This window comes from Anser anser (genome assembly GCF_964211835.1).
Source record: "Anser anser genome assembly, chromosome: 2".
NCBI classification, from domain to species: domain Eukaryota; kingdom Metazoa; phylum Chordata; class Aves; order Anseriformes; family Anatidae; genus Anser; species Anser anser.
Window position 1 is genome coordinate 89,575 of NC_139721.1, and position 134,624 is coordinate 224,198.

The 134,624-nt window shown below is 43.4% G+C and overlaps 3 protein-coding genes and 2 long non-coding RNA genes across 13 annotated transcripts; 4 read left to right on the plus strand and 1 right to left on the minus strand.

Moving 5' to 3' along the window:
- Window positions 1-36,258: 36,258 nt before the first annotated feature.
- LOC310895267 lies at window positions 36,259-103,628 on the plus strand. Of its 3 annotated transcripts, XR_014580593.1 has the most exons (3): window positions 36,259-36,420; window positions 39,157-39,230; window positions 39,345-39,591. It is a non-coding gene; the product is annotated as an uncharacterized lncRNA (long non-coding RNA). The 3 variants fall into 3 exon arrangements; XR_014580594.1 differs by lacking the exons at window positions 39,157-39,230; window positions 39,345-39,591 and adding an exon at window positions 103,271-103,628 and having other exon boundaries at window positions 36,282-36,420; XR_014580595.1 differs by lacking the exons at window positions 39,157-39,230; window positions 39,345-39,591 and adding an exon at window positions 37,250-37,709 and having other exon boundaries at window positions 36,283-36,420.
- On the plus strand, window positions 46,325-51,557 carry CCDC166 (coiled-coil domain containing 166). Its single transcript, XM_083826328.1, has 2 exons — window positions 46,325-47,513; window positions 50,066-51,557. Exon 2 carries the CDS (start codon window positions 50,097-50,099, stop codon window positions 51,021-51,023), a length of 927 nt encoding a protein of 308 aa, XP_083682454.1. The 5' UTR covers window positions 46,325-47,513; window positions 50,066-50,096; the 3' UTR covers window positions 51,024-51,557.
- Window positions 54,104-79,975, plus strand: MAPK15 (mitogen-activated protein kinase 15). 2 transcript variants are annotated; one of them, XM_083826326.1, is made up of 13 exons: window positions 54,104-54,267; window positions 57,644-57,742; window positions 58,164-58,193; window positions 60,539-60,629; window positions 62,127-62,257; window positions 62,416-62,579; window positions 65,573-65,712; window positions 67,768-67,825; window positions 69,724-69,861; window positions 70,724-70,829; window positions 74,016-74,316; window positions 74,782-74,933; window positions 79,085-79,975. In XM_083826326.1, the coding sequence occupies exons 1-13, from the start codon at window positions 54,199-54,201 to the stop codon at window positions 79,286-79,288; spliced, it is 1,683 nt and encodes a 560-aa protein (XP_083682452.1). In that variant the 5' UTR covers window positions 54,104-54,198; the 3' UTR covers window positions 79,289-79,975. The 2 variants fall into 2 exon arrangements, with proteins under 2 accessions (XP_083682452.1, XP_083682453.1); XM_083826327.1 differs by lacking the exon at window positions 62,127-62,257 and having other exon boundaries at window positions 54,130-54,267.
- Window positions 83,529-113,858, minus strand: FAM83H (family with sequence similarity 83 member H). 4 transcript variants are annotated; one of them, XM_083826323.1, is made up of 6 exons: window positions 113,726-113,845; window positions 98,808-98,949; window positions 90,504-90,964; window positions 88,843-89,007; window positions 88,370-88,494; window positions 83,529-86,446 (listed from the first exon to the last, which is right to left on the minus strand). In XM_083826323.1, exons 3-6 carry the CDS (start codon window positions 90,948-90,950, stop codon window positions 83,788-83,790), a joined length of 3,396 nt encoding a protein of 1,131 aa, XP_083682449.1. In that variant the 5' UTR covers window positions 90,951-90,964; window positions 98,808-98,949; window positions 113,726-113,845; the 3' UTR covers window positions 83,529-83,787. The 4 variants fall into 4 exon arrangements, with proteins under 4 accessions (XP_083682449.1, XP_083682450.1, XP_083682448.1 ...); XM_083826324.1 differs by lacking the exon at window positions 113,726-113,845 and adding an exon at window positions 100,353-100,709; XM_083826322.1 differs by lacking the exon at window positions 98,808-98,949 and having other exon boundaries at window positions 113,726-113,858.
- A 935-nt stretch (window positions 113,859-114,793) lies between these two features.
- On the plus strand, window positions 114,794-118,140 carry LOC310895266. 3 transcript variants are annotated; one of them, XR_014580592.1, is made up of 3 exons: window positions 114,811-115,642; window positions 116,413-116,478; window positions 116,668-118,140. It is a non-coding gene; the product is annotated as an uncharacterized lncRNA (long non-coding RNA). The 3 variants fall into 3 exon arrangements; XR_014580590.1 differs by lacking the exon at window positions 116,413-116,478 and having other exon boundaries at window positions 114,794-115,642; XR_014580591.1 differs by having other exon boundaries at window positions 116,413-118,140.
- The last annotated feature ends 16,484 nt before the right edge of the window (window positions 118,141-134,624 follow it).

Here is a 134,624-nt window from a genome sequence, read left to right on the forward strand (position 1 = left end):
AAAAGATTCTCTAATGTAGAGAGCCACGCCACCACCCCTTCTGTGCTGCCTGTCCCTCCTGAAGAGCCGATAGCCAGGCATTGCAGCACTCCAGTCGTGGGAGCGGTCCCACCACGTCTCCGTGATGGCAACCAAGTCGTAGCCTGCCTGCTGCACAATGGCTTCCAGCTCCTCCTGTTTGTTACCCATGCTGCGTGCATTAGTGTAGATGCACTTCAGCTGGGCCATCGCCTTCTTCCCCGGCCTAGCCATTGTTTCCCCCGGCACAGCTCCGACAAGCCTTGTTTGAGCCCCGTCCCCCTTCTTACCTAGTTTAAAGCTCTCTCTATGAGCCCCGCCAGCTCCTGGCCTAGGATCCGTTTTCCCCTTGGAGATAGAGACCCATCTGGGGCCATCAGGCCGGGTGCCGAGTAAAGCTCCCCATGGTGAAAAAACCCAAAATTTCTATGCTGGCACCAGCCTCTGAGCCACCTATTAACCACATGAGCTTTCCATGTCCTCTCCGTGCCTCTCCCTTCCCCCGTAGGGATGGACGAAAACACCACCTGCACTCCCGCTCCCTCCACCAATCGTCCCAGCCCCCTATAGTCCTGTTTGATGGCCCTGAGGCTTCTCTTTTCAACATCATCGCTGCCAGCCTGGACTATCAAAAGCGGGTAATAGTCAGAGGGGCGAACCAGGTTTGGAAGCTTCCTGGTAACATCTCTGACCCTGGCCCCAGGGAGGCAGCAGACTTCCCTATGTGTGGGGTCAGGCCGACAAATAGGGCCCTCCGTTCCCCTGAGGAGGGAGTCGCCTACAACAATCACCCTTCTTTCTTTCTTGGTGGAGGCGGTCCTGAGGCGTGGAGTCAACTTCCTCACCTCAGGCATCCTCCCGGGTAGGCTTCCTACCTCATCCTCACCCACGGGTCTCTCCAGCTCCAGGGCCTCAAACCTATTGTTCAAGGGCACCTGGGAAGGCGGCGCCGGAAGGGGAGGGCATCTCCTGCGAGGTCGAGCAGGGACCTGTCTCCATTCCTCCTCAACTCGCAGGTCCCCTCCCTCTGCCCGATGGCAACAGGGCAGGGGGTCCACCCCCCTTTGGGGCGTCTCACCCTGGTCCCTCTCGCTCCGGTCCTGCAGGGAGTCACTCCACCAGTCTATCTCCCGCTCGCACTCCCTGATATCCCTCAGCCTCTGCACCTCCTCCTTGAGCTCTGCCACCATGCGGACCAGGTCGTCCACCTGCTCGCACCTCACGCAAGCAGTCTCCCTGCCTCCCGCCGATGGCAGCAAGAGGCTCAGACACTCCCCGCATCCGGAGACCTGAACTGCCGCATGTTTGGACGGGCAGTCGGTCTGGGTGTGCACTGACTTCCTAGAGAAAGCACCGTGCCTGGTGGAGACCATTACAGCACAGCTGACAGGAGAGTGCCGTTAGAGGAGTTGTCCCTATGGGCGGGTGTGAGCGCTCCGCCCTGCCTGCCCGCCCTGCGCCAACTGCCTCACTAACTGCCGCGTCACTCCCACCGCGTCACTCCCTGTTTGCCGGCCCTGTTCGCCGCGCTCCTGGTCGCTCGCGCTCCCTAAGGGATGCCTTTGAACGGCCGGGGGGAGGAGCTGTCGCTGACGCTGACGCTGCTGGCCCCGCCTACGCCTCGTCAGCCTCCCTCACGAGGGCTGCCGGTGCCTGGCGGCTCCCTCACGTAGGCTCGATGCCCGAAAAATAGCCCTGCCTGTCCCGATCCCGCGCTCCGCTGCAGCACGCGTCTGCCCCGGAGCCGGTCGCCTCGGCAATAATTTCAAACATCTCTGCCCGATACTGCACGCCGAACAACATCTTTTCATTTTTCCTGCCCCTTCCTTCTTCATATCCTTTTCTATTGCCAGGATCAAAGGATCCTGTGGGGCTAAGTTAATTCCACACTCCTTCTGCCATTCCGGGTGGTTTCTCAAAGTGAAAAACATATCTGCGTATGACACCTCATCCCACTTTCCTTCTCTCCTTAGAAACAACATTAACTGTAGTAAAGTATTATAATTTAAGGTTCCATTCAGTGGCCATTTTTCCTCACAATCCAACTTATAAAGTGGCCACCATTGATTACAATATTTTATCAACGTTTATCAACGTTTTCTTATTTTCAATTCCACCGGGGGATCCCCCTATATCTTTCCAATGACTCAAGATACATCCCAACGGGCTTTTCTTTGGAATCCCACTACTCTGCTGCCCCCCCATGTTACAGTTCAGAATGTTTCTTGTTACACAATACAAGCCGGCAGCTTTCCACAATAACACCAAGATCCTAGTAACGTTATAAAGAGTACAATCAAAATCCCAAAGACAATAGCCAAGGTCAAGTTCCACATTTAAACACAACGTAATACCAACCTCGCATGCAAAGGTTATTTGTTTCCCAACAGCAACTGAGTGCTTTCCAAAAAACCAAATGCCGTCTTGCAGAAAACTTTTACTTTCCGACTTACAGACGACCCCAATTGACCGGTCAACCAAATAAACCAAAATAAAGAATATAATCACTTACAATGATGGGGTCCGTGTCTGCCTCCGCAGTGATCCGTTGAGTCGAGGAGTCCCTCCGGGAAATCCCGGGGGTACCCTAGGGAGTCCTGTTCCCAGCGGGTCCTGCGGTCCGACAGAGAAGAAGTCCCATCTGGGTCGCCAGATTGATTCAAAGATCATAAATCCAATTTCTTTAAGTGATTTATTCTTTATTGACGGCGCCGGATGCACGGGGGATCTTTCCGCCTATCGTGCATCCCGAAGTGAAAAGCCGTCCCAAATTTATACATCACAGTGATTAATATTTTATTAACGCCTATACATATTCATTATCTAACCCCGCCTACTCTCGCTTCTCATGCTAATCAGTTTTTTGTGTCCTGCGCCTGCGCAGATCCTCTCAGTGGTCTTGGGCAGGGGTCGTCGAGCTGTGGTCGGTGGTCTCAGAGAGGAAGGCCATAAGTCTTCCTCACAGTGTACTTTTCACCCTTGGTCAGGATTCTGCTGATTTAGCTTTCTTCCTAACCGCAAGGACTGTTTTTTCTTCGAATCTTCTGCTCATTATTTTCTTATCTTGGATTCCAATGTCTTGTTCGAGATATATTGCCCGTATGTCCTATTTTGAGATACATTGTCCGTACATCTGCTTCCTGCCCTACACCTAATGTTCTGTTCTCCTTTAATAGTTTCATTCTTAACCCTTTCTTATCTGGAATCGCCTCAGCTTCCCTAATCAAGTTCACAGCATGCTCTGGAAACCAATGTGGCCAATCAAAAACCCGGAGCCCAAAGACCACAACTCCCAGCATGCTGTGGGGCAAGACGCTCCCAGCCACCTGACCCAGCTGACACCCCGCCCCAGAGTCAAATCCGTGCTTTGTGATCCGCCGCCTACTACCCCAGCCACGGGTCCCGCAGGACCCAGCCGCCCCAACACCCTTCCCTCCCCTCTGCCACGGACACCCAGGCCCTCCCTCACCTGCTGCTCCGCAGCAGCCACAGCCCAGGTCACGCTCGCCAATCACTCCCTCCGCACAGACCAGCTCCAGCACACCTGCCCCAGGGAGCAAGACAGCACAGGCCTACCCCCACCATTGCTGCCCTTGCCCCCCCCCCCCGCCTGCAGCCTCCCCAGCAGGGTGGTCCCCACACCCAGGTCACTTGTCTGTGTCCATTGGCTCCCCCATGGACAATAAACACGGGGCCAACACCCCAGCCCCTGCCCCCTCCACACCCAGGAACCTGCACCCAGCAGCACGGCCACAGCCACTTACAGTGTCCACAAACACAGAGGGCAGCACAAGCCAGAAAGCAAACTTTATTAAACTCTTACGCAGGACTCCTGGGAGGGAGACTGCGGCAGAACTCCCTGCCCAGACATTCTCCCCTTCCCCTGGGGGGCTGCGGGGCTCAGGCATCCAGCAGGTCCATCCGTCCGTCTCAGCATCCATGCCCTGGGGAACAGCTGCCTCCTGCAGAAATGGGCTGTGAGGCACAGGAGGAGGAAGAAAAAGGAAAAGGGCACAAGTGGGATACAAGCAGCAAGAGAGGAACTAGGTGGACAGACAGACAGCAGGGCAGAGGGACAGAAGAACCACCCGGGGGGCAGGGAGCGGGACAGGGGTGATCGACAGGGTTGGACAGACAGTCCAACAGAGGCACAATTGCGACGGCCAGGATGACAGAGTAATAGCAATTTTACTGACATCAGACAGCATTAGTTTGGGATGAAATCAGAGTTTTGGTTTTTGGATCAGAGATGACTCTGTTGAACAGTCTCTGCCTTTCCAGTATTTGAAAGGAAAAGGCATGAGGATAAGCACACAAGTATGAAGTGATTATTACCAACAGAGATGCTGGAAGTAGGCTTCTCAATATCGCTTTTGGTACTCATGGAGTAATTGCCTTAAGTAACTAGGCAAATTAAACTAATATTCACATTTTAAAGAAAATGTACAGCATTGAAAAAGCTTTCAGGGTGGAGGGTAGCTGCACTACCTAAGCGTTCCCTAGGCCTCCAACTTTACATGCTATTGCACTAGGGGAACTTGGTGTGCTGACTCTAAGGAACAGTACAGAGCGTAGAGCAGAGTGGAGACACCACGGATAGGCTCAGTGATGAGACGGTGACCTGATGCTCTTATGCGCACCAAGACTGATAAGCTGCATGTTTACCATCCTTGTGAGAAAAATCTCAAATAATTTTCTTCAGACAGGATCTTCTGTGAAGCTATTTTATTCATGATTGCAATGGCGGGCGTCCTGTCAGTCAGGAACGCATTTTAGTAAACAAATCATAACCTTTTATTCCCTATTACCCGACGCCTGATCACCTCCCCTGTTTCCTCATTGGCTAAGTACTACAGGTTCACAAGCTACTCGATGCTCCTCTATACCATGTATGTACAATTTCTGTTTTTTCGCCCTTTGATTTCTCCTTTCTTATGTTTTGAGAACTTGTGATCTTTGTTTTACTGTTCTCACACTGCTCATCTTGTTTTTCTCAAGCTTCTACCTTATTTTGGAACAGTGAGGCCTTCTACTGTCCACTTATCTACAGGTGACCCATTCGGTGATAAACTGGAGCTGAATGATACAGCGGTGCACTAAGGGTTAAGAAGAAGGTTACTCACAGGCATAGAGTGGTAACCAGGCTAGAATAAGAGGAAGTGGGATCCAATAGGAAGTTGCTAGGCTCGGATGGGCCTATAGAGGGCTATGCATGATCAAAAGGAATGCACTAATCAGAAGTCTGTAACTACGCACACTAGCTGTGTGCAGTGCATGTAGCTGGCTCAGAAAGCTATATAATATCTGGCATCGGAACAATAAAGGGTCTCCATTTCTTGACTATCTTGGAGTCTGTGTCCTCATTCCATTCACTTATCTACTTAGCATTTCTCCTTATTATGACTACACAATTACCTTGGAATACAGAAAAGTAATTCTCTACTGCAAAAACACAACTTTGTTTCTCACACCCTGAGCCAACCACCTGTCATGGTTTTGACAGAACGTTGTACTCTAGTGAACTTTTGCTCATTATATCATCACTATAATACCAAAACACACCTCCATCCCAAAAGCTCCATGCCTCCAAGCTGCGACCACCCCTCACTGAGCACACGCTCTGAATTTCTCAGACCCCTATACCTTTAAACGAAAGCAAGAAAATTTTACAAATCATAACCAAGATATGCCTGACTAGAGTCACTCAAGCTCCACCTAAAAGGGACAGAAAATAATCACAGAATCATAGAATATCCCGAATTGGAAGGGATACACAAGGATCATCGAGCCCAACTCCCGGCATGGCACAGGTCAACCCAAAAATTCAGACCATATGACTAAGTGCACAGTCCAAACGCTTCTTAAACTCCAGCATACTTGGTGAAGCGACTACCGCCCTGGGGAGACTGTTCCAGTGCTCAACAACCCTCTCAGTGAAGAACCTCTTTCTGATGTCTAGCCTGAACCTCTCCTGCCGCAGGTTGACACCATTCCCACAGGTCCTATCACTGGTCACTAAAGAGAACAGATTGGTGGATAATGTAAATTGGCTTAAGTGAAAGGGGATGTTAGGGAAGATACCATCACAAAAAGATACCTTTCTGACTTCCAGGATCAGTCGACAGGCTGAGCCTCTCTTCCCCCCACACTGGGATGTCGTAGGGTAAGATATGAATGCTTGGTTGTACCAGGCGTCTCCGTAGAAGCTTAGAAATCTCTAGAGCCTTTGTGCCTTTTAGTGCATTAACAGCCAGGACGAGTACCTGTGTATTTCATGCGTGCTCGCTTGCTTTTGCGGACAGTGAATTTATCGCCGGCAATTCCAAAGAACCTGTGTTCCTGTTGCTGTAATAAACTGCCCTTCGTTGCATTGTTCCCAGCCGTGACAGTTCTCATTGAACACAACTAGAGTGAGGATGTGCTACGTTATTGGTGAATCCGTGACCGTGGTAGTTCAGTACCCCGAATCCGACCAGACCCGTAACAGTTAGTCAGCTACGCCCCTTAACGCGACAGTATTTCATAGGGAAAAACATTAAGCCTAAGATTTCTCATCCCTAAGGCCTTAGGGGGGCAGGCAGAGAAGAAACCAGAGATGCTTAGTATGTCTCCTGAGAATCACAGCTTACAGTTACTCCACGTCTTCTGGTCTCACGGGATGAGGCAGAGGTATAATTAATTCCTTCTCCATCTCTCTGGAAAGAGTTTTCCTCCTATCTGTGACAAAGGAGAAAAATGTTATGGTCGTGGAAGTCGTTATACAAAGCCACACTCAGTGAATTCACTATTACAGTTAAGATCGTTTTTAATCGAAAACGCCTCAGCAGCAGTGTTACCACTGCAAACATAGTGCTGCACAAAAATTCAACTCAAGATAAAGGAAAGGGCGAGCTAAAAGGACAAATGACGTGACCGAAGGCATCTGCAACAGCTATCTGGTAGATGGTTGTCCACAGCCCTCGGATTCCATGGTCGTCTTTCCTGCCAAATGAATCCTGGAAGAACAAGAAAAGATACACAATATGTCCACAAAAACTTTTGGGGAGGCTACTGAAAAGAAAAACAAAAAAACAGAAACAGCATGCAGCTAGTACGTCAGTTTTGTTAACAGAGTAACATTAACATACTAGAAATCTCCACATTCTATGTAGCCCCAAGGTGGTGCTGGGTACATCCACTGATTTTAATGGGGTGGCACAATGTAAGAGATAGTTAATAGACAAGGTACACCTGAGGTGCACAGATTGCATATTCCATGCGACAAAAAAGGCACAGCTTGGCACCCAGTTTGGATCAGCTTGCGTATGAGTCTGCTGATACGTGAGTATATACAGCAAGCAGAAAAGTCTTTTACTCCACAGACTCAGTTTCATTTATGTATATACATACATATGTATATCTCTCTCTCTCTATATATATATATAAACAAACAAACGTTGGGAACTTCATAACCACTTGAGTAACAATCATTAGCTATGCCTACGCTGAAAGCCAGGACTATGCCTAAGTGATTAAGTAAACACGGAGTCTTATCTGTGAAATGCTGAAAATGCCCCATAACCACTGGGGGGCTTATGCACGGTGTACATTATTTTTGCGCAAACATGCATCTTAATACACAAAGAGGAGGGGCGAGGCGGACAAAGGTTTTAGGGACACATCAAGACCAGAACAGCCACTGGGCAATCGCTCAGATGTGCAAAGCTCAGCTAAAACCTGCACAAATCCACCGAAGGAAGGAGGCTACCTACTTGTCTGCTTAAAATAACCTCTACAAAGAACGTATTACAAAATCAAAAACGAAACCATCATCCAGCAAAGCAAACGTCTGGAATACAATGGGCTAAAACTGACAGCTGAGGTTTGATTCTTTAGCAATTTCAAAGGTCTTCAGATCCTACCTGACTTCTCGTGGATGGTGACATTGCAGCACAGAAATGAGGGGAGCGGGAAGATCGCAACAGGCCAAACGCGGTGCTGAGCTCCTACAGGAGCTGGTGGGATAGCACTGACAAGAGTGAGACAGGCTGTCAGCCTTCTGCATGAGCTGAAGAAGAGGAGCGCAAGTGTCCGAAGAAGCTGTTTCTTCTCATACTTCATTTAATACACACCGTCTTTAAATCCAGGGCATCTTCTTAGGGAAGAGATAAAGAAGTAGAGTTAGCAGTTCCAAGGACACTTCAGGATCTTAGTTCTTTCTATAGTTAGCTGCTATCCATAAAACCAAACCAGTTAAAATAGAGAGTTACATTAAAAATTCTGGATAATAACAAAAGTATGGGATTTAAAAAAAAAAAACATGCACGGAAAAGAGGTTAAATTATCTCATTCGTTTCTCAATTCCGCCACAAACTCTACGCTCAGCTCCTCTTAACTCACTCACCCCACTTACCCATCCAAACACAGGGCAGACGCAGCAGTTCTCATCATTCTTGGTAAAAAGACAACATTTTCATGTTTGCTGTCAAATATCATCTCTTTCCAGCACAATTTCCTGCAAGCTATGCTAATTCCTCCAGGCTTTTTAATATATGCTAGAAACTTCACTGTTTTATCTTAATGACCATCTTGGTGGAAGTCGCCGAGCTGCTATCTTTAATTCTGCTGTCTTCACAAATACAAATAAAACAGTACTTCAGCAACAATCTATGACAAACTAGGCAATACATGCATCTACCTCTTACATAAGAAAGGAAAGAATTTGTAGACAACATCCAGAAAGTATTACCTTGTTAGATATCAGAGTGGTGGGGCAGAATGACAATGCTACACAAGACTGTACTTACACTTCTGGGATTGCACAGGTTTGCTGGAATACAAAAAAAATAAAGTAAGGTCACTATGCGGAACAAGTTCACTCACTCCATTATTACTGTGAATGACAAGAATATTTCAGTAAGCGTTCTTTTAAACCCATGGAAATTTTCAGATTTATGTCAATTTGGCTTCATGAAAACTGAAACTTGCAGTGCAAAGATCATTTATAAAAGCTGTAGCAGGTGAGCTTTTTAGGCACAGATTTTGTCACCTTTTTGGGTAATGTTCGTCTCTCTCCCCCATTACCCCCCTTCCCCCCCCCCCCCCCCCCCAAAAAAACAAGAAAAAAGAATAAAGACCACAAACTGGGACTTCTCGGAGGTATGACTCCATTTTTCACCTTATACACACAGTTTCTTCACTATGCTAAACTTTCACAATGACTGTATAATAGAGTCTTACTAATATTGTTTCTGTCTGTGAGTTTGATACTACTTCCCCAAGTTGGATGAAACAAGCATTTTTCCTTGTGACGGACATCAAAACAAATAATGTCTCTCGTCAGCTATGGAGTCCTGCTGGCAGTATCACCAGCTCACACAGAATCCCATCTAGTTTTTGGGGTCCACCCCATCTATCCTCAGCAGTGGGAAGTTCTTCCAGAAGCAAACAGACTGTTATTTGTTCCTCCATGGAGCTGAGGCTCTGTAAGGCTTTGCTTTTTTCTTCCCTCACTCCCTCTTTTATTTCCAAGCTTTAACTTAAAACATAAGCTTGTGGGGCTGGGGGGAATCCCCAAATCAAATCCCAGCCCCAACATCCCATAGTCCCCTACTCTCAGGCCCAGCAATCTACAAATGCACACAATGCTACAGACTGTGGTAGGCAGGTCCTTCAGGGCAGGGACGTTGTCATCTTTTCAGGTGACATTCAGCTCCCTGAAAGGGCTGAAATACCACATCCATACTCACTTCCCCTACTTGATTCGCACAGGTGTAGTCAGAGGAACAGGGCCACACCAGCACTCCCTGCTCACAAAGCTCACTGCCTACCTCCAGGTTTGCATCGTTTCCTTGTATTACTGTTAATTCTGACACATTTCTGCTATAAAACCATATCTCAGTGGCATTAAACAACCAAACGCGTGGACTGTGCTGTCTGCAGTATTTTATCCCACACACTCCAATTATTTAATCAGCTGTTGAGCCCGTGCCTCGAGCAAGCATTTCGCTGGGTAACCATCTCCTAGTCTTGAGGGGACATGTGAAAATAATTTTTTCTTGGATAGTATTTACTTCAAATACTCCTGCCAGGCCAGTTTAAGGAATCCACAAATTCCACGGGAGAGAGGCTTGCCTAAATTGATTCTGTCTTTCTGATAATTTGCTCAATGGAGCATTTCTCCCTTCGGTATTTCTGGGGTAATGACAATGACTTGGATTTCAGAGAAGCAAGGTTTGAAAGGATAGGTAGTATCTTGAAACAGATCAGATTTCAGGAGTACAATCTCAATACATTCCAAAAACTAAATTCCACAATGCTGCTTCTGCAATCTGAGGGACAAACTCTTCTGTCACAGATGGGCAGGGATATCAGACCAGCGCATAGGAACACTTCAGGAGTCAGCAAAAGTGGTAACGAGAGAGCTGCATCCCTCTGTGCTAGATACCTGTGCCCGAACAAGCTTTCCTTCCGCTCACAGAGGAGAAGAGCTGGTGTCCTACAAAAAGTCTCACGCCTACCACTTTGGAGTGTTCTCAGTCAGCTTGTCTGTACTTCAACTTCCCTTTGAAGGAATTAGAAAAGTACATAAAAACCTCCTTCTGGTAGCTCGGCACTGACCCACAAGCCAGCACCAGCAGCAGGGCTCTGTCACACTTCCGCCCGGAGAAGAGAAGGCTCTGGGGAGATCTCATTACTGCCTTTAAACACATATAGTGGACTTACAAAAGAGACAGGCAAGGACTTTTTACCAGGGCCTGTAGCGACAAGGCAAGACAAGTTTTAAACTGAAGGATGATGGATTTAGATTGAACAAAAGGAAGAAGTTCTTCTCAATGAGGGTAGTAAGACACTGAAACAGGCTGCCCAGAGAAGTTGTAGAGGCCTCATTACTGGAGGTACTCAAAGCTGGGCTGGATGGGGCTTTGAGCAACCTGACCTAGTGCAAGACGCCACTGATCGAGGCAGGGGGGATGGACTAGATGATCTTTAAGCATCCCTTCCAACCCAAACCACTCTACAATTACGTGAAAGGAATTGCCTCCCAAGTCATTCTTGACTGACTACAATTAGCATTCTGGAAAGCCCTGCAAGCACTTGTTCATTATTTCTAGGGTAATTCTTAAAGCTGAAGCAGGACAAAGTTTTGTCAACAAAAGCCTTTCGGGAGACTACTGAAAGGAAAACCAAGCCAAACCAAAAAAACAGAAACAGCAAGTGGCTATTACATCAGTTTTGTTAACAAAGTAACATTAACGTACTAGGAATTTCCACGTTCTTTACCCTCCACCTTTAAAAAGTCACCCAATTCTGTCAGTGTTCACCATTAGCATTCTTTAAAATTTTCACATGGACATCTGAGAAAAACATTTCAAGTCCCTGTCATCGAGGGAGAAGAGGAAAAAAAATAGGGATGAGGGGGGAAGAAGCACAGCCATTCCTTTCCTCAGTAATGTGAGCAAAAAGCTCAGGCGCTCGGCAACAACAGAATCATAGAATATCCTGAGTTGGAAGGGACCACCGAGGATCATCGTTAAGGATCACCGAGTCAAACAACGCGCTTTGAAAGACAAAACACAAAAGAACCTGCACGTTATTTAATCTCAGCTATAGAGTCACGTGTATTTGTACCCGCTCATTTCTTCACCTGCCAGTTTATTGTGCTACAGACGTTACAGAACATACAAACTGCAAGGTTACTACTACCTTTTGTAACCAATGCGATCTTTGGTAGGACTAGCTGTCTAAGAGAGCCACCAAAATCCCCTTCACGCCTGGATTTTCACCCGCTGCGACTTACCCGGACAGCTGGGACAGACGGGCTGCTCTTTCTCCTGGGAAACCTGCGACTGCAGCACGCCAGCTGCAGCTTTCCTCCCTTTAGCTGCTGCGCCACCTTCGCTCGGCAACAAACCCCGCAGGGGTCCCAGCGGCGGGGAGCTGCTTCTGCCCTGGTGAGCCGCAGGGAAAGGAGAGAGCCGGCCGTCAGCACGCGGGGGGAGGAAAACCTCCGAGGCGCAGCCCGACGATCGAGCGCAGCGAGGACCCGCGCCCGGCCGCCGCAGCCCCCACCCCTCCCGGCCCGACGCTCCGGGGAGACACCCCCGAAGGCTCTCGCTCGCCTCACCGCCGGCAGCCGCGCTCGCAGTCAGCGGCAACCTGCGCCTCCCGGCGCGCACGGCCCGGCCCCGGCCCCGGCTCGGGGAAAGACCGGCCGCGCACCACAGAACTACAGCTCCCAGCATGCCGCGGGACGGAGCAGTCCATCCGACCCAGAGGGGAGTCGGCCAAGCGCACGCAACCGCCCCCCCCCCGCCGCCCTCTCTGCGCCCGCCCGCACCCCCCCCGCGCCGCTTCGCCCCCCTCTCCCCCAGCCCTCCGAAGCCCCGCGCAGTGCAGACCCCGCCGCACGCCCGCTCCGGTCCGCTCCGGTCCGGCGCGGCACCGCCCCCGCCCCGCACAAGGGCCGTTTTCGCAGAAGCCGCCGACCGCGTGGCGCCCCAACCGCCCACCGCCTCGCCCCCTCCCGGCCCGGCCCGGGGCGGCACCGACCACCAACCTCGTTGCGGCACCGCGCCTCGGCGGCCCGGCCCGGCCCGACAGCTTCCGCCCATAGTGCCGGCAAGCCCTTCACGGCACCTCCGCCCTGCGTTCCTCCGAGCCAATCACGGAGCGTTTCCGCCCTGAGTTAAGGCTACCCGTGACGTCACTTCCGCCCTGGGTTTCCAGCCAATCATGGAGCGCTTCTGCCCTCAATGATGGCTCGCTCGGACACCACATCCGCCCTCACGGTCCAGCCAATCACGGCGCCGCTTCCCTGTGGGAAGGCGACCCTCAGGCTGCCCCTGTGCTGCCTTTTTTTTCTTTCTTTTTTTTTTATTTAAAAAGAAGGCGCGGGTGTTCTTGGTCCTCTCTCGTCAAGTATATCTGCGGGAAACATCTCAAATAATTTTCTTGACACACGATCTTCTGTGAGGCTATTTTATTCGCGGTTGCAGTGGCGGGCGTCCTGCCAATCAGGAGCGCATTGCAATAAGCACAACATCAACTTTTATTCCCTATTCCCCGACGCCTGATCCCCTCCCCTGTTTCCTCATTGGCCGAGTACTACAGGTTCACAAGCTACTCGACGCTCCTCTATACCATGTATGTACAATTTTACTTCTTTTTCAACCCTTTAATTTCTCCCTTCTTATTTGCTTTTTTTTTTTTTTCCCCGTTTCTTATGTTTCAGGAACCTGGGATCTTTGTTTTACCGTTCCCACGCTGCTCAACTTGTTTTTCCTCAAGCTTCTGCCTTATTTCGGAACAGTGAGGCTGCCTACTGTCCGCTTACCCACGTAGCATTTCTCCTTATTACGACTGCACAACTACCTCGGAATACAGAAAATTAGTTCTCTACTGCAAAAACACAACTTAGTTTCTCACAGTTCCCTCCTCTTCTTTCCTTACTCCTACTGTTGTTTTTGCACCTCTTCACGTACCGCACTCTTGAGTTTCTCCAATGTTAAGGCGCAATAGTCTTCTTCGGATGTCACGGGGGAGGGTAGGCGTACAATGCCATTATTTTTACAATACCAACAAATAGTTGTTTGAGCCAATTCTGTTCAGGTAACCACGAAGTTAGTTTCTCCCAAATGCTTCTAAATGCCCAGGAACTGTCATCTTGAGCTACTCTATGTAGGATCTTTCCCCCCCCCACGCCCCCCAGTATACCTTTTTTTCCCCCCAAATATCAGTCAAATTCATCCCGTTTGATCTACATCTATACAGCAACTAGCATTAATTATAGTGCACGCTCCTCCTTATGAGGTTATTAATGAATCTAATACTATTCGATTCTAAAGTACTATTTTTGCAAACTTATCAAACTTATTTTCTAGTTCTTCAGTTATAGCGGAGATATTTACAATAGCTTTTTCTAATTCACCCACCCCTCACCAAGGTAAAAACCACCTTGCAAAGCTGTGAAATACTAGAGAATTTTACTAGAGAATTGTCTGGAGTCCGCTTAATCCTGCGTGTGGTCTCAAGGGGGCTTTGGCTTTGTGGGTCTTCAATAATAGTTACGTTTGGAATTATTGCCTCCAGGGTGCAAGCTCCCTTCCATCCCAGGGGCAACACCTTCCTGGCTTTATTGCCACGTAGCCAGTACCACCTCTCGCCATTTGGGACAGGCCATCCAGTTACAGGATTCTCATGTTGCATCTGGTGTGCGCTATGTATATTAACGTTCCTGTGGCTACCATATTTGGTGCAGCGTGGATTATTCCCTGCGTGGATAGTTCCACACCCAGGGTCAGTACTATCGCCCCCTGAGTTTCTATCAATGTTGTTTAAAAGGCACCTTCGATAACACGGTATATTGTAGCCAGGATTATGTGCAGGGAGTGTGAGAAACACTCCGTAGCCAGTAGCTTAGGCTCAGGTGAGGATCTCAGTGAAGTAGTAATTTATTCGCGATCGCAATGGCACGCGTCCCACAAGCAGGAGCGCACCTACTAGTCACACAGTACGGTTTATATACTTTCTTTCTCGATGACCGGGACCCTCCCCTGTTTCCCCATTGACTGGATATTCCAGGTTCACAACCTGTCCGACGCTTCACAGACACTACGTGGCCTTCAGTTGCCGGCCTGTTAAATTTCAAATTTCTTTTGACTTTTTTTACTGTTTGAAGTGGTAATGTTTCTTCACTTATCTGACTTGACACCGTGATTTTCACCTAGCTGCTCTAAGGAGTCCGGTTGTCTGCATTTTACAAGGTTGTCTGTTAAGCTTTCTTATCACTGCAAGCCTATCTCAACACCGCCTTCCTTCCCTCTAAACAATGTAACTCTGCAAAAACAACATTTTTATTCCCACGATTCCCCCCTTTTCTTCTTTATAAATTGTTGATTTTTGCAAAACTTTTCTCTGAGGTGTAATTTGGTAGATCTCTTCCTCTTCTTCACCTTCTTTGCTTTCCATCACCTCTAATATCATCACCTTATCTGAGTTAGGTGGTGGCTCCACGGTCATTTGTTTCAATAGTGCAGTTTCAATTAACCACTGTACTAGTCCTTTTACACAAGGGGATAATGGAACAACTAATGGCCGTCAAAACTCCTGCTACTACAATCAAGGATGCAAATATGGACGCTATGATCCCTTTCCATTTACCAAACCAAGATTCCAAACATCCTGTGATGGAAGTGCCTGTTCCTAATTATTCTGCCAATTCACTGGCAAGGGTGGTAAGCCCTTGCAACGCTCTAGTAACTGTGCCGTCCGGGGCAGTATTGTTGGGTATAAAAGTGCAACAATGGTTGCTCAGTATCATACACACACACACACCCCTCCTTTCTCTGCGATCAACATATCTAATGCTATTCTGTTTTCCCAAGCCATTTTGCTGGTGGCATCTAGTTGTTCAGCAATTTCTCTTATCGCATCCCTTGTATGATTTATGAATATCTGCTGACTATAATAAATACTCTTATTGATTGTTACCCACCAGAACAGCGACTCAAACCCTGCAGCAATTTGATTCCTGGCTTTCTGTTCATCGGGAACTCCTCTAGGCACCCCAATAGAATCTATGTACACTCTATCATCAAATGATATTCCTAAGCCTCTTTTACTTCTTCTGGGTATCACAGTATCACAGATTTTTAGGTTGGAAGAGACCTCAAGATCATTGAGTCCAACCTTCGACCTAACACTAAGTACTCCACTAAACCATATCGCTAAGCTCTACATCTAAACGTCTTTTAAAGACCTCCAGGGATGGTGACTCCACCACCTCCCTGGGCAGCCCGTTCCAATGCTTAATAACCCTTTCGGTAAAGAAGTACTTCCCAACATCCAACCTAAAACTCCCCTGTCGCAACTTTCGCCCATTCCCCCTCGTCCTGTCACCAGGCACGTAGGAGAACAGACCAACCCCCACCTCTCTACAGCCTCATTTAAGGTAACTGTAGAGAGCGATAAGGTCGCCCCTGAGCCTCCTCTTCTCCAGGCTGAACAAGCCCAGCTCCCTCAGCCGCTCCTCGTAAGACTTGTTCTCCAGACCCCTCACCAGCTTGGTCGCCCTTCTCTGGACTCGCTCGAGCACGTCCATGTCCTTCCTGTAGCGAGGGGCCCAAAACTGAACACAGTACTCGAGGTGCGGCCTCACCAGAGCCGAGTACAGGGGCACAATCACTTCCCCAGCCCTGCTGGCCACACTGCTTCTTATACAGGCCAGGATGCTGTTGGCCTTCTTGGCCACCTGGGCACACTGCTGGCTCATATTCAGCCGACTATCAACCAATACTCCCAGGTCCTTCTCGGCCAGGCAGCTTTCCAGCCACTCATCTCCCAGCCTGGTATTTGTGATGTTTCTCTTTCAAATGCCAGGGTGAAGGGTATAGCTAATTGAACAAGTGCAAAAGTGCCTCCCCAATTAGATGGTAGGGTGGACTGTAAGATCTTCCCTCCGCAGTACCACCACAGATCTGCCCTGGGGATCTCAAGTCTTGAGCAGTTTCCCATCAGGTCCTTGGTAGCATTCAAGGTCCTCGTGCACAAGGCAAATTCTCCCAGATGCCAGGTAGCACTCACACCCTGCCGTGAGAGGCAAGCTGCATGGTCACCTATAGCTGTAGAGATTGCAGGAGGAACCCTGATACTGCTATCACGCAAGGAAGAGAACAGCAAAGAGAGAGACTTACAGGCCTCATTTCCCCAGGCAGTCTTTTCTTGGTACAATGCAATCTTACATCGCATCCCCTGGGAATCCCTGGTCCACCCCAATGGGAAGGGCACTATCTGGGCAATCGGTCGTCCCGAGGCACAAGCATAGCAAGTGCTACGGTTGAGACTCTGGACAGCATATTTGACCCATTCTATCCAGGCATTCACATCCCCATACCCTGTTTCAATCTCAAATGTTTGAACTGCCGCATTTCAAAGAGGGCCTCCTGTTTTCTCTCCTTTTTTCTCCTTGAGTTTCTCCCTTTCTCTGATGGCAATAGAGGATCGTTTCCATACAGCTGTTCTCAATCTGGCTGTTGGGTCTCTCCCAGTTACTTGTTCTCTCATGCTCAATTGTCATTGGGCATTTAAATCTCCACAAGGTAACACCTCACAAGCATCAAACATGACAGATTGTGGTACATAACCCTCTGTCACATTCACCCCTATTTTGACGGGGTATCCCGTCTTACTATTATCTGGTCATGCCTTTTCCAAGTTGCCAATTGACCAAGGCCTTCTCTGAGGCCTATAATCACTAGAAACAAAATTAATAGTTGATTTTTCCCTGTCATTATTTTTAACCCTTAGGTTTCCAAATAATTACCAATACAAAGAGTAAGATATATGTACACTACTACTAGAACAAAAACCCCTTGGGAGCACTTTGATTCGCTATAGGCCAGTCCTTTCTCTCAATCACAAGTCACACTCATTAGTTACCTGTGAAAATAAAAGGTTAGTTTACAACTGTAAGCTTTTATCCTGCTCAGAGTCGGCTACGAGATTTTTCTCTTTGATTTCAACTTCCAACAAGTCTTCTGTAGGAACAGCTTCCCAGGTACTAGGGTTGACGGATGCCTTCACTCGAGTATAGTGAGTCCAGCCTTTTTCTGCAGTTCTTACGGCTGTTTCAGTGGTTAGTAGTACTTGGAATAGTCCTTCCCATTCAGGCCGGAGTTTTGATTCTTTCCAGGTCCGAATCAGGACCCAATTTCCTGGTTGATGGTGGAGAACGGGGAATTCCAAAGGTGGGGTTTGAGCCAACAACCCACGGGTCCTGAGAGATGACAAAGAAGAGGACAACCCCAGAATACAGTTCTTAGGAAACTTCTTTTTTGTTTCAAATTGTGGTATCTCATCCCTTCTGCCCAGATAGGGGAATCCGAACAGCATCTCATACGGTGAAATTCCCATATCCTTTCTTGGTGCTGTTTGAACCTGGAGGAGTGCTAAAGGTAATCATTCTACCCAAGGAAGTTGGGTTTCTAAAACTAATTTAGTTAATTGCTTCTTTAACATCTGGTTCATTCGCTCTACCTTCCCAGAAGAGGAGGGGTGCCAGGGGGTGTGAAAATTCCATTCAATCTCTAAGGCCTGCATTAACCCTTGCAGTACTTGTGAAGCGAGATTACTTCCGTGATCTGAATCAATGTTTTCAACTATCCCATATCTAGGGACTATTTGCTCCGGTGATACCTTAGCCACCGTGTTCGTAGTGGCAAATACCGAGGGGAAAGCTTACACCCATCCAGTCAGCTAGGTCAACTAGGACAAACAAGTACTTAAGTCTCCCTACTTTAGGTAACTCGGTAAAGTCTACCTGTATACTTTGGAAAGGTCAAATCCCTGGCTCCCGTCCCCCTCTAGATGGGTTACGGGTGACCTTTTTATTTACCTTTTGACATACGGTACATCCTCTGCATATTTGCTTCGCTACAGTGTATATTCCTACACAGACATACTTTCTTAGCACAACATCACACATTGCTTGCACCTCCCAATGACTCTCTTGATGTAAAACAGTTAATATTTGCCTCATTGGTGCTTTATTCAGCATTTCTCTCCCATCAGGGAGTATCCATTTTCCCTCAGACTTCGTGGCGCCTGATTCCTTAAAAAAAAAAAAAAAAAATCTCTCTCTTAAAACTTTTAAATTCTTTCTTAGTTTTCAACAATTCCCTGAATCCTCTCTGGATTTATTCGTTGTTTTCTCTCAGACATTAGATGCCTTAAATACCTGACTTCTCCTTCTACATATTGTAATTTATTTTTCAATACTCCCGAGCCCTGCTTTCCCAGAAAGTCGAATAGCTTGTCAGTAGCTTCCTTCACAACTGTTTGCTCCTGTCCTGACAATAAAAGATCATCTACATATTTGTAGCAGTAATACCTCCTCGGGAGGTTGTAATTGCTCCAAAATCTGTTCTAGAACTTGCCCAAATAAACTGGTGGCCCTGTAAACCCTGAGGTAAAACTGTCCATCTGTATTGTTGCTTCCGCCCCCATTTCAGGGTCTTTCCAGTCAGAGGTGAATAGATCTTTGCTCTCAGGGCCTGAGAGCACTCCATTAATAACACTGTTATTCCAGTCTAACAATTTGCTATTTGAATGCCCGATTTCATCATCAAATCCCTTCCCAACAAGTTAGTCCCTGCCTTTGGTACATACAGTAATTGCCCAGTGATCATTTTATCCCCTACTCTCAGCCAGGTATCCCCCAAAAGTGGGGCTGTTATCCCAGCCCCTTCTACCCCCATCACTTTTAGGGTTTCATTAGTTAATTTAATCCCTGATGCTTTACAAGCCAGTAATGATCTCGCTGCCCCAGTGTATTGGGTTCACATACCAAGGTTCGGGGGGGGAGGGGGGAGGGGGGAGCAGGCTGCCCCACCCCACCCCCCTCCTCCCCATACTTGGGAAACTGACCAAACACCACAGCAAATATACCAAAACTTCTAGACTGTTACTTAGATAATGCCTTCATCCTCTTTCCCTACTCATTCAACTTCAAACAGCTCTGTCAAACACTGCATACCCCACCTTTAACACCTTCAATAACCCTTTTTAACACTTCTATCTTTCTCCAGCCTGTACTTTCCCATTTTCCTTCTCTCCTCCTTCTTCCACTCCGGATATTCCTATTTGAAATGTCCAGCCTGGCCACACTTCAAAGCCTGTCTTTCCTTGCCTACCATTCCTTCATCTCTCTTCCTCTCCTTTCCATCCTGGCCCTGACTCCCCCTGACGATTTTCTTCCTCTTTCTCCAACCCTCTGCCCCACTACCTGCTACGCTGTCAATACCATTAGTTTCGCTCTCTGCTTTTCCTTCTCATCTCCCCTCCCGATATACACCTCCAGGGCCTCCCGCAGGAGGGCCCCCCACAGTGACTGTTCACTACATCCCCCCACCTTCTGGAGCTTTTTCTATGTATCTTGCCGGGCTTTAATCACAAAATGAACTTTCAAGAGATCTTGGGATACCAGGTCCTTGGGATTCATCCACAAGTACTTTCTCATTCTGACCCCAAATCTCTCATATGATTTCTGTGTTGTGCATTATTATTATTCCAGCCAGGATCAGCAAGGATCCTACTAGTTGTTACCTCAAAAAGAAGGACGTACCGATCTCTACTTGGAAACGCATCAGTCCGTATACTCTGACCCACCTAAAGACCCCTGCAACTGACTGAAGCAAAAACAAAGCACTTACCCCAAACTGCAGCCCAGGCAGAATGAGCTCTCTGATGGGATGCCTGTGACTCAATTACCATTAGGCGCTGCCTGGAACCCAAAGCCAATCACCTGGAAAGGGGAGGGGCAAAGCACAAGAAAGTAGAAAGCTGAAAGAGAGCAGGAGGAGCAGCAGCTGTTTTTCTTTTCCTTTATTTTTTTCTAGCTTATCTGAAGAGCATGCAGAGTGCAGACCGGAGAACTGGCGTCTCTCTGGAAGCAACAATACCAATGCTTTTGCTTCAGCTTTGAATATTGAAATGACAATATGAGAAAGCAAGTTACTGAAGCTAACTGGAATTAGCTCAATCTTTCTTCTACACAGGAAGAAAAATCTAGCAGCATAACAGATTGCACCCCAAAACCAAAATCAATGTAGTAACATCACTCGCAGGAAAAGATGTTGTAGTAAATGAGGTAGTAACATCACTCGCGGCCCCGAGGCTCCTGCAGTACCCAATTTTCCCCAGCAGGAGGCGGCAGAGACAGCCAGGGGGCGCCACCGCGCATGCGCGGCCCCGAAGCGCATGCAGTACCCAATTTTCCCCAGCAGGTGGCGGCAGAGACCTCCAGGAGGCGCCAACGCACATGCGCAGCCCCGAGGCGCTTGCAGTACCCACTTTTCCCCAGCAGGAGGCGGCAGAGACAGCCAGGGGGCGCCACCGCGCATGCGCGGCCCCGAAGCGCATGCAGTACCCAATTTTCCCCAGCAGATGGCGGCAGAGACGACCAGGGGGCGCCACCGCGCATGCGCGGCCCCGAGGCGCCTGCAGTACCAAAGTTTCCCCAGCAGGTGGCGGCAGAGGGCGCCCGGGGTCGCCACCGCGCATGCGCGGTCCCGGGGCGCCTGCAGTACCCACTTTTTCCCAGCAGGTGGCGGTAGAGACGGCCGGGGGCGCCACCGCGCATGCGCGGCCCCGAGGCGCTTGCAGTACCCACTTTTCCCCAGCAGGTGGCGGTAGAGACGGCCAGGGGGTGCCACCGCGCATGCGCGGCCCTGAAGCGCATGCAGTATCCACTTTTCCCCAGCAGGTGGCGGCAGAGGGCGCCGGGGGCGCCTCCGCGCATGCGCGGACCCAAGGCGCCAGCAGTACCAAATTTTCACCAGCAGGTGGCGGAAGAGGGCATCCGAAGGCGCCACCGCGCATGCTCAGGCCCGCGCCGCCTGCAGTAGCCCCTTCTCACCGGCAGGTGGCGTCCCGAGGGCAGCAGGGACGGCTTCCCAGACCATTTTCCCAGAAAAAGCACAAACGAAAACAGCAGAAATTTGCACCCCACGCCGCCTCAGGGAGGAAGTGTCTGCCTTGAGCAACGTGCCGCTCACGGCTGGGAAGCTGAGCAGCGGCAAGCTGAAACAGTACATTTTTTATCAGGACAAAAAAGGCAGGGAGATAATAACAAGGAACCCAAAGTGGGCAACGGGATGCTCAGAGTCCAATGACCACAACTCCCGGCTTGCTGTGGGAATGGTGCTCCTGGCGGCTTGACACTGCAGACACCACGGAGCCAGCCCCAGGCTTCCCCACCTGCAGCCCAGCACCCACGGACCCGTGCCTGCCACCCCGTGCCATCCCCACCTGGGCTTTCCCTGCCCCAGCCGCCAATCTCCCGGGACCCGGCCTCCGCAACGCCATCCCCTGCCCTGGGGGTCCTGCCGGGAACCCCCAGCCCCCTCCCCACTTGCGCCTCTGCAAGCAGCCCCCACCACACAGAGCAGTCCCCCTGGGCCCGGGGAGCAAAGACAGCAGCGAGCTGCCCTCCCCGTCCCACGATAGGCAGCTGCCCCCCCACCCGGCAGGGCTGGCCCCGCACTCCGAGGGGTCGTCAGCATCCAGCGGCCGACAGACACGGGGCCACCCCCCCCGGCCCCTGCACCCTCTACACCCACCCCGCTACGGAACCTGCACCCACACACAGACGGCGACAGCCACTTCCTGGGATGGCAACCACCAAAGGGGGCACAGGCCAGAAAGCAAATTTTATTAAACTGCTGTGCAGGACTCCCGGGAGGGGGGCTGTGGTGGGGCTCCCTGCCCGGTTGTTCTCCCCTTCCCCCGGCGGGCAAGGCAAAGAGCGGCGTCTGTCTGTCTGTCCGTCCGTCCCTGCGTGGGGAGCGGATGTTGGAAGTGGGCTTCTCACTATCGCTGCTTTGGGCAGTTGCGGAGTAATTGCCTGAAGCATCTAGGCAAATTAAACTCATATTCACCTTTTAAAGAAAGCGTACAGCATTGAAGAAGCTTTCAGGGTGGAGGGCAGCTGCGCTACCTAAGCGTTCCCTAGGCCTCCAACTTTACGTGCTATCGCACTAGGGGAACTCGGTGTGCTGACTCTAAGGAATGGGACGGAGCGTAAAGCAGAGTGGAAACACCACGGATAGGCTCTGTGACCAGATGGGGACCCGATGCTCTTGTGCACACTGAGACCGATAAGCTGCACGTTTGCTACCCTGAGCCAACGACCTGTCATGTTTTTAAACAAAACACTGCACTCTAGGGAACTTTTGCTCATTCTAGTGTCATCATAATACCAAAACACACCTCCATCCCAAAAGCTCCCCGCCTCCAAGGTGCGACCACCCCTCACTGAGGGCATGCTCCGAGTTTCTCAGACCCCTGTACCTTTAAACGAAAGCAAGAAAAACTTTTCACCAATCATAACCAAGGTATGCCTGACTAGAGTCACTCAAGCCCCACCTAAAGGAGGGAAAATAAATGTAAACTGTCTTAAGTGAAAGGGGATGTTAGGGAAGAAACCATCACAAAAGGATACCTTTCTGACTTCTGGGATCAGTCGATGGGCTGAGCCTCTCTTCCCCCCACACTGGGACGCCGTGGGGTAATATTTGAACACTTGGTTGTACCAGGTGTCTCCTTGGAAACTTAGAAATCTCTAGAGTCTTTGTGCCTTTTAACGCGTTAACAGCCAGGATGAGTACCTGTGTATTTCATGCGTGCTCGCTTGCTTTTGCCGACAGTGAATTTATCTCTGGCAATCCAGAGAACCTGTGTCCCTGTTGCTGTAATAAATTGCTGTTCATTGCATTGTTCCTAGCCGTGACAGTTCTCATTGAACGTGACTAGAGCAAGGGCGTGCTACGTTACTGGTAAATCCGTGACCGTAATAGTTCAGTACCCCGAATCTGACCAGACCCGTAACAGTCAGCTATGCCCCTTAATGCGACAGTATTTCATAGGGAGAAACATAAAGCCTAAGATTTCTCATCCCTAAGGCCTTGGGGGGCAGGCAGAGAAGGAACCTGAGACTCTTAGTATGTCTTCTGAGAATCGCAGTTTACAGTTAAGTTACTCAGTGTCTTCCGGTCTCACGGAATGAGGCAGAGGTATAATTAATTCCTTCTCCATCTTGCTGGAAAGAGCTTTTCTCCTGTCTGTGACAAAGGAGAAAAAAAAAAAAGCTTTGATCATAGGAGTCATTACACAAAGCCACACTCTGTGAATTCACTACTACAGTTAAGATCGCTTTTAATCTAAAACACCTCGTCAGCAATGTTAACACTGCAAACATAGCGCTACACAAAATTCAACTCAAGATAATGGAAACAGCGAGCTAAAGGGACAAATAACATGACCGAAGGCATCTGCAACAACCATCTGGTAGATGGTTGTCCACAGCCCTCAGATTTCACGGTTGTCTTTCCTGCCAAATGAGTTCTGGAAGAACAGAAAATATACACATTGTACCCGCAGAAGCCTTTGGGGAGACTATTGAAAGGAAAACCAAACCAAAAAAGCTAGGAACAGCAAACGGCTAGTATGTCAGTTTTGTTAACAGAGTAACATTAACGTATTAGAAATTTCTATGTTCTTTACCCTCTACCTTGAAAAAGTCACCCAATTCTGTCAGTGTTCACCATTAGCATTTTTTAAATTTTCACATGGACATCCGAGAAAAACATTTCAAGTCCCTGTCATCGAGGGAGAAGAGGAGGAAAAAAAAAAAAGAAAAAAAGACAGGGATGGGGGGGAAGAAGCGCAGCCATTCCTTGCCTCGGTAACACGAGCAAAAAGCTCAGGCGCTCGGCAACAACATGCTTTGGAAGATAAAACACAGAAGAAACTGCACGTTATTTAATCTCAGCTATAGAGTCACATGTATTTGTACCTGTTCATTTATTCATCTGCCAGTTTATTTTGCTACAGATGCTACAGAACGTAGAAACTGCAAGGTTACTACTACCTTTTGTAATTGATGCGATCTTCGGTAGGAATAGCTATCTGTCTGCATACCCAGTTCTGTTGGAAAGAACCCCAACCACTCAATTCCCATTCAACTTTGCCCCAGCCTGCATTTATACGGTGTTTTATGCTTTCTCTTGCTGTTCAGTACAGGCATTAGCCCTCTTTTATTGCACTCCGTTCAAGCAAAACTCTTTGGACATAATAAATAGATAGACAGACAGATAGATAGATGGACAGGTAGAAAGAAATTTCCTCACAAGTCACAACCACATCTAGCGTACTGGAAAGCCCTACAAGCATTTGTCTATTTCTTAAAGCTGAAGCGGGACAAACCTGTAATTGCAGCACATCAGCTGCAGCTTTTCTCATTTTACCCGGTGTGTCACCTTCACTCAGCAACAAACCCCACAGGGGTCCTAGTGGCAGCTGCTTCTACCCTGGTAAACCAAAGACAAGGAGGAGACGATCATTGCATACATAACTATGACGCACGGAAATGACTCCACAACCATAGGGTTGGTAAAGTAGGTATACCTTATTACAGTGCACTGGGTGCACTGGGAATAGCTTCCCTCAAAAAGTAAGCAACCTTCTCGGTAGTTTCTCGCAGTTTTATAGATAGTACTGTTACATATTACATGAGATCTAATACATATTCATTTTTTCCCCAAAAAGGCAGACCTCTTCCAAGTACTCATTTCCATACTCCCCGCCCTTAGCTCCTCCCAGTTGCACCTGCGCAATGTAGCCTGGTGGTTGTGGGCTGGGGTCTTTCAGGCAACGAGGAAGAGGAGGTTAAACCTTTTACCTTCCTGGACTTTGACGTTCTGTTGGACAGTATTTAGGAGTTTTTTGCTTATCTTTGCCTTGTTTTCTGCCAACAAGTTGTTCATCCTTCCCTTACTGTTGGCCTTGAGCAATATCTTCCTTTTTACATCTGCGTCTCATAAGGTTCCCATCTACATTCCCTGATAATCAGCATATTTTACCATATATGTATTTAAATATTAATTCAGATAAGTTTTAGCATCTTCCCCGTCTAATTAGCATCTTCCCCGTCTCAACTATGCATGCTTTGCAGTACAGGAGAGTTTAAATTAATATGGAGATTGATTCTAGCATTTAGTCTTAACACTAATACTCAATCCCAACTTCTCCCCAGTTTAATAGGACAGAAAAGGCAGCCATCCTGGCTGCATGCCCTCTGGCACACAGTTAAAAAACAAAACAAAACCCCAAAAAAAAATCAGGATCTGAGAAGGCAACAGGTGTCCTCAGAGGGGCACAGAACAAATAGTGGCATTGTACAAACCAGAAAGGATGCTGTGCAGATTTAAAAGACCTGCAGGATCTCAGGAGGGACCTGAGTAGAGCACACCCATCCTTAGTAAGGGGCCGGGCGGGGGGGAGGGCGAGTAAAGGAGGGACTAGGAATGCTAAGTAGAGGAGAAAATGAGTGTTGTGGGCCTCAAGAATGTGCAACGAGCGTAAGGAGGGTTCCTCAGAGGATGGGGGGACAAAGGGAGAGCTGCTTACCTCTGAGAAGTCATCCTTGATCTTCGTGCCACAGATGTTTGTCTCGTGTAAGAATTAAAGTTGTGTTTTTGCAGTGGAAAATTCCACTAACCTTGTACATTCAAAAGTGATTGTGCAGGCATAACAGTGGGGAGTCTGTTAAGTAGATAAGGGAACAGTGAAAGGTCCCACTGCCCCAAAATTAGTAGGATAGCTAAGAAAAACAAGACGAGCAGTGTGAAATCAGTAAAAACAGAAAATCACAGGCCCTCTAGTCACGAGAGAAGAAGAAAAAAAAGGGAAAAGGAAAATTTAACGGTTGGTCAAATAAAATTGTAAATATATGGTATAATAATAAGCACTGAGTAGTTTGTGAACCTGTAGTACTCAGCCAATGAGGAAACGGGAGGAATCAAGCATTGGGTAATAGGGAACATAAGGTTATGACACACTTTTGCTGTGTGCTCCTGCTTGCAGGATGCCCATCATTGCAATCACAAATAAAAATGCTACGTCACTGAGATCCTCGCTTGAGCCTGTGTTATTGGCTGCAGATTGTTTCTCATAAATAAGGGGCTTGTCCAGGATTCTCTGGGATTAGCTCGTCGGAGGAACCGAGACTGGTTGAGAAGGCAGGATCGGTGAAAAATTAGGAAAGAAAGGAAGGTAGTTACTGGGCAAATTCTCCAGTTTTGAGAAGTGATCCAGTAACTCTGTGCACAGACCAAAGAAAGAAATAGTAATTATTGCCTTGGGGGTTGGGTAAGACTCCTGTGTGAAGTGTGATTGAGATGTACTTTTGTACAAAGCAATTGTGAAGTCCCGATCTGTAGTTCTGTAGCTCCGCAAGGGGCATGGCCAAAGATGAACGAAGCGAAAGGTAAAAGTGCGAAAGGAAGAGTCTTGGGGAAATCTGGTGTACAGTACTCCCTTGCATGGCAAAGTGCTTGGCAGTACACCAGGTAATTTGGTAAACCCATAAGTGTATCATACCCTGTGCACGGTAAAGTGCTCGGCAGTACACCCCCATTTTCTAGAACTGGAACGTTAGGAGCAGCACATTGACAAGGGCTAGGAAAAATGGGAAATAAGGGTTTCAGAGGACAGGGAGCAGGTTCCAGAGCACTAGGGCAGTGCCTACCAACAGTCCTTGAGGAAGAATGATAAGAAATTGGAAAAATAATCCCAAAATTAGAGGAAATGATAAAAAGAAAATGATTAAATACTGTGTATTAATCTGGACAAAGGAACCAATTGAAGGAACAGCAATATTTTGGCCAAAATACGGGTCTGATGAAAATTCGGTCTTTAAATTTACATGAGAACAGTAAGACTCCTTTTTTGGAGGAAGAGTCGAGTTATGCTGCTTGCTGTGTGCAGGGTTAAGTCAATTTTTGTTGAAAAAGTTGACTGCAATTAACACTGTCTCTAGAGAAGGAGTGCACTCTAGGCTCTGGCAAGAATTAGAACAATGTAGGAGAGATACTGAGAATTTCCCCTTCCCTGATACTAACAGTACTAATGCTCCTATGTATTCTCTTAGGGAGTTCACAGTGGAACAAGGACAAATAGGTTATGTTACCTCTCTGTGTCCCCCCCCCCGCCCCCTCGCCCAAGCAGAGAGGTTAGGAGTTTTAAGAAGGAAATTAAGTCTTTAACTGAGGTCCCTACAAGACTAGCAGAACAGTTAGATCAGTTTCTAGCGCCTAATTTATAATCCTGGGGCGGAAATGTCAATCTTGAGTATGTTATTCACTGGAGAAAAGAGGGAAATGATTAGGCAGGCAGCTATGCAAGAATAGGAAAGAACCTTTGTTTCGTCTGCTCCTTCACCGTCACTCTCTCCCCTGCTCCAGCCTGGGGTCCTTCCTGTGGGGTGCTGTCCTTCATGGGCTGCTCCTGTGTGGGCTTTTCCATGGATGGCGGCTCTTCAAGAGCTGCTCCAGGTGTGGGTCAGTGTCGCAGGGTCCAGCTATTGGGGGCACGCTGCTTTAGCTTGAGGCCCTCATGGGTGGCAAGCTGTCCCCCAGATCACCTGCTGAAACACAAAAAGCAATGTAACTTTTCAAGACTTGTTTTGAAGAATTAGAAAGCAGGTATTCTTTAACAGTGCTGGGTACGTGGCGGATAATTCCACCAAACACATACACCTAAGCAAGACAATGAGTACTTATTTATGGTATGGTGACATACATATTAATGTGATTTTCCAAGAAAGGGCAGGATTTATGTTAATGGTTTCTCAGAACTAATTATCATATTGTCCCTCGTACTTTCACATGTGCATTACCCTCTGGTGGTTGCACTTTGGGGTCTTTCTGATGAAGGCTTGTAGTCTTCTTCACCTTGTATTTTTCTTTTTTCCGTTGTGTGCATGGTCTGTCATTGTTTACCACTTCAGCAGTTTTGCTTTTTTTCAAACTCAGCTAATTCAATTGTTTGAGTTCTACTTGGGGCACCGTGTTCCTTCTTTAGCCTTGATTTTGTGGCTAGAGCTGAGTCTTATCGCGCAAGGCCAATATAACAATTTAACAATTTCAGCAATCCCTTCAGCTTACTGCGTTACATATTTTGTATTTTATACTCATTGTTTCTACGGGCTGCAGCATGGAGGTCTGTTCTGCTGTGGTGCCCATGGGAGGGGACCCATGGGTGCAAGGGGCCAGCCTGTTCCACGGTAGGCCTCTCCACAGGCCGCAGGGGAACTTCAACTCTGGCGTCTGGAACATCTCCTCCCCCTTCTTCTTCACTGACCTTGGTGTATGCAGGGCTGTTTCTCACTCCTCACTCTCCCAGCTGCTGCTGTGCAGCCTGTTATCTTTGTGTTTTTTTTTTTTTTCCTTTCTTGGGTGTGCTCTCACAGAGGCACAAGCAGCATTGCTCATGGCTCGGCTCTGGGCAGTGGTGGGTCCCTCTGGAGCCAGCTGAAACTGGCCCTTACCTAACATGGGGCAGCTGCTGGATTCTTCTCACAGAGACCACCACTGCAGCCCCTCGACTACCTGAACCTTGCCGTGTAAACACAATACACTGGGGCAGCTAGGTCATTGCTCGTCCATGAAGTATCAGGGCTTAAAATAACTAATGAAACCCTAAAAGTGATGGGGGTAGAAGGGGCTGGGATAACAGTGCTACTTTTTGGGGACACCAAGTTGAGACTAGGGGATGAAATGCTCACTGGGCAACTATTGTATGCACCCGAGGCAGGGACTAACTTGTTTGGAAGGGATTTGATGATGAAATCGGGCATTCAAATAGCAAATTGTTAGACTGGAATAACAGTGTTATTATCGGGGTGCTCTCAGACACTGAGAGCAAAGATATATTCGCCTTCAAGTGGAAAGACCCTAAAATGGGACGGAAGCAAGAATACAGATGGACAGTTTTACCTCAGGGGTTTACAGTCACTGAATTTATTTGGGCAAGTTCTAGAGCAGATTTTGAAGCAATTCCAACCTCTGGAGGGGGTGTTACCGCTACAATATGTGGATGATTTATTGTCAGGACAGGATAAAACAGTTGTGAAGGAAGGCCAAAGCTCATCTGGAGCTCAATCTGGCTACTGCCGTTAAAGACAACAAAAAATCCTTTTACAAATACATCAACGCGAAACGGAGGACTAGGGAGAATCTCCATCCTTTACTGGATGCGAGGGGAAACCTAGTTACTAAGGATGAGGAAAAGGCTGAGGTGCTTAATGCCGCCTTTGCCTCAGTCTTTAGCGGCAATACCGGTTGTTCTCCGGACACCCAGTGCCCTGAGCTGGTGGAAGGGGATGGGGAGCAGGATGTGGCCTTCGCTATCCATGAGGAAATGGTTGGCGACCTGCTACGGAGCTTGGATGTGCGCAAGTCGATGGGGCCGGATGGGATCCACCCAAGGGTACTGAGAGAACTGGCGGAGGAGCTGGCCGAGCCGCTTTCCATCATTTATCGGCAGTCCTGGCTATCGGGGGAGGTCCCGGTTGACTGGCGGCTAGCCAATGTGACGCCCATCTATAAGAAGGGCCGGAGGGCAGACCCGGGGAACTATAGGCCTGTCAGTTTGACCTCAGTGCCGGGGAAGCTCATGGAGCAGATTATCTTGAGGGTCATCACGCGGCACTTGCAGGGCAAGCAGGCGATCAGGCCCAGTCAGCATGGGTTTATGAAAGGCAGGTCCTGCTTGACGAACCTGATCTCCTTCTATGACCAAGTGACGCGCTTGGTGGATGAGGGAAAGGCTGTGGACGTGGTCTACCTTGACCTCAGTAAGGCTTTTGACACCGTTCCCCACAACATTCTCCTCGAGAAACTGGCTGCTCGGGGCTTGGACTGGCGTACGCTTCGCTGGGTTAGAAACTGGCTGGATGGCCGCGCCCAGAGAGTTGTGGTGAATGGAGTCAAATCTGGTTGGAGGCCGGTCACTAGTGGAGTCCCCCAGGGCTCGGTACTGGGGCCGGTCCTCTTTAATATCTTTATTGATGATCTGGATGAGGGCGTCCAGTGCACCCTCAGTAAGTTTGCAGACGACACCAAGCTAAGTGCGTGTGTCGATCTGCTCGAGGGCAGGAAGGCTCTGCAGGAGGATCTGGATAGGCTGGACCGATGGGCTGAGGTCAACTGCATGAAGTTCAACAAGGCCAAGTGCCGGGTCCTGCACCTGGGCTGCAACAACCCCAAGCAGAGCTACAGGCTGGGAGATGAGTGGCTGGAAAGCTGCCTGGCCGAGAAGGACCTGGGAGTATTGGTGGATAGTCGGCTGAATATGAGCCAGCAGTCTGCTCAGGTGGCCAAGAAGGCCAACGGCATCCTGGCCTGTATAAGAAGCAGTGTGGCCAGCAGGTCGAGGGAAGTGATTGTGCCCCTGTACTCGGCTCTGGTGAGGCCGCACCTCGAGTACTGTGTTCAGTTTTGGGCCCCTCGCTACAGGAAGGACATGGACGTGCTCGAGCGAGTCCAGAGAAGGGCGACCAAGCTGGTGAGGGGTCTGGAGAACAAGTCTTACGAGGAGCGGCTGAGGGAGCTGGGCTTGTTCAGCCTGGAGAAGAGGAGGCTCAGGGGCGACCTCATCGCTCTCTACAGTTACCTGAAAGGAGGCTGTAGAGAGGTGGGGGTTGGTCTATTCTCCCACGTGCCTAGTGACAGGACGAGGGGGAATGGGCTAAAGTTGCGACAGGGGAGTTTTAGGTTGGATGTTAGGAAGTACTTCTTTACCGAAAGGGTTATTAAGCATTGGAACGGGCTGCCCAGGGAGGTGGTGGAGTCACCATCCCTGGAGGTCTTTAAAAGACGTTTAGATGTAGAGCTTAGGGATATGGTTTAGTGGAGTACTTAGTGTTAGGTCGGAGGTTGGACTCGATGATCTTGAGGTCTCTTCCAACCTAGAGAAATCTGTGAATCTGTGAATCTGTGAAGCCACTAACGAGCTATTAAACTTTCTGGGAAAAGAGGGCTTGAGAGTATCAAAAAATAAAATACAATATGTGGAAAGAGAAGTATTTAGGGCAGTTAGTGACTGTGGGAAAATGAAGAATAAACCCAGAGAGGATTCATGGAATTGTTGAGCTACCCGACCCAACACTAAAAGAGAACTAAGAAAGTTTTGGGGGTTAATGGGATATTGTTGATTATGGATAGAAGCATATAGAAAACATAAGGGTTTCATCTTACATTATTAGAGGAGGAGCCTAATATACTTGAATAGATCAAAGAGGAAAACGAGTTAATAGAAAAATTGAAGCAGTGCTTAATCACAGCACCAGTCTTAGCTCTTCCCGCATTAAATAAGCCTTTTTATCTATTCCCTACTGTGGATCGGGAAGCAGCACTGGGAGTATTGACCCAGGAGTGGGGGGATAAGCAGCAACCAGTGACTTATTTGTCTAAACTGCTGCACCCAGTTTCCAGAGGATGGCCTGAATGTGTTCAAGCTGTAGCAGCAACTGCTATTCTGGTAGAAGAAAGCAAGAAATCAACCTTTGGGGGTCTTCTGATAGTTACTACTCCACACCAGGTTAAGACGATCTTGACTCAGAGAGCTGGGTGCTGGCTGACTGATTCTAGGATTTTGAAACATGAGGCAATACTGATCTAAAAGGATGATTTAGTGTTAACCACAAAATCATGCGTGAATCCAGCTGCCTTCCTATGGAGAGGATATAGAACATAACTGCCTAGATTTAATCGAGTATCAGACTAAAGTGAGACCTCATTTCCCCTTGAGGAAGGAGATAATCTATTTATTGACGGATCCTCAACAGTAGTACAGGGAAAGAGGTATAATGGATATCCTATAATTGATGAATTTAGTGAAGAAATAAAAGATATGGGCCAATTGCCAAATAACTGGTCAGCCCAAACACGTGAATGATATGCCTTGAATCAGGCACTCAGACTTCTTGAAGGAAAAGAGGGAACCATCTAAACTACTTTGAGTGATGCATATGGGGTGGTTCATAAGTTCGGTAAAATCTGGGAGAAGAGTGGGTTGATCGAGAGTAAGGGGAAGGAATTGGTCCACAAAGAGCTTGTAAAGTAAGTCCTAGATCATTTATTATTACCTACTGGAATTGCAATAGTGCATACATATCTAGATAATTTATTATTACCTTATGGAAGTGCAATAATGCATGCATACCTAGATAATTTATTATTACCTACAGGAATTGCAATAGTGCATGCATACTTCACTGACTGCATACATGCATACTTCATCCTCGCTTGAGCCTGTGTTACTGGCTGCAGATTGTTTCTAACAAAACAATACAGACAAGCCCTAAAGTGTAGGCAAAGGCCCCAAACACTACAACCAGGTGCCAAACCCTAGACACAGGCCCCAAATGCTACACACAGGCCCCAAACAACAGACATAGTCCCCAGTCCATTGACACAAGCACCAAACCGTAGACACAGGCAGCAGACAAACCCTACAGACAGGCCCCAAAACATAAAAATGGGCCCCAAGCCCTGGGTGAAGGCCCCAAAGCCTAGATGCAGGCCACAGAAGCTAGAAACAGGCCCCAAACAAAACATACAGGCTTCAAACCATACAAACAGGTCCCAAAATCTACAGACAGGCCTCAAACCCTAGATGCAAGCCCCAAACCCTACAGACAGGTCCCACACACTACAGACAGGCCCCACACCCTAGACAAAGGCCCAAAAGCCTAGATGTAGGCCCCAAAGCCTAGACACAGGCCCCGAAGTCATGACACAGGCCCTGAATCCTATAGGAAGGCCCCAAAGCGGGGTCTGTGTTTAGTGTCTGGGGACTGCATCTACAGCGTTGGACCTGTGTCTAGGGTTTGGGGCCTGTGTACATTATCTCTGACCCTCTCTGGATGATCAGCAGGATGTCAGGATTTATGCCTTAGGCATCTCTAATAGGACTGTGGGTGACAAAATTATTCTGATAACATGAAGTGAAATGTTAACATCCCCTCCTTGCACTGAGAATTCTTACATTGCTTCCTGGTACATTTACACCCTATCCTTTATGTATTTATTTATTTTTGAGTCATCTGAGCCAAATGACTCCTTTGTCCATATTGTCTCTAGTTCTGCCCAATCTGTAATCATGATTTTTGTGATGGGAAGAAGGTTTGTGCTTTTTCTCCTCCCTCACAATACAGCCACCAGCACTGTAGCACTGCTACAGTAAGGATAGCTTTCAAGGAGATTAGATATTAAGGAAATTATTTTGATAGAAATTAATCAAAAGAATAGCACCATTTTAAAAAGGTCATCTCGCTGGGGAATTCATCTCTAAGCCAGAAACCTGAACCAAAACCCAAGCAGTAACCTGAACCCAAACCCTAAAACGGACCTTAACCCTCGTATCTCATGGATCTGCATTGCTCTCGGGAGGTGCGGTGGCAGAAAACTACGGTTCTGTCCGTTCCCTACATACCAGTGCAGACACCTGGAAGTCCAGTACTGGAAAACTGCGCCTCCTGGTGCGCTGCACAAACCAGCGTGTCCACCCGGTAGCTTCGTGTCGGAACTACACCTCCCAGTACGCATCGCGCAGCAGCACAGTCACCAGGAAGTCCGGTACCGGAAGACTACTCCTCCCGGCATGCCCCGCAGAACAGCACGGCTACCCGGAAGTCCGGTGCCGGAAGACTTTAATTCCCGGCTTGCCGCGCAGACGAGTATGCAGGAGCCGGCAGCCCACGCCGAGCGCAGAGCTCCGCCCTGGGGACGGAGGGGAGAATTGCGTCGCGACCGGCCTCTGCTCGGTTTTGTCGCTGCTGCAGCCGATATACGCGCTTACCCGCTCCCTGTCCGGTCCCACCCCACTCCTCTGGCACGGTCCCGACGCGCTGTAGTTCCCCTTGCACACGCTTCGTGACACCCCCACCCCACACGTCCCACGGCCTGACCAAGGGTGCCTTCTGGCACTACTGTGGCCCTGCATCACCAACATCCCGACCAGGATCCGGCCAGTCCCAGCGTCCAGGTAACCCTGCACCACTTGACGGTAAGGTGATGATGATGATATGATGTCTGATATAGAGAATAACAATTTTACTAGGTTCAGCACGTAGTATTGGAAAGAGGTGTTTGAAACAGAATGAGGAGGAAGAGGATGCACAGCTTTTGGTATCTGATGAAAGAGATTTGGATCAGGGAAGTGTTGTGAATGAAAGACAGGGAAATGAGTAGGAGAGGACAGAAGGATTTAGTCCGACAGCAGAAAGAACGAGGTCTGACTGGAAAGATATGCAGGTTTTGTTGAACATAAGAAGAGAGATCGTTGGTGTTAGAGAAGGCTAATGAGAAAAATTGAAGGATTAATGTAAGGGAAGGACCAGAGAGGTTCATGACAGAGCTGGAACCTACCTGGGATCTGAATACAGGCAGAGGTAAAATGCTTGTAAAACAATATCAGCAGTTAATTTTGTACAGAGTTAAGCATGGGCTACCAAAATCTAAGAATGTGTCCAAGTTGTATCAAGTGACTCAGGGAGCAAATAAGAACCTTTCAGCATTCTATGAAAGACTGTATGAAATAGCCAGAAAACAGACAGATTTAAAACCTGATGATGAAGCAAATAAAGTAACATTTAACATCCTGTTCATAGGACAGTCAGCCTTTGGTATCTGGAAGAAGTTGCAGAAAGTGCATGCATTTTCAGGAATGTCTATTTCCCTACTCATTCAGATAGCATATAAAGTATATGATAATTGAGATGAACTAGAAAGGGAGAAAAGACAGAAAGAGAAACAGAAGAATGCAAAAATGCAAGCAAGTCTGCTTGCAACAGCTGTGGTTCAAGCTCACAGATTGTCACGTAGTAGGGGATTTTTAAAAAGGGGAAAGAGGCAGTATAATGGGAAATTGAGGCAGAGGAAGAGGACAAGGGACAGACGCAATATTTACTTGTCCAACTGACCCATTAGGGTTAAATCAGTGTGCATATTTTTGGGAGGATGGGCACTGGAAGATGGAATACCCAAAAGTGAAACCAGAGAGCCAAAATTAACAAGTATTCCTGAAGTGGACTTGTTAATGATTGACGTGGAAGAATCAGACTGAAGGGGATTGGGCACAGAATTATCCAGTACTCCAGCAGAGCCCCTGGTTCCAGTAAAGCTGGGGAATGAAACTGTAATTTTTTTAGTAGTTACAGGAGCCACTTACTCAGTACTAAACAGCTGTAAAACACCACTGAGTAAATCTTCTATGCCAGTGGTTGGGGACATTGGAAAGTGAGAAGTTAAGACCTTTTTGTAACCAATTAAGCGTCAAATTGGGAAGCGAGTTTTTACTCACGAATTTTTACACTTAACAGAATGTCCACTGCCTCTGTTAGGATGAGACTTATTACATAAGCTGGGAGCCCAAATAACTTTCAAGAAAGGAAAAATCCAAGTACATATCCATGAAAATAATCCTTGGCAGGTGCAAGTATGTTTGTTACAGGAAAATTTTGAAGACGCTTCGGGAGAGGAACAGGATCCAAGTACTGACTGAAATTAAGGATGCAGTGGTACCATTTGTATGGTCAGCTGAGAAATCTGGGAGAGCAAGATCAGCAGAAACAGTAAAGTTAGAGCTCAAGGCAGAAGCAAAACTGGTAAGGTAAACTGATACTTGATGAAGTTAGATACAAGAAAAAGATTGGAGCAGGTAATTGATATAAGAGGTGTGAAAATTAGCAATGGGACAGAAAGTAACAGTACATGTGCCTCGTGCAGTAACTGCAGTTTTAGGTAATACCAGGTACTGCTGCTAGAGCAAGATGATATTCAATTAAAAGTACATAGTACTTTGAATCCTGCTTCATTATTGCCATTAGACCAAGAGGAGGAAATTAACCATGACTGTTTGCAAGTTATTGAACAGGTATATGCCACCCCACTGGATTTGAGAGACACACTCACAACCCTTAAGAATCCGGATGAAGAATTCTACACGGATGGAAGCAGTTACATGGTGCATGGAGAGAGAAAAGCATGGTATGCAATGGTGACAATAACCAAAGAAAAAGAGGTAGGAATATTGCCATCTAATACTTCTTCACAGAATGCTAAATTAGTAGCACTCACAAGAGCCTTGGAGTTGGCAAAAGAAAAACAAGTTAATATTTACACAGATTGAAAGTTTACTTTTGGAGTGATACATGTATATGGTGCTTTTTGGAGAGAGAAGGGACTGTTGTTGCAAGGCACCACACTTAAAAACGGGAATGAGATTTTGAAAATACTTGAGGCAGTCCACCAGCCCAAGGAAGTAGCAGTGATACATTGTAAAGTGCATCAAAGGGGCAATTCAGACGCTATAAGAGGAAATCAAGCTGAAAATCGCTAAGTTAATGAACCATAAATTTATAGTCTGAGATTATATAAATTTAAGTGTATCTTTATGGATAAGGTAGATCACAATAACAAAGATATACTTTCTGTGTAAAGGTGTAAGTTTCTTTAAGTCAGAAGATAAGGGGGTTAAAAACATTAACAGTCTTTTGTTGGTTGAGTGTAGTCAAGAAGCCAGGGAGTGAGGAAACCAAGAAGTGTTTTTGAATCCCTGAAGCCATAACACCCCTTTTGAATTGATGGCTTCATAAGGGGTTTTCTAAAGCCTGATAGTGGTTGATTTCCAGATTTGAAATTATGGATGAGGAAAATTTTAGTCCTAACAATTATGATAGTAATATTCTTTGTTCCTTTGCATGTAATAATACAATGCACCTGTAGATGCTGTACTAGGTTGATAGATAGGTAAGATTAATCTAATATAGATAAATTAGATAAGTCTCAAAGGGGGTGATTATAATGCCAGGAACTAGTTAATTTTATTTTGTTAAAATATGTATTTCAAGGCAAGGGCAAAGATGATCCAGGCCTCGAAGATATCTACTGGAAGGATAACTAAGAAACTATTTAATCAAGAGGACCATTTTGTAAGGAAAATTCGACACACATGCCCTTGAGCTTGTTACTAATCAACTTGTTAGAAATACTTGGCTGAACGGCAATGATAGAAGTATTATGATATGAACTGTCCTCAGTATATACTAAAAATCATGCCTCTAGGCTAAGAGATGCCGGCCCAACAAGAGACCCTTCCCCTCTGAGAATGTGCAGAATTATTTTGTCATGTCAGCAGTATGTTAATTATGCAACCAAATCGAAGTTAGAGGATCGTGCTAACATGTAAATGTAGTGATAAGAGATTGTATAAAGTGTGGCGTGGGAAATTTTTGGGTATGCCTGCTTAGTGGGAAACCACCTTGTACTGAGACTTGCACAATTCTGAAATAAAACAATATCTTGACCTCGTGTGTGGATTGGTTTATTGCACACTAAGTAATGAATCTGAACTTTTTATTGGACAACACCATGGCTGCACTGGCCCATCCAGTTTACGATCACCATGAGCACAACAGCTGCATCAACCCTCTCCCCTTAGCTGCGGCCCATCCCACCTGCCCCGTTAGCTAATGCTCATATGCAACACAGAGCCATTGCCATTATCCCTATCAGGGACAGATGGAGCTACCAGGGTAGCAGAAGTGTGCCCAGCTCCCAAGAACAGCTTGCTGAAAGCTAAAGGAAGAGCCCTCAGTTGCTCAGCATCACAAAAGTGACTCAGAACATTCCGTGACCTAGGAGGAAACAGGATCCAAGTACAGATTTGCAGTGTTTTACTAAATGTTAGCCATGATCGTGAAACCTCTCCTCCATTAGAGAAATGAGAGGGAGAAATGACACACACACACCAGTTACAATTTGCAGCAGCTTACGTACATTTTCCAACAAAATGTTACACAAACTTATCCAATCATATCATCACACCAGTCCTTGACTCCACGAATATCTTCCCTCATTTCCATGCAAAGCAGGTCTTACAGTGGGGGATAGATGCAGAGGCCCCAGTCCTCTGTTTGTGTCTCCCTGAGACCTTTGTTTTCACAGAATTGAAGTTTTCTCAAAACAGGGCTTTTGGTGTTTGTCACATATTGGTTTGTTGCTCCTACCATATCTCACAGAAAATGCTCATGCCTCTGTTTGCAGCTCTGACCAGGAACAGCAATCAGAGCCTAACTGCTAGGAGAATGGTTAACTCTTTTCTTGCAGAGCAGGGCAAAATGGTTAACCCTTTCCTCACAGTCCCCTGCTTTTCTTGGGGCCATCTAGGCCTATATCTTCTTCCATATCACAGCATAAGCACTTAATCAAAAATTCTACCTACATTTTAAAGTGCAAGCAAACAGTGCACAGAAACAGCAAGATGATTAAAATTAATAGAATTACAACAAAATTAACAGAATTACAACAGAATTTATTATTAAATGTAACATTAAAATGGCCTCAGGCAAATATTTCTTAAAGATATCATACCAATGGTACTTTGTGAAATTTGCTTCTTTCCTGATTATCAATTTTAAATTGATTTTCCCATTTTACACACTACTTTGTCAGCACCTGATTATAGAGTAATAGTTTGTTGTTGTTTTTTTTGATTTTTTTCCTAACCCAATCATTATTAAGTTTTTGTTCTTATAATCTACCTCAGCTTTCGCCAAACTGTTATATTTATTTTTGTGTGCTTACTTAAACCAGTAGCATTCACCCTTCCCTTTGCCTTAATTCTCAACATTGATTAAGAATTAACAATAACACCACTAGTAGTAAATACAGTCTTAACAATATTACAATTAATGTCAAGTCTATTTTATTTATCCTGAACAACTCATTTGTTTTGATTTTTCAATATATTTTTCAGTGGATCCTTTACTTCTTCAGTCCTGGCAAACTTTCCATGAGAATGACATATCCAAGTGTTTTTCTCCTTTACAGGTACTGCAGAAAGGGAAACTAACAATACCAGAAAAGCCTTTCCTACCTTGGGCTTCACTGATTTTTTATTATATTTTTTTAATGTACCTTTATCCATAATCTCCTGTTTTGTAGGGGGACTTCTAAAGGCATTGGTTGCTGTATTGCAGAATCACAGAATGGTGAGGTTGGAAAGGACCTCTGGAGCTCATCTAGTCCAACCCCCCTGCCAAGCAGGATCACCTAGAGCATCTTGCATAGGATGGCATCCAGGTGGGGTTTGAGTATCTCCAGAGAAGAGAATATCTTCACAACCTGTCTGGACAACCTGTTCCAGTGCTCTGTCACCCCCACAGTAAAGAAGCTGAGTTTGGCACCGGAAGGATTTTATGTACTTCTGGATTTCCAATACATATTGAGTTAACCTTTCATCCCCTTCCAACAAGAGAGTCTTTGCTACTACATAAGAGTTCAGAGTCTGCTAAATAATAGCTCAGCTGGTGTTAATTCTGTTTGGTTTGGCCTCTGCGTTATATGCATCAAAGCAATTGGTAAGGCATTCAGCCGTTTCATATTGTTTTCTACACGCATTTTAGATATAATATTTCTCAAGCTCTGATTGATTCTTTTGATTTTCCCTGATGATTGTGGGAGATAGGGTTATACAGTTGTTGAGTGGGACCTATGGAACACTGCAACAGAAACAACCACATGCAGAAAAGCAGACAGAAGCTTCGGGTACAACCCAAAATGTGAACTGAGGGTTTCAGAGGTCAAAGAGAAGGGTCTGGGGCACTACAAAATACAAATGAAGGGTGTCTGTGCACGCCAAAAGGGCTACAAGGTGTGCTGTAGGGATCACTGTGGCTGATGAGAAGCTGTCTGCAAGCACCACCACCCCCCCCAAACCACCTCCCTCCCAGCACCATCAATGCATGCCTCAGCCCCTAGACATACCGGGGACATCTCATATTGCTGCAAGCAAACACAGTAGCATTGGTGATCTGCTATCCTGGATGACTATTTAACAGTGGTCCTTGCCCATTAGGAGAAACAGGGCTTCACTTGTTCGGAGATAGAGACAGCTTTCAGTTTTAAAGCCATTTATTCAGCCAGTTTGCCTTTTCCCAATTTTTTCAGCTTCAGCCATGACAATTAATCAAAACAATAAGTTGTGTTATCTTTTCCTTTTCACAAATGAGAGTAAGATTAAAAAAAGTGAAGCAACCAAAGTAAAGCTAAGCCAGATACAGTAAACAATATTCACAGAGTAGAAATGGGTTACCTAGTCCTCAGTGCTGCCTCCAGAAGACAAAAATAACAATTTTTAACAAAATTTACCTTAGTTTCACAGAATTGCAGAATGGTTGAGGTTGGAAGGGACATGAGGAGATCATCTGGTACAAACCTCTCTGCTCAAGCTTGGCCACCTAGAGCAGGTTGCCCAGGACCATATCCCAGGCAGCTTTTGAAGATCTCCAAGGAGAGAGATTCCATAACTTCTCAGGGCAACCTGTGTCAGTGCTTGACCACCCACACAGTAAAGAAGCCTTTCCTGATGTTCAGACAGAACTTCCTGTGTTCCAGTTTGTGGCCTCTTGCCCTGTTACTGGGCACCACTCAGGAGAGCCTGGCTCTGTCCTCTTTGCACTCTTCTCTTCAGTTGTTTATGGATATTGATTAGATCCCCCTGAGCCTTCTTTTCTCTAGGAAGAACAGTGCCAGCTCTCTCAGCCTTTCCTCATAGGAGAGATGCTGCACTCCCTTCATCAGCTTTCTGGCCAATTGTTGGACTCTCTCCAATATGTCCATGTCTCTCTTGTACTGCAGAGCTCAGAACTGGACCCAGCACTCCAGGTGTAGCCTCACCAGTGCTGAGCAGAGGGGAAAGATCACCTCCCTCAACTTGCTGGCAATGCTTTACATAATGAAGCTGTGAATACAATTAGCTACTTTTGTTGCAAGTGCACATTGCTGTCTCATGTTCAACTTGCTGTCCACCATGATCCTCCCAGGGCCTTTTCTGCAAAGCTGCTTTCCAGCTGGGTGGCTCCCAGCATATACTGGTGCATGGGGATGTCCCCTCCCCACCTGCAGGCCTTGGGATTTCCCTTTTTCAAACTTCATGAGGTTTCTGTCAGTTTCCTGCATGCTAGAACACCTGCTTCTATAAGAATCGTGAAGCAGCTGTCAGCCTCCCCCAGTTTTTTCCATCAGGGATAGGATTCAGTTCTAGTATTTGAGAGGAAAACCCCTGATCTTATCTATCTGCACTTCTGCAGACGTATGCCTAGACAAAAGCACTGCAATAAATTTTTAGAGCTCTCAGTTTGCCCGCCACCTCAGCAGTCTGTTCCAGTGTGTCATACTCAAACCATGTCAGACAAGACCCCAGATCAGAGCAAAAAGCTGAACACTGGATGGCACAGGGTAAGGTTACAAATCCCAAAGAAAGCTTCAAAGCCTACTGTTCAGGGCCTACAGAGTATGCTAAGGATTTAGACTGTTCCGTTTAACAGTAATCTGTAAATCCTAAACCTTAAGGGATAAACTGCAAATCTAATATTTCAAATGGTCATTAAGCTTTTACCGCTTAGGGCTGAGGGTCAGTTTAAATCCTGTACTTTGATCAGTAAATGAGTAAACTGTAAACCTTGACTGAGCCCCTCCAAAGCCCCTCAAAATAAGGTAACAAACCACAGTCCTCAAGTGAGAAACCATAAACAACAAACTTCACAATAAACTGTAACTGAATTACTCCAAAACCTTAGTTTTGAGCAAGAAATGCCACAGCACATAAGAGCAGATAAAACAATAAAGAGGAGCTGAGGAATTTTTCCCCCCAGTTTTTAAAAGTTACCCCTTCATTGGCAAGTGCAGCAGAACAGGAATACACACGCCAGAAACACTTTGCAGTTGGTGATTCTAGGCTTGGTTTTAAGCACTCAAATGTAACCATAGGCAAGAACTCATCCATAGGACTGCACTAGGCTGCATTTCCCTTGAACCTACCTACATTGTAAACACTAGTTCATCCATATTAGGGACAATTAATATGTTTGCATTTCATCCCTGCTTCATGGACATTCATCAAGAGACAGTGATACCTACAACCATGAACCTATAACCACCTGCACACAGAGAGGCATTTATGACAATTGGTAACATCACTCCTGGCATCACTAACACCACCTCAAAAGCCTTTTTGTCTGGCCAGCAAATCTCACCCTAAGGACTTAATAGAAAATTTCTCACAGAGTAGTCAGGACAAGGGTAAAATATTGTAGCTAGGAAATATTTCTTATGATATAAGCGGGCCTTTTTAGCTTATTACACTTTTGGTGAACATTTGTAACCCAAGTTACTCAACCACTTTGCACATCACTTAAATTCCCACTGCTAGGTATTGCACATCTCCTGCCTAATGCATGCACGCTGCTTCAGTCTCATGAAAACAACCTCCAGCTCCTCCCAAACAACATCGCCAACTAAAGGCCAACTACATTCCAGCCTCACTCACATACACCACAGCCCCAGGACTTAGCTGTGATCATGCTGCAAATCAGAGTTCATCTGCCATGGCTAGCCACAGATCTGTGCAGAGCTCCCAACTGTGATGCTTCTTCAACTGTCAGACTTGGCTTCATCATCTACAAAGAGAGGCCAGAAAAGTTTCTGAGACCACAACAACGCATGGCTCTTCCAGCACTTCCTTCTCTCCGCATTTCTTGGACAGGGTTATTCAAGTGGCAGGTGTGGGGGTGTTTGGGAGCCTTGGGGCAGGCTTTGGGACTGTTTGCAGACCAGAGGGAGCTTTAAGGCAGCATCAGAGAGTGCTTGGATTGCTAGGACAGGGCAAATCTACAAACTAGTAAGTCTTGCTGCACTTCTCACTTTTTTATGGTACGCTACATACACACTAGAATAAAACATTTAAAAAGAACATTGACAGACTGAGATTGTATATAAGAGACGGAAAATTATTCATGACCTGGAGAAAAATGCTTAAAAAAGCAAGTCAATCTTCTTTCAGAAAAAATAAAAAATGGGACATCAAACCACCACACACACAAATCTTCACGGGTAGAAAAAGACTGAAGAGTAGAGGACACTACAATTTAGCAGGAAACAGCCTACAGATCAAGAAAATTTGAAGCTGTAGAATTGAAATTAGAAAATAAAATTTTACTTTCTCACATTTTTATGTGAAACAATCAACCATTACAATAAACAAATTAAGTAGCGGATTCTCCATTATTACTGTACTCAAGTATGGATAGATGTTTTTCTGTGAACTTGTACTTTGGTCACAAATAGCCAGGCTTGATGAATGGGTAAACCATTGAAATTCAGTGTCCCGTGCCACAGAGAAGCCAAGTTTATATTATTATATACCTAGAGAAACAAAATCTCTCTAGGATGTGGATCAACATATTAGTTTTATATACAAGCTTATGATATTTAGACAGCTCTTTCTTGTTCCTATGAATGGCAAATACATTGATGAGCTCTGAAAGTAAAGCACACAGAACAGTGAGTATGTATACAGACCCTGTGGCATGAAAGGGTAGTCAAACATTTGCCTGATTCAGAGCCCTGACAAAGACTTTCACTGAGACAGTTTTGCAAAGTTGAAAGCATTTAGTAAGGTGACAGATATAACATTCGGAATTGCCGTTGATAAATACACTTACTGCAGTAGCACAAATATATATTAATAGCGCTAGCAAAATTCTGTCCTTGGTATTCCTCGCCAAAAGTTAAAGGCACAGAGCTTACCAGGAAGGTGCCCCTGTCTTGGTGGAGGAGAAAGAGCAGAGCCCTTCAACTGCCTCTTCTAGGTCTCCAATCTCTTCTTTCTCCCCCTACTTTTTTCTAACTTTTCTCTCACTTTATCTAACTAATGCTAACACTAACCCTTTTTCCTAACACTAACACTTTTCTTTTATATCCTAACCTTATCTCTTCCTTCCCTGGGGTGACATTTACATGATTTGGGTGGAGAGTTGAGTACTATAGTCATATACGTTTAGCATGTACATCATTAAGCTTCATACTTCGTATCATGGGACGTTAACTTTAATATTCATTTTACAAATAATCAAGCAAAAGGTTTCACTCCAGGCACCGTGGTCTTCAAGATTCTGTTCTGCTGCCAAAATAGGATCGTTCTGCCACTGCAAGACAACGTACTGTAGCAACGTCTCACATCAAGCTTTTGGACCTCCATCCACAAAGTTTGTATAAAAGATAAATGGAAGCAAAATGCTTAACTCCCTGTTTGCCCGAGGCTGGTGCTTATCAGTGACGCTAACAAGTCTGACTGTTCTCCACAGGCCATTCAACACAATTGATGCACTGAAGTTCTCTGCACCAGTCTTAGAGAACATGGAAAGCACTGCTCCCAATTACTGAAAGCTGAAAAAAAAGTGTCAAATAAAAGCAACAGGTCCAGTAGGCAGTTTCAGATCTGTCCACTGCCTAAATGTCACAAAAGACACATTCACAGTATCTTAAATGGTTAACGACACAAGTTTTATTAAGAAAATTTGTTTCTAAGCAAAGAAAACCAGGTAGAGTTATGCTGAGACTTCCCTATGACAGGTCTCTTTAGCCTGCTGGTTCACTGTTTGCATTAAGGAAATATGTAGACAGCTGCCAAGATTTCAAAACACAAATGAACCCAATAAGAGGAATAAACCAACACAATTTCTACAAACGAAAAAAAAAAGAAAGGAAAAAAAAAAGAGAGAGACACTTTTTTTTTTTTAATCAAGCTGCTATAACTCTTAAAGTATGTCAATGCATTGAATAAGGGAGACCTGACTAGTGATCTGTAGGCGGGCATTATTTTTTTAAACAGAAAAATGGGACAAAAAATACCTAAGGTGTAAGTCTCTACTACTACATGAAGAGTTATATACAAAATAATAAGTACAACAAAGTTCTCATAAACAACTAGTTTTATTTTTCTGGTTCATGTTCATAAGGGCTCTCAAAGCTATAAGAACATACCTGTTACAAGATGCATGTCTGAATACACTGATTCAAATAGCTACTGATGTGCACAGCCAGGCAAACACTGGAAAATTAGTCCAGTGTACCCTTTATGCTCTGGTGATAGAGTCTGGACAGCTGAAGCAGCTGAAGATGTTGCTGGCTTTTTATTTGGTATCTAATCCTTTGCGATTACAACAAACACTGCTGCTTGCTCACTACCCCCTGCCCATTGGGATGGGGGAGAGAATCAGAAAAAAGTAAAACTCATGGGCTGAAATAAAGACAGTTTAATAGAAAACAGAAAAGGAAGGGAAAGCAATAATAATAATAATGATCAAAAAATAGACAAAACAAGTGATACACAATGTAATTGCTCACCAACCACCAAACGACGTCCAGCCATGCCCCAAGCAGCACCCCCCACCCCCACCCTCCCCAGCTTTATTTTTCCACATGACGTCTTATGGTATGGGAGACCCCTTTGGCCAGTTTGGGTCAGCTGTCCCAGCTGTGTCCCCTCCTGGCTTCTTGTGCACCCCCAGCTTCCTCATTGGCAGGACAACATGAGAAGCTGAAAAGTCCCTGACCAAGTGTAAGTACTGCTCTGCGGCAACTAAAACATCGGTGTATTATAAGCATTATTCTCATCCTAAACCACAAACACAGCACCATACTAGCTACTAGGAAGAAAATTGACTCTGTCTCAGCTGAAACCAGGACAGCCATCCAGAGGGATCTTGACAGGATGGAGAGGTGGGCTGACAAGGACCTCATGAGGTCTGAGTTCTGCACCTGGGGAATAACACCAGGCACCAGGGCATGCTGGGAGCCACCTGTCCGGAAAGCAGCTTGGGAAAACATGACCTGGAGAGTCTGGTGGACAGCAAGTTGAACATGAGCCAGCAATATGTGCTTACCACAAAGGTAGCTAATAGTATTTAGAGCTGCATTATGCAAAGCATTGCCAGCAAGTTGAGGGAGGTGATCTTTCCCCTCTGCTCAGCACTAGTGAGGCCACACCTGGAGTGCTGGGTCCAGTTTTGGGCTCCCCAATACAAGAGAGATGTGGATGTACAGGAAATAATCCAACACAGATCCACCAAGATGATCAAGAGCCTGAAGCACCTCTCCTGTGAGGAGAGCCTGAGAGAGCTGGGACTTTTCAGCCTGGAGAAGAGGAGGCTCAGGGGGGATCTTACAATGTCCAGAAACAACTGAAGGGAAGGTGAAAAGAAGATGGAGCCAGGTTGTTTTCAGCGGTGCCCAGTGACAGGACAAGAGGCAACAGGCACAAACTGGAAGACAAGAGAAGCCATCTGAAAATCAGGAAGCATTTTGTTATTGTGAAGGATGACCAAGCACTGGTACAGGTTTCCCAGAGAGGTTGTGGAGTTTCCTTCTTTGGAGACCTTCAAAAGCTCTCTGGACATGGTCCTGGGCAACCTGGTCTAGGTGGCCGTGCTTGAGTAGGTGGGGATGGACCAGATGACCTCCAGAGGTCCCTTCCAACCTCAGCGATTCTATGATTCTGTGATACTGCCAGGTGCTGGACCACTCTCAAGCATATTAGCTTGCATCCTGGCAGTGATCAACCAGCCCACAGACACCATAATTCTCTGGGCAAATCCAGAATTAGCATTACCATATTCTCTCATTTTCCCTACAAAAATCAGGAAATGCATCCCTAGCTACCAATTTCCTTTTAAAAATGAGGAACCCCTCCATAAATAAGGACTTCATTTACAAAAATCCCTTCTTTAATCTACTTTTGATATGTCACAAATACTCCTTCCCCACATCCATCCCTTCCTATCTTTGTGAAATATAGAAATGCTTGCCAACCTGTTGGAAAGAAAACCCAAACATACAGACCAGAAATGCTTGAGTAGATACTGGCATCTAATTCTCAAGGATGATCATGGCTTAAGACATACCTTTTCCTTCAGCATATACTAGTAGGTAGCTGAGACTGTTTTCCTCTTTATATAGTGGCCACTAAAAATCACATTTTCATAAGCCAAAGTGCCCTCATGTGTCTGCTAAATTAACTCCAATAGGTAACAAAGAGCATCACAGTCAGGCTTCACAACCAAGCCAGGAAGTGAAAAGGCTCTGAGAATCTCGCTACTGAACTTCTCTTGTGACTTCGCGGTATTTCATCACCATGGACACACACAGCTTACTAACACCACCATTGCTCAGAGATCACAATTTAGCTATCTGCAAATGCCGTCTAGTAAGCCAGAATCAGCAAGCCAGAAGGAGCTATCTGGAAACTCTGTGAAGACCCCAAAAGCAGGAAAGGTCAGTATTGTTGTTGTTATTTTGTTTTTCAACACTTTTTGTATAATAATAACTTTAGCAAGGCCTGTTTCTTTCCATGCAGATTTAGTCATTTCCCTAATATTCATACAGCTCTGCTATTTTCTTTCCCATAAAACCACATAATTAGCATTAACTCAGTTCTACTACCTTCCATTGTGACAACCTTTTAGCTCTTTGGAAACTCAGTTCCCCAAAACACAACTGCACTGATTTCTGCACACATTCTTACGTTTCCCTATGCCTACGCTACTTCTGATGCAGCTGCCACATTCCTAGCTTGGACACTGTTCTGCTGTTACTATGACAATAGATTAATATATTTTTTCTATTTAGTTCACCTATCCACTCAAATTTTGCATATGTTCTTTAAAAGGGACTACCAGTTCTAGTAGGATACAGTAAGTTTTAGTTATAAATGTTCATTAAAAACATTAGACTTCTCGGACTTCGCTCCAGTTCTAAATACTTGATTGCACTGTTCCTCTTTTGAATAAGTATTTTAGAAATTCTGTACAAAGTACAATTCACTCCTTTATTTTCTGATTATATTTGCAAGGACCATTAATACTGATGCTTTTTCCTTCCTTCAGTATCTGTTGTGGACTTAACTGTCTCTCTTATATTGCAGGTATCTCAGCAGTTTTAATACTTAATGTTGTATGTTAAAAAATGAAACCTCTGATAAGATGACTGCTTAAAAATTAGCAAATTCTTTAAGTAGAATTGTAGCATAGTGCTCAAACTGTCTGAATATATATTCAAATAACTATATTACCAATTACTGTTATTTCAACAGTTCTCTTCCTCACTGATATCACAAAAATTACGCCTAATTTCTAGATACCTATTTCCTATGATGTACTCTATTTTAATCATTGGATACATACAGAAGATGAATTTTTAAGAGCAATATAGGGCATTGACCAATATCCCATCATCTTTACTTCTTATCTCCCAAACATTACAAAACATGTCTTCTAACTTATTTCTCAGCTTCAGCATGTGCTCAGCTATACTTACTGGCGTGAACTTGTGCCACACAGACAACAAGATCAACAAAAACATTATTCTGAAACTAAAGGAAAAAGCGTAGATTTCAGACACATTCAGCTTCTATACTGCTACTGTGCCTCAACACTGTTATTCATGTTTGTCTCTTCTGGAAAAATATCCTATGTCCTAAAGTGCATATTACACTGGTCAATTTTATTAGCAACTTGATAAGTCTTACCTTTATTAGCATTGCACGTTTCCTCACACTGGGCTCTGGGATGTTGTTCTCTTTCCATGGAAACCTGGGTGTGTATCTAAGAATAAGAAGCACAGAGGTCCTATGCTCACATTTATAGTGCCCATTCCAGAACTGGCTCTTCCTCTCACCTGCAGCCCCAACCTGCCTGATTGGTCAAAGTTATCTCACTGTCTTTTGCACTCCATTACATGTTACCCTCCTAATTTCACAGAATTACAGAATGGTTGAGGTTGGAAGGGACATCTGGGGAGTCATCTGGTTCAATCCTCCTGCTCAAGCAGGGCCACCCAGAGCAGGTTGCCCAGAAGGGAGTGTGCAAAGATGAAGGAGCCACACTCTTTTTATTAGTGCACAATGACAGGACCAAAAGCCACAGGCACAGACTGGAAGATGGGAGGTTCTGTCTGAACGTCAGGAAACACTTGTTTACTGTGCAGGTGCAGCAGCAAAAGTGTGATTTGGTCTCTATCCTGTAAGAGTGCAGGTTTGGCTGAAACTTCTGTGTGTCTTGATTACCCTGGTAGGGCTGCAAACCCCAGAGGAACTGGAGAGGAAACTATCAGCCACAGTGCCTATGCATGCTCTAATAGTCACTGAGGACACACCTCATGGGGACAAGAGTGTTGGCCTGTACTTCATATAGGGTGCCAGGATTCTGGAACATTCAGGTGTTGTGCTTCAGTAGTACTCAAGATGCTTTTTCTCCTTCCTTACGGAAGAACGAGGCTTAACCTGTATTTCTCTCCTTAATGTTTTCTATAGACTAATACAGACAGCTTCTAGTCTAGCATGATGACCTAGCAGTTACATTTTAGAATTTATCAACATACATGTTCATAAGCTTCAGACATCCCTTTATTTAGCCTTCAGTGCTTACTTGCTGGCTGAAGTTTTATACAGAAGATCTTCCGCCTACAGAGAATGTAATCCTGTAATAATTCCTCAGTGGAATTTGACTTTGTTCTCCAAAGTAGAGAAATAACACAACATTATAAAACAACAACAATTTAAAAAAAGATATGTGGTTTTCAATTAGCAGAACTACTTCTCCTCAGTTACCTATGAACGTAAAAATGCACATGCACATTACGTGCCTGTGTTCTTCAACTCAAGACATAGGTGAGATAAGAGAAATTCTAGGTCAAACATTTTGGCTGCTGTAATGAACAACTGAAAACAAAAGGACATTAGATGGCATGATTGGGGAGAAAAAACAATGTTAATCATACATGTGACACAAATGCTCACTAAAAATTCATAATTTCCCTTTCCATTACAGTTTGCCAGAATTTGATACCCCTCTGTGGAATATGGCATCCGTGACAAAGCAGATTAAACAAGACACCACTGGTACTAGGAAAAATAAGCAAGGAGTAAGAACCAAGAATGGAGATATATCCAAAGGAATAAGTGATATGGAGACACTTGTCAAAGAGAGGAAGTCATACTTGCAGAAGGAATACAAAATTCTTACTGAACATATGAACACATACATGGGAAAAGTGGAGTATTTCCTGCAGGAGAATAAATTCCTAGAAGAAGAAGCCCAACGGAATCGGGAAGAGAGTAACATTTACCTCTCCTACATAACAAAACACAGCCAGAAGTGCCAGAATCTAATAATAACACTAAATGACCAGAACCAAATTGATTTGTCTCAGGTCTGGAAGCAGAAAGAGAAGCTAATCTCGCAATATACAGAAAAAGAAAAGGAGGTAAAAACCTATCTGATGAATATGGAGGCAAAGTATTCTCTTATGAACAAGGAAGTTGAAGACTTGCAGCATTTCAAAGATCTGCAGTTAGAACAGATGAAAAAGATTAAAGAGTTGGAGAAGGAATTGTTGGTCACAAAGATCCAGCATTCAGAACAAATGCACAAAATCAAGAGCAGATTTTTGCAGGCCAAGGCTGACTGTGAGGTGGACTCTCACCAGAAGATCCAGGTTCTCACCAAGAGAGCAGAAGAAGCAGCAATACAATCTCTAATTCAGCATATCAAACAAGTAAAAGCTGAGAATCGGCAACTGCGCCAGGAGTTGCTCAGACTCATCCAATGCTCAAAAGTCCTTAAAGAAATCAGAGTTCAACTGAGAGAGCAGCAGCAGCAGCTTCTTCGGGAGAACCAATACACTCAGGATATGGCACATGTGCGTCACAGGTTACATCAGCATGAGGGACACAATGCAAACTGGAAAACCTACAGCTCTAACAGCCCCTTTGGATGTGGCCATTAGCCTAAAGAAACATTTCTATTCCTCACTCATGACACTGTATCACTAAACCTAGCTGGACCATCAACTGTTATTACAAGCAGTTAAGTAACAGAGTATACATAAATAACCTGAATTGCTGACATGTTCTGTAGGTTGATGAAAGGATTCATTTACATAGCTCATGCTCAGCATGCAATCTAGATGAGATCTTGAAAGCAACCTCACCTTTAACTTCCATGACATTTATACCAAGACAACTGGAACTGCACTCCTTTCATTCCCCAAAATAAACAATCACATTTTCTCTTTGAGATCAGACATCAATTAATAATTTTCCACACAAACATTATACCCTTACACATAGTGAGACAAACTCTATGTTAACTTTCACTGCAAGCTACATCTATTGTTAACATAAAATGAATTGATGTAGGCCAGCTCCTGCTTCCAGCACTGTTTTTTCCAAATCTTCAGCACAGCAGACTTTATTAATTTTATCTTTTGTTAGTCTCCAAAAAAGAGAAAATAAATAAGCAAGTAACCAAATACTTTAAACAATATATGCAGTTACGGTATTTGACCTTCGGTCATAACTATCAATAAAATATATTTGTGTTATTTATAAATACTGAAGTGTGGGAGACAGAGGGATTTGGCCAACCTCTTTTCAGTGGTTTGTGGGGATAGGACAAGGGGCAATGGCCACAAAATGGAGCACAGGAAGTTCCGCACCAACATGCAAAAGAACTTCTTCACAGTGAGGGTGATGGAGCACTGGGACAGGCTGTCCAGGGAGGTTGTGGAGTCTCCTTCTCTGATATTCAAGGCCCGTCTGGACACTTACCTGGGCAACCTGCTCTAGGGAACCTGCTTTGGCAGGGGGGTTGGACCCGATGATCTCTTGAGGTCCCTTCCAACCCCACAATTCTGTGATTCTGTATAAATTTTTGCTTTCTTCTCATTCTTTTATTGCTTCAGTGTTTCACTGGAGAAGCAAAATTCTAGTAGCCTGCTGTTCCATTCACATTTCAAGCTGACCACTTCTGGACTGTGATTATCTCATCAGCAATGATATTAGAGGTCACCCTTACCCTAAGTTTGAGTAGGCACAAAGGGATATTTTATAAATAATCAAAACATAGTTGAGGATGCAAGCAATCTCACAGGAGTGTCAGAGCAGGGACACCTTCAGCAGGTTTTGAACATCTGCAAGGACAGAGACTCCACAGCCTCTTTGTGCAAACTGTTCCACTGCTTGACCATGGTCACAGTGAAAAAAAAAAAAAATCTTTCTTATGTTTAAATGGAATTTCTTAAATTTCAATTTCAGAAGAGTATGGCTCTGCCTCCCGTCACCCTCTCCACCTGATATTTAAACACATTGGTAAGATTCCCCGGAGCCTTCTACAGGCTAAACAATTACACTCTCCAATTATCACAGATGTTCTAAGGCTTTATCTCTGTGGCCCCTTGCTGGGCACACTTCTTTATGTTCATGTCTTTCTTGCACTGGGGAGGCCAGAACTGGACACAATACTCAACATGTGGTGTCACCAGTGCTGAGTAAAAGTGAAGAATCACTTGCCTCAACCAACTGGCAAATCTCTTCTTAGTGCAGCCCAGAATCACAGAATCATCTAGGTTGGAAGAGACCTCCAAGCTCACCTAGTCCAACCTCTGACCTAACACTAACAAGTCCTCCACTAAACCATATCACTAAGCTCTACATCTAAACGTCTTTTAAGTACCTCCAGGGATGGTGACTCAACCACTTCCCTGGGCAGTCCACCCCAATGCCTAACAACCCTTTCGGTAAAGAAGTTCTTCCTAATATCCAACCTAAACCTCCCCTGGTGCAACTTTAGCCCATTCCCCCTCGTCCTGTCAGCGGGCACATGGGAGAATAGACCAACCCCCACCTCTCTACAGCCTCCTTTAAGGTACCTATAGAGAGGAATGAGGTCACCCCTGAGCCTCCTCTTCTCCAGGCTGAACAACCCCAGATCCCTCAGCCGCTCCTCATAAGACTTGTTCTCCAGACCCCTCACCAGCTCTGTAGCCTTTCTTTGGACTCGCTCAAGCACCTCGATGTCCTATGGATGTTCTTGGCCTTCTTTACTAGAAGGCCACATTACTGGCTCATGGTCAACTTGGTGTCCACCAGGACCTCCAGGTCCTTTCCTGCCACGCAGTTTTCTAGACCATCTGTTTCCAGCCTGTACTGGTGGATACAATTACTCCTCCCCTAGTGCAGAACTTGGCATTTTTCAGTGTAGAACTTCATGTGGTTCCTCTTGGCCTGATTCTCCAGCCTGTCAGGGTCCCTCTGAATAGTAGCACAACTATCTGCTGTAATAACCACTCCTCCCTGTTTCATATAATCTGCAAATTTGCTGAGACAGCACTCTAGCACATTATCCAGATGATTAATGATAAAGCCAAACAGTACTGGCCCCTGTATTTAACCCTGGTGTAAAGCACTATAGTGACTGACCTCCAGCTGGTCTTTGTGTCACTGATGACAGCTGTCTGATTCCAGCAGTTGACTTTTCACTCCATCTAACCATCCACTTAGCTAATCCATACTTAGATCAGTTTGTCAGCATGGATATTATGGGAACAATATCTGCCAGAGCACACTGGTAGGAAGAAACGACTTGCATTGTAGGCATTTCCACTAACAACTGATAGATTTAAAAAAAAAAAAAAAAGAAACGTTACTGTGCATTGGAATGACAGCAGGTGCTGCGAGCAAGTCAGAGAGCTCCCGCTGACACTGGCACGCTCATTAAAAGTTTCTAAGACGAAGGCGCAGGGTGGGATACGCTGAAGACGTTTTACACTCCCCCGCCGCACCCCTGGGAGCCGCGATCGGCAGCACGGCCACAACCCGCCGCTGCCTGAGGGGAGCCCTCCGCCGGCGGCCACGCTGCGCTCCGCCAGCCGCCCCCTCAACCAGCAGCCACGCGAACCCGCGGCCCAGCCCGCGACACCTCCTCACAGCCGCACCGCCGAGGGGGAGCGGGGAGGACAGGAGGCGGGGGCAGCCGCACCGCCACGGCAGCCGCCGCCGGCCGTCCGGCCGGGGTCGCGCTCTGCGCCTGCGCCGTCCGGCGCGGCTGTTTCCATAGCAGTGGAAACCAACGAGGCGGGTGCGGCGCGGGGCAGCGCCGTTTGCTGCCTGGGCTCCCCCGCCATGAGCGTGCCGGAGGTGGAGGCGCTCGTCTCCCAGAAGTACGAGATCAAGAGGCGCCTGGGCAAGGGGGTGAGCGCCTCGGGGGCCCTTGGGAGCCTGGGGAGCTGCGCGGCGGGGACCTGCGCTGTAGCGCGGGCACGCCCTTCCCGGGCCGGTGCCCAGGCCGGTGGCGGCTTTGTCTTCGGTCTCGCTTCCGGCCCCGGTCCCTGCCTCTGACCGAAACCGCGTCTAGTGTTGGATGTCTCGGAGTGAAGCCAGTTGGAAAAAAAAAAAGAAAAGGGCTTTGTAATGCTTATTAAACCTTTAAAAATCACAAATCGTATTACAAATAACAAATCGATAACTTTCTGGGACTTTTTTTCTTTTTGTTCTTAAAAAAAAACAGTAATTAAAATGTTATGATTGTAGCATATGAAACTGAAAATAGGTCTAAGTTTCCCACCAGATTTTTTTTTTCTGTACTTTACTGGGAACCATTCCCACTTGCATGTTTTATGCTATACTTTTGTGTTTCCACACAAAGCAATGCTAGTACACATAGTACACCTAGTTTATTAGTGAAATGAGTCTGAGCCTCAAAAAGATTTTCTGTTTGTATCTGTCAAATTCTTTCACATTTACTGTAAATCCACTGTTTAAGGTATAACGCCACATCAAGTAATTTTTTTCACATAAAATTACATATTTTTATGTGAGCCAAAGCTCGTTTCTAGGATCTGTCTTGGTCTCTGAGCCCTTCTTGATTTAGCTGTTTTTCTCTGTTCTGGCAACTCTTTGCCGTTGTTTAGCTGTGTCGACAGCAGTAGTTAACGCATTTCATGTGCAATTACATGGGGGCACTTGAGAGAGGCACATTGTCATCCTTATCCACTAAGACAATGCTTTGTCTGTTCTCATTTTGAAATCAAGATCTTTCCTGTGGCTGTATTTAGTTCCAGGTTTGCCTCTGACTTGAGGTTTGCAGCCATACTGTTAGTGCTTATCAGCTTTCTCCCTCTGACTGAATGTAATATATCTTAATGTGCTATGTTCTTTGAACAAAATTGGCATTATTCTTTCATCTGAAAAATTAAATTGAGGATTCTATTTGGAAACTGTTTCACAAGCATACAGTGGCGTCCTTAAAGGACTTTAGTGGCTTCAGGCCACCACTGACATTATCAAAACTGCTTGTCAAGCTCTTAACTCAGGTAGTGCCAGTCTCCTAAATACTTGCATTTTCTGCCTCTCATACGCAGAAAGCCCTATATGTATTGGCAAGATTCCACAGCTGATGAACTTATATGAGTGCTTAAAAGACTGTTGAAAGGCCCTGAAACAGGTGAGGACTGCCCAGAAAAATAGAGCAGAGAAGTGCAGCAGCAAGGGAGATAAGCTGTTCCTTCATAGTAAGGGAATTTAAACTGTTCATAATCTTTTCAAGTTAAAAGCTGTGTTGTCTACTGAGGGAACAGGAAATTTATCTTGAGTTTTCCCTATTCTAGATGACTGTTTTAACTAGTATGATACTTGCAAATGGTGATTACTCAGTTTACCTTATGGTACAGATCCATTTTCATAGAATCATAGAATATCCCGAGTTGGAAGGGACCCATAAGGATCATCGAGGCCAACTCCTGGCACCACACAGGTCTACCCAAAACTTCAGACCATGTGATTAAGTGTACAGTCCAAATGCTTCTTAAACTCCGACAGGCTTGGTGCAGTGACTACTTCCCTGAGGAGCCTGTTCCAGTGTGCAACAACCCTCTCAGTGAAGAACCTCTTCCTGATGTCTAGCCTAAACCTCCCCTGCCTCAGCTTGACACCATTCCCTCGGGTCCTATTACTGGTGACTAAAGAGAATAGATTGGTGCCTTCCCCTCCACTCCCCCTCGTGAGGAAGCTGTAGACCACGATGAGGTGTCCCCTCAGCCTCCTCTTTTCCAGGCTGAACAGGCCAAGTGACCTCAGTTACTCCTCATACATCTTCCCCTTTACGCCCTTCACCATCTCTTTTTTTTTTTTTTTTTTATTTTGGGGTCATAGATTTGAATCTTAAGTTTCCACATTCTAGGGAATGCCTTATGTCTGCACATCAGGGTCATTTGTCACTCAGTTGCCCAGTTAATGTTTAAATATCTTTACAAAGTAAAATAGCTCCAGTATATGATAGTGAGTGATTTTTGTACTTAAATACTCAGTTAGTGACATCAAGGCAGACTTCCAAGAATATTTGTGGTCCTGCAATATGGGTTCAGGTCCTTGGCTATGCATCATGAAGTGCAAGCCATTGGAGTATATGTACATCAAATCAGTGTTTTAGTACTAGGTTGTTGGCGATTGTGTTGTCTTTTTTTTTTTTTCCATTTCATTTTCAGGAGAGGATGTGTTGTTCAGGATCTTAAGCAGACAAACCTATCTGTATGAGCGATAGATGTCTATTTCTGGTCACATCAGCTATGTAATTGGAAATATCCTTTCTCTCTGTTTTCTTATATTATTTTAACTTCATTTTACTATACTCTTTAGATTTCTCTCCTTTTGCGTGGTTTCTGAGAATAGGAAGTTCAACTGTTTTAGGAAAGACATTCTTAATATGGCAAGCCTGTGTTTTGCAGCAGAAGTTCTATTAATTGATAGGGCAGTTTAGGATTAGTCATGGCAGTGCTGAAACAGAACAGCGATAAGTACTTCTGGAAATATAGTGCATGGACACCTGTTTAATACAATACAGCTAATGAGATGTATTGCTATTGTTGTGTGTGTATGTTGATGATGTTTGCTGTATGTCATGGGTCTGATGGTTGAAGATGATTTCTTAACCAATAGACACTAAGAAGATATTTCCCATACAATGAACTTATTCCATAAGTTTTTACCTTGTGGTTGTTTTATAGTCACTAGAGTCATCTTTTTATGCCTTTATTCAAAATCATAACCCAGAAATAGGAAGAACATTCTATTGTGATCTGATCTAGTGATTCCTATGTCATAACAAGGTTTATTTCTTAGAGATGAAAACATTCTCCTTGGAACAGCATGTTGTTGTTGATATTTCAGCATGGGGTGAAGAGGAAACTGTCATGTTAATGGAAGACACATCTGTGGAGACTTTGTCAAATACACTGAAACTATCTCTGGCTCAGGTAGATCCTCAGCCAAAAATAACTAGAGGCCAGGAAGCTGTAAAGGGGGATCATTGTTATATATTTACTCATATACATCTGCTATTGGCTGCTTTGGGGGCCAGGATGCTGGACCTTGTGGTCCTTTGGTCAGACACAATATGGATGTTCGTAGTTCTCATATCAACCAAGTAGTACTTATTGGCCTAGTTTCTCTTTCTTCTAGGTAGCTGGTGATTTGAAGCTCTCTGTTGAGTTCATTCTGCTTCTGTGCTGAAGGTTTGAACTCAGTGTAAGATGTTGTAGTACACTATTCATTTGTCCTTCTTCCTCCCTAGGCTTATGGCATTGTATGGAAAGCAATTGATCGCAGGACAGGGGAAATAGTTGCTGTTAAAAAGATTTTTGATGCCTTCAGGAACAGAACAGATGCTCAGGTGAGGTATCATTCTTATAACATGTCCTGAGGGGATATGGTGGGAATTCATCAATACTTTCAGGATTTATGTCTCCAAAAGATACTAGTTATTTGACAGTTATGTAGTAATATAGTCTACAGCTACAATAGGATAAAAAGGAGCAATAAATGTCAGGCTTTGTATATCTTAATATCTACAGACTACTTTTTGATGTCACTGAGGAAAAAGTGTCTTTATAGGCATGCACAATTTGATTCTCCCTAGTCTAGAGCACACTTGTGACTCTCTAGGGAGCAAACAGTTTTTTCCAAGCCTGCCTACCACATGGAGTTTCCATTTACCGTAGAAATGAGAATGGGTTTAACTCTCTCATTGGAAGTCCATACTCTCTTTTGTCATTCTGTTGATATGATAATAAATGTTTTTTGTTTATTTCTAGAGAACATTTCGAGAGATTATGTTCCTACGGGTAAGGTCCATTTTTTCCTCCTACTCTTTGATTTTTAATTATCTCTGTTCACATATTTTCTTCCCATCCTTTTTCAAAATGATCATCATTGACATTTCTTTTCACTTCTTTTCTGCAATGTCTTGACAAGGAGTCTTTGCATGACTGGGCAAAAGCACTGGAATGAAATGGAGAGTTGGTCTTGTTTTTCCCTTTAGACATGCCCTGCTTTTTCACCGTTTTTTAGCCATATACCTTCTCTGTGATCAGCATATAGATTTGCACTTTCTGTCGCTTCTTCCTTCCTTGTGACGGAAAGTATTTTTCTTAAATTTTAAATGCCACTACTCAGAGATGGGGCTGGGGCATGTAAGAAGATTACATGCCAAAATGTTTTTCCTCCATCACATGGAAAGAACACATCACATTGCCTGGAGCATCTTCCCTATAAGGAAAGACTGAGAGACCTGGATCTGTTCAGCCTTGAGAAGAGAAGACTGAGAGGGGATCTTATCAATGTTTACAAATATCTTAAGTGTGTGAGACAGTGGGATTCGGCCAACCTCTTTTCAGTGGTTTGTGGGGATAGGGCAAGGGGCAATGGTCAAAAAATGGAGCACAGGAAGTTCTGCACCAACATGCGAAAGAACTTCTTCACGGTGAAGGTGACGGAGCACTGGAACAGGCTGCCTGGGGAGGTTGTGGAGTCTCCTTCTCTGGAGATATTCAAGGCTCATCTGGACACCTACCTGGGCAACCCACTCTAGGGAACCTGCTTTGGCAGGGGGGTTGGACCTGATGATCTCTTGAGGTCCCTTCCAACCCCTAAAATTCTGTCGTTCTGTGATTCCGTGATTCTGTGTGAAAGAAACTTGACCACTTGAAGTAATCAAAACAAAACTAAAAATGTAAGTTCTGTATGAAATTACTTACAGCTGCTCATGTTTGAATATAGTTAACCACACGCTGGGCCTAATTACCTTAGCAGTGGCATTAAAATTACTTGTCCATTCCTCCATAAACTTACCATGTAGAAACATCAATGTTTTGGAATAGCGATAATGTTGTTAAAATATGATTAGCTAAAGACACAGACAAGGCAGGGCTCATAGGCTGTTTCCTATGACTGTCGAGTTTTAGTATGAAAGATATGAGATTTTTAAGTTTCCAATTATTCTTTAAGCCTGAATTAAAAGCAACAGTCAAGAGCTACAAACATGTGAGAATAGTTTCTGAGAGGTTGATTCTGAGTTAGATCATCTCTGAAAGTGTAGCACTTCTGGAGTAGATGGATGGAGGAAGAGCTGTGAAAAGAAATAGGAGGTTATCTCTCCTGAAGGAAAGACCAAGACGTTTTGGGAGAAGGTGGTTAATGTGCCATTAAGCCCGTACTTTCATGGCTTTTGGTTCTCAATAGTCTTAAGAATTTTAGTTTACACCTACTCTTTTTGAAGGTTTTTTAAGCTCTAACTTAAAATTCAGGACTGAGAAATCAGAGGGTGAAAGTTGTAAAAAATATTCTTTCATTGGTAACTGGATGTTTTTCTTATATTGCTTGCCTCAGCAAATTCCTTCCTGTACATATTGATTCCTTAGTTTCATCTGTATGTTTATCATAAAGACATTTGATGCACTTGATGAAGTTCATTATATTTGAGAAACGTTGATTCACAATCTGGGCATTTTGATGATTCTTTTCTGAGTGATAAGTAGTATTTTCTACAAAGGGTAGCTCATGAAAATATTGGCATATTGTGAAGTGTTCACAGTGTCTCTAGCTGTGAAGAGGTGTTAGCTATAGGAAAAAAGCTGTTAAGGTTGAGGACAAAGTAAATGGTCTTGACAGTATTGTCAATCTGCAAATGTGAGGACAGAATTCATCCCCAGTTTAATATACTTGTATTTCTGTATCTCTGAGTATGGTGGCTGTCTGATCTCCCATTGCAATCAGTTCAATTACTGCAGTCTATATAGTGCTTCAGCCTGCCTTCAAATAAACCCTTTCTGGTTGGTTGGGATTTTTAATTATGAATGGTGATGGCACCTCTGTTAAATTTGCACTACCACAATAATTCTTTACCTTCAGTAGGAAATATAAGATGCATAATGTTGACTAGATTTTATCCATACATGCTGTAGAGGGATTTTTAGTACTAATTTATATATCATACAGAGTTTTAGACTGATTGGTTTCATACTGGAGCAAGCTTAAATAAATTTTCAGTATTTCAGTAGAAGCATAATGAAGGAAATAACATGTTAATGTTTGTGCTAGAGAATATTACAAAATGAAATAAATTATACTACTTTTGGTGATTCAGAAGAAAGACACTTGATTTTGACAGTTGGGTCTCTTCCCTCTGCAGGAATTTGGAGAACATCCAAATATCATCAAGCTGCTTGATGTTATCCGTGCTCAGAATGACAAAGACATCTACCTCATCTTTGAGTCCATGGGTGAGACTTAGTGTTGTGTCAGCCATTTAAATGCATCCTGTCTTATGAGTTATCTTTGTTCCTGCCTGTGGTAGTAATGTGTTAATGATTAACATGAATATTCATGTAAGTAGACTTGTAAGTTGGAGCAATACAGGTTTTTTGTGTATACCTGTTGTGATTAGATGGGAATAGCTGTTAACCTTTGAAGGGAATGAGAGAACTGGCTGGTTGAGATGGAAGAAGGAAGGCAGCGAGCAACTGATTAGAAGGCTTACAGAGACAGAAGAGATAATAGAATAGAATATAGAAGAGACTACATGCAGTTTTACTGTAAGAAAATTATGCAATAATGGAACAATTACTGTAGCATAAGCAGCAAGTTGAACTGACAATACAGAGAGACTGCAGTCGCTGACTCATACTGATTCCAGTCCCTAGTGAGGTTCCTTGGGGCTCCATTTTAGGGCCAATTCTCTTTAATGTTTTCATAAATGACTTGGGTGCTGGACTCGAAGGTATACTAAGTTTGTGGACAACACTAAATTAGGAAGAGCTGTTAACTCCATTGAGGGTAAAGAGGCCTTGCGGGGAGATCTTGACAAATTAAAGATCTGGGCAATCACCAACTGCATGAAGTTCAACAAGAGTTAAGTGTCAGATTCTGCACCTGGATATATGTACAGACTGAGGGATGATAAGCCTGGAGAGCAACCCCATGGAAAGCAATCTGGGCGTTCTGGTTGACAGCGAGTTGAATATGAGTCAACAGCATGCTCTGGCAGCCAAAGGGGCAACTGTATCGTGAGGTGCATCAGGCACAGCATTACTACACACCCAGTCAAGGGAAGTGATTGTCCCACTCTACTCTGTGCTGGTGCAGCCTCACCTTGATTACTGTGTGCAGTTTTGGAAGAAGGACATAAAGATATAAGAAGGACATAAAACTATTAGAGAGGGTCTAAAGGAGGGCTGCAGAGATGGCGAAGCATCTGGAGGGCAAGATATCTGAGGGGTGGCTGAGGTCATTTGGTTTGTTCAGCCTACAGAAGAGGAGACTGGGGAGCAACCTCATCGTGGTCTACAGTTTCATCGTGAGGGGGAGTTGAGGGGATGACCAGTTTATAGGACTGGAAGGAACAGCATGAGGCTGCATCAGGGGAGATTCGGGTTGGATATTAGGAAAAGTTTCTTCACTGAGAGGGTGTTTGGGCACTAGAACAGGCTCTCTAGGGACATCCAGTGTAAGAACATTTAGACAATGCTCTGAGACAGGTGGTTTGATTTTTGGGTGGTCCCATGTGGAACCAGGAGTTGGACTCGATGATCCTTGTGGGTCCTTTCCAACTCAGGAGATTCTATGATTCTGTGACTCTGTTGCAGTACTATCAGTCATTAAAGTGTTAACTTCCACTGAGAATGCACTTGGAAAGTTACAGTTTGTACAATGGTCTGTTCTGGCCTTGTTTTGAGGAACATATTCGTAACTTGATAATCCTTTACTGATGTGTATTACAGAGACAGATTTACATGCTGTGATTAAGAAGGGAAATTTACTGAAAGACATCCACAAGTGTTACATTCTCTACCAACTTCTGAAAGCAACTAAATTCATCCACTCAGGAAATGTTATTCACAGAGATCAGAAGGTATATTTCAGTCACTAGTCTTTATCCTTCACTCAAGTTTTGTGTTAAACACTAAATGGAAAAGTATGAAAAGAATGAGACTAGTATAAGAACCTTGATAATAACCTTCTGCAATTCAGAGAGTAAAGAGCTTATTAATTTTCCTTTGTTCAATTCAGCCTTCAAATATCTTGCTGGATGCAGACTGCTTTGTAAAACTTTGTGATTTTGGACTGGCCCGTTCTCTGTGTCACATGAATGAGGATCAAGGCAACCCTGCCTTAACAGAGTATGTGGCAACACGCTGGTACCGAGCCCCTGAGATCTTACTTTCCTCTCGGAGGTAACTGCTTGTTATGAGTAAAGGGATGGGATTGTATAATTTCTTCACTGCTGGGAAAAGTAATTGACTGGGAAGTCTTAAATCTTTTAATTTCAGATGTCACCAGATGCAATGTCTTGTCACAGGTTCATTTCCTCAGCATGCATTTAAACTTCTGTTCTGCAACAGAAAAATCTCTCATTTCATGTACATTTCCTCCCTGGCTTCTTAGATTGCCAACTTACCTACATTATCAGCTCATCTGTTTGTTGTCCTTTTTCCCACCAGACTTATTCTTTATCCCCTTAAATCTGCATCTTTACAAAATTTTGAGTACTTCAGTCCTCTTTTTCCAAATTTTTCTTTAAGGACCCCAGGAAGCAGGTTTTTCGTCTTCATTTTGTTGCTCCTTTTCAAGCACTGCTTTTCTTTTCCCTGCCAATGGAGTTGAAAGTTTTAGCCTATTCCACTTTTCCCTAAAGAGGATTTTCCCTAGAGTATTGCTGATACTTCTCTATTGTTGTAGGTTTTTGTTTGTTTGTTTGTTTGTTTTTGAGGGGGAGTGTGGGTGGTTGGGGAAGGTTTTTTTCGGTTTTTGAGTTTTTGCTTGTTCATACTGTCTTTTATGTTTGGTTGCTCACTTGCTTAAGGAACTCTGCAGCTTCTGCTCTCCTTCTAGGACTAGGGAAAGAAACTTGAAGTGAAAAGAAGCTTGTCTCAGCTGTAACAGCTAATACGGCAAGAAGACTGCAGATATAATTTCTATCAATTTCCAATGAGGGTGATGCATAGCTAGCTGAGGGAAATTGAAATTATTAATCTTTTGCTTTCATTGTAGATGCTTCATTTGGGATGATACCACTCCTTCTCTGCTTGCTGCCGCAATAACAGAAAGCAGAATAACTGTTATGGGATGTTCCCATTCTGTTATGTGATGCATGGGCACACAGCATAACTGTCTTTTTCTTTACAACTCACTGAAGCATATTTAGCCATCAAGCTATGAGAACAGACCTACTATTAACACTTCAGAGTTTCTCATCCCATTTCTAGAAGTGGTATTTAGTCTTCCAGAATTCTTCATACATATTTTGGCTTTGTTGGATGAGTGCATAGTCATCCGCAGTCCAAATGTCTTTTTGAGTTGGCTGATGTAAGCTAGCTTCTGTTTAGCAACTTCTCATTTGAAAGAGCTTTTGCCAGGTTATGTTTCAGGACATTTGAAGGTTATTACTTTCTAGGAAAGAGGTGAGCTGCCTACCTTAAAGGTAGATAAGATGTGAGATATGAATCTGTACATGGACAGTTACTGTAGACCAGTTACTGTATAGTACCTAATTGTCTGTGATATTAGTTTGTGGCTCACTAGCCTGGTCCATCATATGATCTGTAGCATCTAAGTCAGTATCAGGTCTCATATTTCCAGATGAGCATATGTAGTCCAGCATATAGCAGAAAAAAAGAAAAAAAAAAAACACAGAAAAGGTGGGGGGGTGAGCACAGAACAGAGAATCTAAAGTATGTAGGACAGCGTGAGAGAAAATGGTCATCAATTCTGAGTCTTCACTTGGAGAGACGGAGAGTTCGAGAGCAGAAAGGAGTATATAATGAGATGGCATTCAAAAAAGAAGAGCAGACTGCATGGAGCTGAAATCTTGTGTGTGTGTGCAGCTTGGTACAAATACTGCTAGGACATATGAATCTATCTAGTAGGCAAAAAGGTAAGATCATTGCCTTAGGTAAGTTAGCTTTCAGCTTTCATTTTCTTAATGATTTCTGTTTCAGAAATTTCCTCCTTCTGGTGCAGATCTGTGTTTCAGATTATATCTCTGTATAGCTTTTGAGCATGATACAGCCTTTAGACTATTATCCACTCCTCCTCTTTCATGTGGGTGCCAATGATGTAGCCTGATGGGATCCACCTCTGTCAATGGGAGAAATGTTTCTTGGCCTGTAACCTGGCAAGACTGATTGAGAAGGCTTTAAACTAGGATTGATGTGGGAGTACCATTAGGGATACTGTGGTTAAGCCAAGGGATGGTACAGCACTGTTTTAGGGTGGCAAGGTTCATAGGAGCATCTATGCCACTCCAGGGAGCACTGCAAGTTCAGGAACACATCTGAAATGCTTGTATAAGAGTGCACACAGTATCAAGAACAAATGGGATGAACTGGAAACTTTGGACCTTTCGTAGAATTATGATATCATCGGTATTAGTGAGACTTGGTGGGATGAGCCCCATGACTGGAGTGCTGGGATGGAGGGCTATTGGCTGTTCAGGAGGGATAGGCAGGGCAGGCAAGGTGGAGTTCAAAATTTTGGGGGTAAGGAGAAAAAAGGTCAGCAGAGTTGCCACTCTGGACTTTAAGAGAGCAAACATTAAGCTTCTCAGAGAGCTAGTTAGCAGTGTTCCCTGGGAATTGGATTTAGAGAGTCCAGGGGCCCATGAGAGCTGATTGCTCTTCCAGAGCCACCTTTTAAAAGCTCAGGAGCAGGCAATCCCATTGTGCCACAAGTCAAGTAAATGGGGCAGAAGACCGGCCTGGCTGAACAGGGAATTCCTTCTGGAACTAGGGAAGAAAAAGAAAATACATGACCTCTGGAAGCAAGGTCTGGCTTCACAGAGAGAGTGCAGAGCTGCAGTTTGCATCTGCAGGGAGAAACCAAGCAAAGCCAAACCTTTCTATGATTCTTAACAGTTGTTTCTAAACAGCAGCTTGTATCTTCACTATTGATCGTGTGAAATGTATATATTCCCTTATCCTAGTATTCACTTTTAATATAGTTCCTTTTCTGGTTTTATAGAATAGACTTTTAATATGGTAAGTCTTTTTTCTGTTTTGCTCTTGCCACTTTCATAATTCACCAGTGTCATTCACTTTATAATCAAAACCTGTGAGCATTCATACTCAAGGAGTAATCAAGCTTATTTTTCTAGCAAAATAAGGTAATGTAGATGATATGAATACCAGGTACTGGAAAAATAAACCTAACTCTGTTCTTTTATTTGTAGCTACACTAAAGGGGTAGATATGTGGAGCATTGGCTGTATTCTGGGGGAACTGCTACTTGGGAAACCTCTTTTTCCTGGAACATCAACAGTGAATCAAATAGAGCAGATCTTGCGGGTCATTCCTGCCCCATCCCGAGAAGGTAAGACTCTTCTATGGAGAAAGTTATGTAGAGAAGAGATAAAAAGAGTGAAAGCAAGCAGCCCGGCTGGATCAGGAAGAATATATCTGTTGTAGGTTATTCTAACATCTTCCCAAGGAAGCTGAAGATTATCTGTGAAATGTTATTGTTAGAGGAAAATAGGCCTATACTTGATTAGATGAGAAACAAGAACCAGGCCTTGAAAACATTTTTGAGATTTGTAAGATGATAACAGTTTAAAACGGAGTACCATACTGCAGAGGGACTTCTGTAGTAACAGTAAATTGGACTTTTCGGTCTGGAAATCTAAATACAGAATTGAAAGCTGGAGAAAATATATTTTAAATCCAAAATTGATTATTATTATGATGGTCTTCTATAGCTTCTAGTCTAACAGTCTATACAGGTTACTAACTTTTGCAACATAACATGTTCTGACTGAGCTAACAAATAGTTTTTAGAAAGATAGCTAACTTTATGTTAAGAACATGTTTTGGATAATTCTAATCTAGTTTAAATGTATGTATAGTTTTTCTTGGAGATTTGGTTGCTGTGAATACAATATGGATGAAAATGTATATGAAAACACCAAAACTAAGGTTAGAAGAATAGCCTGCACTAATAACAAAAATGTGAATAGCATTTTAGGACCATTCTCAGCAATATAATTGAAGAGTGTGTTGCTAATGTCGTGACCGGAAGGCTTGCACTCTGATAAGACCACAGGGCAAATGACTCCCCATCAGAAAGTCCTGTATCCTAAACACAGCAAGAAGGTTGTGAGACACATTTCTTTTTTTGCTAGACAAACACGTACAAAATAGACATATGTTCAAAGTATTTCAAATGTGGAAAATTAAACTAATAATAGCAACTTAACCTAAAATCCCACAGCAACTGTTCATTGTAACCAATCAAAAAGAACCCCAGAGGCGCAATGAAGAAACTGATAGCTGGTATCCCTTGTAGTCTGCTTAAAACACAAGTGATTCAGGCCAGATCATCTTGCCTCAGATATCTTGGTGTTTCTAAGTATGTAGGTATAAGAGTACATGCTTATGAAATCTACAAAAAAGTAAGTAGGAAGCATGAAAGAGCATTTGTAAGTCAGTATTCCATCCCCCCTTCCATAGGATTTCCTAATGAGCTTTCTTAGGCTAATTTCTTCTTTCGATGTGTACATGGGCAGAGGCCAGTGGGATGAGGTTCAACGTGGCTAAGTGCGGATTCCTGCACTTTGGTCACACCAACCCCATGCAACACTACAGGCTTGGGGCAGAGTGGCTAGAAAGCTGTGCAGAGGAAAAGGACCTGAGGGTGCTGGTTGATGCTCACCTGAACACAAGCCAGCAGTGTGTCCAGGTGGCCAAGGAGGCCAACGGCATCCTGGCTTGTATCAAGAACAGTGTAGCCAGCAGGACCAGGGAGGTGATCGTCCCCCTGTACTCAGCTCTGATGAGGCCGCACCTCGAGTACTGTGCTCAGTTTTGGGCCCCTCACTTCAAGAAAGACATCAAGGCCCTGGGGCGTGTCCTGAGAAGGGCTACGAAGCTGGTGAAGGGCCTGGAACACAAGTCCTGTGAGAAGTGGCTGAGGGAACTGGGTTCTTTAGTCTGGAGAAGAGGAGGCTCAGGGGAGACCTTATTGCTCTCTGCAACTGCCTGAAAGGAAGGTGTGGGGAGCTGGGGGTCAGCCTCTTCTTGCAGATAACCAGCGATAGGCCTAGAGGGAATGGCCTGAGGTTGTGCCAGGGGAGGTTTAGGTTGGAAATTAGGAGAAATTTCTTCTCAGAAAGAGTAGTCAGGTATTGGGACGGGTTGCCCAGGGAGCTGGTGGAGTCACCGTCCCTGGGGGTGTTTAGGAAAAGGTGGGACATGGTCTAGCAGGTGATATCAGTGGTGGGGATATGGTTGGACCAGATGATCTTGGAGGTCTTTTGCAACCTTAATGATTCTATGATTCTTATGTTAATATCAAATACTTGCTTTCCTTCATAAACTGTATAGCTCTGGTAACCCTAATCTTAGCATTAATGGTATCTTTTCATTATTCCAGATATTTTGGCTATGCAATCAGATTACAGGGCCTCAGTTATTAGCCGCATGAATTCCTGGTAAGCTGGGTATATTAAATATGTCTCAGAAGTCAACAATCTACTGTATAATGTGGACAAAAAAATCACCTGTTGTTCACCTTCCAGAGTTCACCAGTAGAAATGCTTTCTGCTCTCTGCACATTCACCTGACTCTAGGGAGGGGATGTAAAGTTTAAAAAGAAAAGAATGATGAGAAGAGCGATGACATTGTAGTATGGGAGTAACAAAGCAAAAATGAGGTTGGACCTAGATTCGAAGCTATCGTCATGTGTACTTTCTCAAAATAATAATTTTTCCTATCCTGACTTTTTTAGGTATCTAATGTCATTGGTTCACACATGGAAAGCCTGATAATTCTGCTTAAGTAAATTAGTCAGTTATTACATACCTGATTAGTAAAAATTAGGAAACTTAACATTCTTAAGGTCATAGAAAGTTAGTCACTAGTCTCTGAGTACTCTGTACTCATATGTGACATGGGCATCCCTCCTCATCAGGGACTCAGCATTACCAATAGCCCAGCTATGTGTGGTATGAGTTCTCTGACTGCTTACCGATATATCTGTTTTGGGGAGTATAAGGCTCTGGTGGATACCAGTGCACAGTGTACCCTAATACCATCAGGGTATAAAGGCACAGAACCCATCTGGATTTCTGGAGTGACAGTGGGTTCCTAAAAGTTGTCTGTGTTAGAGAAAGTGAGCCTAGCAAGCAAGGAGTGGCCAAAGCATGCTATTGTGGCTGGCCTAGAGGCTCTGTACATTCTTGGTATAGACTACCGCAGGAGAGGCTACTTCAAAGATTCAAAAGGGTACCAGTGTGCTTTTGGTGTAGCTGCTATGGTTACAGAGATTAAACAACTGTCTACAACTGCCTAGCCTCTCAGTGAATCCTGTAACGGGGCTGCTGCATGTCAATGAGCAGGAGGTGTGGAGGTGGGGATGTGAGTAAGCAAGCAAGGGACTTAGCTGCCAACTAGGGTCAACCCAACGCAGTACCTCTGAGCTCTCTTGTTTCTATAAACCTTCTACACACAGTGGAAGAAAACAACTGGAAAACTCCATTCATTCCTAGCTGAAATGCACTTTTTTTTTTTGACAGTCCTACACCTAGATTTTATGCTCCTTTTTTCACCTGAAAATATGGAATACAAATGGCTAGGTTCTGATAGACAGCGCTAGCTAGGTAAAAGAACAAGTGAAATCTTGTTCATGATTTTTTCTGAGCCATTCAATCCAAATCCAAATTCCATGTTGGATCATTTTTCTAAATAAAAATAATGTTGTCATGGAGTAATAAAATGTTTTAAAATATGAGTAAAAATAATGTTTTAAAACTGATTTTTCAAATGATTCTATGATTCTATGAAATGTATTAAATATTGTCATGTTTGTTATGTTAATAAATATCTTCAGGATTTAAAAAATGCAAAACCAGATTTTTAAACTTAATCTTTTCATTGCAAATGATCTAGAAATATATTTATGTGGTCTTAGGGTTGGATTCATGGAATCAGCATTTCAACTGAAACATGCAAGTTAGGAGTCTGGGCTTCCTGCATTGTCAAAAAAAGAGAAGAAGTACTTCCACAAGACTGATTATTACTCTGTGTTCTGGCATACTGACCTGTATCTCTCTTTCCACTGAAACAAGAGAAAGACTAGTCTTAAAAGTTATGTAGGCACTTCATGTAGGTTCATAGCTCTGAGAGGGAGGAATCCAAACCTAACCAAAGAGGTAAAAGTCTTTATCATACTCACAGACCTGTGCTTTTGAGTGTTCCAGAATTATGACACACTATTTGTGAGTGAACTCTGGAGACAGGTGTCACCTTGATGTGATTCCCAGAACTGTAATTCATGACTTACCTGTGAGTTAGACACTGGGTTCTTATATCATTTTTTCCTGACTTCTAGGCAACGAGTAACATTTGAAGAGATTTTACCATCCTCTACTCCTTTGCCTGCCTTGGATCTTCTGAAGAAACTTTTAGTATTTAACCCTGATAAACGGCTGACAGCAGAGGAGGCCCTTCAGCATCCTTATGTGAAAAGGTGAGACTAATATAGAATCATAGAACAGTTTGAGTTGGAAGGGACCTTAAAGATCATCTAGATCCAACCTCCCTGCCATGGGCAGGGACACCTCCCACTAGACCAGGTTGCTCAAAGCTCCACCCAGCCAGGCCTTGAACGCTTCCAGGGATGGGGCATCCACAACTTATCTGGGCAACCTGTTCCACTGCCTCACCACCCTCAGAGTAAAGAATTTCGTCCTTACATCTAATCTAAATCCACCCTCCTCTAGTTTACTCCTTGTCCTATCATTCCACTCCTTGACAAAGAGTTCCTCCCCAGCTTTCCTGTAGACCCCCTTTAGGTATTGGAAAGTTGTTATAAGGTCTCCCTGGCACTTTCTCTTCTCCAGGCTGAACTACCCCAACTCTCTCAGCCTGTCTTTGTAAGAGAGGTGCTCCAGACCCCTGATCATCTTTGTGGCCCTCCTCTGAACTCATTCTAATACTTCTGTGCCCTTGTGCTGGGGGCCCTAGTGCTGAATGCAGTACTCCAGATGGGGTCTCACGAGAATAGAGCAGAGGGGAAGAATCACCTCCCTTGACCTGCTGGCCATGCTTCTTTTGATGCAGCCCAGGATACGGTTGGCTTTTTGGGCTGCAAGTGCACATGTATCAATGTGCAGTTTCTGCCGCTGTCTGCTGAAATGGTATAGAGCTGCTTTTGGAACAAGTTTCCTTTATATCCATGGTAGAAAAAAAGACAAAGCTAAATCCTAACTCTCTCTAACCCTATTTAGACTAGAAATCACACTAGATGATCTGACAATCCTTTGTAATACCATATTAAACTGTGGAGCTGTTTTTAGTCTTAGTGACTTTATATTGTGTTGTCATCTTAGGTTTCATTGTCCCGCCAGGGAGCCCTCTTTGGATTATGATGTGATTCTTCCTTTAGGTGATGATATCCAGTTGTCTGTGGCAGAATATCGAAATAAATTGTATGAGGTACGTTCTTCTATTCTATTTTCTGAAATCTCAGTCCTCCAGGTAACCTGTAATTCTTGACACACTTACTGATTTCTGTCATTTTCTTCTATTTCCGTTCCCCTTCCATGCTTACTTATAGGTACAGCTTGGTGCTTCTTATCATACTGTCATAATTTTTTAGAGAAGTGTTTAAATCTAGATTCCCACTGGGAAAAGAAAAGTCTGTAAAGCCTGGTGTCTGAGAAAGACTGTGTTAGAGGAAAATATATTAGGCTGGATCCAACAGCCTAAGAAATGAGGCTGTTGCCACTTGGTGTCCCCAGATCCAGCCAGTAGAAAGCCTGAAGGTGTTCCCTGTAGGCTCAGGCACACAGAGAATGTAGGCACACTACATATATACATACAGAAATGGACAGCCACACAGGTCACAGACAGACAGACAGAACACTCACACAAACATAGCACCAATAGCCTCATCCTGCTCACTTCTCTGGCTGAGCAAAATGGAAGTCCGCTACTGAGAGTATGTGCACACTGGATCCCTACAGCAACTGGTCTCAAACACTGTCTGACCAGTAGCTGTCCTCTGGATCCTAGGCCCCCCAGTTACTGCACTTGAACATATGAGCCCCCGAGACTGCAGTCCTACTCTGATTGCTGGTATAGACCATGCACGCATACCTATACAGCTGCACTGGATTTTCTAGGCCCTTTAGCTGATGTTTCTTGTGCTCTCACACCTAGAGGTACAGAGGTGCTCTCATCCCCTTAGAGACGCACTCACCTCTGTGCTCCCAGACTATTTGAGCCATTCACTGACTAGACTGGCTTGATCTGCTAGCCATCACATCACCACCAAGGGCTGATGGCTCTGCTGAGACAGCTCTGGGAGGGGCCCAGTCAAAGTGTTTGCTTCCCCGGAGTCCTTAATTTGAGTTCCCATTTGCCATTGTGCACCTGTGTTCCTCTCAGTTTGTGCAGATGTATCTTTGGCTGGTGGTTCCTGTGAATTGGCCTGAGTGCAGCTTGGCATGGTATTATTTGGGGTCCCCATCCTGGTTCTCTTTCTGGGCTCCTTTGTGAATTTGCATGTAAGCTTTTATCACATATTTATGTTTATTGCTCAAGAGTAGTCAAGTGCCATTGCATGATGCACCACATACACAGAACAGTCAGGTTTCAGAATTACAGAATCACAGAATATCACATGATGGAAATGACCTGCAGTGAACATTAAGTCCCTGGCTCCACACAAAACCACCGAGAAGTCAAACCATATGTCTCAGAGTGTTGTCCAAATGCTTTTTGAACTCTGTCAGGCTTGGTGCCACAATGGCTTCACTGGGGAGCCTGTTCCAGTGCCCAAAAACTCTCTCAGTGAAGAACCTTTTTCTAATATCTAACTTGAATGTTCCTTGATGTAGCTTCAAGCCATTCCCTCGGGTGCTGTTGCTGGTCACTAGAGAAGAGAGATCAGCGCCCCACCCTCCATTCCCCCATGTGAAGAAACTGTCAACCAGAACACCCAGATCCCTTTCCCTGGGGTTGCTCTCCATCCTCTTGTCCCCAGTTCTGCACATTACAGAACCATTGACAGAGGAGGAGAGGAGGAAGATCAAGTGAAGGATAAGCGTAGCTGATGTGCTAATAATAAAAGACAGCGATATTTTAGTAGCCATATTGTGAATACATTAATGTGGGAAAATAATAGTACTTGAAAAATCAGAAAATAGTGTAATAATCAAGGAAGAAAAAAAGCTGATACAGGACTTTTAGCTGTACAGGGGAGAAAGGAAAGGTAGTATTTTGATGCTATTTGGTAGACATGTTAAGATCAAAAGGAAAATAAAAAGCTGACAGTAATTTGGCAGTGGAGAGGTACATCGGTGAAATAATATGAGTAGATGACATCTGCTTTAAAAAAACAGAGCAAGAGAGAAAAGATGAGAAAGACTTAGAGAAACTTCTGCAGGGAACAGAAGTAACTAAAGTAACTGTTTAAATGTAATGTTTAAAGGAATGAAAGAAGAACAAAATTAAGGTAAATCAGATTTAATTGTAGGACATAATGGACTGAGTTGAATGGTGGTGTGAGGCAGTAGGAGGAGGATAGCAACAGTGAATGCTCTAACAATGGAATAAAAGGAGCAGCAAAAGTGGAAGTAAGTCAAGATTTCAGGATGAGAAATTGTTTTGGGCTTTTTTCCTTTTTTTTCCAGTGAATATTATGTAAATATTATGAGGCAAAGTAGCTGGAAGATGGTGAGAAGAGCAGGAGCTGGAAAGTGAATGTAGTAAAACAGGCATTGGAAAGAATGTCAGTGGGAAGAAAAGATTGAGAAGGAAGCTTAGAGATCAGAAAATCTAAGAATGAGAAACATTGATAAGGGTGACCAGCTTCCCAGGGAGAGAGAAAAAGTGTTACTGCTTCTATGAACAGCAATTAAAATTTTTAAAAAGGAAAAAGAAAGTTGTTTTTTAAAAAAGTTGAATATACTGAACATTTCTTTTAAGGTCTTTAAAGGAAAAAAAATTAAACTCTACTGTGAAAAAGTGTTAGGAGTCATGAGCAGATGACTGAATAAAATGAATACTGAGTATAGGTAGAAAAGATGTTACAAACATCAGTAGATCATTCACAGATAATCTAGGTACAAGGTTAAGAAACAAATTTTGACTAATCCTAACAACAGTGTGCCAAGTTCGGCATGACTGTGATCAGAGGAGGGTGAGAGCAGGTTGTCTGTACCAAGACTCCAAACCTCAGCAAGGATTCTAATGCTAGATAATAGCCATGTAGAGGTAGGTGAGATTATGAACTAACTGCAATGTATGTTCCTCTGACAATTTAAAAATTGACTTGGCAAAATTCTAGAAAGAGATGGTAAGAAACAGCATAGTGTTAACCATTTTTTGCCATATAGATTCTGCCTTTCTCGTAGCTAATGGCAACTTTATGTAGTGGTATTCTCCCTAAAGATGCATTGAAGTTGCCTGTTCACCCTATCCTTTTTCCTAAGGCTTCAGTCCATTCTTTCTTTCCACTAAGAATATTATTTCTATCTTCTTTCCAACCCTAAATTAATTTTAAAATTATAATTGTTACATATCCCATGAAATAAATTATTTGCGTTTTTTTTTTTTTTTATTCTTCTGCTTTGCTGTGTAGCTGTGTTAAGTCTAACTGACTTTTCCTTTCTGTAGATGATCCTTGAAACAAAAGTAAATAGCCATCCAAAGGACCAAATGCAGAGAGAAAACATTCAACTAAGTCAATCTCAATCCAGGCCATTTCTTCCATATTCCAATTCTGTGACTTTACCCACCAGGAAGAGCCAGAGAGAACCAACACCACCTCTTCTAAAAAATCCACAAATGCGTAGTGGAACTACAACTAGTGTCCAGCCGGAAGTATCCATCCAGAGTGAAGATTTAGCAAGATCTTTATGTCAGAGATCAAGGATCAATGTGATATACAATCCTATAACACACATTGCTATTCAAAGTAGGTACTACCATCCTGCAATTGGATGCAATCCACCATAATGAGGCATTATTATGGGGAAGAAAGAGGAAAATAGATTGAACGGGGAAAAAGAAACTGAGAGAATTAACAGGGCAAAATGAGAGTGAAACTGTGGAAGGAAAATGACATACGAGCAAAACACTGTTGAATGAGTTTTGAGTGTGTGATGTTCTTTTTAGCTCTTGGCTGCCTCAGTCTTGACTCTTTTCCTTTTCTGTTTTCTCTTCGGTTACTTCTCTGGTGCTGTTTTCTTTTCCCCTGCTCTTTGGAACCGGTTTTGTTTGCAACTTCTTTCTAATTTTATTCTGAATATTTTTGTCCCATTAGTGAGATGAAGTGATGTGGCAGAGGCTGACTCAGTGTTTACGCTCTGTCCCTGCTTCAGTTAGTGTGTTCTGTGTCCTCATGATTTTCCTACTTTCTCTCATGTTTTTTCTCCTGCAGGTAATGCAAATTCTGGTGCTGTGATCAGGAACCATTCTGCACCACATCATCAACAGGCAAAAACTTCTAACAACGGAAAACTGGGGAGACAAATCACATGGGCAAATGCAAATGCTCAGCTACTTCCTACAAGTGTACAGAACCTCTGTAATGTAAGTAGCAGTCCTGCACAGAAAACAGATAACTTTTCAGGGACCGAAATGACGTAGACAAAAAATATCTTGATTTGCAGCTTCATAAAGATACTTACATGAGAGGCAAGTCATATTGCTTTGATAGTTACTAAATTACTAACTGTCCATCAGTTAAAATTACTTATGATAAAGATATACATGATAAAGATATATACAATTTCATTGCCTGTATCTAGTGTCAGTCAAATGGTACAGGTCTTGTACTGAATATGTTCCCTTTACTAGAGCACTGAGGAGTGTGCTAACTGATGTTTCTGGAAATAACTGGTCATAACTTACCTCTAATATGCAGTAGATTGAGACAGAAGCTTGAATATTCTAGTCGTCTGTGATGCAATACCTACGTTTCCTGTGTTATGTCTACTAATGAAGTTTACAACCCTCAGCTAAGTTCTGTACAAAAGGCAGCGTGTTGAGAGGAAGACCATGTAATGACCAGGAAACATCAAGGAAAGAGATGTGTCTTAAACCTTACATCTCCAACATATATAATGCTGATCTTCAGCTAGTCTGGGTTTATAAACACAAACTTTCCCCTGGAATTTTAAGTCTAACCGCAGTCTTTCAAATGAAGCCATTGTCATCTCTGACTTGAGTAAGAGCATTTCAGTGCCTACAGGTTCATGCAGGAGTTCCATGAATGACCATTGAAATTAAATACAGGATTTAGGTACTTTAGAGAACACGAAGTAATGCAGCCTTTTGTAATACTAGTTTTCTGCCTCATAAGCAGGATTTTTTTTAATAATCAGCAATGTGTACTGGCAGCCAAGAGGGCAAACTGTATTTTGGGGTGCATTAAACGTAGCATAGCCAGCCATCCAGAAGAGGCAATTCTCCCACTATACTTGGCATTGATGCAGCCTCACCTTGAATATTGTGTACAGTTCTGGGCTCCACAATATACAAAAGCTATTAAGATACTTGAAAGCGTCCAGAGGAGGGCAACAAAACCAGTAAAAGGGCTGGAAGGCATGTCCTGTGAGGACACTCGGGTTGTCTAGTCTGGAGAAAAGAAGGCTAAGAGGTGACTTCATTGCTCTCTACAACTTCCTGAGCAGGAGAAATGGAAAGGGAGGTATAGGTTTCTTCTCCCTGGTAACCAATGATAGAATGCAAGGGAACAGCACAAAAGTGCACCAGTGGACGTTCAGACTGGATATTAAGAAAAATTAACCACCATGAGGGTGGCCAAACACTGGAGCAGACTTTCTGGAGAGGTGGTTAACATGCCAGTCTGTGTTCAAGAGGCATTTGGATAATGCCCTCTCTAATCATAGGATCATAGACCACCTTGGGTTGGAAGGAACCTTAAAGATCATCTAGTTCCAACCCCCCTGCCATGGGCAGGAATGCCACAGTAGGTGGTAGATCAGATTGCCCAGGGCCTCATCCAGCCTGGTCTTGAACACCTCCAGGGCTGGAGCATCCACAGCTTCTCTGGGCAGCCTGTTCCAGTGCCTCACCACCCTCTGAATGAAAAATTTCCTCCTAACATCCAACCTAAATGTCCTCTCTAGTAGTTTAAAACCATTCCCTCTTGCTCTGTCATTGTCTTACCGAGCAAAAAGTTGCTCTCCATCTTTTTTATAAGCCCCCTCTAAGTATTGAAAAGCTGCAATAAGGTCACCTTGGAGCCTTCTCTTCTTCACGCTGAACATCCCCAGCTCTCTCTGCCTTTTTTCACAGGGGAGTAATATGCTTTAACTTCCAGTTATCCCTGAAGTGGTCAGGCGGTTGGACTTGATGATCTTTGAAGGTCCCTTCCAAGTGAACTATTCTATTCCATTCTAAATATTAATCACAATGGATCATAACTATCAGTTAACTGTAATAAAAAAGGTAGAATTTTCTCTGCAAATTCTCTTCCTGTTTCTTTTTCCCATCTTGAATTTTTAACGCAACTTCTTTTGAGATGTGCTAAGATCTATGACCATACTTTCCTTCGCCCTTTTTCTAGAGGACAGTCTAATTTTGACTCCATTCTACTTTCAATTTTATCACTTCAGACAAGTGAGAATTTGAACACCATTTCAAATCACTGCATTGTTCGGGTCATCATCAGCTCCCTTTGACTTCAAGAATCACAGATCAGTTGCTTTTAAATTCTCTTAAATGATGGTGTGTGAAGTCCAGAGCACGTAGGTAGCATACTCCTTTTTTAACCTGATTGACACAGTTGGATATTCCAAATTTAGCTGGAAAATTTGTACTACCTTTGTTACCAACCTAATGGACTGCTGTTGCTTAACAGTGAAGGTTTCAGTCCTGTCCCCTGCTCCTCCCTCTTCTTGCTTCCTTGTGCAAATTCCTATGCTCATTGGGTTCTTAAATGACTCTGTGCCCCTGCTTTTTCTTTCTCCTTGAGCTAGTTGTCTGCTGACAAACTCAAGGAGAGCCTAGCCAACACAAGGTGATCAGAAGTTCATGGCAAAAGAAGATGGAATAAGGCACCACAAATTACCCTTTTTGTGACAGTAAAGATTGGATTATTTATTGTGAGACTTTCTCACATCCCCACAAACAAATACTTGAATATCTACATGCTGGAGTTCCAAACCATTGAAAAGGTATGCTAAGTGCAGTTCAGTTGGATGAAGAGACTTCTGACAGAAATTCTGACAGATGCCACTGTCAAAGAAGAGTCAGGTGGGATCAGCTGCTTTGTATCAGCATACAGTATCATACCTTAAAACAGATTATTTCCCTGAACACAGCTCTGAAAGATCAGAACTATTTCAACCTAGAAACAAGCTGAGGACAATGTTAAGCATCAAGCTTGTTCTTAGTAATAGCATCAATAGGCGATTACTCCCAGGCCTATGGAACTGTATGTAATTCTGCAGTGCAGAGTCTTTAAATTTCAAATTCCCCCCAACAACATGAGTAGCAAATACAAAAGAGTTCTAACCAAGTGAAATACAGCTTGTCTCATCAGTCCCCTAACCCAGCCAGTAACAGCAATCTGTTGTGATTGATATGAAAATATATACGAGTAGTTGCTCAAAGGAGACATGATTTCTACAAAGTTCAATGTAAGTCCGCATGTGCACACTAACAACCTACCTTTCAGCCTTTCTGTCTCGGAATCCCATTCAAAGCTTTCTGTGAATAATAGGGAACTATTTATTCCACATGTGAGGAACAAGTGTGGAACCATTAATTCCACAATGTGAGATTGTGGAGATTGCTGCATGTGCAATTATGTATATAAACAATGTGTTCTGAAGATTCCCTAGGTACTGGGATCATGCTACATGTGCCCTGTGCTTTGTATTTGTTCCCTGAGAGGCTAACACTGGCCATTGTCAGAGGCAAGATATTGTGGTGGGCGCTCATCAGCACTGTGGCTAATCATGTGTTAAGTGAATGTTGACTTTTCCGTCTTTCTTGGTCAGCCTCAGCAGGAGCTGAAAAGTTCTGACATTCCAGCTTGCTCTACATTCATTTTACATTTATTTCCAGTATCAAGTCAGGCTCATGAAACTCTTGTTCTCAGCCATTTGACTCCTATAATGGCTGGGGCAACAGCAGTCAGTGCCACACTTAGTGAGAGGAAATGTGGCTTCCAGTTAACTAAAGCAGTTCACTAAGCATAAGCTGCAGTGAAACAGCTGTCCTTTAAAGCTGCAGTAATATATACAGTAATGTATTATGCATTTTAAAGCGTTAATACATGATTAACTTTTCCCCACATGGGCTAATGCCCATAAGCAATTTCCAACTCAGACACTCACCAAGCCATTCGATTGGCAGAAGCCAGGAGGATGTACTGGGAAATGATGAGGATGACCTGTCTTTTGTACATTTATTTAAACCATTCACTACCACTGAAAACAAGATACTAGCCAAGCAGACCTTTGAACTTTTGCTCCAGTGCTCCAATGCTGCTAACTCATTCCTGATACACCCATTTTAAAACCCTTCTCCCTCACATCATTCTTGCCACCCTGTTCTTAATATTGTGAAACACTCTATTTTGTTTGTTAGTCAATTAACGTTCATGATCTGTTCTATTCCACAGCTGAAGCAAATTCTTTGTTCCTTACTTGTATTTTAGAATGCCGATTACAGATTTCTAACTGTCTTGGTTTTTGTTTCTCACACAGAATCCAAGAAATACTCAGTTTCACAGCAAAGATGTTCGTCCCCTTCTGAAATCCAGTAAAAAGATGTTCCAGGTTACTGCAAATATGGGAGCTGCTGGTGATCCAAAAGCATCAATGGGCAGTTACTCCCAGGCCTATGGAACTATATGTAAATCTGCACTGCAGAGTCTTCCAATATCAAACTCTGCACAACAACATGAGTAGTGAATATGAAGGGTCCTAACCAGGTGGAATACAGCTCATCTCATCAATCCCCTAACTCAGTAACAACAAGTGAGAGCCAAATATAACAGGAATTTTACAGTTACCCCAGGTGAAGAGAAATGCTTTATTCATTGCATGGAACAATGTACCACTTTCCTTTGGACAAACCAACAGGGAAAAGAATCTAATCTCTTTGCCTTACAGTCTTCCCAGACAAGGACACAGAACTATTTGCTCCCCTAATCTGAGAACATTGAATACTGTCAGTTCATATTCCTCATTTTAATTATTGCAAAAAAATTACAGAAAGTTGCAATGTTTTGATGCTTGACTGTCTTTAGATATATTCAGGTTTCTTTAGCAGCTTCGGGTGCACTGCCTAAGTCCAGACTTTTTTTGATCAGAATAAGTAACTAACTGTTTGCTGAAGACCAAGAAGACTGAACAAACCCTTCACAGGTAACATTAAAGCCCTTCATACACTAATTTCTATAGGACTCTTTCAGGGTAAATGAATGAACCTGAATAAACAAAGGTAATGGTGGCCTACTTCAACAAAATCAAGTAGAGAAGTATTTTAAATATATGTGGATTCTGTTAGAATATTGAATACCCTACCTACCATGCATTAATATATTTTGTAAGTGTTGCAATAATAAATTCTTTATATTGCACTAAAGAAAAAAACGTCTTTTAATTGATGTTTGCAGTCTGTTGAAGGGGGAGAAATACAAGGGTTATTGTGTTCAGTGAGTAAGATCATGGTAATTTTTTTTTCTTACAGAAAGCAATGTTCCAAGAGATGCTATTGCTGCAACATCGTTAAGCTGTCATCAGGCAGCATTAGGAATACAGTAAACTTTAAAACTGTTTTCGTGGTTTAATGCTGATTTTTAATACATTCTTCTTATTTAACTCCTAAATTCTAACAAGAAGTCTCTGTCCCTGAAACTTTACTTCACCTTTGATAAGTGATTGCTATTCCAGAACTTTGGGATGGTGGTTACAGTGGGGATTCAGGCACTAAAGTGCAAGATATGAGTACCATTGCCATTGATAGCATATCCATTTTATCTTTTAGTACCTAAACACCAAAGTCCAGTTAAATGAAAAAATAGTAACAGGTTCACTTCTGCTATGTAGTGTGCACATTTAAATCTGGTAATACTAGGGAGCTGGGAATGCAGCTCACTGGGAAGCCCTGGTTTATATTCATAAAATAGGCATTTCCCATCTGTCTGAGGTACAGACAGAAATAGTAAACAGCAATGACAGGGTTGTATAGGCAGCACCCTGCACAATATGTTGGCTCTTGTGAGTTTAAGATGCCAGTTCTCATTCACTGAAAAGTCAGCCTAATGCTTATTTCAGGGTTGTGAGTTCCACTAAAAGCCTAGCGCCTATCAATTTGATGGTACAATGCAACATCTAAGACCCTCTGTGAACCTAGTCTTAGACTGACAAGTGATGGGCTGTAACACTAACTTTTTATCCTTAAAATAGCTTTTGTTATTACCAAGTGAATTAGTTAGTCTGCAACATTTGTATATACCCCACAACAGCTGGTAATCAGCTTACTGCTAAAAGAGATGAGTCATTCTATTTCTAGTCAGGAACATACTTTTACACTGAAAACATCATGCTGAGCAAGATAAAATTCTAACAGTCTAAACAAATGAAGAAAAATTCTAAAATGTTCATGTAATCTGTCATTACAGAAATAACTACATTTCCAACATGTCTATTACAGAATGATACTAGAGAAGGTAGGTTTGTGAAAGGCTGGTGAAGCAAGAGATTATATGAATTACACAAAATAGGGCTAGCATATATCACAAATAGGATATATAACTATGAAGAGGGTAGAGTAGGATTAATATCTGAATCACTGGAGAGAGAACTGTTGTCTTGATCACTTCAGCAGGAACCTATCTGTGACTGAATCTGATTCAATACTAAAATGAAATAAGCATACACACAGTATCAATTTATGAATTTGTGCCTGTGTAACTGATTATAGTTTGTATCTGAAATAGTATACATATATAGAATGTGGAATAAGATCCACATCAGCTTTTTTTCCAGATTTGGTTGGTTCTTCCCTCCTTATTTTTTACACGGAAGTTTATTTTTAGGTTGAATTTCTCATGTTAAAATGATAAATTCTTTTGTTTCTTGCAAATTTCTCCATACCATATATAGTAATAGGGAAATTGGCTTATTTTCTTTCAGATCAGCATCTTCATTTCCCAAGATTTTCAACAAACCGTAAAACTATCATTAATTGTTAAAGATATGCAAATTATATACAGCCTGCTACCATGGGAGCTGGCATCCTAAAATAAAATATCAAGTTTTAAAGACCCTACTGAAGTTACCTTCAGGAACTGTTGCAGCCTTCTGCTTCTATCTGTCAGCCGCATACCTGAACAGGTTTTCTGAGCTTGCAGCCAACACCACAAGTGGTTAGTCATGAAACCAAAGCTTATGGAAACAAGAAATTCAGAAGTCTAGTTCCATAGAATCATTAAGGTTGGAAAAGACCTCCAAGATCATCTGTTTCAACCATATCCCCACCACTGATATCACCTGCTAGACCATGTCCCTAAGCACCATGCCCAATCTTTCCCTAAACACCCCCAGGGGCGGTGACTCCACCAGCTCCCTGGGCAACCCGTCCCAATACCTGACTACTCTTTCTGAGAAGAAATTTCTCCTAATTTCCAACCTAAACCTCCCCTGGCACAACTTCAGGCCATTCCCTCTAGGCCTATCGCTGGTTATCTGCAAGGAGAGGCTGACCCCCAGCTCCCCACACCTTCCTTTCAGGCAGTTGCAGAGAGCAATAAGGTCTCCCCTGAGCCTCCTCTTCTCCAGACTAAAGAACCCAGTTCCCTCAGCCACTTCTCACAGGACTTGTGTTCCAGGCCCTTCACCAGCTTCGTAGCCCTTCTCTGGACACGCCCCAGGGCCTTGATGTCTTTCTTGAAGTGAGGGGCCCAAAACTGAGCACAGTACTCGAGGTGCGGCCTCATCAGAGCTGAGTACAGGGGGACGATCACCTCCCTGGTCCTGCTGGCTACACTGTTCCTGATACAAGCCAGGATGCCGTTGGCCTCCTTGGCCACCTGGACACACTGCTGGCTTGTGTTCAGGTGAGCATCAACCAGCACCCTCAGGTCCTTTTCCTCTGCACAGCTTTCTAGCCACTCTGCCCCAAGCCTGTAGTGTTGCATGGGGTTGGTGTGACCAAAGTGCAGGAATCCGCACTTAGCCACGTTGAACCTCATCCCACTGGCCTCTGCCCATTGATCCTACCTGTCCAGGTCCCTCTGCAGGGCCTTCCTACCTTCTGGCAGACCCTTCTCATTCATCTCTTTAGATGGAAAAACAAACAAACAAACAAAAAACAGTTTGGCAATCCTGAGGAATGCCAAGCAGAGGCAGTCCAAATTAAGGAAAAAAAAAAAAAAAACAAACTTTATGCTCAATGGTTTCTTGGCCTCTGTCTCTACCTTCAATCTTGCAAGACAGTATAACACAACAGCATGAACCTACAGATTAATCTGTACTGTGTCTAATACTGCATGCTTAAGCTTGCTACCAAAGTCATACAAGAAAGTTGTGTGATAACACACTTCTGAGCTTGAACGTTCCATCAGGATTGCCAAACTGGGAAGATGTGCTAACAAATGACCCTCCCCCTCCTCCTCTAATGAATTGGAGTTACACAGTCTGGTAAGATACCGCTTGACTAAAACAGCATTTTACAGGCTGTAACACCCAGCTCAGCTGAAAAGCAGTTCTAAAACCATCTCTTTCTCCATTAATAAATTGTCAATTTCTTCTTTTATGGCCTTCCAGCTTCTTCTCTCAGCTCAACTTCCGATGCAATGCTTCCATTATACATAAGGAAACAAACCAATAACAAAGCACAACCAATAGGCTTGTAAAATGGTAAATATAAAAACTGGGTATGTTCTGCTGGACAAGACCATTACATAGGTAAAGAAAAAAAGTTGCTTATGATATTTTTTCGTCCTGTAAATCTTCGAAGAGGTGCCTCCTGTATTAGATTAGGCATTAGATTCAAAGAACCTGAAAAACAATTGTTTTTTAAATACATGTATATGTAGATTTTTCTTTCCTTGATTGAATTCAAGTATTGATTTTTCTATTTTTTGAATTTACTGAACGTGGAATTATTTTTTCATCTACTGAAAACATTCCCTGAGCCTGATAGAAAGAGACTCTGCTTTATTTCCATGGTTTAAGCATGTTGGCAATTTAATAACTTTATTTTAAACATACTGCAATAAAGTTGCCTGTTACCACATGACTTTACTGGACAAATTGTGCCATAGGAGTCATAGGAACATATTTCCACTCACTACCCCCAAAGAACATTGCCTATGGTATTATAGCCATCATAAATGTGTTACTTCCTCATTTGGCTTTGACAGTCAGTGATTATATGGTATTAAATAGTATTTCTATGATCATTTTTTGGTCTTGAAGGTCCCCAGGATTTTGGGCATGAATTTTCCCATCTTCTTATCTTTGGCATCTGTGTCATACTCCTCTTCGCTCTGACTTGTATGTTCATCCTTTTTGCAGAAAACCTCAAATCTACTGTAGACTCTCTTCTCCTTCCGCATATTCTCCATTTTTTTCAGAAGGGTATCTCTGTCTTCTGATGGTTGCCGCTGAAGATTTCGTTTTTGGCTTCCAAAACTCTCTGACCTATGGATGTTACAGCTTTTCTCCTTCTCACCTTTCCTTTCCAAGCTCGTAGTTGACTTAGAAAGATCAGGATTACTAGTGGATGGTAGTTGCTTGGCGAGTTCAGCTCTGTTCTTCTGACTGTTTGCAGATATTTGTTCCAAAATCACCTTGGTATCATCACGGAGATTGCTGCTGTACAGGATATTAGCTGTGGATGAAGGAAATCTCCCCTGTGTTGGTTGGTTGCTTTTGGGAGGAAGTGGTGTTGCAAATTTATGTTTTTCTTCCTCCATCATTTCCTGACAGTCCCCTATGGAAGATCTTTTGAGCCCCACAGGCTGTTTGTCAGATTTTCCACTCTCAGAAGTGGGTTCTTCCTCCAATTTCTTATCACCTTTTGGGTTCAAAAGCTGCTTCAACCGTAGTGATCCTTTTCTTAAAAATTCAATTGGATTTTGTTCCTGTTTTGAACAGTCTTCCTCAGATTTATTGAGAGAGCTGTCAGATCCTTGACTTTTAGATAAGTTTTCAAGAGCTGATGCAGTACTTGTCCTGACCTGTGGTTTCTTCAATTCTGTACTGACTAATTTTTGTGTGTCTTCTTTGAATGTCACTCTTTCCTTCTTTTCTGGAAGAGTCAATTTCTGAGTGTCTCCTACAAATATAAGACTCTCCTTCTCTGGAAGAGTGGGTTTATTCTCTATTGGGTAAAACCGAGATGATAATTTGTCCACCTTAGTGCTAATATGTGCTAGGGGATCTTTATTCAATGTGTCAACAAGCTGGGGGGTTGATGAAGCCATTCCAAATGATCTGTCAGCCTCTCCATGCACTTTATAAGTACTGCAGGAGTCTTTGGAGTCTAGAACCCTACTCTCCAGAATCTTATATTGCACAGATTTGGTACATTTCTTCTCTGTGTTCTGTGATTCTTCCTGGAGAAAACTGGAAACAGCTTTGGTGTGAGTGACTGTAGCTCGCTCTGTGTCTTTGCCCACAGCTTTGTACTTCTCTAAAAGTTCTGCCACTTTAGATGAGGTGGCTGTCTTTATAGTTTCATTATCTTTTGTCAGTTCACTGGACATTTGTTCTTTTTGGATCATCTGAACCTTTTCTATTGTTGTGTTAGGCTGATCTAACTTGGCAGCACTAAAAATCAGAGAGGACCTCAGTCTTGAGCTCCTCTGGATCAAAGGATTTATTCTGGACCTAAAGGCATCTTGTTTCAGTATAGGGGTTTCTTCACCTACTCTATCAGGATCTGCAAATTCTTTGGCACTGTCAACTCCCAGTGACTTGCTATTAAAAGACATAGGGGATTTGAATGCTGAGATGAGGTCAGTGGAGTGCTTTGTGAGGGTATCCCCAAGAACATCATTATATGCTTCTGATTCCATAGGCATTGGGAGACCTTCTTCTGGTTCTGACTGATATGCACTAAGGTATGACGAAATCCTCCAGTTACGTAAACCTGTTCTATTTTCCTGGGTGTTCTTGTCCTGATCTTGGTCCTCATCTTTGTCTTGTAGGAACAGGCGCTGTTCCAGGCTTTGTTTCTGTGTAGGAGAAGTTTGGCAAATAAATTTCTGTCCTATATTCTGCCTTCTTAACATCATTCCCATTGGGCCATTGCCTGCAGGGTTCAGCTGATCAGAGCCATGTCTCACTTCCCTGGAAGAATTTGAAGGTACATAATCCAGCCTTAAGGGGAAACCCTCCTGTGGAAAACTAGATTCAAGTTCAGGGTATCTGGGTCCCTCTCCATAGGAAAGAGGTCCTCCCTCTTCCAGTTCATTGAATCCTGGCCTACCACCTCGGATTCTCTCGAAGAGTCCCTGAGGTCTGCCAGAAAGATGGGGATGGTCAAACTGATACTGGTAGAACTGATCCTTCTGAAAATGACTAGACTGGATTTTAAATTCATCCATATTGTTCATGAACATCTGCCTGGCATACTGTTTAGAAGAAGCAAAATTTTCATATGTTCCTTCTGCAAAACTGTGTCTCTTAAAAGCATCTAACTCTAACTGCTTGGAACGGAGAAAACCCCTGACAGGATCCATTTGAGCATTCTCCATTTCTACCTTTTTATACATTCGCATGGCTGACCCCTCCACAGTATGGCGCAACATGTCATCCCGCCTGAAATTTGACAGGAAGTACCTGTCTGGATCAACTCTGTCCATAAAGGAGGGAAAAAGATTGTCATCCCTCTGGAACATCAGGGGTGCTTTTTTTGGAAAGAAGGGCATGTTATTGCCAAAGGGAGTCATGGCAAATGGGTTCTCTGCCTTTGCCAAGACATTGGCTGGAGGAACAAGAGGTTCTGACTGTGCAAACAAAATTCGGAATTCTTCATCAAAGCTGGCCACTAGCTCTCCCTGGAAGATGTGTGCAATGCTTCTGTGAATCTTCTCAAAAGACCACATAAAACTACAAAGAGAAACAGAAGTAAAAATAGTGTTAGCATCAAGTAACTCAGCTGTACTACTTCACATTAAACCATAAGCTTGTCTGAAAAAAATTCTCCTGATACTATGTACTGCTCAGGCAGCCATTCATTACACACTATTGTTCCCAGCCTCTGTAGTTATATATTTATTGGGCATCACAGCTTGGAAGAGGATTTTATCAGGCAATAAGTGACTACTGTTTTAAAAAAAAAAAAGCAATTATCACTAACAACGGCAAGACAGCTGATGATAAGCCATACCAGTGATGTGAAGTAGATGTTCTTGCAAATACTTTTTTTTTTTAACATCTAAAATTTTGTGCCCATCTTTAAAAAGGGCAAAGGGATGAACTATGGAACTACATCCAGTCACCCTTACCTCAGTCAGAGGGAAGATTGTTGTCATGGTTTTGGCTGGGATAAAGCATATTTTCTTCATAGAGACGTCTACGATGCTGTGTTTTGGGTTTTTGATGAAAATAATGGTGATAACACATGGATGTTTTTAGTTGTTGCAAAATACCACTTTCACTTAGTCAAGGATTTTTTCTATTTATGCTGCCCTGCCAGTGAGGGAGCTGGGGGTGCACAAGAAGCTGGGAGAGGACACAGACAGGACAGCTGACCCAGACTGACCAAAGATACCATATCGTATGATGTCACGCTCAGCAATAAAAGCTGGGAGAAGGAAGGAGGTAAGGGGAGACATTTTGAGTGATGGCATTTGTGATGAGCCCTGCTTTCACTGAAGTGACTGAACATCTGCCTGCCTATAGGAAGTAGTGAATTAATTAGGTAGTGATCAGGTTGCTCAAAGCTCCATCGAACCTGGCCTTGAGCACTTCCAGGGATGAGGCATCCACAACTTCTCTAGGCAACCTCTCCCAGTGTCTCAATATCCTTATCATGAAAAATTTCTTCCTTAAATCCAATTGAAGTCTATCATCATTCATTTTAAAACCATTGCCCCTTATAATGTCATTACAGGCCCTGGCAAAAAGTCTTTCTCCACCTTTTTTATGAGCCCCGCCTTAAGCTCATCAGCCAACAACCCCAGGTCCTTCTCCTCAGGACTGCTCTCAATCCAGTCATGGCCCAGCCTGTATTTGTGTTTGGGATTGCCCTGACCCAGTTGCAGGACCTTGCACTTGGCCTTGTAGAATTCCAAGAGGTTCACACAGGCCCAACTCTCAAGCTTGCCAAGGTCCTCAATAGTGGCCTCAACAATATGGTTTAATTTTTGGTTAGCCCTGAAGTGGTCAGGCAGTTGGACTAGATGAGCTTCTTTGAAGGTCCCTTCCAACTCAGCTCAGCTCAGCTCAACTCAACTCAACTCAACTCAACTCAACTCAGCTCAACTCTTCTGTTCTGTTCTGTTCTGTTCTGTTCTAATTTACTCTGAGACTGAATTACAAATGGTTTCTAATTTCAGCATAATAAAGGTTTACAACTGCCTTCCTATATGACGCTATTTGAGGAGGTTTTTGAGGCTGTGGTAGGGCAATATTAACAGACCAAAGTAAATTTTGGTTATGAGCAAAGATGTAACATAGGTTTCCCTCTAAGAACAGGAAATGGGATACAGTAACATACAACTCTTGATTGATATACTTGGGTATAACATGATTATAGTCAAGTCATTAATAAAGACGACATGGGTAATTCCATTAAAGTAACTTGCTCTTGAAATGTAAAGGCATACTCCTTGGTCTCTTTAACTGTTCTGCTTTGGAATGAGTTGTTGGGTTAGGATTGGTTTGTTGGTTCAGATGGCTTTTTTTGTTGACACTTTTTTTTGAGGCAGGTTTAAAAATTCCTCATTTGGAAATGCTGAAACACTGCTTTACCCAGCAAACAGCCTATTACTCACTGAGGTTGAGATATAACATTGCAGGAATTCTCACCTGTAGTTGCCGCTCAGCACCACCATGCAGTCCACCAAGAGGAATTTCTCTTTCACATGACCTTTGAAAGACATCCCTGTGCGGCAGTAGTAGGTTGGGCCAGAAACTGTCCTCACCCTTAGGAACTGGAAACCAGACAAGGCACTGACTCAGTTGCACGCTGTTACTTCACTCCCCTAGTCCCTCTTTCTTCCCCTTGCTCTTTTAATGTCCCTCCTGCCACCATGGTTATACTTCAGCACTAGCAATTCTGTCTGCATACACAGTGGATAAACAACCCTCTTTATCACTGTGTCCTCAGCCTTCAGTCCTGTATTGTTGTGCCAGCTCTCCTGGCTCCTCTTATATTTCTTTAGCCTCTGGCCCAGCTTTCCTATTTCTCAGGTCTTTACTGTAATGACAGCACAGTGTGCTAGGACATACCCTCCTCAGGATGGGAATTGGCGGGGGGGAGGGGTCTTTGGTTTTCTCACCTCTACGTAGTTAAGATTGACTCTGCATTTAGCAGCTGTATCAAGGAAAAGCTGAGAATTCATTTCATCAAGCAAGATGTACACGGGCACTCTGCGAGCAGCAGCATCCAACACCTCAAACAGCAGATCCACATCAGTGAAAATGTCCATCACTATGGCTACCACCTAGGAAAAGAATGCAAGAAAGTCTTCAGAGACCTGTGTATGCCTATGGCCTGCCTGTTCATGTCCCCCAGCCCTCACATTCCAAGGCTGCACTGCTGCAATGGCTCCATTTCAACTTCCTATTTAAACACTGTGGGCTCCAGAATTGGAAACAGAATTGTTATCTGATGTACATATTGTGTATATGAAGGTGCGAGGTGAGGGTAAAACCTCACTGTAACTGATCATTCCCTTACTCGTTAACCCCATGATCACAGCAGGCATTTTCTGGCACCAGAACCACATTGGAAGGATCTATTGGGCTGCTTGGCCACTACCTCCTCATTCCCTCAAACACATAAGTCATTTTTAAATAACTACCTCACCAATGTTTATTCAGTCACTTTATAGCTACCTCTAAAAGCTGTTAGATGGGAAGTAGCTTCAAAAAACAAGTAGCTTTAGAAAGCTACTAGTAGCTTTTCTACCAGATTTTAATAGCTGCTTTTCTAGAGGCTTTAGAAAACAAGACATATGAGGAGTGGCTGAGGGAGCTGGTGCTATTTAGTCTTGAGAAAAGGATGCTGAAGGGAGACTTCATTGCTCTATACTACTACTTGAAAGGAAGTTGCAGCGAGGAGGGTGTTGGTTTCTTTTTCTGAGACGACAATTGATACGAAGCGAGGCAATGGCCTCAAGCTGTGCCATGGGAGGTTTAGATTGGATACAGGAAGTATTTCCTCATGGAAAGAGTGGTTGGGCATTGGAACAGGCTGCCCAGGGAGGTGGTGGAGTCCCCATCCCTGAAGGTATTTAAGAGACATGCAGATGTGGTTTCGCAGTGGACTTAGTATTAGGTGGCTCGTTGGACTTGATGATCTTACGGGTCTTTTCCCCATAAATGACTAAATGACTCTATGACTCTATGATTCAAAGCTCTGTAGGATCTCCCGGTACTTCCCAACTCTTATCAATGGATATAAATACCTGATGGGAAGGAGTAAGGAAGGCAGAGTCAAACTCTTCTCAGCGATACCCAGTGAAAGGACAAGACACATTGGACACAAATTGAAATATAGGAAATTCCAGTTACAGATAAGAAAAAACTCTTTCACTGTAAGGGTGATTGAAGACTGCAACAGGTTACCCAGACAGATAGTGGAGCCTCCACCCTTGGAGATACTCAAGGACACATCCTAAGTAACTTTCTCTAATTCACCCTGCTTTGAGCAGAGGAGATGGACTAGATGATCTCCAGAGGACACTTTCCAACCTCAGCTACTATGATTCTGTGAACTCTTATCATGCTTTAGTATGGCCTTCCACACTTTTCCATGAGTCCAGAGAGCAAAGACTCAAAGACTAGCTTTGATGCAGTAAATGGTAGTTTTAGAATCATCTTTCCCCTCTGTCAGGTCCTCGGAGCAAAGTTAAGGAAATTAGCAGTGGATCTGATGCATCCTTTCGCACACATACAACCTTTATCTCTGCTCTAGTTGGACTGTTTCATGTCTCACCTGTTGAGCTGCTCGAATCATTCTGCGAGCCTCCTCCTTAATGCTGGGATTGTCTGGGGGTGGCGGTTGCACAAGGGTCGTCACTTCTGTTCCCCTGAACCCAAAGACCATTGGCCAGCCTAGGTCAAGCTCAGGAACAGCAAGGTCCGAGTTCATAGGCCAGTATGTCCCAGAGGATCCATCCATGTCATTGTCACCTGTGGTGTCTGTGCTACCTTCCTGATTGGCATACTGGGGTTTCTGGAGATTCTGTATGATGTGATCCACCTCTGAGTTGCAAAGAAAATCAGGGGCTGCTTCCTCTGCTAGGAAGCGTTCGTAACTTTCTTTGCCCTCTTCAGTAAGGACATCCAGAGCTAAGCGGTAATACTCCTTGTAATGTGGGGGAAGGTAGTTAGGGTCAAGGGGATTGTCCCCCTGTGAGGAGCTTTGAGATCGACGAGCCATGAGGGGAGGGAGAGCTGTAAGGAAAAAAAGCCAACAATGAGAACAGCAGTCAGGCCAGGAGTTTCAGTCCAGTGACACACCAATCCTCATAAATGGTGAAGGTTGAGGGGTCATGATGACAAAATCAAAAGAGAAGAGAATCAAAGTGCAGAGTAATGTTGGAGATAGTTCATTCATAATCAATGAACACCCTAAATTAGGCAAAGGTGGTAATCAAATAATTACTTTAACATGGTTAAACGTAACATGAGCAAAGTAAGGAACAAATCAATTAGGGCATCACAGCAATGAACAAAGATGATGCATATAACAGAATGCCCAGCTTTCTCTTTCAGGCTGCTGATAGCTAAGCTTAAACGTGTCTTTTATTTTAAACCTACCTTTTTTTTCCTCTGAAGAGCAATGCTGCTGGTTATTATCTGAACTCCACTGAAACTCATTTCCAAATGCTATTAAGATGTTATTGTGTGCAACATGGTAGTAAATGCAAATGCACACGCATGCCTACAAATGCACCCATTGAACCCTTAGAAATTATGTGTTATAATCACCTCAGTATATGAATAGAAGCAAGAGTTTAAGGCGAATGCAGGCAGGTATAAGGATTTCTTACTGTTGTAGCATGGTCAGAAGTCAGACAAGGCCTCAAGATATCCATGAAGAAATGAAAACAAGTGATATGATTGCTTCTTCAATCTCCTGATGGAAAAATCTGGGATTTTGGGAAAATCTGAGCTGAAGGGGCTTATATCCAATATTTGACAAATACTTGCCTGTAGGGAACCCATTACTTGAGACTCAAGACAAACCAGTGATTTTAACCAGTTTTTGGAAGAAAGGCTTGTCATGGCACAAATATAACTCACATAATAACAACCAACTGATCTGCAAAGAGCTCCAAAGCTCTTTGGCTTTTGACCCTCAATTAATGCCAATGCTCAGACACACTTTTTCTGCTCCATCACTAATACACCAACAGAAGCTTCCTCAAAGTCAAAAAAAAAAAAAAAAAGAAAATGACAGTCCTAGACCTAGACCAAGTTGCTTTAATAGGGACTGTGAGTACAGAGGGTGAAAGTGGCTCCTATTGCCATTACCATTCAACAGAGATGATACTTCCCAAAACAGAAAGGATTGCCATTGATGTGGGAGGAAGGAAAATGACTTCAGGCCCATACTATCACTTTTATTAATCACTTTAAGAGAAAACCTACAATAGTTTTGAGATAAAGCCTGGGAGGACTTTCCCGTCCGAGTCCCTGCAGATCACAGATCAGTGAATATCACAAGTTACTCCTACCTCAGACTGTAATTCTTGGTAGAGCTGCATGGTACAACAGGAAAGAATATGGTCTTACTATAACAGACTGAATCTAGCAAGCACCTGTGTAAACTACTCCAACAGATAATCGTCTTTACAGTCTACACTCTAGCTATTTGTAATCTGAAATACCCAGCTTTATCTTCCCAGTCTAATTCTCATTTCGTCTTTTTTTCTCTTAGAATAAAAAGCAGACTACTATATACCTCCATTTTGGTGTGCTCATGTCAGTTATGTACTAGCTCTTAACTATTATAAAAGTGTCTTTAGCTCTTCATTTTAAGGAAATGTTCCCAGAGTTAAATTAATTCTTGGACTTTCCCTTGTTTAACATTCTTCCTGAAACAGACCACAACATTGAAGCAATGAAATAATTAATATTTCAAATAGCAGCATCCTCATTTTTCTTCTCTTAGCTGACATTATCCACTTTTGTAGTACAAAATTCTTAGTCACAGCATTCCACTGGAATTTAATGCTTAGACTCCATGCCCCATGGAGTTCCACAGCTCCACAGGGGTCCCAAGGGCTATGCTGGAGTCCATGCTGTTCAACATATTCAGAAACAATCCATAAAGGGGATGAATAGGCATGCAGATGACAAACTCCTAATAATGCTAGCTTGCTCAGAACAGTGACAGCCAACTGCAAAAACTAAAAGAACGACGAAGCAGAAGAACCTCATCGTACTGACTGGACAATAAAAATAGCAAAAGAGAATATAACGCTGATAAATGCAAAGTGACAAAATAACCTTAATTTTATATTTTATTAATATATCAATACTGTTATAAATCGAGATGACAAAGATAAACCTTTAAAGGAAAAGTGTCAGCTAATACTAAGCATTGTTTAATAAAGAATACAGATTCAGAGGAACTTACAACCTAAACCTGTTGCAAATATGAGTCTCATTCCTCCCATCTCAAAAAGGCTATTATAAATGTGAACTATGATTCTTTAGCCTACAGAAGAGGTCTACAAAATATGAGAAGGAACAGCTGTCTATTTCCTCCTCCACTACAAGAACTAAAAGGGCTTCAACTGAAACTAGCAGGGAGTGGGTTCAAATTGAACACCAGGAAAGCTTTTGCTCAATTGTTCTTACTCTGCGGAACTCCTTCCCACAGGATGTTTTAGATATCAAAATTTTGCCAGTGTTCAAAAAACAATTAACATCTCAATGGAAAAGAAGAAAATCCTTTGAAGACCATTAACTATAAAGATACTGCTATGGATCTACTCTGACTGACTACTCTGGAGTATTGCTACTCTTCTCTATGCATCTGTGCTTGCCATGCTTGGCAAGAAAATACTAGATGTACATGTAACAGTGCTTCCCCTCTTATTTTGACTCTTGTTGTTGCCATCATCACTGCACACTAGGATGTAGAATTCTGTTTTCACTTCAACACAGCATCCAGCTGTATTGACATACACACAGACCATATGAGTCTACTTAAACATGTGATTCATATTCTGTAGCAACAAACATTTCACCATGTTGTTCAGTTTCTGACTGCTGACAAAGACCAAGTATCTCTGAGTCAAGAACTAATCACTGAAAAGCAGTCTTAGAAAGGCCTTTTCCCAACTGCATGAAAAAATACCCACCTAAGACTAAACTGTAGAATAAAAAAAAAGTTGGACCCATCCCCATGCAAATCACGAGCCACTGGTATTATCTCCTCTGTCTCTCATAAACCGTGGGTGTGTAAGTTGTCATTTCCCACCAGCAAAGTAAGCCTCACTGGTGAGGTATGTGTGTACCACGGAGTCTCTGTGTGAAGCTCAAGCGGATAAGTGTTGCTGAACCTGGACTGACTTAATGCAGAGCCTGCCTGGATACGTATGTGCATCATTTCTGGAGCAGGAAGCATAAGGCACATTGTGCAGGGTAACAAATAACCAGGTTGGGATGGACTTATGCAGGTACAGCTGGGCTTGTAAGCATGGCTTCAGCACCACTGCTGCAGTAGGTGAGCTGGTAGTGATGGGGCTGAGGAGATGGTGATGGCAGCAGGAGATGGTGCTGGTGCCTGTGGTTAAGGGGAATTCAGCAGAGCAGCTGTGGCTGTGGCCTGGGCAGGAGAGAAAGAGTACAGGAAGTTGGATACAAAAAGATGAGGAAAATTGCCAGTTTTCTTTAAGTGGACGTATTGGTTGGCTCCAAGGTTTGCTTGTCCCTTGTACCTCTGACAGTGGGCAACACTAAGTGCCCAAGGAAGCATATATGGGCACGACAGACATATGATACTGTGCCAGAACACTCTTCCACTATCCAACAATTTGTGGCTGGAAAGGTAGGTCAGGAAACAAAGGGAAGGGTAAGTAGGGTCGTTTTTACAATAGGGGAAGTCACGTTCCCTAAGGATTTGTGGTAGTCAAATGTATTCATGAACAAGCAAGAACATATCAGTGAAAAAATACTTTTGATGAAAAAGAAAAACCATCCTCACGCTTTTCTTTAAGCCATTGGCCACAGGGAGAAAACAAACACAGAGCTGGAAGAACTCCTGGTATGACTGAATATAGCGATCACAGGTGAGGTGGGAGAGCCAGTCCCAGGAGGGTCAGTGGTCTGTTAGAGGCATTCAGAAGGGGACTCGAGTTTCTCATGTAACAGGGAAAGACATCTGCACTCGGCTGTGCTGGCACGCTAAAAACAGCCTCTTACGAGGGCGTTGCCTCCGCCCATCCGTGTCGGAGGCTATCATTTCGCTGCGTGTGCATTAAGGAGTGTCGGCCTCGGCTGTGAACGCACAGGGTGTCTGCTAAGCCGGGCTCTGTGCAGGCTGGGCAGAGGGTGTGGTGTGGCCGGAGGGCAGGCAGGGAGCAGGTTTGTCAGCACCCAGCCTCGGACACGTGTTGGGCCATCAGCTTTCCTGCTGCCAGCCCAGACTATCTCCCACCCAGCGCCATGCTGAGGAGACTCCAGCCCCCGGAGGATCGCCACAGAGACCGGCGCTGGCCGCAGCGCGCCGAGGCCGGGCCTGCCAGGCCCCAGCCGAGCACCCGGGGCACAGCTCGGGGAGGCGGAGCCAGGGCGGTTTCCGACGTCACCTTTACCTGAGAAAACAGACCCTGAAGGCCGCAGCAAACACCTGAACTGGATTAGACCAAACACCGGAGCGTGAACAGTCCTGTGGCTGAGTAACAAGGCTGGAAAATCTGCACCGTCACCCTCTTTGGCGAGCAAGGCGAGAACTGAGGGAGATGCTGTGTCTTATTTCAGCCAGCTCCTTCTGCTTAGAAGTTAACGCTGAGAAAGCACCACTAAATTCCACTTGGAGAGAACTTGCAGCCTGCTGAGTGTGCCATTCCTGTGTTTGCCCAGGCAAAGCTCTAATCGTGACCCCTCCTCATTTCCTACAGGTACTTTTAATCTCTTCCCAAATACATGCACAAATCTGAGAACCATGAAATAAAACCCAGAAATTATGTCTGCCACTATAAACATAAGTACCTCTGAGCTGCAAGGACAGAAGAACAAGTCCCTCACAAGTGGGAACAATAAATTTAAGCATAGCTACAGTGTTTGACCATTATGCTGTTCCCAAGGAAAGGCAGAAAAGCTGAAAAGCAGTATCTTTTTCCCCCCAAGGATTCCGTAGATTATGCAGAGCCTGAGTGTGAGGAAATTTCAGATTTGGCTCACTTTTCAAGTATAGCTGCCATGTACTCTGATTTCCCTTCCCTTCCCTTCCCTTCCCTTCCCTTCCCTTCCCTTCCCTTCCCTTCCCTTCCCTTCCCTTCCTTTCCTTATGAAGTTCAGGAAGGTTCTGAACATTTCATATTTCTGTCTGGATTGTCTGACAAGTGGTTTGCAGCAGCAGCTGTAACTGGGCAGCCTGCTATATAGAGGAAGGGTTCATAGATAAAGGCTACATTACTTCACAGAAGCCCAGTGCCCCCAGGTAGTGCCAGACTAATAGCACTAGGGCTGCACAGAAGGTTGTGCACATGCAATGTGGCTGATACACTTGGGACACTTTTACAGCTGCATGGGTAGTACATGTAAGCAGAGCAGCAATTTCAACTACCTGTACGCACTTTGCTTGCTGTGCACGCAATGGAGTATTTCTCTTCACAGAATCGTAGATAGATCTGTTTTGAAACAGCTTAAACAATACCTAAGCAGGAGTTTATTTAAAAAATCTCTTAAATATTCTGCAACACTTAAAAATAACTTACTGAATGGGATTGTGGAGTGTGAAAGCAGTAGGGCAGTTCCTGGGAAGGCATTCAGAAAGATAGGATTCTGTTGCATGAGTGATGCAATTGCTGGTATATCAGAAGTGGAACAAATCTCTGCACCTAATGTTTGTGCAAGATGGAAAACTGACAGTCTAACGATACAGATTTAGTTCATGGGGAATATATACAGTCTCAAGAGCAACTGGTTGTGTATACGTCTGTAAAGATTACTGCAGCTTTTGGATCCAGCCAAAAATTGAAGAGGTTGAAATTTCTGCACAAAAGGAGAAAAAGCTTCAGCAAATCAAGATCTCTGTATCTGTTGCATCAAAAACATAGGTAGCTGGTTTCCTGGCCCAAAAGGACACTATACAGGCATTTCTGTTCATGTGAGAAGAGAGGTGTGTGATAATATACAGTTATATTCTATATGGCATTTTTCCTTAAGGCTGCTAATCTAGAGTGCTTTCTAGTTAGTAGCTGTAAGCGTTTATGTGGCTACAAAAATGTTTAAATGGGTAAGGTGATGTGCTGTGCTTTGTATGTTTTTTGAATGCTGCAGAATTGGCTGTCATTCTTCAATTCCCTGTTCTGTGGCAACAACATAATATGTTGATGAATTCTCAGCTTGCATGAATAATGTTGCTTTTTCTCTACCTGTATCATTGATATGGTGTATTTGCACTACACCATTTTTAAGCCCCAAAAAGTATGGGTAGTTTCTGTGAAGAAATCTCCCAGGAACACTCAGCAATGGCATCATCCCAATAACCTCCCTTTGGCTTCTCACATGATGCTATCTACAATGAACATATCCCATGCTGTATATGGCAAAAGATGCACAAAATGACTGTTACTCTTTCAGTAGTCTTTAAAACTACTTTCCTGTCAGGGTAAGCAGGAGGAAAGAAGTTAGCTGCAACTTCAAATGTCATTATCTTTTGTCATATGGTAAACATGAGCTGATCTCAAATCAGTGAATAAGTAAAAGTTTACAAAAGTCATTTAGGTAGCTCCTGGGCAGAAACACTGCTAGGAATGGTAATTCACTATGGTACAGCACAGTCACCAGAGCTTTTGGATTCCATGCAATTGCAATCTTAGCAAGCATACTCCTGTTACAGTCCATCTTGCAGAATTTCTCCAGGCCCTTATAAAATTTTAGTTAATGTATTAGTGTTTTTTTTTCTTAAAGTTACAACTCCTGGGAATAGCTATAGGAAACTTGCAGAACTCTGAGATACTGTTTCAAATTTGGTGTGGTTAAGCTGCCATCTCCAAAACTGTCTCTAGTTTTAGGTCAAATAAGCCAGCATTTGATGAGCAATTCCCCTGCAAAGTAGCAGAAATTATTACATACCATTTATGGCTAATGCTGGTTTCCCACAGTACAGTTTCATATATATATATATATATATATGTATATATATATATATATATATACACTACCTCTTTACAAAATAAAAGGATACTAAGATATTTCAAAGCATCCAGAGGAAGGCAACAAAGCTGGTAAAAGGGCTGGAATGCATGTCCTTTGAGGACACTTGGGTTGTCTAGTCTGGAGAAAAGAATGCTAAGGGGCGACCTCATTGCTCTCTGCAGCTTCCTGAGGAGCTGAAATGGAGAGGGAGGTGTTGGTTCTTCTCCCTGGTAACCAATGATAAAATGTGAGGGAATGGCACAAAGCTGTGTCAAAGGAGGTTCAGACTGGACATTAGGAAAAATTTCTTTACTGTGAGGGATGTAGAACACTGGAACAGGCTTTCACGCAAAGTGGATGATGCCCCATGCCTGTCTGTATTCAGGAGGCATTTAGACGATGCCCTCAGAAATACGCTCTAACTTTGGTTAGCCCTGAAGTGGTCAGGCAGTTGGACTAGATGATCTCTGTAGGTCCCTTGCAATTGTTCCTAATGATATGTTTTAACTTTGGATTGGCCTTGAAGTAGTCTGAAATGGACTTGATCTTTGCAGGTCCCTTGCAACTATTCTGTTCTGTTCTGTTCTGTTCTATTCTACTCTACTCTACTCTACTCTAAATTATCCTATCCTATCCTATCCTATCCTATCCTATCCTTTCTTTCCTATCCTATCCTATCCTATCCTATCCTATCCTATCCTATCCTATCCTATCCTATCCTATCCTATCCTATCCTATCCTATCCTATCCTATCCTCATTTCATTCCATTCCATTCCAATCCTGTTCTTCTGTTAACTAGTTTTGATCCATTCAAACTGTTAGTTATCACAGTGTAATGCTGCACAGAAATGTTGTTCAGTATCAATTCACATGCCACAGAGACAATTAGAGATATTACTAAATATGCAGTATTACCTCGTTATTGTTTGACTCCAGAACTGGGTATTTCGTTATTTATTTTGTAGGGCATTCAGGACCTAGAATGCCAGGAGGGGCAGCTAAGAACAAGCAGTTCCTCATTCTATCTTAAATCTGTGGCAGTTATCATGTAGGAGTTCTGGAAAGAAAAAAATAAAGGAAGTATTTAGCAGAAGAAGCAAAATCAGGGACAGAGCTCTGTGAAATGGACAGCCCATCTGGGCCCTTACTTCCTTAGAACTCATTGTCAAAGGCTCTCATTAAAGTCAGATGGCTACTCTTTGCTTTTATGCCTTTGTTCCTTTAATGGGAATTCACTGGATACCTTGTCAAATTTCCTGAATCCATAGTAATGGAAGATTAGGGCACACATTATTTATTAGTATTCTTGCATGATGGCTGGATTTTCCCAGAAGATTATGGTAACATCTAAAACAAAAGAGGAACACCAAGAAGTGGATTGTCCTGTTGCTTGATCTTCAGCTGCAAATCTCTTTATAGCAGCTTCTTGTACCCCAGAAAAAAAAAAAAAAAGACACCATATATTTGGAAATCTGAACTACTGTAACTGCCGAAGAAACTGAGTCACAAACTGAAAATATACCAAATGTATATGGAAACCTGTAACTACTGTTATTAGAGAACTTTACTTATTTATGTGTTTGTTTATTCAATTACATTAGGAATTTCACTTTATTCAATTTGCTAGCCACTGTTTAAAAAATTTAATGACACAAGCTGTGGGGAATCTAGTGAAAAATTAAGATGCTAAAAAAAATAATTATGTGGTACCACCATGATGTTCTTGAGAGTATTTATAGAGGGTAATGTGATGTTCTGTATTGGAGTTATAGTTCAGGAACTGAATTGTGTATGTTTACAGGAGAAGAGCTCATATAAATCAATTACTCCAGCTTCCAGAGTTGTGAGCAGCCATGTGACAAACAATCAGTTCAAGAAGAGCCACTGACCATCCTTTCTTTGATTCATATGACAAGTACTGAAAAAAGTTAAGATCCTTAGTACCGAAGCCACAAAGCCATAAAACCTGCAATGTACTATCAGAAGGGAACTGGAAAGATCAAGCACACCACCAAAGTCCTTCACACCTTCAGCAGCTGCAACTTTATCTGGAAAAATATCTCAGGAAGCATACTGCCCCTACATTGTACAAGAAAGCAAAGGGCCCCTCTTATGGGGGGCCCCTCAGTATGACCTGGGAGAAAATTTCAGCAAAAATTTCAGCAAATATTTTAAACTTGATTTTATGAGCAGAACACACCAGTATGGGGCGTGAGAAGTTATTTCAAGCCATTAAACATGCTGGCATATGCCACCAATTAATTTCCTGTGTAATCCCTGTTGTCTTAGAAAAACCCAAGCCATATTAGGTAGCAAGGGGAAAAGTTCAAACTTCTTCCCGGTATGCAGTCCTTAAGCATTGGGTAAACTGAATATAAATAAAGTACAAACTATAACCAGGGGAGCAATTCAGGGGTCTACATACAGCTGTTTAATGTCACTCTGGATGCCCTAAGGTACCTTGCCCGGCTTCCATCTGCTGGTCAAGAAGGGTGCGAGTCTCTCACAGGGCTTGTGCCACATCTGCCATGTTTCAGATACCTTAAAGCACCTAAAAGACACTAAACATCTAAGTTTAGGAAAAAGGATTGCTCCCCAACAGTCAGATTTGTTAACTAAATGCCAGTGTATAAAATGTCCACATGCAAAAGAATTGCTTTGTAATCCCCTCAATAAAATGGAATAAAATGGAATGAGTATGGGATGAGATTCATCTCTTAATACAAACACATTTGGTCAAGTCTTCTCTTAATCTTTCTCCTAGACACATGTCCTGGTTTCAGTTAGGACAGATTAACTGTATCCTAACTGAAACCAAGACAACACATTAAAAATCAGTCTTCCAAAATTTCACTCCTCAGTCTTCAGTTTTTAACTCCAAGATTACCTTTATCCTATCATATATGAAGGGTTGTTGTGAATGGAGTTAAATACAGTTCATGGCCAGTCACAAGTGGCATTCCCCGGGGCTCAGTACTTGGTTTTGTTTAATATTTTTATCCGTGATATTGATGAGAGGATTGAGTGCACCCTCAGTAAGTTGGCAGATGACACCAAGTTGAGTGGGATTGTTGATTTGCTTGAGAATAAGAAGGCTCCGAAGAGGGATCTGGACAAGCTAGACTGATGGGCCGCATCTGCGTGTATGGCATTCAACAAGGCTAATGCCGTGAGTTGCGCTTGGGTCAGAACAACCCCATGCAGCGGTACAGGCCTGGGGAAAACTGTCTGGAAAAGGCCCTGGGGGCCTGTTCGACAGGCGGCTGAATGGGAGCTGGCAGTGTGCGCAGGTGGCCAAGAAGGCCAATGCCATCCTGGCCTGCATCACAACTAGTATGGCCGGCAGGACGAGAGAAGTGACGGCCCTCTGTACTCAGCTCTGGTGAGACAGCACCTCGAGTACTGTGTTTGGCTTTGGGCCCCCTCAGTACTTTAAGGACACTGAGTTGCTCAAGGGTGTGCAGAAAAGGGCAAAGAAGCTGGTGAGGGGACTGGAAAACAAGAGGTGAGGAGCGGCTGAGGGGCCTGGGGCTGTTTGGTCTGGAGGAGGCTGAGGGGAGACCTCATCGCTCTCCACAACCACCTGAAAGGAGGCTGCAGCGAGGAGGTGCCGGTCTCTTTTCTCAGGTGGCAAGTGAAAGCATATGAGGGTAGGTTTAAATTAGTTTTCAGGAAGAATTTCTTCATGGAAGGGGTGGTTAGGCTTTGGAACAAACTGCCCAGGGAGGTGGTAGAGTCCCCATTCCTGGAGGTACTTAAGAGACATGTGGATATGACATTAGGGGTATGGTTTAGCAGTGACTTGTAGTTTTAGGTGGATGGTTGGACTTGATAATCTTAAAGGTCTTTTCCAACCTGCTTCTGTGATTCTATACAATCCACTGTCAAGATTCAGCTTGAACCTTTCAATACATTATACCAGAACCTGCTGAGCAGGTAGTTTCAGCATTTTCAGTCTTTAAACAGCTGATAAAGAAATTAGAGCAGGTTTTTCACTTTTTCAGTTATATTTTCACACATCTACAGTAGGGCAGACTGCTCTCACCTAACTTCAGGCCTCTCTACTGTAGGCATCTCCGTAAATGACTGGTGTCCATACTCCTATTACCAACCACCAAAATTTGTCAATACAGTGAAGTGAGGAATTGTCTCACACTAAAGTAGACTACTACATCAAAGCTGATGAATCCTACAATCACTGTACGACATTTTGCGAGCCCCCAAACTGTACTAATAGCTCTTCTGTACTTTGTTCATGGTCCATTATAAAATGCATCCAGGACAGCTGAACACAGTATTTTGATTGTTCTCTTACCAATGCTGTATTTAAGATAAAACTGCCTCCCTACTCCTGTTTGTACATCTGTGGATATTGCCATGGAATTACACTTGACCTCATTGGTTATTCTGGTACTCATTAGGTTTTGAAATGGTTGTTGGGATACAATCTCCTTTTTCTAAGTACTAAATGGATTCTTAGTATGTGTAAAAACTAACTGTGATGCATCTGTTTATCAAGTGACCCAAGATGTTCTGTATACGTGCCCTATTATTTTTATTGACCTCCCCAATAATCAAGTATCTAAAGGCTTTATCACAAGTGCTTTTATTTTATTGATCAAAATATTAAATAGAGATAAACCCTAACACTGAAATTTTTGAAAATCTGCTAAAAGCAAACCTATCCAATGATGACTATTTTTTGAAACAAAGCAATATTTTAAAGTGTGCATTTTAATTTTAAAATATCTATTGTCTAGTCGATATCATAACTGTTTTTTAATAAATTAAGAGTACATGAAGGGGGTTAGCTTAGCACTGAATATTGCCAGCCATTGAAAATCTGCCTTGAATTTTGCAACTCATCATTCCACCGTCTCATTCTACCTGTAGCTGTGGTCAGCTGTATCAAAGGAACATGAAAAGCTCTAAATACATTTACCTAGTTGCACCATGAGGAAAACTACTTGCTGATTCCTTCAGACAAGTCCTGCAATATCAGAAGTGATTATCAATTTTATTTTAATATATGCATGGAAGAGCAGTAACCATGCAGCACACAATACTATACAGAAATTCTGACTGGTAGAATCCAGCAGAGCAGAGTGTGTAGAGTAGAGAAGTACAAACACAAAGAGCAGAAAAAGAGCAAAACAATCTATCAGCTTGCACACTGTAGGCTTTTTCACACTGGTGAATACATTCCTCCCAGTAACTGTAGTTAAATATATATATTAGATAGATTTTATTTTTAAAATACCAGTGTCCTGGTTCCAGTTAGGACAGAGTTAAGTAGCTCATAGTAGCTGGTAGGGTGCTATGTTTTGGATTAGGATGAGAAGAGCGCTGATAACATGCTGATGTTTTAATTGTTGCAGAGCAGTGTTTACACCAGGCCAAGGACTTTTCGGCTTCTTGCTCTGTCCTGCCAGCGAGCAGGCTGGGGGTGCAGCAGGAGCTGGGAGGGGACAGACCCAGGACAGCTGACCCAAACTGGCCAAAGGGGTATTCCATACCATCTGACGTCATGCTAAACAATATATAGGGGTGGCTGGCCGGGGTGGGGGGGCCGGCTGCTCGGGAATAGGCTGGGCATCGGTCAGCGGGTGGTGAGCAATTGCATTGTGCATCACTTGTTTTCTTACACATTATTATTGTTAATACTATTACCATTATCACTATTATTATTATTATTGTTATTATTATTTTCCTGTCTTAATAAACCGTCTTTATCTCAACTCACAGGCTTCACTTTCCCGTTTCTCTCCCCCCATCCCAGAGAGGGAGGGGGGAGGGTGAGCGAACGGCTGTGTGGTGTTTAGCTGCCAGCCGGGTTAAACCACAACAACCAGATATCTGTGAGTCAACCATTTTCTTAGCAAGCTAATTCAGTGATCATTTACTTTTCCTTCTGTGACAATGCATCTCTTTTCAAAGTCAAATTAATCTTTATCTTCAGATTTTAACTGTTATAATGCCTCCATGAGCAAAACTGAAAAATTACCTATTACCACATCTTCTGTGTCTTCAAGTAAATCACTTCTCAGCTTTCTCCATGATAAGTTGAACTTTCTGTCTTGGTAGGGCGTGTTTACTGACCCTGAAAAATGTCTGGGGCTTTTCCTTATGAATTCTCCGAACTTTGGAAATGTAATCCATCTTTGTATCACAATACCAAAACAAGGAACAGTGTACTTCTAGTGACTTTCATCTTACACTACATTTCATGGTAAAATGACTAAATCTTCAATTCTAACCTTTATTCTGGATTTATGTGTATTGTTTTACATCTTACTACTAAAAATACATTTAACAGAATCACAGAATGGTGAGGTTGGAAAGGACCTCTGGAGATCATCTAGTCCAACCTCCCTGCTCAAGCAGGGTCACCTAGAGCACATTGCACAGGACCATGACAAAGCAGGTTTTGAATACCTCCAGGGAAGGAGACTCTACAACCTCTCTGGGTAACCTGTTCCAGCGCTGTGTCGCCCTCACAGTAAAGAATTTTTTCCTCATATTCAGATGGAACTTCCTGTGTTTCAGTTTGTGCCCATTTTTTCCTGTCCTATTGCTGGGCACCACTGAAAAGAGTCTGGCCCCAACATCTTGTCACCCTCCCTTAAGATATTGAAATACATTGATAAGATCCCCTTTCAGCTTTCTCTTCTCCAGGCTAAACAGGCCCAGCTCCCTCAGCCTTTCCTCCTAAGAGATGCTCCAGCCCCCTACGCATCTTCATAGCCCTTCACTGGACTCCCTTCAGGAACTCCAGTAATCAGATTGTGATGTTGCACTTAATATATATATGATATTTACTGTTTCAACTTAATATATAACGATATCTACTGTTTCGACAAATTTTACATTATCCTTGAATGTTATCAGATTATTTACTGATTACCTAAACTCCTTATCAAACTCCTGAGCAGCACTGGACAAAGACTCAATTGCTGGGAAGTCTGATAGCAATGAACATTGTTAATACCTTCTCTTTAATGATCAATAGTAATAAATTACTATTTCATTATCTACCTAACACACAAAATCTGTTAACATAATGTAGGATTTTTAATCATATTTCAGAAAGTAGTTATTTAGATTATTTGAAGAAATTTGGGCTCATTATAATAAACATACACCATCACCAACCCAAACTGCATATTCACTTGAATGCCAGAGGGCATATAATTATATCATTTTTTCCCTTTGTATAAATTACCTTGCACCAGCAACACGTGGTTTCATTTGCATTATGCTGGTTAATATGCATTATGCTGGTGCTCTTTCACCTAGGTTTGTTATTTTTTTTTCCAAAGTTACCTGCATTTCTCTCTAGATTTAATAATTTCAGTGTTTATTTATTTTCAGTAAATTTTATGAGAGATCTTATCAATGGCCTTTTGAAAGTAATGTACTTTTATCCACTGAATGATTTTAGCATATTCATCCAACTAACAACTGGCCATTAGGGTACAGACTCAATATACAATTACTGTGAAGTAAGCTGTTTTTGTGGAAACCTAATGATCCACTGTATCTACCATGCACTTTTCTTGTCATGAGTGAAAGGCAATTACTTCTTCAACATAAGTGAACTGTAATACCTTGCATTTACGACAGAGAACTTTACAGTAAGGGTACATGCATATAGGTAGTTGCTATGAAATAGTTACTCTGTGATGACGTGTTATAGTACAAAGCATTTTTGTGTGCAGCCATGTCCTTAATCTGAAACTATATTCAAAACAACATATTTCAAGCAATTTTCTCTCTGTAAATTACTGAGATGACTTTTCCTCATCTAAATGATGCTGATTTAGATCATAATCCTCCAGAAAGGTTATAGTTTTTCCCAATCCCATTCCATACAGTGTACTATACTATAATCCTACGTACTGAGTTCTTTAGCACTAAATATCTCTACTATAAAAGCCCCTCTGCACATCTCTGCACTTCACCTGCCCTTTCCTCATCTCTATTTATTTATTTACTTTCTGGCTTCTCTAGATAAAGAATCCCAAAATTCTCAGTCTCTCCAGAATTCATTCTATGTCTGAACCCTCTCTTTAATATATATTCCTGAAATTGAATGACCAAGGGAGAATAGAGCATAAAAACAGCTGTACAGGTTCAGATCAGATGTCTTGGTAGCCTAGAATCTAATCTCCAATGGGGTCTGAGAGCAGATGATGTGAAAAATATATAGGGACAGGCCAAGCATTTATAATGCTTCACCAGCTTCTCTAATTCAATGTTAGCTTCTTGAGGTTCAAGAACTTCCTGAGCCAGATATGCTTTAATGACTGTAGACAGCTTCAAAGGATTTTACTATCATAAACTCACATAGAGTTTTCCCAAACCCATATACAATTTCAGCATCTACAACAGCCAGAGGCAAGGAGTTCTACAGCTCAGCTATAAAGAACAGTCTCCTTTGTTTTAGAATCTGCTTCTTGCTCTTTGTCTTTTGCTTTTGATAAAAAAACAGTATCTACTGAACTTCATCGTGCCCCTCTGATTTTATATGTCAACTCCCTCCTCAATCATCACTTTTCTAAATGGAGAACTCTAACTTATTAAACTGTTTATTACATGTTTGCAGCTTTACGTCTCTAGTCTAGTCTCTTCTCTGAATTTTTCACTTCTACTGTGTAATTTTTTGAGATGATGGGAATGGAGCTGCACGATGAAAGTGAAATATATATAAATATATTTATATACAGTGGTATAATCATAGAATATCCCAAGTTGGAAGGGACCCACGAGGATCATCAAGTCCAACTCCTGGTTCCACACAGAACCATCCAAAAATCAAACCACCTGTCTCAGAGCATTGTCCAAATGCTTCTTGAACTCCAGCAGGCTTGGGGGCCATGATGACTTCCCTGGGAAGCCTGTTCCACTGCCCAAAAACCCTCTCAGTGAAGAACCATTTCCTAATATCCAGCCTGACCCTCCCCTGTCACAGCTCCATGCTGTTCCCTTGGCTCCTGTTGCTGTTACCAGAAAGAAGAGATCAGTGCCTGCCCCTCTGCTCTGCTAGTGAGGAAACTGTAGCAATGAGGTTGTCCCTGAGTTTCCTCTTCTCTAGGGTGAACAAACCAAGTGAACAAACCTCAGCTAATTCTCATATGTCTTCCCTTCTAGACCCTTCACCATCTTTGTTGTCCTCCTTTGGACACTCTCCAATTGTTTTGTAACCGTCTTATATTGTGGCACCCAAAACCATACACAGTACTCAAGGTAAGGCTGCACCAGCACAGAGTAATGTTTTATGTTGTGTTCCTTTCATAATATTCTATTTTATTATGGACCACTAAGAAGCAATGATTATCCTGCTGATTTATAGGACAGGATTACTATGGTTTGTTTCTTTCTTTCAGTCCTGCTGTTGCTGAATGGTTCTAGTGGCAAGAAACTAATTTTCCTGAATCCCAAGTGGATACAGGCAAGTATACTTGCTGATTTCAATCATTTTTCAGTTATAATAAAAGATTCTGATCGGGAGTCAGAATCCCATTGTTGCTAGATGCAATTATTAAATTGGTGCTTGCTTAAGAAGATTTTGTAATCTAGACCCCATTAGACATGATATACAGATGGAAAACAAGCAAAGGGTGCAAAGGAACAACAGGGAGATGTGCAAATTTAGCATTTTACATATCAGTAGTTTTGGAATTATGTGGTTTATAGGCACTGTACTACAGCTAGCTTCTACAGGGAGACAGGAAAAACAATTTTTGATGGAGTTTTTTAACATAAGGAGAACCATCACAATGCCTAAAGAAAAGGCAAAGTAATACCTTTGCATGCATGAGACAGATAAAGTCTTATAGAGAACATCATGCTCCACGATAAAGAGTAAATGAATAAAGAGAAAGAAAGTTGTGAATTTACTTTTACAGAGATTCCAGACTAGCTTTCATTTATCATTTGACAAGTCACCACACTGGATCCCATTTTCCCCATACAAAGCTGCAGTGTCACACAAAATTGGCATTTCATGAAGTCTGGAAGAAAATAGTGTTGATTCACAGTGTCCTCTATTTTTTTGTTCTAGAAGGCAGTTGTTATTACTTGGAATTTCATGCAGTTGTCTGCTTTCCTAAATTGTTTATTATTTATCCAGCCCGAGGAAATGGCTTGAAGCTACAACAGGTGAGGTTCAGGTTGGGTATCAGGAAAAGGTTCTTCACTGAGAGGGTGGTTGGGCATTGTAACTGGCTCCCCAGGGAAGTGGTCACAGTACTGAGCCTGCCGGAGTTCAAGAAGTGTTTGGACAACGCTCCCTGACACATAGTCTGATTTTTTGGGTGGTCCTTTGGAGACCCAGGAGTTGGATTCGACGATCCTTGTGGGTCCCTTCCAACTCAGGATATTCTATGATTTCATAAAATCATGCTCACAAATTTGTAAGTATCAAAAGCACCAGTCATGAATGAGAACTTTACTATATTAGGTACAGAATGAACCCAGACTACAGAAGTCCCTTCCCAAGAAATTCTTCCTCTAAGTATAGTAGAATACAGACAGGTACAGAGAAGCAGTATAAAGAAACAAGTATTCAGTACACTGGCTCCTCAGAAGTTACTTTTTAGCATGCTAATATGGGACTCCTGTTTTTCTTCAGGAGGAAGCTGAAGGAGAAAAGGAAGGCAGACTTTGTAGCTGTTTATGAGTAACTCCTCCCATGCTTAGGGGCAGTGGATAAAGGAAAGCACGAAGGAGCTTTTTGAAAACTTAACAAGTAGGAGATGAAGGCAGATAAAATGGACTGATGAGAGACGGGATTCAATCTCTCAACAGCAAAGATTTCCCCCACCCATCTGCTTAGGCTTTCCCAAAGACACTGCATTGGTTGCTCCTGTGCCAGTGCACCTCTGTACGTGTAGTTACTAATGTAATTGCTCCCCTCCCCAGCCAAAACACACTGGCAAGGGAGAAACAGGAGGACAGAAAGGAGCATGCAGCTATACCTTTGCAGTTATCAGGACCTGCTGATTTGAGGAGAGAGTCTTCTTGGGAAATTTCCTTCTGGCTTGGCCTGAGGTCTGGTTCTGTTCACACTGGTGTAATTGGGAGTGACTTTGTTTGATACTTACCACTAGCATTCAGTTTTGTGATCCAGTAAAGCTATCAGATCAGAGAATGTCACCCACTTAATACTGAAAACAGTATGAGATGATGTGATCACAGTCTACAAGTATCTCTGCACAGAAAAAGGTTGTCATAAGGAAATCTTTAATCTAGGCAGAGGAAGGAAAAGTGACAGATAAAGCTAGCTACGTAAAAATCCTCCCTTCAGACTAAAACTAAGATCAGAAAATGGAAAAATATAGACCTTGTTGGCTTGTGCATCATTCAATGCCTTTTGACATTGTTCCATTTCAGTGGACTTTAATTTTTTTTTCTAGAAGAGTACCATGAAATTCTAGTCTCGACAATGCTGTCTGAATGATCACTGTAAGATCACAAAGCCCTACATTAAAAAAAAAAAAAAGGCCTGCATTTTTCTTCATTCTCCTCTGTGCCAGGTGTGAATCAAAAGTGATGGATTGTATTTCTCCAGTCTAAGCAAAAGTAAACTGGCTCAGTGTTTCCTTTCCCTCTCATCTGCTGCTGCCTGATGTCAGCCCCCAGTGATGCCTCAGCACCTCAGGCTGGCTCTATCTTCCTTTCCAATGCTGACTCCAGTGCTTGTTGTTACGTGTTTTGCCTGCATGGCGAGTTCCTAGTCTGCCTCTCTCAGATGATGACTTCCCTGGCTGGACCTGCTTCTCTGCTTTAAGACACTCCCAAAAGCTGAGGTCTTTACAGTGTTCTATACACCAGCAGAGGAAACTGCCTGAGAGGAAGCAAAGGCTGTCTCATACATGTTGGAAAGGGGTAGTAAGATACGATCTCTGCCCAAGACCCCATATTTATATGCAAGTATATACACAATTTGCTGAGCTTAAACACCTTGTCTTTTCATTGCCCTGGATAACAGCAAGAAAAGAAGGGCAACTTAAAAGTATTTAGTTTAGCCTGGTAGTTTCCAAACACAGCCACAAAACCTCTCTCAACTAGCAGCATTTGCCAAACTCAGGTGAAGAAATGAATCAGTGATTTTGAGCGTCATCAAAGTTACATCCTGTAGAAAAATGTGAAGCAGTGATTTTCAAACTGTGATCCAGAAGGCAAGAATGAGCAGGCCACAGCTGGCCCATACAGTCATGTTAAATGACATCACGTATTTCCTTATGATGGGCTGTGAAAAATTTTCAGAATTCCAAAATATTCTGAACCCCCAAAGTCTAGAAACAAACTATTTAAAAATTATATTTGGCTTGATAAAATAGAAGATAGGAAAATAGGTTGCTAATATTCTGGGAGGGTCAGCTTTAGGAGAGAACAGTATTGCCTATGGTAAAACTACTTGGGCTGGCATTGTGGTAACAAGACATGGAAAATGTTGGTTTGCTCTCAAGAAAATGCTGTAGTAGGTAAACGACTGGGGGGTGGACCTGTCTCCTGGAATACTGTTTGAGGTGTTTGGGGTTTTTTTTTTGTTTGTTTGTTTTTAATTCTGCATTGTGTAATGGAGGGATGGCTAGTGCTTTGTAATCCTGCTGCAGCAGTCAATTAATAGTGACAGCTATGCTCATCCTTTCTAAGAGCTACTCCTATGGGTGCTAGCTTTCTGTACTAAGTATTAAACTTCTTCTGAGAAAGGGTTTCTCAATTTAAGGCCTCTTACTTGCCAATCTCATAGTGACGTTCTTGTAGATTAGAAACTTGATATAGTGTAGAGAACTTTCAGTTTTCAAGGGTACTCCAGAATTTCCTGGTTTAGAAATAATGTATTACCATGGAAATTTTACAAGAGCTGTGGCTGGAAAAACACTGGGTGCTGGACCACACCGGAGACTTAATTACCTTCCTATTAACTGCTCTTCTCACCAAGTAAGGCTTAGATATGTTCTGCAGAGCAGTCTGGTGAAATGCGGGCAGTACTCTGAATTAGACACTTTCTCAGCCACAGCTGCATCTGCTAAATCCTCACAGCAATTATCCTTCCTCTTTCGATCTTCCTTTCTGTATTTTCTGCTGAAGTCTCTGTGTTCACATTCTAAAGCTCTCTTGGTTGTAGGCTGTAGGCTCAAAGCCTGGGTTACTGTTAAAATTTCTGTTTAGAAGATAAAAATATGAAATTTATTATTCCTATTACAATGTCATATATATAACTATAGGCTTTTTCTTCTGGTTATCTGGGCAGCCTCTACTATCACCCTATGTCAAAGCATCTGAGTGAATGTGATCCCATTCTTTACTCTAGATGGTTTTATATGCATCACAGTCCTCATTTTAAAAAACACTATATTAGCCTGCTGTGGTCTAGGAGTTTAATTTTGTCTGAAGTCACAGTCACCAGATAAAAAATTGCTTCAACTCATTTAATCAGTTTGTTTACTGAGCTTCCAGAGATTACAGCTTTACCTTCCATATTACATACATTTGCTAGCTCACCCTATGAACTGATATAATAAACTCAATGACCAAGGTGAGTAGTAAACATACTGTGTGCTACCGGCATGTGACAGAGCAGAACTGGGAATCTGGTCAGCACTTCAGACCACCTGCTGGACTCCCATTCACCTCTGCTTGCTACTCTGTGCAAGGGATCCCACAAAATATTCTTTGCTGTAGCCATACATTTGGAATGTCCATGGGATCTTCCTACAGCACAGTGGAAAGGAAAAGTAAAACAAAAATTACATGTCATAATTTTCCTTGTGAAGTGGTTATTGAGACAGTGTGTCAGGATGTCAATCTTAACTGTCTTATGCAATAAAGAGCATGAAGTGGTATGTGTAAATCCAGCCTGCAGAAAGTTACTAGGCCAAAATTTGATGTTTACAGCTACTTATGTATGCTAAGACAAACTGAAAACTGAAGTGTGATTCTGCATGCAAAAGGGGCCTCTACAGAGATTACCTGAAGTGCTGGCAACACTTATGCCAAACTTACTCTTTTTCAGTCAAGCCTTTTGCTTGTTCCTTCATGCACTAGAGAACATGTATAACCTCAAGAAAAAGGCCAAATAATGTAACATATAATTTGGAGGACAACTGCATGCAACCCTTGGCCTTTACTCTACCCCGCACTGTGGCTTAGATTTTAGAAATCCATTCACAAAACTGTTCTTCCTCATTAAGGCCTGCCAAATGGGGCATGATAAGCAGTCCAAAAGTTTTCCACTTATAAAATAGAAATAAGTCCAATACTACAAGGTTTGGGGCTAAATTTTTGTTGCTCAGAAAATTAAGATTGTCTGAACAATAAGATAGAAAATGCAGGTATCTGCTTCCTGTTCTATGATCCTACTCTGTCACAATCAAACCAGACTCTGGTATGACATTTTTGTTTTTTCTTTCGGCATGCAATTTTCCCTGCAGCCACACCATAAGCAAAACTTTTTTCTTCCTCAGTATACTCCTGTTTGCACTGCCAGGTGACAAGCAAATACAGCTCTCAGAAATTCATATACATCTCTGAAGCCCCTCAAACCAATGGGAGTTAGGCCAAAATTAATATAACTTTGCCTCACCAAACTGCAACCCTCCTGTGCCCCTGCAAAGGGGTGAAGAGGTGCTATATTTTTTCTGTCTGCTTGTCTCTTTCTTTACTGGTTGTTCAATGAAAACACATGCTATTGTAAGCTGTGCAAAGGGATACCGACCACCAGTGTTCTGCAGTGTTTGTCACTGCTCTGCTTGGGGGCTGGTTTGTTGCCTAGAGTTGTTACTCCTGTATTTACAGCTGAGCTTATTGTAACTTTCATGAATTAATTTCTTTCAGCAAAATAAGGTTTTTAAAAGCTTCTGTCCCTCTCCAAGTGCCTCCTTCCCCTCTAACTGTTTTAGAAGATAGAGAACGTTGGTCCTCGGGCCAGACAAAAGCCATAATTGAATTCTATTGACCTCAGTCATTTTAGTGTCACGAATACAAGACCTTCCCCTTCCTCTCTGCGTACACACAAAACCAGAAGGCTCACATCTGTGGAAAAAATGAGCTATATGCGTGTGTGCCTGTGCATGCATGTGTCCACACGCATCTGTCTGTGCTTTTGCATGTACGTGCATGAATGTCTGTGTCGCTGCTTGCAGGCCATGTCAGCAGACAGCTACACACCCATGCATGCGGAGTGAGGTCAAAGCAAGTATGGGTGCAGTGGGCCTCAACAGATGTCTCACGGCTCTTTGCCTACTGCAGACCTTGGCCCTTCCAGCCCTACAACCAGCGAAGTCCTCATCCCAGTCACCTGAGCACACATGCCTACAGGGTTTTCTGTCCAAGGAGATGGCCAGCTCAGACTCTGCCGTGGGAAGCTGAGTCAAGCTGTGAGATCTCTTCATGAAGACAGGGCTAAGTCTGGAAATGTACCCTCCCTGGGGCTTTCTCAAAGGAGATGGGCCACAGGCTCAGCGAAGCATTCACTGAGAAGTTTTGATCAGGCTACCTAAGGAACGAGAGGTCTCTTCCCTCACTAGCCACAATGCCTTCCGACTGTGCTGGAGCATTCTCCCTCCCCACTCACCTCTTCTGTCTCCTACTGGGTTTCTCCTCCTACTGCAGCAGTCATGACACAGATGGGAGCTCCTGCTACTGGAACCTTTCGGCCCCACAAAGCAGCCATCTTCTGCCCACAAACTACCTGCAGAAAGTCCCTGCCCCAAATCCTAAGCACTGAGTCCTGCACAGAGGAGCAGGAGAGGACCTCCCCAGCCCCTGCCCACCACTTCACGAAGCCATTCAGGTACCCCACGAGGTGCCTGAACTTCTCCTACCTTCCCAGGTGAGCCAGGGCAGGTGGTGGGTCGTGCTCTCCAGCTCTCCGCTCCCCTGGACGTGCCTGCAGCCTGATTCACGGGCACCTCCAATCCAGCGAGAATCAAGCTCCACCCAGGGCAGAGGGTGAGTAAGAGCGAGAGAAAGGCAAACTCCGGAGAGTTATTCCCTCCCCAGGATTGCAGGGGAGCCAGAGATAAGGGCTGCACATTCCTGAGCCGCAGGCGGCCTCTCCCTTCCGTCTGCCCCGAGCCTGTCAGACCAGCTCAGGCCTGGGCCTTGGAGCAGGCCTGGGAAGCAGGCTCAGTACTGACAGCCGTGCAGGGACCCTGGCTGCCAGTCCCAGGTTTGGCCCATGCACACCGTAGTCCAGTAGCTGCCCTGGAATTGAGGGTTTGGGCTCAGCACAGACTTGCCATGCTCAGGGGTCCATGCTGGGGAGACCGTTGTGTTGTGCACTGTGCGGCCATAGGGCCCGGGCCATGGCACCATCACAATAGGAGTGATTGGAGTGCTGGACCCTCAGCCTCCCTCTTCCACAACAGGGCACTGGCATGCCTCTGAAAGGTACCTGAGGCCATGCCCATGCACCCCCATCTTCCTGGGAGCACCCTTAAAGAGTACCTGAGGCTTTACCCGCGGCCCCTCCTGTCTCCCTGGGGGTGCTGTGCAAAAGTGTAACCGAGGCCATAGCCGTGCCTCCCCCGTCTCCCTGCACAGCCCCCCCGCCCCATACACTGTCATTTGCACCCCGGCCTCGCTGGCAGAGGGGCTGTCCTGCTGGCACTGCAGCCGCGCGTGGAGTTGGGGCCAGCTTCAAGCGCAGGCTGAGAAGGGTTAAGCGAGATTCCCCGCAGCCCCGGGCGTGGCAGCTCCTGTTATTTCGCCTTTCATGTTCTATCTTATTCAGCCTGGCAACCGCCACGGCTGCTGTGTGCCGGGCGGTGCCCGGGCGGCTGGGAGGGCGCGGCGGGAGGCGGCTCCGCGGGAGGCGGCGGTGACTCAGGCCTGGCAGCCCGGTTCTGGCGGGCCCGGGCACCGCGGCGGGCGGGGGCGGGGGCGGGGGCGGGGGCGGGGCCGGGGCGACGCGGGCGCCATGTTACAGAGGCGGGGAGGGGAGCACCGTCCTGCCTCGGCGCTCGTTGACTTTATCCTGCTGGCGGCGCCTGGGTGCCCGCGCAGCGCAAGGACGGCGGGACCGGGCCCTGCGGCGGGAGGGCGTGGGGGGAGTCCGGGTACTGTGGCCGAGGGTGAGCGGCGCAGGAAGGCCGGGCGCGCCCGGGTTAGCCGTGGTGTGTGGTGCGTATGCACGCACAGCGCAGTCAGTGCGTGGCCGCGCATCCCGTACCGTCCGTGCCTGGGTCTTGCTTCCTTCTGTATGGTCATGTATGGTAATTTCGTGTGAGTATTACAAAACGTAATTTAATATTAAGGAGCCAAGACAGGAGGGGATGTCTTCAGAATTTGGAAATGTGCATGATTATACAGACTTCAGTAGCATCCTTGTGGGATATTTTTCAGAAGGAGCTTATTTCACTCAATGCAAAAGGATGGAGAGAGTTCCAACTGAGGAGGTAACCAGTAAATACAGCTTTTAATCATCCTTCACTGTGTTGCCCAGGGCATTATTCACCACACGCCACTTAAGCACCACACTGAATGGAGTTATTAACTTCCATGTAGGTGTTGCTGTGCTATTCATCAGTATACTACTGGAATGCTTAACAAACACCAATTAAATTCTAAGTACTCAATTGGGCTGTGATGGTGTGATTATCTCTATTTTGGAGGAAAGGAACTGGAGCAGGAATATTCTATTTACAATGCCCCACTTACTTTGAGTGCTTAGTTGAAGACTTCAAGAATCACAGCTTTTAGGAATACAAGGAATGCGGGATGGATGGCCACCTGTAGAGGTAAAACAATCTTAACTCTGTAGTTTCATATCTGTCAGTGATTTCAGCTACAAATAGATGCTTTCCAGCAGCACATCATGTGGCTAATCTCTGCTTTGTCTTGCTGTTTTCCTCTTCTCTTTGGCATAATTGTGTATGTCTTGGAATATTTTCCTTTGATAAAATTTTTATGTTGTTCTTGTTTTCAGTGTGTAGGTTGCTATCTTTGTTAGAAAAGGCAAGGTCAAATAAATGTTTTGAAATACAAGTAAGCCTAAGCAAATTTGCTCTCTGATGGAAAGTTCTGTTGTGCGATTGGGATGGTTATGACAATCTCCATCAAAATTTAGAACTTCAGGTGATCTTTGTATTTTCCATGTGCACGCCCTGGAGGTAAGAAGCACAACTTAGAATTTATCCAAAGGTGCTTATCCAAAGAAGCCATTGTAAGGAGTACTTGGTCAGTTTGATGATCTTGTGGTTAACACATTGCTGAGGAAATACTCTGCTGTATTCTGTAAAGTTAAAGCGTGATTGGTTAATGCAGTTGTTCAAAAGCATGAATAACTGGGGTCATCATCCACTGGGATAAGATTGAATCTTCTAGATAATCAAAGATAGGTGAATGTATTAGTTGTTGCTGTTATCTGAGTATAGATTAAGAAAGAAATCATAGAATAATTTTGGTTTGAAAGGTGTCATTGGAGACATATAGTCCAGCATCCCCATTCAATTCAGAATCCATTAGATCATGTTATTTAGTAGTATTTTCTGTGTTTTTTTTTTTTTAGTATCTCCAAAGACAGTGATCCCACAGCTTCATTCAGTTCCTGTTCCTAAGCTTGACCGCTCTCATGGTGATTTTGCTTTTTCTAACATTTAATTGAATTTTTTTATTGCAGCTGATGCCTGTGAGTCTGATAATGTCTAAACTACACACCGACTGCTCCAATTGTGTGTACCTTCAGCCAAAGAAAGGTATACATGATAGAAGGCTTTCCAAAATACTTTCATTTATCTAACATTATGACCATTTTCTTTCTCAGGTTCTGCTTTGACCAGCTGGTTTTCATCCATGAGCTGATCTGAACCTTCCGTAGGCAGGTTGTGCCAAGAGATGCACAGGGCTGTGTGCCATTTGTAAGCTGCTTGGCTTTGAGTCCATGTCATCTGGCATTTTCCCTAATGGCAAAGAAAACTAACATTGTAAGTGAAGAGTCTGTTGCAAAGATGAAGCTGATTCCTTCCCTGTGTGAAGTTATCAGCACTCCAGTTCTAATACGGAATCTTCAAGAATTGAAGAAGGATGTTTGTGAGATTCACAGACAGGAGTACAGCCTGGAGTGTGCTTCCTGAATTACCTAATACTCCGTCGACAATGCTAAAGAAGCAGTTTTAGCACATTTGTTGTAAAGAAATTTCAAGGTTCTTTCATATCTATTCATTAGTCTAAGGAAATTACATTGTCTCCTTTTTTTAAGTGAATAGTTTAAGATATAGTCCTGTCTTTATTTGTCCTTCCATTTAATTTTAACTGAAACAACATTCAAAAGGAGGTTATTTTTTTTAAGGTCAGAGTTTTTTTTCATGTTATCTTTTAGATAATATATCTTTCCTACTGTCAGGAAACTTTGAGGCCCAAAAAAGTGATGATACTGCCAATAGTGTCCTGGTAATGATATATGTATTTAAAGCAGAATTTATTTGACTCAACATTGGTGATTACTATGTAGGTGTCCACAACACGGCAAGTTACCCATGATTATTTTAGAGTCTGTGGAGGGCTTGTTACTATGTCAATGGAGCCTAGGATGCAATTCAGGCCTTCGAAAACAGAGAGGTGAACTGCAGCTAAACCCCACTGAGTACAGAGGGAGATGAATCAGCTACCTTAGATAGAAATACCTAAAATTAGATGGGATAAATAGCACTTCTAATCTGAAGATGAGATTTAGGTTGAGTTGAACCAAAGATGACTGTAAGGAAAGCAAGTTTCATTTCGTTTAGGTCTTTTTCCTGTATGATACTGAAATGTGAATTTTCAAATCCCCCTGAAGGTCAAATCAAGATTGGTTCGCAAATTTTTTTTTGTGATTGTTTCACAAAAATTTTCAGCAAGGTTTCAGTGTGTGGCTTTACAAACCTTTTATTCCTTAAATAATAATTATTTGTAATAAAGTTTAAAAATTACCTGTAAAGGAAAGTAAAATCCACGTAAACTCTGGCTCTAGTTTCTACCAGCAAGCAAGATCCCATTTGAAGTGTTCTTCTTGGGTACCGTATTTGAGGTGAATGTCAGTGTAGTGGCACTTGCCTTCATAGAGCTTATGGCCAGAAAAAACTATCACTCTTCTGCTTCAGTCTCCTATGTTATAACGTACATAGAATTTAGTCTTCTGCATTGAGTCTAGTAACCTGTATTTGACTTAAATATTTGTCAGTAATGCAACTAAAATAAACACATCACCTTTCAGTCTTCAGTAAATTAAATAAACAACATTTTAAAATCCCTTCTCCCATCCTTTAAACTGTATTTATTGAACTTTTTTCTTCTAGCTTAAAAATCTGACTATCAAACTGTACAGATACTTTTATTGTCAGGCTCACTACTGCTGTATACACAAATGAATCAGCAACATTATGTTATCATTATCAGCTCTTCCAAGTTTTCTGAACTTTAAATAGGTTTGACGTTTCCTGAGCCAGTGTCTGTTATACTCTGGAATGAAAATTATCTAGAATGGCTGATTTTAAGAAGGGAGCTCCTAACAGAGGTGGTCTCATTGCTAATGGTCTAAAATACTTCATCACACTTACAGCATTAGGGTATTACTTGCATCTTTCCAATCAATAACTAGAATCATAGAATATCCCAAGTTGGAAGGGACCCATGAGGATCATCAAGTCCAACTCCAGGCACCACACAGGTCTACCCAAAATTTCAGACCATGTGATTAAGTGCACAGTCCAAATGCTTCTTAAACTCCAACAGGCTTGGTGCAGTGACTACTTCCCTGAGGAGCCTGTTCCAGTGTGCAACAACCCTCTCAGTGAAGAACCTCTTCCTGATGTCTAGCCTAAACCTCCCCTGCCTCAGCTTGACACCATTCCCTCGGGTCCTATTACTGGTGACTAAAGAGAATAGATTGGTGCCTTCCCCTCCACTCCCCCTCGTGAGGAAGCTGTAGACCGCGATGAGGTGTCCCCTCAGCCTCTTTTCCAGGCTGAACAGGCCAAGTGACCTCAGCTGCTCATCATACATCTTTCCCTCTAGGCCCTTCACCATCTTTGTAGTCCTTCTCTGAACAGCCTTCAACAGTTTCATGTCCTTTTTGTATTGTGGTGCCCAGAACTGCACACAGTACTCAAGGTGAGGCCGTACCAGCGCAGAGTAGAGCAGGACAATCCCTTCCCTCGACTGACTAGCAATGCCGTGCTTGATGCACCCCAGGATGTGGTTGGCCCTCCTGGCTGCCAGGGCACGCTGCTGGCTCATATTCAACTTGCTGTCAACCATAACCCCCAGCTTTCTCTCTGTGGGGCTGCTCTCCAGCGTCTCGTCGCCCAGTCTGTACGTATAGCCAGGGTTGCCCCGTCTCAGGTGCAGGACCCAGCACCTGCTCTTGTTAACCTTCATGCAGTTGGTGATCGCCCAGCTCTCCAGTCTGTCCAGATCTCTCTGCCAGGCCTTTCCACCCTCAACAGAGTCCACAACTCCTCCAAGTTCAGTGTTACTGGCAAATTTGCTCAAAACACCTTCTAGTCCTACATCCAAATTGTTTATAAAAACATTGAGGAAGACTGGCCCTAAAATGGAGCCTTGGGGGATCCCACTGGTGACCGTCCACCAGCCTGATGTGTCCCCATTTACCACCACCCTTTGAGCCCTGCCCATCAGCCAATTGCTCACCCATCGTATGATGTTTTTGTTTAGCTGTATGCTGGACATTTTATCCAGTAGGATCCTATGGGAAACTGTGTCAAAAGCTTTACTGAAATCCAAAAAGATCACATCAGCTGGTTTCCCTTGACTGACTAGATGGGTGATCTTACCATAAAAGGAAATCAGATTTGTTAAACAGGACCTGCCCCTCATGAACCCATGTTGGCTGGGACCTACGACTGCATTGTCCCCCAGGTTCGCTTCAATAACTTCAGGGATAATCTTCTCCATAATTTTACCAGGCACTGATGTGAGACTGACAGGCCTGTAATTGCCAGGGTCTTTTTTCTTGCCCTTCTTGAAAATTGGTACATTTGCCAGCTTCCAGTTTACTGGAACCTCTCCAGGTTCCCAAGATCGTTGAAAAATAATTGAGAGAGGTCCCGCGATGATGTCAGCCAGCTCTCTAAGCACCCTAGGATGAATCCCATCCAGACCCATGGACTTGTATGGATCCAGGTGGCGCAGCAAATCCTGCACATGTTCAGGGGCAGTTGGGAGTTTATCATTCCCACCATCATGGTTCTCCAGCTCAGGGCACCCTGGGTCCCGAAGCCCATCATTAGCATTGAAGACAGAGGCAAAGAAGGTATTAAAGCTAAAAAGACCAAGAAGTTATCTTCTAGGTGCTTTAGGAACCTCCTGGACTTGCTCATGTCAGCTGTGTGGTAATCCCAGTTGACGTCCGGCAAGTTGAAGCCCCCCATAAGGACAAGGGGAGTTGATCTCAAGGCATCTCTTAGTTCCACAAAGAATAATTCATCAGCGTTGTCATCCTGGACGGGTGGTCTGTAATAGACTCCCACAACATCCCTTTTATTTGTTCCTCCCTTAATCCTTACCCAGAGGCTCTCATGCCATCGCCAACTTCAAGTTCCACACAGTCCAGCCCCTGCTTCATGTACATCACCACCCCCCCCCAACTATTAATAATGTTTTGCTGCCTTTTTATTCAGAAGGTTGGTTATGTTTATTTTTTCTTTATTATTTCCAAGATAATACTAGTTATTTTTAAGGAATTGTCATTCGATGCATTTGTTAATTTTTTATTTATTTATTTTTACTAATTTTATGTATGCATTATCATACTGGATTAATTTAGTAATACCTTTAGATAATTACTATTTGTGACTAATGTCTTCACCAGGGCTCTTTTATGCTGACTGCCTTTAAACAAAGAGCCAGTAGGAAAGAGACATTTGCTGCCCCAGATTGCTTATAATATGGGTTAATGACATGATGCTACAGTGGGATAAAACAAAGTAATCAGAAATAAGTGTACCTAATTTCAGATTGCAGCAGTTGTTACAGCTGTTAGACTTCAGCACTGGGAGAGAAAGCAGCAAACGAAGTAACAGTGAACCCACTTGAAAAGATGTGCAGGCTATTCTTCATTCTGCTTACATCAGTCCACAGCAGCTTGCTATTCCCTATCCTAGGAAATTTTGTCTGGATCTGTATTTCAACTAGGTCATACAGTAGGCTGAACCAATGCACAGCACAAACATCTGTGTGATCAGTAATGGATATGGCTGATTGCTGCTCACTGAGACACAGAGTGAATGAAGATAAAACAGGTATATGAACTTTGTGATTGTAGTGGCCTTTGGCTTGAAACAATGATATTCCCACACACAGGGCTCAGTAATCTCTTTTCTACTCTTATGGCAGGACTTTGATGATACTTGACTATTGATTAGGTATCATTTTTTTCGTCCAGTTAGATCTTGTGAATACATGCTGTATCAGTCTCATTGGTTCAGATCAATGGTTCTGCAGCCTATTTAATCTCTGAATGAGCTTCTCACCACTTGTATGAATAAACATATAAATGGCTGCAAAATGTTACATAATAGATCATATTTTTCTACACATATAATCGCATACACCATGTTTTAGTCCAACTGTTCAGTTTTTCTTCTTCTCTGAGGAGGTTAATATTAAGGAATGTTCTAAGTAGCTGTGTCCTCCAGCGATCTGGGGCCTCGTGATTCCTTCTGCCTGCCTGCTGGAACCAAACCTGGTGCCTTCAGCTGAGGTTGCTCTCAACAGCAGTCACATTCAACACTACAAGAAGTAACATCAATACAGGCAGTCAAGTCTCGTTTTTCCTATTTGGCTGATCAGTATTGAAGTTCTCAAGGGAAAGCACTCACACTCCCCACTCTCAAGACTCACAAGCACACGCATGCTTTCATGGAACCCTTGAGTATCAGCACGTCTCCAATGTCTGTCCAATACCCCAGCCAGATCTGGAGCCCATATACCCAGCCTACCTGTTTCCCACTTACTGGCTAGTCCAGCTTGTTGTCCACTAGTGAACAAATGCCCACAGTCACACTCTTGTCTCATAGGCACTCCACACTTGCAGAGCTCTCAAATACCAATGCAAGTCCTTTAATACTGTTTCCTGGACCCTAGTTGAGCTTGCAGATTACACACACGTGCCCAGGCACACCAGGTGAAGGGAAAGATACATACACTTCTCCCCACTCCCTCCAGCATCTGGCAACAGGTACATGGTAACCTGTGGTCCCACTCCTGCATATATATATGTATATATATTTTGATGTGACACATGGTGGACACTTCATTCTTCAAAATTTGTACCCATTTGGGAAAGTGACTCTGCTTTTCCTTATTGCTTAAGGACATTCAGGCTTCTGACCTGCAAAAGAGTAAGTGTGTGTCATAAATTACACGTATATCCACCAGTATGAATTTAAATAGCAGCAGTGGCAGATGCATGAAGAAAAGTGATGCTATGGCATCAAGTCATTTTGATGAAATTATATGAAGTTATTTCTCTTGTAAAATTAATATATATAAAAACACTATCTTATGCAAGGGAGCTATACAATTAAAGTATTCATGAAGCCACAAAAGTTCCATTTCTGGCTGCAGACCTGCAGCACATAGGCTTACCAGGGATGAGGAGGATACTGAAAACAAAAAAAAAGTTAAGTAGCTGAGATAACAACATTATGCATAAGCTGAGAATCAATGCAGGAAACCCAGACTAGAACAATTGGTGGAAGAGACAGGAAGAACTTACCCAGAACTTGAGGGAGCTGCTTAAAGTATGATTATTCCACGAAAAATGTTACTGGAGTTCCTTGGGTAGTCCACAGTAATGAAGATGCTCTGCATTATTGTGTACTTGTTTGTATCTTGTATTTTTGCACCTATATCTTTGCCACTTCACCATAAACTGAGAAAAATAAAATTTTCTCTTTAAACTTCTTAAATTTTTGAATTGTTTCTGGATCCATTTCATATAGTGGCTCTGCAAACTAGTGCATTGGCACAATTGGCAGGAAAGGGCAGAAGTGTACTGTAATATGGAAAGGCATGTCTGAGGATGTCCTCAGTCCAATTCTAGGATTTGGTTGGCACAGCACGTAGACACATCTTGCCAAAATACACAAGAAAGACATAAATACCTGCCTCCTGTGTATCAGTGTTCATCCTTCTCCTCTGGAAATCACAAAGGACTGGAAGAAAGTGACAGCCTGTGCTTGGAAGGACTTCTGCCTCTAACTGAGCAATGTGAAATCTATGGTCAGGAAGCCAGCTGTTGAGAACCATTCTCATCAGTGATTTATTCAGGCTCGATTATACCTTGAAAACCTGACCTAACAGAAGTTTATCTTTCATCATGTCCTCACTCCCTAAGTACACCTCTCACGCTTCAGGGACTGAAGCTTTATTTTGTCTGCCTGTCCTGGTCAAAAACTGTAAGCAAGTTAAAAGGGAAGTAGAAACTGAAAAGGCATTAGTTTTATTCATAGCATTATTGTCATTACTTATCCAACCATTTCATTTCTCTTATAATTTGATTATCTTTGTTCTTGTTTGAAGGTATTATCTGTGCCATTGCTCACACTAGCAAAGATGTTAGTGTTTGTTCTTAGGAAAGACAGTTGCTGCTGTCGTTCCACAACAGTATGCTGGCTAGTAGCTTGTTTATAGCTGTGGGGAAATAATATATTTCCCAGAAGAGAAATTGGAGAGAAGTAAAGTTTGGAGATTGTCAGTGTTATTAGAAGATAGGATGGAACAAGCTCTACTGTTTTCTTATTTGGACTGGCTGAGAATAGTCTTTATTTCCAAAGCACCAACTAAAGGTGACCTGCAGAAAAGGCTTGTTTTGCCCTGACAAAGGGCAAAAACACTCCCTAGTTTGCATTTCTAGCTGGTGTATGATCCCACTCTACATGTTGCATCATGCAAGTCAAATTAGCAAGTAACAAGATTCTTAGTAATCAGTGGTGACAAGGGCAGTCCAGAAGAATTCTATGATTCTATGCTTGGTTGTCTCTCCAAATCTTTTTCATTTCTCTAAAATTATTTAGCCATATCAGTAACTGTTAGAATCTGAAATTCACAAATTTCATCATTTTATAAACGGCTAGCAGTAACAATGGAATAAATCTCAGATAGGAATGGCAAATGTCATAGAGTTTGCAGAGGAGAAACGCAGGAAGAGAGGGGACTAAACATGAATATCCAGTGTAAGTATCAGGGCCCTAAGTGCACTAGTAGGCCATAATGGCCCTCACTAGCCTTCAGTCCATGGGCCCCAGGATCTCCATTTCACCTTGAGCCCATGCCTTCTGTCCTGCTTGAGCTACGTCATAGGAATATTGGTTTCCAGCCCAGCTACAGCCATGCCCACGCCTGTTTATCTGGGCCCTGAACCATGTCTGACTACCCAGCTTCATCTCAGACCTGCTTTGTCATTATGGGCCTGCCCAGCAATCAGCTGTGTCTGAACCTGGTCACCATCACTGGACCTGACCCTGAGCAGTGGTCAGACTTCACAATTTTACCTCAGACCTGCCTTGCCACCACAAGCTTGTCTGGTTGTCTGGACTCTCAGCTGACCCTGTCTCCATCATTGTTCAGTCACTATGGGACTGTTCTGGTTGGTGACACTCCTAACCCGGCTTAGGATACCTTACTATCATGCTTTGCCCCTGGCTCTCCATCCTATAAAGAGCAGTTGGCCTTCTATGATCATTTATCAGTATACCAGGAACAGAGACACAGCATCTCCACTGAAGAAGACAGAAACAGAGATGAACTGACGTGACCCAGGACCTGGAGGAGAATAGTAACACATCTTTCTCGATCTCTTGAGTTGCTTACTTTAGCATTTCAGATCCCCTGGACTACTATAATGGAAGAGAAGACAGTGAAAGCTCCTTTTGACTTAACATTTGTGACTAACCCTTTCTGCCCCTTCCATTTTTGATCTGTTCCAGACACTTTATTTGTATATATTACCTTACCTGGGTTAAGTGCAACTTTGCTTTCTCCTATCTATCTAGTCTGAAGCTGTTTAACAAGATCTTCCTGTTCTTATTCCAACTCAGTATCAAGAAGTAATAGCTACCAGCAGGCACTCAGCATAGAACTTGTTTTTTATGCAGTGAACACATGCTCTGTGTATCATTGAAGAAGTCATTGTACTCCTGTCTTTGACTTCTCAGCCTTGCTTTGCTCACAGATACTGAAGGAGTCTCTTCAGAAACTTGCCTCCTTCATTCCCCTCCCAGTTCTTCATGGTAATTATTCATTGTAAAGATTTTTTTTTTTCAAGTGTGGCTGTGGAGAAATCTAACATTATTATAACAAGCAGGACTGACATCTGAATGGAAGTATGGGAGTGGGAACATGAATCTAAATTTAGTCTTGCCTAATTTCACTATTATGCTTATAGGTTTTTTTGTCTGCTTTTAGTGAAAAAAATGCCTTAAATTAACAGTCTAAAATGGGGAATAAGACGAAGAATCACTACAGTCAATATTGTTGGTACAGCAGCATTCTTTGGGTACCAGCATGTTTTTGTTGTTTTCTTACCGAAATATTCAGCTAATACTGCCATCCTTTTCTCCTGAGGGAAGATGTAGGAGATGATATAAGGAATGAAGGTGCCTGTGATGAGATAATCGCACTTTGACATGTGACTAGATTGGTAATCCCCAGTCAGCATAGGGTGGCATTCAAGTTCAGTGTAGCTGAACATCCAGTATGATCTGACATGCATATGCTTGGCCTGGCCAGTTAAAGTCTCCCCACAGAAAAAAGGCTGGAGGAACAGATCCCCTGTGATCTGAGCTCATCACTCCATTTGCCAGGGTCTCTAGCTTCAGTAGTAAAATTTGCATTTTACTTTCTAATATAGATTTTATTTACATAAATCAGTATTGTAGTACGTAGAGAAGACACACAGAGTGTAAAGTCAGTTTAAATGCAGTTGTCTTGCATGAAAAGACCAGAAAAACTAATCATCATTTTGCAGTGAAAACGTATTAGAAGAATGTTGGCTTCAATTGATTGAGAATTCAGCAAAACCGCAGGTAAGTAGTTTCGGTAGTTGAAGAACTGCACCTTTTTATTGTCTGAAGTTGTCGAACTTCAGCTTCCAAACGTGCAGCTCAGTCTCTGTTGTAGACACGTTACTAGGCGCCGTCGCGCATCTAAGCACCCACTGTTACATCCTGTGATCTTATTAATTTAGGCTAACTTGTTTTCTGTGAGCGCTCCCCCCAGATTTTTCAATAAGCTTTAAAGAATACTGTACATTCATTGCAGACGTGTCTTTACTCTTCACAGGTACGTACCTTGCATTTGAGTTTATTAAAGCACTTTTGTTCAAACATGCTCCCACTATCAGGAGTCGGGCGGCTGAGCACGAACGCGCCGCTGTCGCAGGGCCTCCTCCTCCCTCGGTTCTGCTCCGTTCAGAGCCACCGGAGTAAGCCTGTGTTCGCTGGAAGGAACGCCCCCGCGGGCCGGCGCCTGGCTGCTGATGGGTCCGCGGCCGAGGGCGCGGGCGGAGCTGGGCGCTGGGGCGGCGCCACCGGGAGGCCTCGCCGGGCGGCCTCGCGCTGCCGCCGGGTCCAGGCGGGGCCGCAGCACGGAGGCAGCGGCCGCGCTGATACACCGTACGGCCGCGGCTCCCGTCGATTCGAGGTGGCGGAACGGCTCCGTCCCTCGCTGTTGGGGCCGCTCGTCGTAGAACTCTTGCGTCGTCTTCACGCTCCTGGCTCCCGTGGCCCGGCCCGTCTCCTACGGCCGGGAGCGGGTTTGCGCTGCGCAGCCGGTGACCCGCGAAGGAACGGCGGTGCCCGGCCACGACGGGTGGCCCCGCCGCTGCAGCCAGGCGGCCCGCGGCTGAGCGGTCCCGGCCGCCCCCCCGCCGGCAGCACTAAGCAGCTCTTCGCCCCGTGCGGCGGCAGCGGCCGCTTGTCGGGACTGTCGGGACTTGGTCACTCAGCCTGCGAGTCGCTTCGTGGCCTTGTGCTGCCTCTGACTTCAGGATGTTCTGACAGAGTTGGATCGGCGGTGGTACAGTACGCACTGTATCAGGAGAACAGAGCCAGTTTAACGTGTATTCCTTAGTGTGTGTACCCATACAGCTTAGTACCTGATTTTCTTACGTTTTGATTTAGTTGTGACATTTTACCTATGTTTCTTTCCTTTTTGTGGTGTGCCTTTAAATCGTTCCAATGTTCATTCTCAGGCTTAGTTCTAGGTACTTAAATCTTGCTTGAATTGCTTGTTTAAGGCCTTAACCAGAAGTGAACTTAACAGTTGGTCACTTTGTTTGCAGAGCTGTGCCATTGGATCTTGGGGTTGTAAAAGCAGGTGTTACACGTGAATGGAATGGAATGGAATGGAACAATTGCAAGGGACCTACAGAGATCATGAAGTCCAACTGCTTGACCCTTTCGGGGCTAACCAAAGTTAAAGCGTATTACTGAGGGCATTGTCTAAATGCCTCTTGAACACAGGGGAATCAATCACTTCACTCAAAAGCTTGTTCCGTTAAAGATTTTTTTCCTAATGACCACTCTGAACCTCCCCTAGCACAGCTTTGTGCCATTCCCTCACGTTCTATCACTGGTTACCAGGGAGAAGAACCGATACCTCCCTTTCCATTTCAGCTCCCCAGGAAGCTGCAGAGAGCAATAAGGTTTATGCTTAGCCTTTTCTCCAGGCTAAAAAATCCAAGTGTCCTCACAGGACATGCATTCCAGCCCTTTTACCAGCTTTGTTGCCCTCCTCTGGACACTATCCTTTGTATATTGTGGAGCCCAGAACTGTAAACAATAGTCAACGTGAGGCTGCACCAACACTGTCTTTCTGTTCAGGTGTACCAGGTAAATTATACATATGACTTCCTACCTGATTTATTTAGATTATTTATTTGAAGCGTGGAAAGTTTCTGATTTATTTTTATTTTTCCCTTATGCCTTCTGATGAGATAGATATTTCCTTTGGTTGTTGTTTTGCTTTTCCATTTCCATACATTAAAGATTGGTCATATATGAATATAGGATGTGACCTCTGAAGTGCTATAGGGAAGCCTTGTTCTCAGACGCTTGGATAGTAAATTTCACTAAAATGCTCACACAAACTGATCACTAGATTTGGGACTGGAAAGGAGTTTTTCTTAGGGTGCAGACCTTGGCAGCTTTTTACTTTCCTCTCTAGGCTAGAGCATGGCTTTACCGGTAGGATTCTGTGACAGAATTTCACCTAATTAATTATTTTCTGTTGACAACACATGGATCTTGTTCTCATCTTGAGGCAACTGGAGAATACGAAAGCTTGTAGGTCATTTGGTTCTAAACAGTTAACAAGGCAAAGTATAATGTGTGTGAAATACACCACGCAGGACTAAATTTTCATCATTTCATAGACTGTCTGGATTCTGTGTCCCAACACAAGATTGACTTGGATTATAATCTGTGAGATACAGAATGCATCAGATGTAGAAGAGAAATCCTCAAATACTACCAGAATCCTATGTTTGTATACTTTTTCACTTTGGACATGATCCTGGTTTGGCCTGCAGGCTGCTGAAGTGTTATTCTGCGAAACTTCTAGAAGATGCATTGTATTTTGAATAGGAAAAGTATTTCATTTTTGTTTCTAGTGCACAATTAAAACTCAGTATTTTTTCTGTGGAGAATAAGAATGGATTTTATACATTTAAATGATGGAAGAACAGCTATGGAAACTCCTATGGAATTTTAGGAACTCTTTTACTACTTTGGCATGCTCCATCAGCAAATTTTCTGCAACACATTTGTTCTCTTTTATAACCACATCAGATGGTTTTGTTTAGCATCTTTCCTGAAAGCAATAACAGTCAAAAGAAAATCTGTTTAACTAGCAAAGGAAGCTTTGGTTATCTTTTAGTTAGCAGAGGAAAGGTAGGGGAAGACGCCTTATCTCTCTCTTGATTTTGCGACTATTTTTCTCACGTTAACTGAACTTTGTGTGCAAGTGGAAATAAAAGGGTAAAATGAGACCAGTGATTAAATGTTGCAGTGTCTGCTTCAGATAAAATTGCAGGATAAATAGGTGAAAAGGAGAAATTAATGATTGGTCAAATAAAATTGTACATATATGGTATAGAAGTGCATTGAGTAGCTTGTGAACCTGTAGTACTCAGCCAATGAGGAAACGGGAGAAATGTGGTGTCGACTAATAGGGAATATAAGGTTATGATAAACTTTTACTGTGCACTCCTGCTTGCAGGATGCCTGCCAATGCAATCGCGACTAAAATAGTTTCACAGAAGGTCCTGTCTGAAGAAAATTAATGAGATTTTTTTCTTACATATTTGGAAGAGGGCTAGGGGTGAGCAAGTAGCTTTAAGTAACTCATGATGCAACACCACACTGGAAAGATTCTCTCAAGTATTTTTTTTATCTTTGTGATTTAGTGTGCCATCCCTTACAAATTCTGGGAAAGAAATTATGCAAGATTTTATTGAGGATAATAGGATTCCTGAATTTTTCTATACCTCCAGCAAGGTAATTCCACTTTCTAATCCTCATTCCTATTAACTATCTTTTCCTTTTTTTTTTCTTCTTTTCTTTTCCCGTTTTCAACATCATAGTCCTTTTGAAAGCTGAGGCGAAGTGTGTATTTTCTAAGCTACACTTTGAAATGTAAAGTAAGTTTGATCTGGGGGGAGTTTTCACTTTGTGGTTGTTCTTTTTGACCTATGCACATAGCTTTCTTTGAGCAGTTTTTTTTCATTTTTTTGTAAGTTCTGCTATCTACTAATATCCCTTGAGAAATATTCGTACAGTTAGAGTTAGAAATTAACTTTTTACAGTTTTCTTGTTCACTCAGGGTACAGATTTGTGGTAGTTTTAGCATTTCTATTTTGAAGAAGAGATTCTTTGGTATTCAAATCAGCCAGACTGAAGAACTTGGAAATAAAGAACCTAGCTAATTTTCCTAGCAGCTTATTTATAAATTGTTTTTATTTATTCTTTTACTTAATTTATACTGAATCACGGATGGATGCCCCATCCCTGGAAGTGTTTAAGGCCATGTTGGATTGTTAGTAATAGAAGAAGAAATAATACGATATTGTTTAATATGTTACATTTGCGATGTACTGTTCCGAGGCTGCGCTTGGAAGATACAAAATATATGTGTAAGGGTAACATGAGAGAATGCACCGATTCATGATGAGGAGTAAGGAGGATTAAAAGAATGCTCAATTTGCAAGACATCTAGATAACTGGGGCTTCTTGGACCCTGGGAACTGGATCAAACCAACCTTGCGGTTTGGACTGAGACCAAGGGCTCAGAGAGCATGCGTGAGAAGGAAAGGTTAAAAAGTTCAACTCTGATGAAGACATCTTACTTCATCCCGACGACCACCCGGACGACCACCAGAGAGTAGTACGCAAGCGCAGAAGGACTGATAAGATAATTAGCATACGAAGCGAGGCTAGGCGGAGCTAGGAAATGAATATGCATAGATGAGTTGTGAAACCTAATGCATATGTAGTATCTTAGGAGATAAAAGAGAACTAAGAGAACAAATCAGACGAAGTTAGATTTGGGCAGGCACGTCCCTAACTTCCGGCGCCTAATAAAGCACCTTCATATAATCACTTTGTGGATTATGTGTCTTCATGAACGCTAACAGGATGGGGCTTTGAAGAACCTGGTCTAGTGGAAGGTGTCCCTGCCTGTTTTGTGTGGGGTGAGGGTGGGCAGGAGTTGGAATTAGATGATCTTTAAGGTCCATTCTGTTATAAATGAAGATACAACTCAATCTGAATTTAGTAATATTTATAAAAGGCAAGTAAACAGCGCTGGGTGCACAGGGAGTCTATGCTCTACCAACACGCACACAGAACCGTCGAACTTTCTAAATATATAGAATATTGCTTTTACATATTCATAAGAAACCCGAGTACGCCTATACATATGTACAATCAGAGAAGGTATCAACTGAAACATAAACATGGCAAAGTTTTCCGAATTCTGGCAAGTGTTTAACAAACAATCCTTTAAGTCTATTACTATTAATGTCCATGACTGGGGGAACATAGTTGGAGTTGGTAATCCTGGTTGAAGTGCTCCCATATCTTCCATGACTTCATTAATTTTTCTCAGATCATGTAACAGTCTCCATTTTCCATTCCTTTTCTTGATTACAAACACCGGAGAATTCCAGGGCTAGTCGTGGGAACAGTATGTCTCGCTTTAAGTTGTTAAGCAGTTCGGCCTTCGGGCCCTGTGTATCCTATTCCTCCCGGATCGAAGGGAAACAGATCCGGCTCCTTTTCAGGGCCTACAGGGCCTGGATCAAAAGGAACGCCCAGGTCACCAGGGGTATAACAGCAAAGGCCTGCGATGGGAGTAGCGGCGGGGGGCCGATGGTGTAGCAGAAGGATCGGTGGACGAGCCCGCAGCTCCCTCGCTATCTGGCAAACCACACGTTTCTGATTGTGGTCTCACACGGCTCTTTAAGACCTCAGAGACTGTTCGCCAGGTGCCGAGCCATCCCACCACAACCTTGTCGTTTTTAGTAGCAGAGTCCCACACCTTGACCTCAGTTTGGTCCCATGTTTCAGGATCATAAACTGTCGGATTGTTAATAAAGGGAATAAGCTGTAAGGTTACCAGGACAGTTTTTGTTTCTAAGGACGTATGATTCACCATAATGCGCAACTGCTTACCTTCGGCCAGTGAGGGGCGGTTGTGTGCGCGGGTCCGCTTCTCTCAGCTTGAGCTTCTTTCCAGCTGCAGCTCGCCTATTTCCAGCTTTCTGTACGAGTTTCTTAGAGCGGTTTGCTGAGCTTGGCCGAACCCATCTTCATTAGGCGATCAATGCCCCTGTTCTTGTCCTGGTCCCTGGTCTGTTAGCCTGTCCCTGTCCCTGTTCCTGTTTTCTTCAGGTCCCTGTTCGGGTGCCATTTGTGGCGTAACGACCACACGGACACCAGGGTTCTTTCAGGATCAGTAACTGCTACTGTTAGTGTTGGGGAGAATCGAATGGATGTTCTATTAATGTTTCTCAAAATGTTAGTGTTGGGGAGAATCGAATGGATGTTCTATTAATGTTTCTCAGGTGATGGATCATACAGTATAATTAAATATTATTAAATGTACTTACATTATCAAGTAATCTATGTATACTGGAAACTTAGGGAGTACATTGAACAATCAAAAGAATCATTGGAGGGGAACCCCGGGAGGGAATAGGTACAACCTGACCTTGGATAAGGGCCTGGAGATGATGAAATGAGTTGAAGCAGAACCAAGGAGCGGAGGGAGCATGCGTCGAGTGAGAAAGGTGAAAGAGTTTAGCGGAGAGGAAGACTCCTTACTTCATCTGGACGACCACCTGGACGACCACCAGAGTGCGCCACGCATGTGCAAAGGGGAGGGGAGCTAATTAGAATGAAAAGCGAGGCTGCTGTTGCAACCTGTAATGAATATGTATACCTGACGCAATGTTGTATGTATAAATAACGGCTGGGAAGTAACGGGACTTGAAGCCAGATTTGGGCACCTGCCCCGGCTTCCAGCGCTGAATAAAGCACCTTCATATAATCACTCGGTGGTTATGTGGTTGCTACGCTAACACTACTACTTTATTGATGACAGAATTTCATCATATCGTGTTGCATCCCATATTGAGGACAGGCTCCCTTCTTATACCATTCGCCCCACAGCAGTCCTTTTCCACTAACTCTTCGTTGGTCAACAACTTTGCCCGGCAACCAGCAAACCCCCAGCAACTTCCATGCCTTAACGGCGGGAGAACAAGCAACCCAAGACGGCATGGCGTCTCCTGAATCACCCTTCTTTGTTCCCTCTAAACTCTTTACATTCCTGATGGCCTCATCGTTAAGAGTCCGATGTTATCACCAGCCATGGGGCTTGTCGACCCCCATGGCCACACTCCCACATCTCCTCCTTCTTTATTAACATTAACCATCTTCTTGACAAGAATTATTACTCCATATATCACACTTCCAACATGACCTTGAACACTTCCAGGGTTGGGGCATCCACAACCACTGGACAACTTGTTCCATGATTCATTTTCTTGCTACTTGTGAAGTCTCATGAAGGAAGAACGTTTTTCAAGGAACGTTGGAACTCAGACATTCACACGCTAATGATTTGATTCGTCACTTTCAAATTATGTGCTTGTCATAAAAAAAAACAAAAACATGAAAACATTGAAGTTAGCACTCTTTAGTGCAGTGGTTATAGAAATGAGGTAGAGTTTAGCGGCAAACACAGCTTAAATGCTAAGATTCAAATCACACAGGTGAGATGTCTGGCAGCCTTGTGATTAACACTTGCCCCTTCCTCTCTACCCTCCTTTTAAAAGAGATTTTATTATTTGATTTGATTTGATTTGATTTGATTTGATTTTATTTATTTATTTATTTTATTTTATTATTTTATTTTTATTGGTGGTGGTTGTTGTTTGTTTTAATTTTTATAGACAGCCTTGATTGGTTTGAAAAATCCTTTACAGTTGAATATTCACCTTATTCTTGAAGTAGATACTTATACATTTTTCCTCCAGATAGATAATATTGGCTAATAGCAAAACATAGTTGTTTGTTTTTTTGTGCTGAGAGCATTTTTTTCAGCCAAACAGTCCCTTTGGCAATAAAGTGGCCAGTTATCTTCATGGATAAGCTACTTGAGTTTTACACTGATTTTTTTTTTGTTTGTTTTTTTAATGATTCGTTGTTATGGAATACTGAATTTATGTTACATTCACATTAGACATGACCAAGGGCTGTTGCCATTTCTGGTGACTGTTCACAGGTCTACGCACTGTTTCCAAGTTTCTTTCACATGGTAATATCTTTCATGGTTTTTTGTTAGTATTATCTGTTGGGATTGATACATTCTTTTGTGATGCTAGTGCTATTTTTAGGGACATTGTATGCTGACAATACTGCAAAGACCAATCTCCTGACACATACACAATTAAAATACCTTTTGTTTACCAGCAAGTTCACCTTTTACCCAGAGTACCTCTTGCATTGGAATTGAAGTACATGATACATGCTGTCACAGTGCCGTAGTTCTTTACAGGGTTTATTTCTTCACTTTAGATTGTTTGATTTTTTTTATTTTTATCCTAAACCTTTTACGTACACTTCCTGTTGGGTCTTTGTGAATTCGGGCGTTAAGAACCGGAGACCATTTCTTCTGAGGGACTTCGGTACTTTTGGTTCATGTTTGATACTAGAAACATTAGCCAGGACACATTCTACTTTTTAAAAAAAAAAAATCTAAACATAAAACCACTCAAACACTTTTTAACATAGACCTGGAAGTCGAAATTTCATTGCAAACTGGGAGGAATAATATGCACGAATATCTTTGAGCTGCAGCCTGTGCCTTAGAAGAAAGTACAATGACTAATCAAACACTGGTCTCATATAAGGGTGCCATAAACTAAAAGAAAACAAGATATCTAAACAGTCTGAGCTGGCAAGCTAAGCCAGTGGCTAAACTGACTTAAACTGTACATGAGACAGTACTAGACATGATGTGAGAAACTGCTGGACATAACAAATAACAATGTAAGAAGCCAATAAAAGATTTGCTAATATTGCCATGAGAAGTGGCTGGATTTCACAGGTAGTTGTGGGTAAATTATGCAAGGAACAAAGGAACTGCAGATAACTGGAATACTGGGGACCTTCTGGGGAGTAGAATGTAGTTAGGCCAAAAGTCCTTAAGCCACTA

Coding starts and splice junctions, on each gene's coding strand:
- CCDC166 (XM_083826328.1), top strand. CDS start 50,097: ATGGCATCCGTGACAAAGCAGATTAAACAAGACACCACTGGTACTAGG.
- MAPK15 (XM_083826326.1), top strand. CDS start 54,199: ATGAGCGTGCCGGAGGTGGAGGCGCTCGTCTCCCAGAAGTACGAGATC. Junction 69,862..70,723: donor CAGCATCCTTATGTGAAAAG/GTGAGACTAATA, acceptor TTGTCATCTTAG/GTTTCATTGTCCCGCCAGGG. Junction 74,934..79,084: donor GTGTACAGAACCTCTGTAAT/GTAAGTAGCAGT, acceptor TTTCTCACACAG/AATCCAAGAAATACTCAGTT.
- FAM83H (XM_083826322.1), bottom strand. CDS start 90,950: ATGGCTCGTCGATCTCAAAGCTCCTCACAGGGGGACAATCCCCTTGAC. Junction 89,008..90,503: donor TGATTCGAGCAGCTCAACAG/GTGAGACATGAA, acceptor TTCTTTTCCTAG/GTGGTAGCCATAGTGATGGA. Junction 86,447..88,369: donor GTGCTGAGCGGCAACTACAG/GTGAGAATTCCT, acceptor TTCTCTTTGTAG/TTTTATGTGGTCTTTTGAGA.